Below are 144,179 nucleotides of genomic sequence, written 5' to 3'. Positions count from 1 at the left end.
CAATTGGAATACTGGCGACTGTTCGTATATGCATCCATTTCATTTGACCAAATATTGCAATGCGAAAGTCACAAGAATAATCGATTATCGATGGGGTGATATTAGAGCACCTGAAGACACGCCATATGTGATTTTTAGATCCGAACTTAATGACGATTTCCTCTTTATATCGTTCAATAAGTCACCGTTGTTCCAATGCCATTCAATGGATATCCATGGCAAGAACTATACGATTTTTTGCCAGATCATTGAGGAGGGGGGGGGCTACAAATACACCAACGATGACAAACACTCGGATTTGCACTGCATCAATATTCCAACTGGTTATCCAGCTGCCTTAGTTGCACACTGCTTTAATAAATCATACGAAGAGGGTACCACAAAGGCGCAATCGGTGCTGCACTATTCACAATACGGAAGGAAAAGCGAGGCAGCCACACTGGGAATGCAGCATATGTTAATTGTAATTGCAGTTACTAGCATGATTGGCTTTGTAAATAGTTTTTATTCAATTATCAGAGAATAAACGAATGTGCTCGACTCTAAGATACCGAATAATATACCACAAAAATGCTATTTAGTATATCGATGAAATACTGCATTCGAACTGCACGATACAAGTCAAAATATACCAAATGTTTTCTTTATTTACTTCAGATAAGTTAAGTTATATTTAAGATATAAACGATACAATTATACAATTAGAGCGAAATATTTCTTACCCTATAGTTATTTAGTTTTTGAGATTAATACAGAAAAGAATTACTTCAGCTTTCAAGAGTACTAAATACCAGTTAACTTTTATATTAATATTTCTTCAAAACAGTTTTGTAAATTGTAATTTCGTATTGTCTTAAAATGCATTTGACAAGAGACAAGAATGTAATTGGCCAAGTTTGTAAACGTTTGTCAACGGGGGAAAAAAAGGGAAATAATCTTATATTTGTGTTTTTTGTATGTTTGTGTTGATATTTCGTAAAACAATTTTACACATAGATTTTAGTGTCTCTGGTGAAGAAATTGACTTAAAATGATCTCGGAATCATTTGCTGCAAGACTATAGGCCATGCTAGTGAGCCCCCATTTAACAGGAGGAGGACGTAACAATATCCATCTGATTGCTTGCTGGTTTCTGCTCATTCTCTCACCCCTGGTGATGCAGTCAAACGCGTCCAAAAATTGCACCTTCATCGACGGCCACATTCTGGAGTTTGTGTGCCACGGATTCTATAATCGCGACCTTCGGCTACAGTTTAAGGATCGCATACCGGCCATCGATGCGCCCTACGCCATCTGGCAGAGAGCCGATTTCTTTGCCTCATCGATGCTCCTAATTGTCTTTTACGAGGGTCCACTATCAAATTGCTATAATCTCGTATTCGAAGATGGTAAATTCTATTGCGATGGCCGCAACTATGCAATGGACGTTGAAGACTCGATACTTGTGAACTGCATGCCCTTTCCATTTTCTTACTCCGACGAATTGCACAAGAGTTGCAAACGTAAGCGAAAGTCACACTCGGCAGAGACGGTGTCGTCGGTTATCATTTACATGGAGTCGAACATCTATGAGAACTCAAGAACAACAAGGTCTCAGCATTGTTCGTATCTGTATTTTTTTATATCCACATTACTCATAGTTTTTCACATTTGTCTAAACTGAAACTCAAATTTTGTTGGTAATCACTCTATTATTAAAAAAAACTAAATGCACAGATGGCGGTTTTGTAGTCTGCAATTAACAGACTATTTATTGAAATATTAGAATCTGCTGCATGAGCTGCCATTAAAATCGATTTAACTGAAATTTCAGACAACGCAGGCTGAACAATGGCAGACACAAATGCACTGGACAGCATAACCAAAGCAACTGTCCAGCTGCCATTTACACACACACACACACGCACAAATAGACATGAACACACACTAACTGACACTGGAGCATCGCCTTTCATTGTCATCATTGTCATTGGCGTTGGCGTTGGCGTAATTTATGTGCTCATATGAACTGCCGCCATATTGGCCTGTGGCGTTCAACTACAACAACAACAACAATTATAAGGACAACAACTACAACGGCAAGAACAACAACAACAAATACCCTGCCACACAGCTTTTGTTTCTGTCAGCTGCTGGCCATAATCTTGCAACAGCTTTAAGGCAAATGTGTTAACCATATGTGACTTAAGAAGCTGCATTGCAAATTTCAAGTTTATCACATTTCTCTTGGATGAAATTTCGTCATTTGCACATTTAATTTAATCCATTATTTTAAAATATTTGTAGCCACATTATTTGACTAGCCCTTTGATCACCCGCTGACAGATTCGCTTCGGTTGTTGCCGCCTCCAAGCGTAGATAGTTACCCAGCTTAGAATGTGGCCTAAATGGAAACGATCCTTCAGCTCTTTTCCTTGCATTCGCTGCTCACACTTTTTGGCTATGTAAAGCAAAACAAACATGGAACAGAAACGCACATTCTTCAAAGTCCAAGTTGTTGGCATGTTTATTCATAGTAATTGTTTCATAAAATATATTTGACATTTATTTCGCAGCCAAAATTTGGAATAAATATAAATAATAAGGATTTAGTATTCCACTATTGAAATTGTAATTTAGAGTAAGTTAAATTTACGCTGTGAACTATAAAGTTACAAGGACACAAAACATACTCGGACATTCCAACCAGCAAATTCTCTTCACTAAACTTACATCTTTTTACACAGAGAGAAAATCTAGATTAAAAAGATTTAAGATTTTTTGAAGCTAAAATTCTGATTTCAAGATACAAAGATCGAAAAAATCTTAAATCAAGATTTATGAAGAAAAAAATGTCAAGATGTCTTTACAAATCTTGATTTAAAATTTGATAAAGCTTAAAACCTTATTTCAAAATTTCACGATAGAAAAACAACATTCAAAATCTTGGACTTCAAGGTTGGGCAATTTAGAATTTTTGTAGAGCTTTGATCTTAATTGAAAAAGAAACCGGCTTGGTTCAATTTTGATATCATATTCTAGATTTTAGCACGTTTTTTTCTTTCTGTGCATCCCTTTGAAGTGGTATAAAGAGTAAATGTTACTTGAATCTATTATGTGTTGTGGCAGCTGCATATTTTTCTATGGGAGTCGTTCTGTATTTGTTTAAATTTTTGTGGCTGTAGCTTATCGCAACATTCACACTTAAATGACGTCGCACAAAATGTGCGGTTCACTTTCGCATAACAGCAACTGGCAACGAGGCAGCGATGATTATCCTTTGATAGAAAAGCAGCAGCGAGTTTTCTCTTATATATTCTTTTTTTCGGCCCACAAACAACACACATAGAGAACACAACATAATGCACAGAGGAGGGAGATAATCACCATTAGTTCAGAGCATGCAAAATAAAAGTGAACAAAAGGTTTTCCTCTCACGCGCATGTCCTGATTTTTACGCATGGCTGATAATGCACACACGCACTGAAAGGACATGGAAAGGACACCAAAGAAAAGTGCGCATTTGCGCGCGGCTTTTTATGAATTTTATTTTTTTTGTGAAGCAGCCTTTCGCTTTTCACACACACACATTCACGCACACGCACACCCACACACGATCATATAAATATGGTTCTATAAAAGAAGGAACACAAAAACAAGTTGAATATAAAGAAGTGTGTGTGTGTGTGTTTAATGTGCCAACAAGGACATTCGGAATGGCGGGAGACTGAACAAGGACGTTTGCCAAACGATTTAGTGAATGGACATAAACGAGATGCAACGCTGGAAATCTTTATCTTTAGTCAAAGCGTTCGTCATTTCAATTCTATAAAGGATCAGTCGCGTATCCTTAAATTTCAATAGTCTGCAGTTTGTAGTACTGCAATCAGTGTGTTGCTGAAGTGCTCTTTGCTTTTCATCATATTTGCAGAATCCATCTAAACCCATTACGTGTTTTCCAATTCAAAAGGCGAAACTGTCAAAGCAGAATTGAAATCTCAGCTCAAATATGCAATGAGAGACAGAGAGAGAGAGAGAGAGCGAGAGTACATAGTGAAATATTTTATATGATTTAATTTACTTTGATTGAATTAAAAGTCATAAATGGGACGCCGGACAGCTGGATTGCGCTCTCATAACGGAAGCAAATTTAGTTGACTCCGCCTTGTTCCCCCTATCGCTCCCTTTAACCCAACTTCATCTCTTGGGGTCGCTTTTGAGCAATTAAAATTTCTGTGCGCTGTGTGCCATTTTTTCGCGTTTTGTTTTTGTTTTTTGAATGCATTTTTCAGTTCAGAGTCTTTTTGGTTGTGTATGAGTGTGTGAGTGTGTGTGTAAAATAAAAATTACGTATACGCCAACAACTTCAAATGGCGCAACATGGCGTATGCGTATTCTGGTCGTCGCCGTTATTGCCATACATACATATTTCGCTGCACACCGGTTGCCATTTCCGGGCGCCAAACAAAAGCCAAACCAGCTAGCGACAACGCCAGATACAACACCTAGCGACACTCTCCTCCTCCTCCTCCTCTCCCTCTCCCCCTTAAAGACTATGTATGAGCGTGTGAGTGTGTGTGTATCTATAAAATACGCAATTACAACATGTTGCCGCAGTCACCGTCGCATGCTCTCTTTATGAATTTATACATGGCCCACCACAGTTGCTCCACCTCCGATGTGCTCTTCCTCTGCTCTTCACCTGCTGCTGTTTGCTGCTCGAGGACCTGCCGTGTATCCCTTTCTTCATGTTCTCCCCCTCCTCTTGCCCTTTGCATCTGCACACGCTTTGTTGCATCCACTCAGCAGTTGCCATTAGAAGAGAGCTCTGCATGAAAAAAAATTGTCATCGCTTTTGGCAACTCAACGAATTGAAAATGCTCTCAACATGCGAGAAACAAGATTGTTATGAAACTTCTTTAAAATATTTGTATATTATTTAGTTTTCCATTAATCAGCTAATAAATTTATGATCAAAATGTAGAACGTCAACGTAGAAGAATGAAGAGTTGATTAATTTTAATATAAATCAAATTAAAATAAATAGTAACATTTATGTATATTAACTATAGAGTGATAGATGGTATTATTTTCGCTGTCTTCTTTTGTTAAATATAAATAATGATTTCAAAAATTTTAAAGCCCCCATTATTTTTATTGATTACTTTATATTAAAAGGAACTCTATTGACTAACTATGTATATTAAGATAGTTGCAATAATAGTCGCAGTAGATACTCATATATGTAGAAGCCAATTAATATTACATTCATTTAAGTTAGAAAATATATATATTCTTAATATATATTCTTGCACTATAATATTAAATTCATTTAAGTTTGCATACCTTCGTCTTTTCTACTACTCCAATGTATTATCCATATTCATAATACCCTCCAAGAGGAAGAGCATTCGAGCTGTTGCAAATGCTAGTGCAAGTATTATGGCAATATTTTAGTTTAGTCATATCTAAAAAATGGGTAACTACTCGACCGCGGGGAGTGCGAGGCGAGGTAAAAGCCCCATCCCCCAGTCGGGGTTAGGGGACCGGAAACCGGCAACAGGAGACTGGGGCAATCCTCTGGCAGTCACCTCAGTGACGCTCGTTAGAATTGGTTTTACAGTTGCCGTTGTTGCTGTTGTTTTTATTATCACGGCTGGACTGTTGTCTTTGTGCAGTCAGCTGCTCTGGGGAAGGCTGTGAAACATACCCAGGACACATTCAGGTTGCACTGTGAAGGGCCATTCGCATACAAGGGTATTTTTGTATGCGGATTCTCATGAGTTATGCCCCACGATGTGCAGCAACTAAGTTAGTTTTTGTATATTTTATGTGCAGTTAAGCGTTTGGATTGTGCCATCTATGAAACTGTTGTGTCGAGATACAGTTTGCTTTGCCATACAAATGCTGAGTGGCAAAATGCCTGTGTTCTTAATTGGCAACAGCTCGTTGTTGTTGCTGTTGCTCGACTCTCGACTGTTGGAAATCAAAGTTATCAACTTGACAACAAATAAAAAAAAAGTAGAAAACTCAACTTCAAAATCTGTCAACAATTTGCTCACAATATTTTCGTACAATTGGCCAGCAAAAATGGGAGAAAACTCAACGAACACGACGCGATAAATTTAAAAGCAAGTTGAAAACAAAAAATAAATAAAAAAGAGAGGGAAAAAAGGAAATCGAGGTTGCGGATGAGAAATGTGAAATCTACTGAAGTGTCGTATACGGCGAGTACAACATGAAATAATTGGAGCAATAAAACCAGAAAACCGTGTGAATAAAAATAAAGAAGGCGACATGAAGAGCACCAGGATAATGATGCAGTGTGGCTGAAGTGCCAACCAAACGAGAGCGTGAGTGGGAGAGAGAAATGGCTGCATCCTGGCAGGTACTAAAGGAACAGAAATCAAAATAATAAATCAAAATACTGGCTGCCACTGTTGCTGTTGCTCTTGCTGTTGCTATTGCTGCTCCTGTTGCAGGCAACTCTTGGAACAGGCATGTGTGTGTGTGTGTTGCATCACTGCCTGAGCATCCACCCACAGTTTTCAAATTGTTAAAAATGGCAAATAAAATAAACGCACCATGAGCAAATACAGAGAGAGAGAGAGAGAGAGAGAGAGAGAGACTCGCTAAAGGACGCAGCGCCACTTGCCACTGCAAGATGTGGCATTTGATTTACGTTTACAGCTGTTAAATAGTCTTTTTTTTTGCACCTTCTAAGTATACTGAAAATTATCAGCTTACTAAGAGACTTGAACTGTAAAAGATCCATAAACAAATAATGATTATTATTATTTAGCGGAATAGTATCAATTAAAGAATTCAATATTTTTATTCGGTTGGCAACATGCAGCAAGCACTTTATTTTCTGTAAATTTCATTTGATATTTATTACTAGACTGAAGTATGCAAAAATAAAGCTCAGAATTTAAATTATTTAATGCTAAACATCCTTTAAACTCAATTTCACAATTTAACTTCACCACACTGCGTATAACTAATATAACTTTTAAGTAGAATGAAGTGCTTTTATACCAAAGTAATAAATTTCTCTTAATTTAAATTCCAAATTTCGAATTTTAAATGTGAATAACGGAATTATTAAATGCTAGATTCTCTTTTAACTAAATTGCAGAAAAAAAACATGACAAAGCGGCGTATACGTAATATAACTTATATGTGGAATGACGCGCTTTTATAGCTTGACAATCGACTTGCTGGCTTTTAGATAAATTTATTTCTTAGCAGTCAACATTCTAGAGTCATTTAAATTTAGCACATTACTTGACATGTTGCCCTACTTTCGAGTAGCATAAGTTATAAATACCCTGCATAAATACATTTGCAAATGCAAATAATAAAATAAGAAGAGAAATTTCTGAATTATAAAAGGTTGTTATATAGTTATAATAGCAATAAAAAACGAATATACGGCACAACCCTTATTTATATTCCTAAGAAATGCAATTAAGAAGTAACTTAAAAAGTTCATGCTCGCTCTCTTGTGAATATGAATTTGTCAGTTGACAGCATTTATCTTTGCCTGCTCTGTGTGTAGTAAATATATGTTTAATTGCATGCAATATTTGAAAATCTGGGTCATGAGCAAACAGCTTGGCAGTAAAAAACCCAACAAGAAAGACAACGCGACAAACAAATGGCAAATATTATGCAAGAAATACTAAAATGGAGATTTCGAGTGTGAGAGAGGAGGAGGCGAGCTAAAAAATAATAATAACGCTTGACAAGCGACAGTCGACAGTCGAGTGGCGAGAGAGTAGACAGGCTGCAGGCTGCAAACACACTTTTAGCATTTGCAGCACTTAAAACGCCATAAAGTATGCAGCAGAATGCAACGACATCGCGACTGTCGTGCATTTTGCCATAATAATTCAAATGAGATTTAAAGTCGTCCCCAGTCTCCCAAAGAGAGAGAGAAAGAGAGGGAAAGAGGGGTAGCGCTGTCTCCCTCGCAGCTCTCATATGCAAAAAGCAAACAGCGTTGATGGCCGCATCCAGCCGCAAAGTATGCAACGATTTATTTAAATAACAGAGCTAACGTCTTTCTCGCCTGCTGCATTTGCACAACACAAATGTAAGCACTTTCAGTTGCAAGCGAGGCAAGCACCATGGCCATGCCACAAAGATAAGCAACACAATGCGCCAATGGAGGATTTGCGACGGGATAACGCGCCCAACAGCAACAGCAACAGCAATGGCGAGAGCAGAGAGCACACACAGTGTAAACAAGCAAACAAAACGGAGCACAAAGCGGCAAAAACGAGCTAGTGAACTAACGAACAAAACGACGCAACGACGAGCACCAAGAATACTTTATGCAGAAGAAGAATCAGCAGCAGAAGGAGCAGCAGCAGCAGAATGCCAAGTGCTCAACTCGGATGAAGGGGTTACCCCTAATGATGTTAGCAACACCAGCACCAACACCAACACTAACACCAACATCAGCAATGCCATCGCCATTACCAGGACAATAACAGCACTTTCCTCTCCGTCGGGACGATCGTGTTTCTAGGCTCCTGGGGCTTTGGGCTCTGCGAGTGCAACTGCGACTACGACTACGACGTGGCTTGTGGCATGTGGGCGCAGGATTATGCAATTGTAAATGATATGCGAGATACATATTTGTGTGCGCTTTTGTCTGCGCTCCAAATGCATTCAGGCGAAAAGTCTTCAGAAATGCGCATTGAGAAATAAACCCATAAAAAGTTAACGATCTAAAATACATTATGAGCTGCAATTTGTTTAAAATTTAAGCATTAAGAGGGAAAGAGTTTTGTTAATTTTGTATCCAAACTAAAGATCGATAAGCAAACTGAAAATAATAATCATCTCATTAAAAAAACTGGCAATTTTGCATGTTATTAATTTATGGCAAATAATTGGATAATGTTGATAAATGAACAAACAATTTAGTTATGCAATTTGTGCTTTAAATTAATGTTTCAATTGAAGTATGGATGCGTTTATTAGTTCCATTAGTTCCATTAGTTTAAAACGACATTAAATGAAAAGCAAAACTACTGCCACGCCCATAATACGCTGCTGGATATTGCCAACCTAATGCTCGGGCAATAAAACAACCTATCAAACTTAACTTAATTAACAATTTTTATAACCAAGCCAACAAAGCAAATGGCAATGGCAACGACGTCAAGTTTTACAACCGTAAAAAGGAAAAAAAAAAATGCGAAAAACATGGCCCGAAACAGAAAAAGGCGAACCAATTTAATCGGCTTATGAACCCAGTGGCCACGAATAGAGGGCTGCAAAATACGAGCAGCGACTACAAGAGAGCGAGCAACGAGTGCACAGCAGCAACAAGCATCGAAATTGCCACTTCGCACAACTTGCTGCGATTTTTGGGGGGCTACACACAGCAAATCGAGGAAAAAGTCAAGCGACGGCCATATACCACAATAAATACCGCACAATAAAAGCAAATCTATAAAACCCGCAGCGGGTGGAGTTACCCTCCCCCCATCTACCACCTCCCCTCCCTCAGTTTGTTGCCAAGCCCAGAGGCCCAACCTATTCAGTTGCACGCAAAGAGCTAACGAATTGCTTGATTTTCCAAAAGTTTTTCCCATCGATTTTCGCATGTTGCCCGTTGTTGTTGTTGTTGCTGTTGTTGCTGTGTTGTTAGCTGCCTTTTTTGCATACATACTTCACGCCATTGACGCGCCCGCGGCCAAAGTGCCAAACCCCTGATCCTGGTTCCCTATTCCCCATCCCCCTTATTTCCATTCTCTTCTCATTCGAATTCCCCGCTCGATATCCGATCCCCCCGCTTGACAGAAAACTGAACGAACGGAAAGTGCACGAAATCCCCAACACTTTATTTTATTACATTTTAGTGTGAGTTCTGCCCCTGTTTCCGAGTGCCAGCAATAAAGGAATGCGAAAAAATGTTCTGTCCTGCAGAACACATAACATAAAAAACACAGCCGAACATTGCACTAAAGTTCACTTAGCGCGTTGCCAAATACGCATAAAATTGCCGGGATCCTCATCTTTTTCACTCAAATCGATTATTTATTTGTTGTTGCAGCCTTTTGCTAGAACAATTTTAATTTGCTCTTAAATCTGCGCCTTTTAGCTGCTTGCACAGAGATCTCCTCCACAAATTGTTGGGGCTGTGTTGGAGCTCAGTTGTTGTGTGTTCCCTCAAGCTTATGCTTCTCCCACCATGAGTAGAAAGTTCATTGCTGGGAGAAGTCTGCACGTAGCTGGTCATCGATTTAAAACTAATTAGCAATAAGTTGCATTCTTCAGGGGCAGTGCATTAGCACAGTGGAACCAAACAAGCAATTATATTGTTTTTTAAAAGTAGATTATTTCTTTAAGATGTTATTTAAAATACATGAAATATCAATAATAATTGTTGTGGTTTTTTATTTGTATTCTCCACTTGCTGTTGGTTTCGATTGTTCTGAAATTATAATTTTAAGTTTCATTATTTTGGCACTCAGAGAACTTTGCAATGTAGTCACAGATTGTCTATCATGTAAATTAATTCTAGGCATTAAATAAGGTAAAATGATATTAAAATGGAAAACTTTTCAGCAAAATAATAAATACAGAAAAAAAGTATTAATAATATTTATCAGCATTTCAACTATTATGATATTCTCATTTAAACTTTCAACAATTTTGTATATAATTTATATTATTATATAAATTTTACAATTTATTCAAATTAATAGGTAAAAAAACAAAGGAAAATAGAGCTAAAAGCGTTGTTTGTTTTCATTACTTGTGTTTTAATAGATTTTGTATTTCATATTTTTATTATGATTATATTAACAATATTGAAATAACGAAGAGAGCGGATAAGGCCTTCAGGCTAGTATTTCATTTTATCTCTAAGTTTGTAGCATAAAACTAAAAGTATTTACATTTATTTAAACGCAAGTTAACATATATATTTAGCCATCAGAATAAAGGAATTATTATTATTAAAATGTTGTATATTTCTGAGGTAAATATAAAAATAATTACCCGTATAAATATCAAAAACAATCCATAATGAGCTATTATCTCATCTCCAGCTCTTGTTGCTAAAATGCCAAAGACTGCAGGAGTAATTAGATTTGTTTTAACTTAACCTTAACCTTTGCCAGACGGAAACAATTTTCCTGATCTTACGCCACACACACACCCGCATACGTGGATGACATGACATTGTATAGTATTCCTCCCCCAATTGGTGTTGTTGGCTTCTCCCACTGTGGCACTCAACTAGTTTCCGTTATAATTGCAGCAGACACATAAATAGTAAGCTGCAATAAGAGTAAAATAGCAAGAAAGGATGGCATATAGCAAAAGAACGGGGAAAGGCGTTAGATATATGTGTGTATGTGTATGTACGAATGAGGGAAAAGTCGAGTCGAGTCCTGAGTCCTGAGCTCTGAGCGAGGAGTTGGCTATCAAAAAGTTGCCAGCGACGCTTTGGCATAAAATAAAAGCAAAATGTTGTAAAACGATTGCAAAGTGAGATTGGAAATTACCGACACATAAACAGAGCGTGTGGTGGTGCACGATGGTTGGGTGGTTGGATAGGTTGGTGGTGCGGTGGTTGCGCCAGGTCCATGCCAAACGAACGTGCTGAAATAACAAGAGTCAAGCATGCAAAGCTTGAGGATGGGAACAACTCTCGGGTATATTGCTCTGGGTGGTAGCTATTTCGCATTACAATGCAATTATTTCGGGCTGCTTGAACTTTACAGGCAGGTAGGCAGGCAGTCAGGAAGGCAGGAAGGCAGGCAGTCAGGCAGGACAACAGACAGGCTGGCTGGCTGGCTGGTCTGGTGGACCGACAGGGGAACCAGCAACAACTTGACGCGCTCTGATTGCCAGGCAAAGACGAAGAAGGCAGTCCATCCCAAAAAAACCGGGTTGGCAAAAAAGGGTTAACGATCGACAAAATTAAAGCGAAATGAGAATATTTTTGCACGACGCCCATCACGTGACTCTGGGCTCTCTTCTTCTTCTTCTTGTTCGCCAGTAGTTCGCAAACTAACAACAGCCACTGTACACGAGTAGCCGATTGCACTTTGAACTTGACTGACGTGCCTGAAGAGGCCAGCTGACTTCAGTTCACTTTACATGGCTGCTTGCCTCGTTTGGTTTGCCCGGTTTGCCTGGTTTGACTGGTCGATTATCGCGTGCTCGAAATAATTTTCGAAAAATGCCTCGTTAATGTTTCTATTAACGGATTAGAGAGACGAACGTTCGTTCGGGCGCCGTCAATCAGCAAAAGAACCGCGCCCTGGCACAGTTTCTCCTTCACCCCAAACACACTCAGAAAATTACGCTTTGTTGACTTTGCACGTTCGTCAGCATTGCATTGGGAACGAGATTGGGATTGGAATCATTCTCGGTTTTTCTTTTTTTTTAGTTTTAGTCACATGCTGGACGCGAGGTTGGTTTTCTATTTGTTTTTTGTTGTTAGCACATTGACACGTTTTGCATAAATTTGCATTCAAATGTGTCATGGCAAATGAGAGTGGCATGCTTTCTATTCGGCTTCGTGTTTGATTGAAGACAGCTCAAAGCACAGCTTAACAGCACTGTGACATGTAGGGCACTATTTGTACTACATGCAGTCCATGAAATAATCGAGCCACTTGCAACTTGCCGTTTACATTATTATTTAAGTTGCCTTATAACGCACTCAGAAAAAAATAGTTAAATTCAATATATACTATAAAAGAAAATGTTTAAAATAATCCCGGGTCAGTCTGGGTTTTTTTTTAAAACAAACTTCCTACTTGTTTGTCTGTCGAGAGTGCTTGATATTAGGATGCAAAGCAGTGTGTCTATTCAAAAATACACCAAATTAATGTACCGAAAAAATCCTAAAAAAAAAACAAATACTTTATTTGGTATATTCCTATAGTACCGAAATTAAATTCTACTTTTAATCTGCTGAAAGTATAAATTGCTGTTTATTGTTCAAAATAAAAAAGGAAATTCAAAAATCAAGAATTTTGGATTTTAAGTAAAAGTTATTTTCTGCTTTTAATTCTGTTCTAAATAATATTTATTAAGTATATTCTCAATTCAAATATTTTGAATTTCGAGCTAAGAATTTTTCTTTTTTTTAATGCTGCTTTAAATAATAATAAGAATGTTATTCATTAAGTCACACACACGTATTAATTGTTTATCTTTGACCTGCTTATGTTAAGCGTAAATAAAAATAAATATGAAATTTGTGCTGGCATTTCGACTGCATACTTTGAAACAGGTGGAAGCATCTAATGAATGTTCGCTGGAGTGCAAAAGGGTTGACGAGGGACAAGCGTGGGGACTGAACCACATTTGCATTCTTTTTGGCGGTTTTAAATTATTCACCGAGTGCACACAAAAGCTGAAAGCAGCAGCAACCGGAGCAAAAAAAATGATGAGAGTGGCCAACTAGAGGGACAAGCAACTTCCTCGACTCTCGTTGCCAGTGACAATTAAGCTGCAACTCAAATTGCTGCCGGCGTTGCCACACATTCGCTTGTCCGCCGTCTGCCGCATGCCACATGCCACATGCCACACGACGTAAATATGCAACAAGATTTTTATTTAAATACCACTCCATTTTTAAATCAAATCCCGGCACAGACACTGAATGTGAGTGTTATTTTTTGCTTTCGTTTGCTGTTGCTGTTGCTTGTTGCATCCACTTTGCCTTTGCTTCTTCGGCTGGTCGAGTTGCCCGCTTTTAATTTTCATCTTGTTTACTTTAACGTCATTTTCAACTCTTCGGTGTTTTCTTGTGCACTTTTCGCGCGCTTTGTCTTTGCATAGCTTCGTCTCCGTCTCAGTCTTCAACTTTTGCCTCGTCGACCAACTCTAAGATCCATTGTGTGTTGTACTTTGCCTCATTCTCCAGCTCAACCTTCATCCTCGTGCTCATCATTGCCGCGTGTGTCGCTCAGAGTCGCTCCTTTGCTCCTTGTGCGCTCTGCTCGTGAAGTGGCACTCATCCGCCCTTTTAAGCCCTACTGAATTCCTTTTATCCCTAAAATAAATATCTTCATCCACAGCAGCACATCTTCTCCACTTGCTCTACTGCATTTGCCATTGTTGTTGGTCCTCGGCGCAAGGTTTTTATAGCCAAGGCGACAACTTCGGGACCCAAGACCCATTGTCTGCGTCCTTCTTGGAAGCTACCGTGGCTGCTGCTGCTGCGTCTACTTCATCATCTGCTTTATACTTTCGAGCTCTAAAAGATTTTTAATAGAGTTCTTGGGCGACACTTTCGATTGTCATTGTGTGCAACTTATGTGCAAATTAAACCTGAAGTGAAGTAGTGAAGTCAGGTCAGACTTTAAGCTGGTTAAACTGGTCGTATGTGTGCTTTCGCCCCTTAAATTGCACATCAAATCAAGGCATTTGTCGTGCGACTAACATGCGTCAAGGACAAGGACGAATTCTAAATGTGAGATTGCCCTTTTACTTCTTCGTCTTGTTTGATGCCTCACTCGAATGACATTATAATGATGACAATTGGCATTGAGAGACGGAGACAGATACAGAGACAGAGACGGACACAAAACGGATCCACTACGTTTTGGGTTTGAAAATGGGACAGAGAGAAACAATGCCAAAAGAAATGAGATGCAAAGCAAAAATACAAATCAAATGTACCGCAAAAGTGAATGAAGTCAACAAAGGACATTCAGCTGACTAATGGACTGAGGACGTCCTCACAGAGGATCGTCAAAGAGAGGACGATGAGGGGAGTCGAATGAGTGGCAAATAAATTGGCGATTCCCATGGGTAACCATTGCCAAAGCTATACAACTCTGATTGGCGTGGAGAGGGGGGCCAAAACCATTGTCAAATGCTCACTTTTATTGTTCAGCTGCATGAGTGTCTGTATCTGTATTTGTATGTGTATTTGTATCTGTGCGTTAAGCACATAAGTTGAAATATTCCAATTGAGTAACTTTCATTATTCGAGCAGCAACAGCAACAGCAACAACAAAGTGCACATTTTGTATAAATAAAACAATGACAACGATTTCAACTCATTTAAATTCTGTGCTGTGATAAATTTGACTGCATAATTTCTATAGATACAATTTTAGAGCGTCCATCCGTCCGTCCACATCGACATCACTTGTGGCATTTGGCTTTCAGGATTGTTTAGCACTTTACTACTGTGGGCAAAAAGTAAGGTGAATTTTCAATTTAAACTTCGCGGGCCTAACAATTCGGCCTAGTTCTTTTTTTCTTGAGTTGGTAGGACTGTTGATGACATCTGGGCCAAATTTCATATGAATATCATTATCAGTAATATATTTTCGCTTGTGAATTTTAAACGACCAAGAGTGCATTTTTCGATTTTTACAATGTCTGAATGAGAAGTGCCAACAAATTTTTGTTTGACGAATGAAATTTCGGATGAGGAAACGTTGAGGATATTGCGGAAGACCTTTGGTGATTCTACCATGTCACAAAAAAAATGTTTTTAAGTGGTACAAAGACTTCAAAGAGGGTCGAGAACGTGATGATGACTTGGAGCGCTCCGGACGATCATCGGCGTCAACAGATGACCAATATGTCAATGAAGTGGAGGAATTAGTGCGCAAAAATCGTCGGTTGACTGTTAGAGACCTTACTGATATAATCGGAATATCAGAAAGATCTGTGAAAACCATTTTGAAGGATCATTTGGACCTACGAAACGTCAAATCACGTTTGGTACCAAAAACGACCAATTTCTGTACACGTTTTTCTTGACCATTTCGCCAAAAACTCGACGCATATTGTTCCGAAATCACCATATTCGCCTGATTTGACTCCGTGTGACTTCTGGCTATTCCCAAAACTCAAGAGACCACTTCGGGGAACGCGTTTCGAGTCGATTGAGGAGATAAAAGCTAAATCGAAGAAAGCACTGATGGCTATACCGAAAAGGGACTATTTGGCATGTTTCGAGGATAGGAAAAAATGTGTGCATAAGTGTATTTTATCGGGAGGGGATTACTTTGAAGGGCATGACATAGATTTAGAAGAATAAATTAAGATTTTTCAGTTTACAAACAAATTCACCTTACTTTTTGCCCACAGTAGTATATATTTTCAAATTTCGTTTTTGCATTTTTCAATTTACTAATAATTGCAGCACACCAGCAATTTGTCAATTTTCAAAAAATTCACTTAAAACAGGAAAAAATCAAATGTGTAATGGGAAAATGTAAATTTTCTTGTGCCTGGCAAAATGTGAAAATGCTAATTAAAGTCCGAACGCAATGTTGCGGAAAAATGTTTACAACAAACAGCAAAATGGAGAAAACTTTAAGGTTTATGATGGCATTGTTATGCCTTCTGTAGCTGTGTGCTTTGAATTTTTACTGTCCCAGCTGCCAGAATAGCTCTATTCTTGTCTCGTTCGTCTCTGTCTCTCTCTCTCTCTCTTTTGCTCTCACAATTATTGTCAACTCTCGACTTCATGTTTTTGTTTATGGCGTAAAATTTAAAGCAAAAAGTCACACAACAAAAAAATTATACTCGATTTAATTTTCCAGTCCAGTTGCCGCTCTCAGTCCGTTGCCCTCTCTACCCCCTCTCTCTCGCTCTCTCACTCTATCTACCTCTCTCTGTCTGCCTAGTTAAGGCTCTGTTCGTATTCGGTTTTCGGTGTCAAGTTTGACTGTGCGACGGCAACAACTCCGGCTACGGCTACGGCTCCGGTTTTTGGGCTCAGTCTCGAGCACGGACATGCTCGGACTCGGACTCGGGTAACGGGTAACTGGTAACGGGTAATCAGGGGAGATCGAGGGGAGATCGGTCCCTGGTTCCGGTTTCACAGTTGACGTTATGCATTGAAATTAATTAAATCACAGCAAACTGCGGCGCAGCCTCCTCGCCGTTTGTTTGTTGTCTTTGTCTTTGGTTTTGCCATCGTTGTTGTCATCTTCCTCCTTTTCGTGTTGTTGTTGTTGTTATTGTTGTTGTCAACCAAACACCAAACACAGGCGAGCCTGGCGCGTTTGTAGCCTTTTAATTAGTTGGCAGGACCACCAATAGAGGCAAACAGCACCGCAACTAGAAGAAGATGAGAGAGTCACTCAGAGTTAGAGTCAGAGCGATGTGCAGCTGGTAATTTGTAATCGTTGACTTATTGTCTCCCGAACAAATCTCTGGAGGTCTTTGAGGTTTTAAAGTATGTGAAGTGCCTTCAAATTGTGTATTTTAGGCTTCGCTGAAATCACAAAAACAAGCTAAACAAGTTTAGAAGCTTTAATTTTATATTTTCATTGAAAATAAACAAAATACAATATTAATATTCAATTTCAGGAAATGAAAACACAATTAAAAAAAACTTCTATTTGCAATAACATTGTCAGAAAAATACGGCTTAATATGCACATTAGTAAATTAGCATAAATAATCAAGTAAGAAGTCGAGTGTGCTCGACTGTGAGATACTTGTTAGCCATCTTGAATAGAAGCAAAACAGTGCGAAATTAATTTAAAAGTATACCAAATTAATATTACAGCAGAAATACTAAACATATACCGAAGGGTATATTTGGTATATTGATATAGTACCGCATTCAAAGTATTCCAAAGAGTTCAAAATATACCAGATTATCGGCCATGGCATTTAAAACCAGTAATATAATAAAGAATAATAAATAATCATACAGAAAATCGGACATGTCTATATCGTCTCGACTATTGACGCTAATTACTAATACATTATATACACTTTATAGGGTCGGAGATGCCTGCACAAAGATATAATAGCTTTCTATTTTATAGGTAGCGGGTATAACAAGTAAATAAAAATAATATTAAATATATATATGCCAATAAATTATAAAAAAAGGATTTTTCATGACTAATAAATAGTTTTTCTATATTAATTTTCAAATTGAAAAAACACATAAATTAAATTGAATATTTTAATGTTCTCATTGCTGTTAATACAATGCCATTTACGAAAATAAAATTTTATTTCTATTAATATATCACAGAAAATGAACTAATTTATGAATAGAGAAAATGGCATTTAATTCTTTTAATATTTCCATAATTGTTTAATTGTAGAATGCCATTTATTAAAATCTATTTTTATGACTTTAATGTGAACGCAGTTTCTATTCTGCAGTAAAATAATCCTAATTATCAATAAAAGAAATTAGCTTTTAATATTTTGATTGCTTCGATTTATTTACGAATTTAATTTAAATATTTGCTCTTATTGTAATGCCTTTATTTTATTATAATGTAGTAAAAAAAGCGAAAATTCGGGTTTAGTTTTTAGCAATATATACAAAATTGATTAATTTTCGAATTAAATTTAAATGCTATTTTGATGACTTTAATTTGAGCGTATTTCAATCTAAATTGGTTATTATTTTCAATCGCTAAAGTGCGCAGCTGAATAAGACTTTAATCTGTTTTTACTCGGTTGAGAAAATACGTATCATTAAAACCAGAGAACTAACTAAATTGATTGCGATTATTTCTGCGACGAACAAAAACTCCACTAAAAATGCGAAAATACTAATCAATTATTTGTATACGTTTTATTTGCAGGTATGTTGATAATGGAAGCAAATCATAAAATTACTTTTTTTCTGCCATTTTGTGTGTAAGTAAACTATTCAAATTACTAATAACTATTAGCGTTTTTATGCTTTCCACTCGTCTGCATTCACAAATAATCCGAACATTGAATTGCCAACAAAAAACACAGTTAACACAAGCATTTGGTTGGCAATTTAAATATATATCTATAACAGGCGATATATATACATATATATATATATATGGGCGGTAGACATGACTGTTCACACCACAATGCAGGAAATCCAACACTAATAAAACCTAATGGCACCGACTTCTCCCACACTCTTTCTCTCTCTCTCTCTCTCTCTCTTTGTGTTTTCTCTCCGCTCGAGTAATTTATTTGCAAGAGCGAAAAAAAGCAAATTTCATGTAAATTAATTTTTTTCATTTTCTTCTTATGATAATTTTGTTTTTTATTATCTTTTTTGCGGCCGCCGCATTTTGAGACACGACTCGTTTTATCTGGACCCTCAGGCCGAAGGCAGCAAAACGAACGAACGAAGTTTATTAAAGTACATTTTGTCGAGGATTTTTGACTTTGTGTCATTTATGCGCCAAATTTATCACCTTTTTTTTAGGGAGGCTGTGCCTTGTGCCAAGGCGTTGATTTCATTACGATGGGAATGGAGAAATGAAGAAAATGTTTTAGGGGGGTCACTTTAGAGATTTGCTTGGTCAGCGATTAAAGCAAATTGTTGGGCCTGGGTCATTAGTGAGGGATTCGCTTTCTCTCTTGTTGTGCAATTTGTGCTTATCTTTAATTTTGTTTTTTTTTCCCTCGTTGCGAAAAAATGAAAAGTGCGTTCTCAGCTAATAGGTTGAGCTGCAAGTTATGCTTCAACTTGTTTTTTGGTAGCAGAAATCGCGCCTAATCGCAATTGAAATTGAAGCATGCTTTCGTTATTTAAAGATACAAATTAAGAAAACCTGTCACAATAATTCCCCTGCTAAAGTTTACAACCACCGAACCGAAGCGTGTTCTACTATTCTGCTGGGATGATGTTCTTTAATTTCGACAAAGCCAAAACCGTAACAAATCGCATTTAAATTTTACCTGCCCCAGTTGACAATGGCAAGAAGGAAGACAGAGAGAGAGGGGAGGGGCAGAAGTCAGCACTACAATAACAACAGAAAGCAGAACAAGAACAACAATCACCACCAAAAAAGGATGCGATAATTTATAGCGTTTCATTTGCTGCTGTTTCTGAATTCTAATTTAAATTTTCCACCGTGGCAATAATAAAATTCGGCAAGGGGCGCGAGGATGAGGTCGAGGAAGAGGAAGAGGAAGAGGACGAGGACGAGGACGAGGCCTGCTGCAGCGGCAATAAAAAATACTTGCGCAGATATACATAAGTATTTTTATTTATGCTTCTTAATTTGTAGAGCATGCAGAACAACAACTACTATACAAGTCGAGCCCACCTCATAGAGTCCTTTTGTCCTTGCATTTGTGTGTTGTCACCAAGTGCAATTGCCCCTTACGAGCATTTTTCAAATGTTTTACACAGAAAATGTTGTGTTGTGCTTTTTGTTGCGTACAATTAGTTTGGCAGCTACAACAACAACAACAACAACAGCGACTGCAGGCATAAAACAAAGCGAATGACAATTTGAAAAGGACAACCAGGAACGACAACGACAACGACATCGTCAACAAGGACGAGAACGTGGCAAAAACGTCCCCTGGCTGCAAAGGTGACTTTTTAGTACCTTTTGTGTAGTTGTTGTTGCTGTTGCTGGTTTGTCGCACACACACACACACACTCATAGAGGGAATCACATCCATAACACACACAAGTGTAAGGGTTAATGGGCAAAACTCTGTCTCATTCCTTTCGCTCAGTTGAAAACTGCATTGCGCTCTTGTTGCTGCTTTGTCATGAATTTGTAGTGTTTTTTTTTCTTCTGTTTTTTATCCACTTTAATTGTTCAAATTATTGCATGCAACAACAAAAAGCAGCGAAATGATATGAATAATAAAGGCAGAATAAAAAAAAGAAATGGCAACTGTTAAAAGTTGGCGAGCTGCACTCGTCCTGCAAGTGCTTCTCACATGTGTCAGCAATAAAAACCAAGAACAGAACAGAACTGAACTGAACAGAAGAGAAGAGAACAGCGCAGAGTTCATTGTTCATTGCATTTTAATAGTCAGGAGTGCAACAAAATGTTGACTATCATCAAAATGATACGAGTAATTGCGGATTATTTGTGTCGTGCTGTAAAGCAGCGAATACACAATTGCTTCAGACTCCCTTAGATGAATAAATATATTGCACAAATATGAAGTGGGGAGATTCTCAAAATGATGATAAAAAATCGTTGATTGATATGGATTATTTCTGACTACGAGCTTCCAAAATATCATAAGCAAAAAGTATGAAAATATAAATATAAGAATAGTGAGACAATTTAGTATATTTAGTACTCTATAGTATATTTTGAACGTAGTACCAATTAAATAATCCAAATATTGCATTCGTTAATGTTAGTATTTTAGTAATATATTCATTTGGTATATTTTCAAATTATCACCGCAATATTTCTCTTTTTTTTAAAAAAGTGTAGCGGATATCTCACAGTCGAACACACTTGACTGTAGCTTTCTTACTTGTTGTACTGTCATATTAATAAATGTATTCAGTTAATGAATACAATACCCAAAGTAAAAGTCTCACAGTAACAAAATTCGTCCGCAAAAAATATTCTTTACAAAAGTTCCTATTACTATTTTGTTAAATTAAGGAATGGCTATTCCAAAGAAGCATTTATTTAATGACTACCGATAAAGGTGAATATAAATATTGGGCTTTTTTAAATTTGCAACTGTTTATATAAAATACTTCCATTTCTAAAGAGCAGGTCTTCTCTAAAAATACTCTTCAATACATTTACTAGTCAATTCAAAAAAACTTAAATAACATTTAAGTCATTGATTTAAATAGTATTTTTGTGTAATCAGATTACTAAATATGTTTAACTGAAATGTAAAAAGATGCTAATAAATTTAAAATATAAACCCTTTTATGGAAACACTTTAAATTCTTAAAAGCAGATCATTTCTATAAATAGTCTTGAATACATTTATTACGGTCTAATAATGTTAACTCTAATTTTAATGCTCATTTCACACAGAAGCAACACTCGGAGAATTCGCAGAGCAAAGGTGAATTCCCCATGTGCAACAATTCAGTGCTAATGATTAGTACTAAGTGTATGCGATTACTTTTGTGATAACGAACAGAATAGTATTCAGTTGTGTTCACAACAGCCATACACTCATTGCAAACGAGTATGAGTGCACCCGTCTCTCACCTCTCTAATGAGAATTTCAATTGTTAAAGTTGCCGTTGTTATCGATGCTTACGAGTGCTGTGCTCGGACTAGCTTTATGCTCGCTTGGGTACTCAAACAATTGTAAAACTAATATAAAAAAGCAACTTTTCTAATCATCCTGCTGCTAAAACACGCACACATTCGCATTGAATGGGAACTGTGAAAGAGGGAGGGGGAAGAGTGAAAGAGAGCGAGAGAGTGAGAGAGAGGGAGAGGGAGGAAAGTGAGCGTTGTGTTGGCCGTGTTAGTAAGTTTATTAAAATTATGTCCTGCAGATATTTGCAGACAGAGCTGAAGAAGGTGTCGTCGACTAATGTCCAAGTTAACAATTCAGGTGTTGCTGTTGGAGGATTGAGAAGAAGATGAAGAGAAGAGGGAGATAAAAGGCAGTCAGGGCAAACATAAACTGAAAGCTCTAATGGAAATTTGAATAAGAGTGGCGGACAGACAGGCATTAGGATTGAGTTGAGCTTAGAATGGCATTGGAAGATGGAGACAAAGATGGAGATGGAGATGGAGATGTGGAGGCCAGTTGGGGATCGGCTCGAAGAGCGTCAACTTGACAAATCAGTGTGGAATGGGAGGCGAGGCATATAGTAGTGTGTCTGTGTGTTGCATGTGGCATGCAAATGAAAATGCATTTATTTATAAAGCAAACGACAAAAGTGCCAAGTGCCAGCAGAAGCGAAAGAGAGCGAACTAGAGAAGTGAAGTAAGCAAGTCCGTGTCGAGCAACAGGATGTATCTGTATCTTTTCTATCTGTAAATGTATCTTTATCCGTATCGCTACATGGCAGGCATGGCGCAGCATGCAAAGCAGCTTCACAGTGCACCGAGTACCGAGCACCGAGCACTGAGCACTGAGCACTTGTGTCTGCTGTCTAACTACCTATTGGCTGTGCACACACACGGATATCCATCCTCATGCCACATGCCACATAGCAAATGCCGCCGGCCGCATGCCGCATGTTACACGCCACACACACACACACACTCTCGAACTCAAACTCCCAATCTTCTTGTAGCTGTTGGCAATTTTATTGACAAGCATTCGTGGAGGCGGCGTGGTCGCTAACCCCTTCTCCCTCTCACACTCTCCTTCTCTCTCTCTCGCTCTCTCTGCTGCTTCTCTCACACTCTTTTCGTGGCTACTCTTGTTGAGGGAGAAAGGGATTGGCAGAGGAAGTTGGTTGCATTTTGTGACAATGTTTATTTAGATTTTGCTTTGCTGCCAATTGCTGACATTGCAATTTCTATTCCTGGCGCACACAGTCCAATGAACACACACACACACACACATAGACAGTCACCCACACATTCACACACACATGTTCACATTGAATTGTGCTGCGTTTGCGTTGCGCAGCATTGCATTCCATTTAAGCCACTGTGCATCTCTGTAGCTGTGTATCTATATCCACTGCAACAGTATCTGCAGCTGCAACTGTATTTGTATCTGTATCTGTATCTACAACTGTATCTGTATTTGTATCTGTATCTGTATCTGTTGTCTGTTGTCTCTCTATAGCCTTCAACTAGAACTGCAATTGCATCTGTTTCGTTGGCTCGTTTTGTTTTTGCGGTCATGCGTTGTACTTTTCGGCATTTTAATTTCAAATTGTCAATTGGATTTAAGTACACTCGACAGCAACACGACCACAGATGCAAATGGCAATGGGGAGTTCCCGGTTGCCAGTTGAGAGTTGAGAGTTGGGCCAAGTGTCAGTCTGTCTCTCGATTTTGGCTAAACAAGCATTCTTGTTGTTTTTATATGTTCATGTTTCGCTTTCACACTGCTGCTGCTGCCTCTGCTGTTTGCTGCTCTGATTGTCTTCATCGCTCCCAAAACGCAAATTGTTGGCAAATTTTGTGCCTATTATGATCAAGAGAAAAGAATTCCTTCGGTTTTGGCTTTTATTGCCCCCAACAAACATTTACTTGGCCATAAAATTTGATTTTAAAATGTGCCAAAAGTGCTTTAAATGTGACAAAATTTGATTGTGGCCTTACTGCCACAGCTAGAGCACATTCTGGCGATGGCATTTTGATTGCCAGGCGCCTCTGAGACACACATGAAGCACATTACAAGCATGTTGCATCAGCTTACTGAGATTTTCCACGCCAATTGTTAAGGGACAGCCCCCAATGGAAATTACGCTCTGCTCTGCTCTGCTCAGCAGCTGCCTGACAATTTAATGCACAGTCGAAAAAGCATTCAATGTAGAATATACACTTCGTAAAGTTGTTGCTCTGTAACAAAATTTCAATTAACTTAATATTATTTGGATTACGGATCCATTGCACAAAACATTTACGCCATAAACTAAACAAAAACCCATAAATTGTTCACTACAAATGTTGCAACACATTTCGTCCAATACAAATTGGCCGAACCAATTGAAAATGCCAATGGCAAAAACTATGGAACATTTCGCCTCCTCGAAATTCTAATGGCTGCATAATGGAACCATAATTTCTAAACACATGCACATTCTATACATTTGGGGTACACACATTGGATGGATACGTGTGTAAACAATGATAACTGGCAAACTCAAAGCATTTGATAGACAATTCAGTGATTGGTGCATCTGTTAGCCTTTACCCAACTTTTGAGGGTCCTACGGCCGTTAGCCTAGGCTGAGCTCAGTTCGTCTGCGGCTCCTGTGGCAACCATTCAACCATTCAATGTGTGAATACTCACTATTCACAATTCACCATTCAGTATTCACCATTTACCATTTACACATTGCGAATGCATTTGCCGCATTATCGGTCTGTGAGTTCGCTCTCTGTCCGATTGGTCCAATTTCTATTCGACGACTTTATTGCAATTACTCGCACCAAAAATATTTTTCTGATTTTCATTTGTTGGCGCTCTTGCTTCTCGTGCCTTTTGTAATTGCTCTGTTGTGCCGATAATCAGCCAGAGGCAAAAATCAGAGTAACCAGTCTGTTGCATTTCAAACAGCCAATTGTTGACTCTACTATTTGCAATTAGTGTCAGTTATCAAGTAGCTTCTATTTTGATTTGCATAATATTCAATACTTTTTGTTTGTTGGTTATTTTAAGAATAGCATCAACATCAGAAGCTAAAGTTTTGCCTTATTAATATATAAATTTATATAGCAAATCTGATATATTCCCTTTAAAGAATGCCTATTTTACAGTATTAGATGGTAGTTACTTATATTGAAGGATATTATAATTTCATATATCCGATACGATATAGCCATGGCCGTTTTTCAGTCCGTCTATCTCTCTATCTTTCCGTCTGTCCGTATGAACAACTAGATTTTCGAGACTATAAAAGCTTTCATTCTTGTTTTATTTGAGCCTCTACCCAATATAATATCATGTTTATGCAGATAATTTCATAATCTACTTCTAATGTCCATTCTTAAAGCTACAAATCTATTTCATTTCATTGCTAATCATTCAATATATATGTTCAACCTCTGAAAATAAGACATATAAACTTCTACATTATTATAGACATTTAATATAAGTGAATTTGTTTGCTTTCTTTAAAAATTCTGCATAATAAACTTATTTTTATAGAGGTTCATTGTTCAAGCCTCATATACGCACCACAAATATACCACATTTCTTTTTCTTCATATTACAAAAGTAGTTTAATAAGTCTTTAGGTTGGGCTTAAGCTCTCCACCCTCGAGGAGAACAATATACATACATGCGAACCCGAAATTGCACTCATTATAAATGCCAAGCGCATGCTAAACAGCTGACGCCTTACGGTAGAAAATGCTGGAGAGCTGAAAAGTGGGTAACGAAATCGCATTATAAAGGTTTACAGGGCGAGCGAACGAACCCCTTGAAAAATTGTGCAAAATATGCGCACTAGAATTGATGCCCCTCTGTTGCCTCCTTGGCTGTTGCTGTAGCTGTTGCTATTGCTTGCCACGCAATTTGAAAACTTGCCAAAAGGCAGAGGCGAGGACAACAACAAGGAAGGATATTTTGCAAACAAATAATAAAAATCCAATTTTACATTTAATCACGCGCTCAGTCAAACAAAAAATACAAAAAAATAAGAGAGATGAGAGGGAAGAGCAAAAAGGGCAGAAATAAACTTTCGAAGCAAGCGCCTGCTGTCGCCTGCTTGAACATCACAGCCTGGCATCCCTTTTGGCACAATCTCTCGCTATCACCCTCTTTCAGACTTCCCCCTGCCCAGATGTCGTTGGCGTTGTTCGAGGATCAAGGCTCAAGACTCAAGGTGACTCAAGTATTTTGCTTAATTTATTGCATTTTCTACGCTGAAATGCGCAAAAACTTTGAACAGCACTCGCTGAAAATTAGGCTGCTCGACATGACCCCGCCCCCTTTTCACCTCTTGGCGAACAGTGAATAAAATGTCATTATAAATTTAAAAAGCGTGTTAAATGCGCCTGCCAGAATGCCAAAAGGGGTGCACTTCCCCCTGCCCCTGTCCCTTCTCTCTTCCCTACCTCCAGCGCGACACAAATAAATTTCATTTTTCATCATTGCAATTTTTGCGCGTAATTTTTCGTACACGTCGCACATAATTCATTCGTCGTCTCAGTCGCATTCTGCATCCTTCGTCCTTCGTTGTTCGTCCTGCGTCCTGTGCGACACATGGATTAAGTGCCGTGAAATGTTTCCAGGCGCAACATCCCTGCAAGTTCTTTCTCTCTCTTCCTCCTCAGCATTCTTCTAACACCATTGAAAAATTAACATTGAAGTGCTTTGTGTCTGTGTCTGTGCTATGTGAGTTTGGCCTTTGATTCGCATATCCTGGGTGTCATATATGCTTCCCCTGCTGGCTGGGAATTTCGCACTTGTTTCCCATTAGGCTTTTGATATATATCTTACACTTTCTTTGGAAATTAAAGCTGCTTATAAGATATCATTTGCAATTTTAAGAAGCCTCTCTAAGTGCATCAGGCATCAAGTATTTGTGCCTGGTTGTGTCCATGACTTTGGTTATCCTTTTGGCAAAAATGTCATCAACAACTGTGTCGCTGTCTTCGCTTCCTTCATTCTGACTGATTTTGACGGACGCAACCAAAAAATCATGACGCATATGATAATGAAAATGATTGCACTGCTGACGAAGACGAAGACGACAACGAAGACGAAGACCAGCTGCGGCTGCCTTCAAGATGCTGATGCTGATGCTGATGACAACTGTCTTGAAAGAGATGGTAAAGGGAAGGGGAGGGAACAGTCAGCCAAGCGAGAAACAGAGAGAAACATGTGTGACGACGACAATGGCCAGGAGGAGCCAACGAGACATGAATGTTGCTTTTTACTGTCCCAGATTACTCTTGTTGTTCCTGTTGTTGTGTATGACAATCTGCCTCCTCCCCCCGCGCCAGCGTCTGTGTTTGTCTCAGTGACAGTTGTACAAGAAATACAAATTTGCAAAATAAGCAGAGGGCGTTGTGCAGCACTGTGGGATAAATGGCGACATGCTCAGGGAAGTGTCAACTGATTGCGCTGAGCTAGGCAGGCGTAAAAAAAAGCCGCCGTCGAAGGGAGCAGACAGACAACAGACAGGAGACAGGAGACAGGAGACATCGCAGCCCCTGCGAACCTGCACGTGACGTATACGCCTCGTTGTGCGTGTGACGCGCGACAAATGACGAACAAGTTGTGGAATCTATGGGCTATGGCCTTTCTCACTCTCTCTCTCTCTCTGCTGACAATAAAACACAATAAAATAAAATTATGAATAAATAATACGCAAAGTAGCGACGCCATCACAAATCGCTACAAAAAACGCGTCATCTGTTTATGATTTATATATTTTTTAATATATATAGAACACAGCAGACACAATAGCCCGCAGTGACGAGCGAGAGCGAGAGATTTTTGTTGTTCACGCGCCGAAACAAAATCAGTGACCATTAGAGCAGCATTTGTTTGCCACCAGATTGAATTCAGTTTCGTTTTTCTCGTTTGACTTTGCTTGTTCCATTTTTTTTTTCTGGCTGTGCCTTTTTTTCTGTAATTTTAATTAATTTCTCGCTATTTCCGTTCTATCTCTTTCCCTGTCTCTTGGCTTGGCACCTTTTGAAAAGGATTCTCGCCCGGACAGCAAAATTTCTCATTAGCAGCTGTGCGCTGTGTGTGTGTGTGTGAAAAAGGCAAAAGAAAACACACTGAAAATTTTTGGCTCTAATGAAATGTTTGCTCGACACTTGTGACATTCGCGCATCCGTTTGCAGCATTCGAGCAGCTGTCGACCATGCTCTTCTCTCTGCTCTGCTCCGCTCTGGCCGGAAGTGCCGCAAAATGAAGCGCATTCTGTTCAGCTAGCTAGTCGACTTCCGGCCAGAGCTGAAACTTTGCCTTGATTAGTGTTAATTAGATTTCACCTGCCAAATTCAACAACGAAGCCAACAACAACGAAATAGAAAAAAAAACTAATTGCAAACCAGGAAGAAATCTCTCAGCTTTATTGACTTTATTCGATAACTCGCTTTCGCTACTTTCTGCTCCCCTCCTCCGCCATCACCTCGGCCATCCATTGCGTATACGAATTGATTCTCGTATAGACCAAAGGTGTGTTTGATTCGCATCCCAGCTGATTGCCGAACGAGGCAATGCCAAGCAACACTGTTGGCTTCAACATCACAAGTGGACTGCCCGAGTCGAGGCGGCAACTTTTCTCCATATTCGGCAGCTGGGCGCACATCATTCCTGACTTGAATCGTTCGCCATAGCCACTCTTGATGCAGTCTTTATTACCGATTATCTGAATTTGTGTCGAATGCAATATTTGCATCAACTCCTTGTTATCCTTATGCTGTCCCCAGCCTGCTGAATATGCCCAGACATCCCGGAACATCGATCGAGTCTTGGGCAAAGCCACAGCTTTCACCTTCTTTGAGTATGTGATGAATGGCACTTTGATTAGTACAATATCATGATGATACCACTTGTTAAAGTCAAAGCGTGGATAAAACGAAGCATTCGAAACTGAAACATGGTAACTTGGCTCCAGTCGATTCGCAGCTCCATAACTGATCTTCACAGAACTCGAGGGATTTGTGCAAGAGGCAACAGTGACAATCCATTCATGATCGATAATCGAACCCACGCAGAACCATGTGGTATTTTTGCCACTAAATTCGAGGGTCACAATGTAGGGACTTCGTTCTGATGTATCCTCGAAACCGGTGGAAAAGTCCAAGAAACTTTTCGCCTGCTGCGACATAAGACGCACAAGCTTCGGCTTCAGTACTTGGGTTTTATTGCCGAAAACTGTCGACAAACAAAACAGTAGCTGTAGAAATATAACACACTTTGTATACGTTTGCATTGCAACTTATTATCAATCGATATGTGTACTTGCTACAGTTCGACTTCACTGGTAACTGAGAGTACATCGAGTTCTGCTTCTTGTAGTGACCAAAGCAAATCAATAAATATTTTAATTTTCCAGCTGGTTTGCAATTCGCATATGGTTTAGCTTCATTAAAAAACAATTTAATATGGTATTTTACTTTATATTAAGTAGCTTTGAATTGGTTATCTACTCTATTCAATTGGAGTGCTGTGGAAACTAGACAAGTGACAGTTGTGTTCATTCTGGTAGAAAAAGTGTTTTAAGCTGATTCATTTAATGTTTTAAATGAAAAGTACAAGAGATAGCTTGATCTATCAAAGGTTGTCAAAACAAAAATCATTAAAAATCAGTTTAGTAATTTTTTTTTAGTTCAATACAGCAATAAAGTCGAAAAAATCGACATAACCCACGACATAAATACAATAATAATTGATTTCTTAAAATTTGGCTGACAATCTGATATATTTTGTGCTTTAGTATATTTTTAATTTAGTACAAAAAGGACATACCATGTATAATTTCGGTATATTTTAGTATTTTTGCGGAATCGGATATCCCGAAGTCGATCACACTTGACTGTGGCTTTCATTCCTGTTAAGAATTTCTTTTCCACAAACATTACGATTCAATCCATAAAATTGAATACCTTATCTATGTTATATCCCTGCAAAAATTGTTAAAAATACCATGAATTCAATATAAAACGAAACTTGAAATTGACAAATGCTTAACCACAAACGTATGAAACAAAATATGAAAATATCACAAAGATGTTGTTGTTATATGAAACACATTCGCACTTTGAGAAACTGAAAATGGAATGCAAATACGAGCAGCAGAGTATCGACAAATAAAAATAACAAGAGAAAAAACACATATGAGTATGAACACTTGTGGCCGACGTGATCGGAGGGAAGTGAAAAACCCAAAAGAAAAAGAAAAGCTGGGCGAGAAAACAATTTGTGCAGCTGTTAAGCAAAAATGATGAGCTTCAAATTAAATTTGACTGCATTTTACAGCACATTTTCCGACTGGGCTTTTATGGTTTATGAAGTGTTGGGAAAATATCATAAGGATATGAGCCAAAATAAAGCGAAACAAAGCGAAAATATACAAAAAAAAGATAATAATAAAAGAACGAAGCAAGAACATCCGAAGCGGCCAAGGCTTGGCTTTACTTTGGTTTGGTTTGGTTTGGTTTTATTTGGTGGCACAGCCCTTTTTCTTTTCGATGGGAGGCTGCTGAATCAGCATCAGCAGCAGCAGCAGCAGGCGATGCTGGCAACGTGTGGCAACAACGGATGAAAGAGGCAGCCAAAAGTGCCACTATTTGGGTTTTGGCCGCTTGGATTGAAGCAGGATTCAGCATTGGGGATTGAAGTGAGGAGAAAGCGAAGTGTTCACTCCTGGCCACTTGTAACAACATGCAAAAGGATTTTCGTCGATTTTCGAGTGCTTCTCGCTATGTGCTCCACATGTGCCCTTCTCTTCCTTTCGCTGCTGCCCATTTTATTTTTCTTTTGGCCAACCATTTGGCGCTTCTGTTGTTTTATATGTCGTTCTCTGCACTACAGTTCAGTGCAGCAGCAGTGTAGTGTTCAGTGTTCAGTGTCATTTATTGTTTTGGCGTCAGTTGTTGCACTTTTCTTTTTTTTTCCCCCACTTCCAACTTCCGACTTGCCAATTGCGCGTACTAAGCATTTTCGGCAGCCAAAAGAAACTATCTCTAGTCAACCTGCTGCGAATGCCATTTTCACTGGGCCAGCTGTCTTTATTTCAAGTTTAAATTCTGCTTTATTTGCTACTGCATTCTTTATACCAGCTACACATCGGGTAGAATGGTATTATAACTTTGTGACTGCAGAAAATATATTTATATATTTAATATAAGAATAAAAGAGGTATCTCCAACCCTATAAATTAGTTGCTTTGTTTGACATTCTTGTATATTTTGCACTCTATGTTATTTTTTGAATGTAGTACTATATCAATATACCAAATAGACTCTTTAGTATAATTTTAGCATATTTTCAGGTATATTAATTATTTACTTTTACTGGCAGTCTGGTATATTTTGTACTGTATGATATTTTTAAAATGCAGTACTATATCGATATACCAAATATATCTTATAGTATACTTTTAATATTAAGCGGTATATTAATTCGGTATATTTTAAACGTAAATACCCACTATTTTGCTGCTAACGAAATGTCTAGTGAGTATCTCACAGTTGAGCACACTCGACTGTCGCTTTCTTATTTGTTTTCAGCATAAATCTATGCAATCCATGTCATAAATTAAGCAAACTGACAAATCAAATTCCTATCAATGTGTGTACACAACTTTTCAAGGGCTAAAACAACAAGCGAAGAGCACAAAGCATGCAACAATAAATCCGCATGAAATCCTCAAACAATTACATGCATATATGAGAGTTAAGCCATAAAAAAAGCCAAATGGGCAAAAGAGTCAAATTGCAAGCGCAGCAAAGCAAAGAATCGCACAATTAACAAAACGACGAACGAGGCAAAAGCCAAAAGAGAAAGATAAAATGGGAGTGGGAAAGATTGCTGACTGAATCCTTTTGCTCCATACTTCATTTTATTTGATTTTGATATGCAGCTTATGGCAGAGGAAGCAAAAGAATGAGAGAAAGACTTTTTTACGACACACACAAGTGTCTTTAAAATAAGCGAGAGGGGGAAAAAATGTAAGGGAAGAGCAACCGCAACTTGGCTTAAGCTGGCTCTTATGGCACACATCGAAAGTATGCCTCAATAATTTGGAAGCCTCTTGGCCGAGTTGTCCAATTTGCCTGCGTACTTCACACGTCAGCCAATTTTTTCACTTTCACAGCAAAATTTCCCCAGCTTTCTCTTCTCTCTTTTCCTCTATCAACATCTTTTCGGTGCTATTTATTTCCTTTTTTTTTTTTTTGGTTGCGGCAAAATATTTTATATGCAATGCATTGCCATGGCCTAGGCAAAGCCCGACTCCGACTGCTAGTTTTATTGCCAGTGCAGATGATGGGCAGCAGCTGGACCGCAAAGCCGAAGCCAGAGCGAAGCCAAGCGCAGCCTCAGTGTCCATTGTGGGTTTTTACCCCGTTTTATGTGCTCACAGAGCGCGTGCTGCTTCAGCGGCTGCTGACGATGTTGATTGGACGTCGGCGTTTTTGCCCAGTAGACCACTTCACTAACAGCTTTGAGTGTCCTCCCAGCATGTGCGAGTGTGTGTGTGTGTGTTTAGCATCTTGAACATGACGCTATAAACTGGACAGTCGGACATATGGACAACAAGACAGTAGGAGATGATGTGGCGGCGCTTCTGTTGCTGCAGCAGAAACTGAAAGAAATACAAAATACGAGTACAACACGAAAAACAAATGCAGCATGCTTCTGAGCGCCACGGGTCGTAATATTTCTTCATTTCCTTTGGCACGTGCACATTGCAATTTCGTTATTACATGCAGCACAGCTTGATATTTTTTTTGGGAGGCTCTATGGACATAAGAATATATCGAAGTGAGTTGACTGACTGCACTACAAACACATTGCCCAAGTGGTAGGCACACTTTTGTGTGTGAATAAATTAAGTGCTTCAAAATAAAAGATTTTTAAGAAATAAATCGTTTATATTCACAAAAATTTGAATATAAAATATTAAAGGCAGTTAATAAAATGTTATGCTGTTAGTTAAATTTAGATGGTTCTACTTTACTCTTATCAAAGACATTAAAAAACAAGTAAGAAAGCTATAGTCGAGTGTGCTCGACTGTGAGATACCCGCTACCCATTTTTAATAAAGGCAAAATATTGCGGTATCATTTTCAAGATATACCGAATATACTGCAAAAATACTAAAAATATACAAAATGGTATATTTGGTATATCGATATAGTACACAATTTTTATCTGATCGTAACCAAATTTTCAGGAATCATAACTACTATAGTAATTATTGTATACACCAAAATTCTAGCTTTAAAATTAGGCTTGTTATTCGATTTTTTTGATTTGCGGGGGCGGAAGTGGGCGTGGCAAAAATTTGAAACAAACTTGATCTGCGTGCAAACATAAAAAATGCTATCAAAAAAAAATTATAGCTCTATCTCTTATAGTCTCTGAGATCCAGTGTTTCATACGGACAGACGGACAGACACACAGACACACAGACACACAGACGGACAGACGGACATGGCTATATCGTCTCGGCTGTTGACGCTGATCAAGAATATATATACTTTATAGGGTCGGAGATGACTCCTTCTGCCTGTTACATACATTTCCTGCCGGCACAAAGTTATAATACCCTTCTACCCTATGGGTAGCGGGTATAATTATGATTGAAATATATTTAGCTAATTTTATCTAACAAGTTTTCTATGCAGACCAAAGTTCATGTCTGCCTTGCGTAATTCAATGAAATGATAATGACAGTTACACCGTAAAATAATTCAATTGCTTCGATAACTTTGAGATCTATTAAAGGGGATAAATATATTGACCTAATTTTACCTAAAGAATTTGTATTCCAAGAAATTGGAATTTGGAAAGGCTTACTATATCTGTTTTTTTTTTATTTACAGACATTCTTAGCTATAAAAAACGAAGCTACATTGTTTTTTTGATAATAAACTTGAATATCAAACTGATTCTTATTTCCTGGGTTAAGTTAATGTAGTCTTTGTGCTAGTAATTCAATTTAAAAGGTAAACATTAATTAGAAATTGATCTACATTTTCTTAAGTTAACTTAAACATCTGAAGTGTTCTGTTTACTTTCCTTGAACTGGAGTTTGTGTAATTATCGAGCTTGTAATTCAATTCAATTCGTAATCATTAATTAGTAGTTGCTGTTATCAATTTTAAGGTGGTTTTTCGACACGCATTTTAGCATTTGTTTTCAAGCATTACGAGAAGTGCGAGCAACTGTTGCTGAACTGAAATGAAAAGAGTAATCGCATTGCTGCTGGACACAACGGCGGCAGCTCATTTTCACACGCTCTCTCTCTCTGTATTTCTGTCTCTAGTGACGGACGGAGCGGTGCCCAGTTTCACCTCATCATGGTCTAATGAGGCTAGTGTCACCCATGGCGTCAATATGTTTGTCCTGTTGCAAAAACCAAACGAGCGACTGACGGTCGATATATGGACATTACGTCTCTTTCCCTCTCACTCTCTGTCTCTCCATCTCTCTCTTCGTCTCTACTACGCTTGGGACTGTAATACCAAACGTTGGCAGCTGTTGACCCAAACGCGTAACCAATTTTGGCAGGCGCCTGCAATGTGACATTGCCCGGCGGCCACTTCGACGCTGGATGCTGCTGCACTTCATCATTACCCGGTCGTTATCGCTTTTTTGAATTTAAATGATGGCCTCGCTGCATATGCGTGTGTGTATGTGTGTCACTCCCTGTATGTGCGTGTGGCAAAGAGGCAAATGCGCGACTGATTTGAAATTTGCGTCCAACACGTACTCTACCAAAATTTACTCCAGTCGCAATTGCTTCACGTCCTTACCCAACTTCCCTTTCTCCCTTCTCTCTCTCTCTCTCTCTCTCTCTCTCTCCCTATCACCCGCTGCTAGCGTCCTTTTCGGTCTGATTGTCAATGTCGGTTCCATTGGAGCAAAAAATACAGTAGCCGAACCCCAACTCGAAATGCTCTGGGGCTTTTTATCACACATACGACTCGTGTACCGTGCGGTCTCATGCATATATTTGCTGCCGCCTCCTTCTCCGCTGCTCCGCTGTCCGGTCGTGCAACCATCGCGCAAATGCTCATTAAAATACGCGAAAATGTTGTAGGCGAAATGTTTTCGGTTTGCCTTTGAAATGTCATTTTCCGATGCCGCAGGTTGCCTACTCCATTTTTGCAGTCAGTTTCCCTACCTCACACTCTTTCACCCCTCTCTGTCAGTTTCTATGCGATCGAAACAGGAAATAAATCTAGAGTATACGTATATTTGTGTACACTGCCTTGGTTTACTTACGATAAGGCATACGAATTGTGTTTACTGAAATGGAATTGAATTTCACTTTAAATTGTGTAGAAATTCAACTAGTTTAAGTCATACGAAGATACTTTAAAATGAATTAACTTTTTTCATTTATAAACAGTTTCAGTTTTCATTGAAGCTAAGATAAAGTAAGCTTTGATATCTGGTTTTTATCCATTTTTCAAAATTTAATATAAGTTAAAAAAACGTTCAAAATTTGTATCCATAGAAGACAGTTTTAAGCTTATAATATCTTTTGCAACTAAAGTTTTGTTTGTAAAATATATAAATGTTTATGCGATAGGTCAAAGCTTAAAGATAGTCATATTGAATTTATGGATTTTTTCTTATAAAAATGAAGTCAAAAGTCTTATTGATTGCATTGACTTTCCTTTATTAAAATTAAATATAAACAGAAAAAGGCAAAAAAGCAAATATTGGAAGTTTTTAAAGTTATTTTATAACTAAAACAACATTTGGATTCATATAAAAACATTTTTTTTAATACATTTCATTACGAATTATTTTGTAAAATTTATCAATTTGCTTTGGTCTTTGGCTAAAAGAGAGATTCAGTTTCATCTTATGTGTTCACTTCAATCGCAGTGAAATCAGAAACAAAATTAAAGTTAAAAAAATGAAGAGAAACATTTTCAGCCAAACTATATTATAAAATTGATTTATTACAACTATATTTCGTAAAATATATTAATTTACTTTGTCCTCTCGCTTGAAGTGAAATTCATATTGAATTTATGTATTCCATTTTATGAAAACACAGCAAGGTGCAGAAAAATAAAAATAAATAATATATGGAAGCTCTCAAAATACATTTGAGCTCATTCAATATTTTAAAATTGATTTCAATATATTAAAATCATGTCTTTTAACATATTTTAATTTGCTTTTTCCTTTCGCTTGAATACAATTAATATCACTATACTTTCAATAAAGTGAATTCGGTTCTCATGTTTGCTTTATTTTCGGCTTTCATTCATTTTTTCATTTCATTTTTGCAAACATTCAAGAACATTGCACTTTTTATAAGGCAACTCTCATTAAAGCGAAATCAGTAATATAGAAATGTATTGCTTGAACCTTTCATGATAGAAATATGTATGCATTTGCATTTATAAAGCTCTACATATTAAACTTAAGTGCTGATTTCGATGCTCGTTTGCGATATCGCTTCTAAATATTGTCGCCCAACCACAAAAGCCTTATAAAATATGCTCCAAAGCGATGCGTTTTAGCCCCATGCTGTTGTTGCTCTTCTGCTCTCGATGATAACCCGTTGATGTCATATAAATAACAGATTTAGTGGTCCCGTCCTGGTCCAGTCTAGCCAAGCCTAGGCATGTCCTGTCCTCTCCTGTGCTGGTGGCCATTTTGTTTATTTTGGACCTTTGGAGAGCGGCGCAGACAGCAGCGCAGCAGATAACGGCAGCTTTGTTCTGCGAGTCGAGTCGAGTCGAATCGTGTTGGTAGCTGGTTGCCTGTTTTTATGTGTCATAACCATGCCGTGCCGTGCCGTCGACTGCAATTGTTTGCCAACTGCGACGTCGATGATGGCGGCATTTAATAGTCGAAAGGGGAACGATGGAGGAGCAGAGACGTGAAGCAAACAATGGCATAGGCTTCATTGACTGCGTTAATTGCTGTCATTCATTTGAAAAGTCATACGCGAGATTTTTCGGGCACAAGGACAGGTTTCTCCACACTGGTCACAAACACACTCACACACGCACACGCAGATAGACATCGCACACTGGGCGCCCATTGGTCTCGAGAGCCGTTAAAACTGATGATGATGCGTTTACTCTTTCGCTTTCGTTTGGCATTGCGTTTGGGCTTTGACTTTGGCTTTGGCTACTGGAATTGTGCTTGGGATTGCAATTGGGATTGGGATTGGGATTTGAGTTGGGCTAGCATTTTTTTGGGCTTCCATAACATTTAAGAGCAACGCTCGCTTTTATGTCGCCATCGTCATCGTTGTCTGTTGCGGCAGTTTCTGCAAATCTTAATCCCCCATTGGGGAGGCAAAAAACAATCTGCGCTTTTACTTTTACTTTTACCATGTGCACAAACGACGCAATGTTTGGCTCTCAACCAATCATTTATGTCATATTATCTGCTTACTTACCCCAACTCCCAGTCCTCAATCCTCAGCATCAACCCCAACAATCCCTCGCAACTCTTGGCATATTTTACCCATTCGAATATTGCTGTTGTTGTTGCTGTTGTTGGGGGGAGGTCTACACTCCTTTTCTATTTTGCCAAATCCAATTTGGCTGCTAAGCCGAGCAAATTTTTGTGTTCGTTTATTGATTTTGCTCTTGGTCACACAGCAGTCAGCCAGCCAGCAGCCAGCAAGTGAGTCAGCTGCCCCACACACAGCAGCCACATTATTATCACTCATACGCTCCGTGCTCCGTGCAGGTCGCAAGCGGGCAAGCTGAGGGTCACCCAGCTGAACATTGCTCCCACATCGCACATTGCATTGCACATTGTGTGTGTGTGGCATTTATGTCACTTTATTTTGGGTAGCTTTTGAGCATTGCAAATGCTTTTTGTTTTCAAAGTTCAATACTTTATTTTTAGGTGCAAGCTAAATATACAATTTGTATATGATTTGCGGTTATTGATTGATAATGCTAGGAAGAATTCATGCTGCAGTTGAATGATCTAACAAACGAGATTAAAGAAACGCTTTATCACATATTCGAGAGCGTTGAATTTTTATAAATTTAAATTGTATATGTTATACTTAACAAAATTAGAATTGTACAGTTCAGATTGCGCTTAAGCGCAATGAAAAATATTTGTGCTCTAAGAATTTGTAATTTAGTAGACCTATACTAAATTACATATTCTTTCCCTACTTCCATCAAAATATTACTGATTTAACTTTAATCGCTGTGCGAAAAACCTTTACTTTTACCCGTTACCGAATTCATGAAGTTAGCTTATGAAACTGTTGCATTTGCAGAATGAAAAGTTAACTCCAGACTGTTTGTTTGTTGGTTTGTAATCAACATAAGCAAAAGTTTAATATTTCTACCTGCTGCATGTTGAAATTTTAATGTTTCTACTCAGTTGCAGTGACCTCTCCCAAGTCGGTTAACCCAGCCTCCCGCCCAACGGATGCATATGAATTCCGCTCGTGTGGTTTTCCAAATGCATTATGACCACCCCCAGCGAGCTGCAGCTCTAGCTCTAGCTCCGGCTCCATCTCCATCTCCAGCTTCAGTTCCATGGCCAGCTTGGAATGCAGCTCCAACTTGGAACAGGGATAAGCTAATCAAGGGCTATGCCAACAATTTACTTAGCCGAGGCACCGAGGGAAGCCGTGAGTTTGGGGCAATGCCTTCCATTTAGGAGTTTCCATCATGTGAGCTCTCTCTTGGTCCGTGTGAATTTCCTTGCACAGCGCTTTTGGTTCGTTTGGGGGCCTCATGCATAAACCAATTTGTTTTGCATAAGCTCAGGCGAACTGGACGCAGAAAGAACGAAGAGAGAGGAAGCGACTGAAGAGGCAGCAATTGCTGGATGACGCAGCCAACTCCGATTGCTGCAATTTTTGGCTGTCCAAAGTCCACTTTATGCATTTATGCGCCTTTGTCTGCGGTTTTTCTTTTCCAACTACTTTTTTTCTGTGCACTCACCGTCTGCGGCGCCGGGTCATTAATTTGGTAGCGAGCGCAGTCGAACTAGAGGCGGCGACCCTTGCCCAATCAGACGGGAAGTCGAACTGACCGGCTGGCTAGGTTCTTAACGGCATTTCCCTAGTGAGAAATTAGGAAATTGCATTTGCTGGCAGCACCAAGTGAACCAAAACCGAAACTCAGACACCAGACAGCAGACAGACAGATGGACAGACGGACGGACGGACGGACGGACGGACGGAGGCAGAATAAAGCGACGTGGTAACGGAATTTACGCGCTGCACTCGACCAAGATTTGCAATTGACGATAGGCAAATGCGAGGCAGCCAAGGGCTCCTGGGCAGGATGCAGGCAGGACTATGCTGCACTGCCCTGCACTATGTTGCAGGCGTTTCTTCGACAGCTGGAAATTGGCAAAATGTAAATTTTCATATGCTGCCATATGCATGTATGACTCCCCTACGAATTCGGCACAGTGCATATAAAATTTATTGCTCATTCGCGGCGTGTGCGGTTAGCGCCATCATCATCATCATCATCATCATCATCATCATCAGCAGCAGCAGCAACAAACAGCGGCAGCATTATCATCATTATTATCAAGCGACGTTATCATAAATGGGGCTCGGCTCTAAACAGAGGGCGTTAAAATATTCATAATCAATGCGGCATTAGCAACGACGGCAACGTTTTACAGTTCGTTGCGATTTCATCTCTATCTCTCTCTCTCTCTGTCTCTCCCTTCCCTTACCAGCCATAAATCTACAAAGTAGCTGCCAATCATACGTTGTAGACTTTTACAATGATACGTTTAATTGATTGATCTCTGTATGCTAAGTTTAATTAGCGCTTTTTTACCTGTCGCTGAAAACTTATTGAACCATTTACGAGTGCGTAAGTCTGATATAATACTAGACTTATCAGCATGGTTATGTTAATTTAACAATATTAACCTTCAACTAAAATGTGTCAATATACCACAGTTAACATAAACATATTGATAGATGGTTTAAATTAATGAAAAATTAGCCGACGATACCCAGTATTCCTATTGATTATTTATTTAATGCCTATAATCGAAATACTAGTGTATTTAGGTATTTTGTAGTATATTAATTTGGTATATTTTAAGAATAATACCGAACTAATATTATTATTATTATAATCAATATACCAGTGTATTTATTTCTAGTATATTAATTTAGTATATTTTTCGAAACACTATTATTTTTAGTATATTAATGAGGAATATATTGTTTGTGCAATAATACCGCAATTTAATTATTCATTTTAATGCCAATAATCGGTATACCAGTGTGTTTGAGTACTTTTTAGTATATTAATTTGGTATATTTTATGAACAATATAATAATAACTATATTTAGCTTTCATTGAATATGCGGAGCGGATATCCCATAGTCAAGCTTTATTATTTTATGTTTATTTTAATTTTAGTAAATCTTAACAATTGGTTTTATACTAAACAAGTAAGAAAGTTACAGTCGAGTGTGCTCGACTGTGAGATACCCGCTACCCATTTTTAATAAGGGCAAAATATTGCGGTATTATTTTCAAAATATACCGAAAATACTAAAAATACATAAAATATACCAAATGGTATGTTTGGTATACCGATACAGCACACCATTCAAAATATACCATAGACGGCACAATGTACCAGATTGTCGGCCAAAGCAACTAAGACCCCTTGTAAGTAGGCGTTTTTGCCCATACAAAAGTATTTCTTTAATAACTTCCACAATTTTTATCTGATCGCAACCAAATTTTCAGGAATCATAACTACTATAGTAATTATAGTATATACCAAAATTCGCAACTCTAGCTTACGCTTGTTATACGATTTTTTTGATTTGCGGGGGCGCAAGTGGGCGTGGCAAAAATTTGAAACAAACTTGATCTGCGTGCAAACATAACAAATGCTGTCGAAAAAAATTTATAGCTCTATCTCTTATAGTCTCTGAGATCTAGGTGTTCATACTGACAAACGGACAGACACACAGACGGACAGACACACAGACGGACAGACGGACAGACGGACAGACGGACATAGCTATATCGTCTCGGCTGTTGACACTGATCAAGAATATATATACTTTATATGGTCGGAGATGCCTCCTTCTACCTGTTACATACATTTCCTGCCGGCACAATGTTATAATACCCTTCTACCCTATGGGTAGCGGGTATAAAAATCACGGAGCCGTGATTATATAAGGATTTTTTTTATCATTTTCTTCATTAATAATGATTGTTTTTGAGTAGTTTATATTTAGACATTTAATGTTAGAATTACATATTCGATTTTCAAACATACGTTGTCTCAAACATGTATTGTCTTTGCCTAAAAATGCGTAGCAGGTATTTAAACAGTCGAGTTTAGTCTTCTGTACATCGCCATCTCTCTCCTGTCTCCGTCTGCTTTTGCAATTGCAGTTCGAGCATGGCGACAATAACAGCCATTAAGTGTGACCAACACGTAACTGGGCAATAAACAAGCGTGACAAATGATGCTGCTAAATGAAAGTTGATTGCCAGTTGACGGACACACACCTGTTTCCAAACAGCCAGGACACAGTAGCCGGTAGACAGCAGTAGTTGCTGCTGCACCAGTTGGACGGCAATCAAAATTGTCATGGCAAGCAAAAAAAAAAATGAACAAGTCTGCCAAAGGGAAAAGAGAGAGTGAGGTAAAAAAAAATCACAGCACGAACTGCGACGCCTCGCGATGCGATGCGATGCGAAGCCACGCAACGGAAGTTAGTGCAAAGGCAACGCCAAAGGCAAAGGCAAAAGCAAATGTCGCACACTGGAGCCAGAGACTCGCTTCCTGTGACGGTGGCCATATTAATAATGATGGCGCGATGGCGACAAAAACGCAAAATGGCCGCTGCCCTCTTGGGCGGCTGGCGACGTCACGTGTCGAGGCTGCGTGTGATTTCTACGACAGGAAGCAAAACGGTAGAGAAAATTTTCGACTGATGCTGCAATGCAATCGCTATTTTTGCTGGCCTTTATTGCCGTAAGATTCACGTTCACAGAGGAATAGGGCGGGTCAGCAGCAGCAGCATCGGCATCGTCCATTATTATAGCTGGTTGTTGTTGTTGCTGCTGCTGCTGCTGCTGCTGCTGCTGAGCTGTCGCATTGTCACATTGAATTTGCCCGTCTTGTCAGTCGATAAAAATTGAATAAGTTCACAGCACGACACAAGAAGAGAAACGAGTGAAGCTGCTTCTGTTGCTGCTGGTGCTGCTGATAAATGCATTGTAATGTGTCGTGTGGAGCATGCTTTTAAATTAATTTAAATAAATTGAAAATGAATGGAAAATCTGCAGTGCTATTTGAGTTGTTATTGTCATTGTGCTGCGACAAACAAACAACAGCAAATGCGGCGAAAAAATAAAGTCTGAAACGAAACGCAGTTGAGAAATAGTTAGAGTCTCGTTGAACAAAATGATTTCCAACTGTGATTTCAGTAAATCTTCAAGATTAACGAACAGCTTCAATATCACAGAGCGAGAGTGAACACAATCTTTAAATGGACACAGAGAATCAAGCAGCCAAGCGGCAAACAAATTACTAATTGGCAAGCAAAACGCTCTACTTGTTTTCTAACAAACAACACACAACCCAAAGGGAGATGGAGGGAGAGAGAGAGAGAGAGATCGAGTCTCTGCTGTGGTTTCGTGCAGCATACAGGTACACACACTCCTTTCTAAAGGATGTAAAGGATGGCAGACATGGCACACATGGCACACAAGCTTCATTAACTCAAACTATGCTGCATTTTGCGATTATCAAATTGTCTTTACACACATGAAACCAATGCGAAAAGGAGAACAGTGTAGAACCCACAACTAGCGACTAGTGATTGGTGACTGTTGCTGTTGTTGTTGTTGCTGCTGCTGTTGGCAAATACCAAGTGCAAAAGTTGCCTGAAGGGAGTCCAGGGCCATTGGACAAACTGGCAACCGCAGAAATATGAAGCGCATGGTGCGATGATGACAGAAGCAACAACAGCAGCAACAACAACAACCTCATAGGTGTTGTCTCTATGGCTATAGAGTAAAGTAGAAAATCCCAGCCAAAAATGCTTTGGGACATTCTGCTGAGCAAACTGGCAAAGAGGCATGCAAAAATGCAGCTGCGATGTGCTGATGACAACCATGTTGACGATGCCTTCCTTTGCCCCCCTTACACTTCGCTGACAAACTGACTCGCCGGGACAGGAATAGCAATAGCTACAGCAACATGCAACTGCAACACACTGGACACATGAGGCAACATTATCACACCTGACGGCGATTAGAGAGTCAGTCGTTGTCGTTGTTGTTGCTGCTGCTTCTGCTGCTCTTAAATTTGTGCTGTCTGTGTTTGCGGTGGCCGCAGGACTCGAGTTTCCAGTCAGTGTCCGGCGAATGCGAGTGCGAGGCCAATTGATTGAGAGTGAGAGTTAAGCGACCTGCTGATTAATGGTTTCGATACCTCACACTCTTCGCCAAACAGCAACAGCAACAGCAGTCGAAAACCGTAGCAGGAAAAGCCATTACAGTGCTGCTCGAAGGGGTTAAGCAGACCAATGATGTTGATGAGAATGAACTGAAAACAGTTCAGATTAATTGGCAAATATTGTGGAGAGTTTTGCACAATGTGCAAATCAAACGAACATGTGAGAGCTAAGCAAGTGAAAACTTTTTCAATTCGCTGAATTTCAAATGAATTTAAGTGAGCAGTGAAAATTTCATATCTTTCGCTTTGCAAAGTAAAAGGATCTTATAGTCTTCATAAATTAATTTCTTATTTATGTAAGAGCTGAGTCTTTACTTTTAAAATTTAGTACCTTAGTAACACAATTGCATATCTTGTGTAAGCCAAAACTTTTGATAACAAAATAATTACATAATCTGAACGCTAATGTTCATTTATCTCGGTAATATTAATAATAAGTAAATGCAGATTCAATTTTTTTACTTAACAAAAATTAAGTAATTTATCTGGTATTTTTGTACATTTTGTGTTTCTTGAAATTAAGTACTGTAAGTATCAAATTTGAATGTCAGAATGTTTTATTATTTTTGTAGTATATTAAGTTGGTGTATTTTAAAATTAATAGCGCACTGTTTTGCATTTATTGTCGTAGTCGAGTACACTCGACTGTAGCCTGCTTACTTGTTTTAAATCGAAACTTCAATATACTTTGCTCATAACTCTGTTATTAATAATACATAGAAGGCATATGTTATGATAATATACATTATCTCTTTATTTGTATTACTTATCTAATAATGTCATTAATAACCTAGGTTGCTTTAGAAATGTTTCATATATTTACTTCCGACATCTTTTTTGTAACTTTATAGTTCACAGAACATTTTTATATTATTCTTAAAGAAATCGTGCTATAAATTTTCTTTACTTTTACCTGCCGACTTTGTGCCATTATTTACTTAGTTTAGAATCTCTGTTTTTCACCTCTCCATTTGTTATTTTACTTAACACACACAAGTCTCAAGTAACTTCATAGACTTTCTCGCGTGACTTTGTGGCACCTCAAGGAAAGTCTCTGCGGAGTGCAATGCAATGAGGATCTTTTCGACTTGCCAGCTGCAACTATTTGTTATTTCTATTGCCCCATCTTATAAGTCACATAATACTACTTGTCGCATAGACTCGTTGGCGTGACTACGGCTCTTCACTCCTCACATCAGAGGGGATGAGGGGGGATCCCTGCAGCTCAGTTTCTATTTGTTATTTCTATCCGGTGCAGGCAAGAGCAAAAGCAAAACTTTCGCTTATGCAAAATGTAGGTCACTGTGTTGGATTGCAGCTAAAGTTTAGAAGCCAATCCCCCTGCCCCCCCTTTCGTGTAGTTTCCTTTGCCAGCCGTTGCCATCCGTTTTTGTTGTTATGTGCAAATATTTTCCATTTAATTAACGCATGGAAACTAGCTGCAAAGATGACAGCGGGTAACGGGGTGGTGGTGGAGGGGTGGCAAGGGGAACTCTGTCGCAGCAGATTAAAATAAATTGCATAGAAATTTATCATTCGAATCTCGGGGCAGACAACAAAAACAACAACAACAACAACTTGACACAGTTGCAAAACTTGGCAAGAAAGTGGAGCTTAGGGTCAAATTATAGCTGTAAGCGTGTATATGTGTGTGAGTCGGTCTATGTGTGTGTGGGTTTGCCATAATTAATCATAATAAAACCAGAGGCAGCAACGAACCAGGTAAATGTGAGAATCCGACACAAACACACACACACACACCAAAAAAACAGAGCCCACAATTTTCTAGCATTTTCTTTGCCATCAAAATAAATGAGCCAATTAAGCGAGCCACAAGTGAAAATGGCCGCCAAAAGCTTCCGTCTCCGTTCGTCCTGATGAGGGTAGTCCTTTACCTGCTCCTCTCTTCTATCTTCCCCATCTTCCTCCTGAAGGAGTCTCTGTGTCTCAGGTGTTGCGCATCATCATCAGTGTCTGGCTGCCTCGGTCTTTCATTGCCTGTTTGGCTGCCAATTTATGCAGCTGCTGCTGTTGAAATTTATTTATTTCTCTCTCTCTCTCTCTTTTTCTCTTACTGCTCCACTTCAGTTGCGTGGTTATTTGGCTTTGGTTTCGGCGCCATGAGCTGCGTTGACTGCGGGTTAAGTCGTTTGAAAATTTAATTCTAATGAAACTAAAAGACCCGCTAATTGTTGCACCGTTCTCAAGTTCTTAACGCGGCTTCGACACGGCAGCTTTTCACTGGGCTCTTACGCATTGAAAACTTGTTAATTGAATTCGATTTAAACGATTTTGAACCTTGTCAAATTGTATAAATAAATTTTTGGATTGAATAAATGAATAAGTAAAGGAATGTAGTCAAAATATTTCAGTTTTGAATAGGAAAATTTAATTTGTTTGAAACTTCATCTATATATATATATATTAATTTTTAATTTTTGAGTTCTCAATCTTACTTTTTTTCTGTTTCTTATTAAAGCCAAGTAAATCTAATTTAAATAAACATCCCTGTAGTATTTATAATTCTAAAATAATCTTATAAATTAGTAATTGACAAAATATTTGCTTCTTTGGTATTTGAAATAAATTTTTAATAGTTTTCACACTTTGAATTTTAAGCCTCTGAAATTTGTCTTCCTCTAATTTAAATGACGAAATGTGTTTTAAAGATGAGACATGTGATATGAAATTTATATTATTTTAATTGTGTGTCTAGTCAAAAAATTTTAAAAATAGTTGATGATAACGTAAACTTTCTTTTAGTTATTTGATATACATTTCAATACTCTAATATTTTTTAATAATTTTTAATTTTAACGTTCTGAAATTGAGTTTTTCTTTTGCATATCAAAGCAGTAAAAAAAAAAATTAATGTATGAACTTCTGTTTTTAGTTTTAAAATAAAATTCTTGAAAATTATTAAAATAAATAAACTTCTATTAATAATTATGTACTTTTCATTTTGCATTTTAAAGCTTTAAAACTTTAGTATCGCATTTGCATATTAAAACTAATTTAATTGGCATCAAAGCAGTATAAATGCCAAATGAATAAACTATGAAGTGGTATTTCTAGTTCCCAAAATTTCTTTAAAAATATTACTTGATATTGCAATCTAAATTTAGAATTTCAAAACCTATAATCTTTTGTTTTGACTTTGCTCGTTTCAGGTACGTAATGATCGCCTTCTGAATTCCGGCATTTCCGCTCATCAAAACAAGATTCCCCCGAATGTTTTACGGTTTGTATGCTTAGAGATAGGAAAGGGAATCTTCTTTGCTGACGTCAAGCCGATGTTTGCACAAAACTGGGGAAAGAGTTTCTAGCGAGAATTCGCAGATTAATGTGAGATTATGCAGCTGATAGAAATATCATCAAAAGTCAGCAGAATTTCTTGTTTACATTCAGCTGCTTACAGCATCAGCAAGTAATGAAAGTAAATTAAAAGACGTTGCTTTGAATTTTAATTAAATGCGAGTGATGAAAAAGTGAATACAAAATCAATGAATTTTCGTTATGCTCAAACTTATCGCTATGCTAATTATGAGAACTTAAAGCTACAATGCAAAACGAAACGAAACGAAACTAATTGCTACTGTGGCAAGTGACTTCACACAAATCATGCGGCAGCTGCTCCGTTGCTGTTGCCGTTGCCGTTGCCGTTGCCACTGCCTCCACATTGCCTCCACTTGCAACTGCAGCACTTTGAGGTCCTTTTGCAGTTGCAGCCTGCAGATGCAATCGATGCTGCTGCACCGCTCCACGGACAACCGCAAGGGCAACGCTGGCGCCCAGCAGTGAACCGGCCACAACATCCGACCAATGGTGTTTGTAATCCATGACACGGCTAAGGCCGACAAATGTGGCAAGTGCAACGCACACCAGCTGGCACAAGGGACGCAGCAATGTGGACGACGGCGACAAGCGAATGCTTTGCAAATATAGAGCCATAAACACGAGGCCATAGAAGGCCATGCTGGAATGGCCGCTGGGAAACGAGACATTCATATCGCGCAGCATCTCGGGCGTGGCATCCGCCGAGTGGCAAGTGTAGTCCATATGATAGACGCCACCGTGGCGATGTGCCTCATCCAAACAGGTGCCACCATCGGCCAGCTGGGAGCGACACACGTCAAAGAAATGCGGACGCAGTCGTCCGATCACTTGCTTGCCCATGTCCTTGATGAACTGCTCCACTACATGGCCAAAGAGGAACCAGCGCACAGTATTGAACACAGGCCAAAATTGCTGCCAACGGCAGTTTCCAGCGGCAACACGACGCCAGCAGCGAAAGGTGTCGATGATCACAAGTGCAGCGACTGGCAGATACAAGCTGATCCAGTGCAGCATGCTGGACGTCACTGTGTTCTCCTTGTAGGGATACATGAGCGACTCGTCGTCGCAGAAGAAGCCGCGCTTTGTGGCAGCTCCCGAAAGGCGTCTCACATTCCGGGACAGCAGAAGAAGGCTGCCCAGCAGGATAATGTCCAGCAGAAGACGTAAATGTCCTCGATTCACTGACAGCCAGTTGAGTCGTTGATCCACACTCATTTTTGGTTTTTGGTTTGCTCGGCTCGACGATTCACGCGTCACTGATCGCGCCTTGGAGTCGAGATGTGGGTTGAAGCCGCTGCCTCTGCCTGTCTTGCGACACTCTGCGATCTTAGCTTCGGTTCAGTGATTTCACGAGCTTAATTTATTTAACAATAACAATAATAATAATGGCAATCGCAAAGATCAAGCATGTCGCTGCTTTAATACACTAGCTTTGCAGAGCTGACAAATGTGAAATAAGAAAATGAATTTAAAGTGAAAGGTTGGCAGAAATAATAGGAAATAATACATTATTAAAAAGGAATTATTTTTATAAAAATTTTATGTAAATATTTGAAATATTTACACAGCTCAAAAAGCATTAATAAGTTAAAATACCTCTACGCAAATTTATAGGGAATTTTTGTTTAATAAGAATGTGTAGAGAAGAGTTTGTAGAGTTATTTAAAGAAATAATTCTGAGAATATTTAAGGATCTTTTCATCGGAATATTTGCAGTTATAATGTTTACTTAATTGTACAATTGATTGATTAATTGTGCGAATCATTTAAATTATTTATTTTTACTTGTATTTCACCTTGTCTTCGATTTGTAAGAATTAGAACCTACCATATGCTGTATTAATTATGAAAAGTTGACAAAGTAATAGGAAATAATGTATATTTATATTGAAATAGTTTTTACATTCGCCATATATATTTTATGCATATGCTTCAAAATTATTAACAGAAAGTTACAAAAAAGTTAAAATACCTCTACTCAAATTTATAGGGAACATTTATAATACTAATCTGTAGAGAAGAACCTGTAGAGTTATTTAAAGATATAGTTCTGAGAATATTAAGAGATCTTTTCATAGGAATATTTGCAGAAATAATTTTTGCTTAGTTGTGCAATTGATTGTTGACTAATTGCTAATCATTTTAATTAATTATTAATATCTTTATTTTACTTTTACTTCTATGCTCAATTGAATTAGAACATTTGCTGCATAGCCTATGTACCCCTTTCTCACTTTCTACTCGTGCGTAATAAATGTGTTAATGTTGTTTATTCATAATGATCGCACTATGGGGGTTTATAGTATTTACTAAACCAAATTAGAAATTCTATTGATCTCCGTCAGCAGCTCAGCTTTCGCACTTGAAGAGCACCAGACTCGCCTTGGTCCGCTGATAAGAGGTTTAAGTAGGGGCACGTGTTTTGTGGGACTTACCAAAGCAAAGATCTGTTATTATTTTTTCACATATGTCTGGCCTTCAAAGTTCACAAAACACGCGAGTTATTTGCTGTTTTGTTTTCTGTTGACGACACGGAATTAGAAATTGTCTATTCATAATAATATTGTTGAATTCGTTAGCTTGGCAACTCAATTAATTGCGACTATTTCTTATTGCACTTTGAACGAGCTTTTGAAGCGAAGCTCTTAAAATTCACACTTCTCTTATGATGCTCTCCTTATAATTGGGGTGACGAGTGTCATAAACATTCAGAGCGAGCATTTAACACGTAAATCTAATAATCAAAAATAATTTAATAAATAGTCATCAAAAGCTTTATACAAATTTACTGCTCGAAAGTATATATTATAATATTTATGTATTTCTTTTGTGGCACACACAAATTCCCACGATCGTAAAAAAGGTTTTATCGCTAACAAATCTTAACTCTAATTCAATATTTTCAGTGATCTTGCATCGTGCGTATGACGCAGCAAAAAAGAGTTGCCCGAAAATAATTTAGCAGCTCTTTATAGACTAGAAAATACCCAGTAATTAAGCAAACAGGTTTATTTTTAGAATCTGTAAAGTGACTGCTTAAAGAAGATACTAACTTTTCAGTAAAGTGGCGATATTTTTTCTTTTATGTTTATTTTAATTACTTGCATTTAATTTTATTTAATTAAGTTTCATTCTCTTTTTACTTCAGTTGAGTGCACCCAATGTTCAAAGTTTTGACTGAAATTTTTGGGTGAAATATATATTCAAATATTGTTCGTGAGTCATTAATGACGATCGGCTTTCACGGTTGCTGTAGACTCATCAAACAATGATTACGCCGCAAAGAAACAAGCTCATATGAATCTACACTTCAAATAAGATAAACAATGGAATTGAGTTCAACATGTTGTAGAAGCCCGACTCATTATTATAAATAAATACAGCAAGGGGTTCCCTTTCATTTAAACATAATTAAATTTGAGAACATATTAGTTTAAATTAGTTAGTTATTTCTTTATATGTTTAGCTGCAATCGAGCTGACTTTCGCTGCAATTAAAGTTCAATAAAATTTCCCTTATATCTAGAATCTCAACAAACATTTAGCGTGATATTTATCTCCAATAACCTTCGCTTTCGAGCAGTGTATTATATTTGTAATTGTCGAATGGAATGAGGTTAACTTTTAGTCCGAGTTAATGCGGATAATTTGTATTTGCTGCTGTGTCTGTATTGAGAGACAGCCAAGCATGAAGCCCGCAAACAAAATAAATACGAGTACTCATGACAAATGCGTAATGTGGTTTTAAATATTTATTACATAAATAATACGATTTTTGATGGAATAGAGTAAGGTGTTAAACGTACAATGAATGACAACTATACAAATGCACAGATGAACGATAAGACAAAAGACGATATATTATGACATTATCAACTAAGGAAATGTAAACACTATATACTAGAAATTCTCATCATTTGATATTGCTTCACAGGTAACTCTTTTATTAATAGCACGGGCACGTTTGCTATAAACTAAGTTAACTATCTTGTATTTGGTATGGAATGTTTTCTGTTTTTGTGGATTTTTCACTTTATCTCGCACATCTCGTATATCTGCCAACTGCGCCTTATACTTTGGTACAATACTGATCGTCATTATAGTTGCTGTTCACACAATACGGCGGCGGGGTGGCGGGGCAAACCTCCTCCTGCAGCGTGGCCGATGTATTCTCTCGCCTCAGTCCAGAGCCCAGCACAACATCATGAAACTGTGGCTTGAAGAAGTGAGCGATGTAGTGGGCTGTGATCAAGGCGCCAGCGACGCCAATCAACGATCCCGCCAACACATCCGACCAATGATGCCAGCTGTCCATGACCCGGCTGAGTGCCGTGTACCAGGCCAGCATGATGAGCATAAATTGGAGAAAGTGCCGCGCCAGCTTCGAGCTGCTCCACGTGAGTTTGCGCTGCAAATAGAGCGCCACATAGAGCAGAGCATAGAAGGAGAGGCTCGAATGGCCGCTGGGGAAGCTCAGACGCGTCTGTCGGACATCTGCAATGGTGTAACCTTCGCCGGCGCACTCGTAGTTCTCCACATAGCGATGCAGATTGATGGGATCGGTGCACAAGCTGCCATCACTCAGCTGCGGCTGACACACGGCAATAAAGTGTGGCCTCAGCCTTCCAATCGTGTACTTGCCCACCTCGGTGGCATCAAAGGTGAGCAGCATGCCAAAGCCAAAGTAGGCAAATTGTCTGCCCAGTTCCACATACCAGGCGGACATCTGCCAGCCGAAAAGCTGCACTGTGGTCGCTAATTCTCCAGCACGCATCGATCGCACATACTCCACAAGCACAAGGATGAGCAGTGGCAACGCTCCAACGAGGAGTCCCAGCATCACTGGCGTCACTGTGTTGTCGTGGAAGGGATATCGTATGCTCTCATCGTCACAGAAGAAGCCGCGTCGCACTGGCTCCACGGCAAACTCAAAGATGCAGATCGGTATCACCAGCACCGTCACGATCAGCAGCTCGATGAGAAAGCGTCGCGTCAGTTGCCGTTGCGCCAACGCTGTGCGCTCCGTTTCCCGTTCCCGCTCCCGCTCCCGCGATGTTTGTGTCTGTGTCTGGGATGGAGTGACCCCAGTTGTGATGTTGTCCTCATTGGCGGCGTCGCGCATTTTTTATGTTGTCGACTGTCTCGATGCTTTTTTAATTAGTTAATATTCCAATTTTATGCTGTCTAATTAAGTTTTTGGTTCGGGTTCGTTTGCTGGTTTTTTTTTTTTTTTTTGTATACCCGTCGAACTATGTTTTGGCGTCGTTGCGGGTTCGTTGTCAGTGGCTGACTGATCCGACCTCGAGTGGGTAACGTTCTTTTAATTTAACGATCATTTCATGCTCCACGACGCATACGCTCTTGTTGTTTGTTTACAAAGTTTCTCTCGCTCTCCCAAAATTTTCTCTCTTTCTCTCGTACACACTCTCTGCAACCCGCTCTTACTCTTTGTATCTCGCTGTCTGCGTCAGCGCAAGTTTATTACTCTAGTAGAGTGCTTAGACAGAGGGCAGCTGAGGAGTATTCTGCATTAGGCTAGATTAGACAACAATTGGCAGCCGACGCAGGGCACTGCAAGAAAAAATTTAAACAATACTTAATTATTTGCAATATCATGATTAGAAATAGACAAGTAAATAACTCAGATATAAATGGATCATGTTTATAAATAACTATTTCAGAAATTGGCAGATAGTAAAGGTATAATAAAGTATAGTAAAAAAGAAAGGACAAGACAAGAAATTACGAAGTTTCGCATAATTATTAACAGAATAAATATATAATTTTATTAAGCTCAGAAATTTATATATCACATCTATTACAAATATGTAATAAATACGGAAATACTAAATGCAGTAAAATGATCTACTATACTTCATATAGAAGAATATAATACTAATGTCTGAGATATGATCATCAAAGCAAAATAATTTAATAAATTTATAAAAATTATCTTCTTTTGTAACACAGTTCTCAACACTGAAAATTTCAAGACTGTAGCTCTATTTGTTTTACAGATAGACAGGCTTAAATCGATGGACGGACAGAAAGACAGAATACTAACCGCTGTTAAAATACGCAAAACACTTCTCATATTTACACTTGTTATACCATTGATAATGTAATCGATTCCCAATTTCTCTCAGTGTTGCAACTGTCTGTTTCAGTGTCTTGCTGCTCACGGCGCTCTCCGAGAAAAAGCTCAAGATCATTTTGATAAGATAAATCAACGCGTGTTCCAGATAACAGCAAATTTACCCGTTCAACCTGCCCACACACAACATTTTTTTTGCCAATTCACTGCAGTTCAGCTCATTTTAGAGGCAATTGCGCAAATACTACGAATACAAATAATCGTCGGCTTTTGTCTGATGACTGATGTGAACGATTAAGCAAAGTCGCATTAAGATTTAACGCTACTTTGTGACTATCAACTAGATACGAAAAATATAAGGAGAATGATTACTGGCCAATAAATAGTCGTATCTCGTATCTTAGGTCAATAGGCGCTACTGTGAGTGAGTCACTCACTTGTTGTGTTTACTCATCACAGTCCAATCTGAGGTGGGGGGAGGGTCTGAGTGGCTGTCTATTGTTGTGGCCCAGTGATGCATAAAATAGGCGCGTCGCACGCACCCAGCTAAAGATTTGCATTATCATCATCCAGCGGCAGAAAGTGCAACAACAGCGCGACACGCGGAACTCGAAGTGGACACATAGAGCGGCACGCTAATCTGTTGCAAGAATGGCCCCCATTGTGCGTGTGTGTTTGGTACGCACTGCGGCAACTTCTGCTCAACTTCTGCCCCCAAAAATAACAAATATAAAAAGCACATGTGACATCGTATGCACAAAGTTGAACAGTCGATTGCATTAAAAAACATACTCCCCCTCTCTCTAGTGAGTACTCATACTTGGACTCAGACTCACATTCATACTCACACTCGCACTCATACTTATTCGTATTCGTATTCGTAGTCGCTGTGGGATGTCAAATGGCGCGACCTTTAATTGAATGAATAAGCGACATTTGATTGAATTAAGGCTCTGCTCTACGTTCGCTCTCTCTCTCTCACTCGCTTTCACGCTGTAAGCTGCTCTCTTTTTAAATATATCTACATACATATATGGGAAACATGTGAGTGTTATGGAGCAACTGGCGCTTATTTGCCTCTGTTTGACTTTGCTGTTGTGCGGGTTAACCGTTAACCATTGGCATTTTAAAATGCACTTTGAACTTCACTCGTTTTTTAATACCCTGTTTCCTTTGAAGTGTGAAAGAAAAGGGTAACTCGACTATGTGAAAATCCACTCAATATCCACATTATATATTCTATATAAAGAAAGACTGTCTGTCCGATTTCAGAGACTTAACGATTCAAGGATTTCAAATTTGGAGCAAGGATTTTTGAAAAGACATACACATTATAAATTCTACAAAAAATTGCTTTAGCCTCTACTACAATATATTTGTTTGTGTAATTACACTTTACAGAAATTTGAAATTTGGCAGACGAATTTTTAAATTAATTTAAAAAATCATATTTTCTCTTCTACAACTGATTTCTTGTTATAAACCAATTTTATTTTTTATAAACGCACTGACAAATTTTTTTTGTTATCAATTCTTTTAGTTGGAAAAATGTACAATGAACTGATTTTATTTGACAAATCTAATCACTTATATGTAGATAGTAGTTCTTCGCGATTGAATGTTCTGTTCTGATTCACTTACATTGTATTCATTTTTATTACGATCCACTCTTTTTTTGCACAGTTCATTTCGCTTTAACTGCACACACACACACACACTAACGAACACGAAGCACTTCACTGGACCACGCATCAGCATGTGCATTAAAATGAAAACGTAAACATAAACGACAATTGTTCGACGATCGATCGTTTATTGGTTTTACGACGCTTGGCCACTGTGCTGAGCCGATTGTAAACTTGGAAGCGCCGCTTGTCGTTGCCGACTGAATGAAAACAAATGCCATGAAGCGCTGTTTGTTGTTGACTTTGTAAACAAATCGCTCCGCACTTGTCATTCTCTCTCTCTCTCCACTTGTCCGCTTTACCCACTTGTTGCTCAATGGGTTATGCCATAGGCAGAGCGAGAGAGCGCTAAGTAGAGAGCGAGCATAAGAGGTGCTGAGAGTAAGCTTGCGCATGTGGACTGTGGTCAGTGGGCTTTCACTTGTTGTGTGGAACGCAAGCCAACAGTAGGTTTGAAACTTGACTGATCGCAGTGAATGAAACACATTCCACACTCTTGCATACATTTATTGAGTTATACACTTACAAAAAGACTTATACTTAGAAGCTAATAGCCGTAGGTGGCGCGATTATAGTAACCAGCATAACCATAGATCTGTTCATTCCTGGGCCACTGACGTCGCTTCACTCTCACCTGCCGAAACAGATGCGCCACAAACACGGCCACAAAAGAGGCCAAGGTGGCGCCTAGGAAGACGCCCGCAGCGGCATCCGAGATGTGGTTTTGGTTGGTGGAAATGCGCTCCAAGCACACGAGCAGCGCGATGGCGCCACAAGCCAACTGCAGCGTGGAGCGCAGCAGACGCAGCCAAGGGGCAAAGAGACGCGCCTGGGCATAATAGATGAGGAAGAACATCGCATAGCTGGTGGACGTTGCAAAGCCGCTAGGGAACGAATGACGAACCAGCGACAGCAGCTCCAGCGAGGCGGCAAACTCGGTGCACTTGTAGTCCCCAATGTAGCTGGTGGCATTGCCCGGCGACAGCAGTTCGCAACTTAGCAGCTGTTGGTCGTCTTCCTCCTCTAAGTCATCCTCTGAACTCCATTTGGGCTGACATACATCAAAGAAGTAGGGACGCAAGCGACCCGTTGAGTATTTGGTCACTCGAATCACAAGCAAAGTAAGCCCGAGACCAAACAGATAGACGCCAACGATCTTGTAGCACTCGCTGATAAAGCTGGGAATGCGAGCGCCAACGAAAACGAATCTTTGCTTCAGCTCCGCTGAGCTGGGCACGAAGGCAGCTCGCAGCATCTCCACGACAAGAATGAAGGCTGCAGGCAAAGCCACAACAACAATGGTCAAGTGGATCTTCGTCAGCCAGGCCTGGCGATAGGGATAATGTAGACTGTCATCGCTGCAGTGGAAGCCACGTTGCACCGTCTGCAGTTGCTGGGGCAGCACCACCAAGGCAACACAGTAGATGGCCAGCAGCAGCAGAAAATCGATGATGAGACGCGAGAGAAGTCGCGTGTTTGGATTGCCGCACATTTTGACACTGTTGAAGAGTTGAGACTGAAGACTGAAGACAGCAGCTCATGGTCCGAGAAGCAGCTACTTAATTTACATGTCTATCTCGCAGTTACGAGTGGTCGAGTGTGGCTGTGTGGAAACTTGTTTCAATGCGCCTCGGTTCTCAGTCTTAGTCTCAGTCTCAGTGCCGGAATCTCGGACAAAATAATACAATGCAAGCTTAGAGTTTCCAAGTCCAAGTCGCCATGGCATTCCCAAGCTGTTTATCGATTGCTAAACTATGCAAATTTCTTATAATTTATTCCTAATTTCTCAACACTTTATAACCAGTGTGGGCCTAATCTTTTTTTTTTTTTTGTGGGCTGGCTTTTGAATTGATGGTGAGCTTTTGGCTTTTGGGCGTTCTACTGATTGTTTAGGGTTCTTAGGGTCAATAGATTGCGAAAAGAAATCATCTTTTAAACAAAAGCAAAAGTAACTGTTAAAGTTAGCTGTAAATATTGTGAAATTCCAATCGAATTTAATAGAACATGTTTGCAAAACAACAGCCCTGAATTTGCTACCTAATAAGAAATGTTCTCTTCGATCTGAAATAATTTATTTATTTTATAAATCCGGTTGAGATTATAAGACGTACATATTACGCAGTCATATCTTTAAAATAAGAAATAACGTTGCACCTTTAATTTGAGAAAAGTTTCTTAACTTAATATCGATTATAAGTAAATAATTTATTTTATATCTGATCTGACATTATAAGTCATATTTTCAAAATAAATTCTCAAGTTTCACTTAAAATTTGAGAAAAGTTCTGTGATTTCATATCAATTGTAAGTAAATATTTTATTTTAGAACTGATCTTAGCTCTCTAAAATAATTCATTTACTTTATAAATCCAGTTGAGAATATTAGGCGTATTATACAATCATGTTAATTAACTCTCTGAAATATTCTCTTAACTATATACATAAATCGGAAGATTTTGTGGGCTATTACAAAGTGACCCTTTTAACATAAATGTTTAAGTATCAGTTTAAATTTAAAAGAATTTCATTGAGTTCGCTTTGATTATAATCAAATAATTTCTTGTTAAGCCATCTTCTTGTCAGGAAGCATTTGTGGAATTGTTCTCAAAATAATCGCTTTCGAGTTTCTGAGTCATAAGATTTGTTTTTGGTATTTAACACAATTGATAAAATCCCGGATAAATTGAAAATATATGTTTCACAGATTTTTACAACTTTAACGTTTCGCTGAGGACTTTTAATTGTGGATAAAACATGGTGAAGACATAAGAAATTAACGTATTTGAAGAACTGTTTGTTAAATACAAATATTGTGCTCTCATCAGCTAAAATAATTTTCGAAGTTTAAACGAGTTGTTGTGTGTCAAAATTATTCCCACATTATTATTCACTTGCTTTTGGGATTTTCCCTTCTTGCTATCAAGTAGTTAAATTGGCAACTCTGACTCATAATTTCAGCACTGAGTATTTTATTTATTTGAATCATATTGTCAATCCTTTAAAAAGATTTAAGTTGAAAATCAAAAGCAAACTTATTTGTAGAAAATATTTCCAACCTATTTTTGAATAAATCTCCATTTCTAATTGATTAAAATGGGTATTTAATATGGCTTAATTTAAGCATAATTTGAGTGCATCTTGTAAAATTAAACGGTTCCACTTTGTTGACTTTCAGCGGCTTTCAGCTCTTGTTTTCCCAACTCCCCATTCTCCTCCATTCTTCCATTCTCTTTGCAACAACATCTTCACAACTCTATAAAGCCAATCGATGCGGCACTTTCTACTCTGATGCTTAAGCATTAATTTTTTTTTGGGGAGGCGATCAAATAACAAATTCATTATTAATAAACTTTCTTTTAAACACTACAACATCGTTTAATATCATAATATCGTATATATTTATTTTAAGCTAAAGTTTAAGAAAACGAAAACAGAGTTTTTATTTTGTGAGAGAGTTCTCAGAGAGCGAGGTAACTCTATAATTATGGACTATACTCCTGAACACATCTCCAACGCTCCGCTCAAGGCACATAGCCATAGTTGTGATAGGTCTGAGCGTATTGCGCCTGCGCCGGATGCGCCGCAAGATAAGGAAGAGTGCCAAAGGTGTAGGCGGGGAGTGCGGGAGGAACATTTGCTGCCGCAGATGCTGCCGCCGCTGCTTGTGACTGGGATTTGGTGGAACTCTTGGGCGACACCTGCGCCTTCTTCAGCGTATTCGCCGAGTAGCCAGTGCGATTGAAACGCTTAAAGGCAAACAGATCCGCAACATAAACACTTGTGAGCCAGGCAAACAACACGCCAAGAAAGACGCCAGCCAAGACATCGGACCAATGATGCCAGTAGTCGGTGATGCGGCTGAGGGAGACATACCATCCAAACATGACAAAGAGGAACTGCAGCAGATGCTTCAACAGCTTGGAGATGCGAGTGCTCAGCGCAGCCTGCAGGTAGATGGCCAGATAGAGCATGGCATACATGATCATGCTGGCATGTCCGCTGGGAAAGCTTTGATTCAGCTGCTGCAACTGGAAGCTCGAGATGTTCGGATTGCTGCAGCTGTAGTTGGTGATGTAATGTCCCGCATTCTGTGCATCGTAGCAGGTGGAACCATCCTCCAACCTGGGCTGGCAGACGGCAAAGAAATGCGGACGCAATCGACCAATGCAGAGCTTGGTCAGCACCGTGCTGAACGTCAACATGGCCAGGCCAAAGAGATAGTATCCCGCCTGCTTGTAGAGCTGCCCGATGCGATGTCCCAGACGGTATCCATCTCGCTTGGCCGCCTCCCGTCCACCCGGACCAAGGGGCAGCTGTTTGAAGAGCTCGACCACAATGATCACTGCCGTGGGCACTGTGAGTGTGATGCCGATGAGCATCATGCTGCCGATGGTGCTCTCTTTGAGGGGGTAACTGAGTGATTCATCGCCGCAGAAGAAGCCACGCTTGAAGGGCTTGACCAGCTTCATCAGCAACAGGCTGGCGGTGGTCAAAGCTGCCCACAGCAGCAGATCGCAGATGCCGCGCAACAATTTGCTGTACTTGCTCGACATGACAACCGAAAACAACACAAAAGCTACCGTCGATGTGATGTGATGTGATGTGGTCTCTACCGAATGCCAAACCGCGCTTAACTAAACGAACGGCAACGCTTGAATATCTTGTCTGGCTCTGGGTCCAACTTAACCGTGATTTTGCCGACTCTCTCGCTCTCTTTGCGGTCTGCCAGTCACATACACACACAGAGGCAGAGAGTGAGAACGAGTCTCCGACTGAGACTCGTCTTGCTACCGCTCTACGCGTGCTACATTTGCACCTACCTCAGTCGTAAGACGAGGCGGTTTTCTCTCCCCCCCCTTCAGGTTGCCTGGCTACGACACAAACGACGCTGGCTGGCCATCAAACAAGGCATAAACAATTATTTTGTTTATTTATTTGTCTGTTTTGCACAGCCTATAGAGTCTATAATTACTTTATACATACAAATGATTTGAGTATACATTTCTTTGGGCCATCAAATAATTGGTTTACTCGGCAGTTTGCAATTGATTCATAACTCGAGTGGAGTCCCACATTCGCTTCGCATTGCGAAACTGGTTTCACTTGTCAGAGAAATTATTTTGCGAATCTCCCTCCCAAAAAACAGAAAAACAAAACCCGTTTACATTGCGAGTGGGCGGGAGAAGCGAAGAAGAAGGGTTCATGCCTCTTTTTGCGGCAAGTTCTCCGACTGCAACTTCACTCTCGGATGCGTGTGCATAATTTTTTTTGCGAGTGGTTATGATGTGGAACCACACACTGACCACTGAACTGTTAAGACCAAGGCAGAGAAGAAGGCTCGACTAATTGCTGATTCGAACATGAGTTTTGTGGCTTTTAAGATTTTCTCTCACACCGAAGGAAAGCCCCCCCAAGTCTGTTTTAGCATATGACTCAGTCACGCATTTCACTGGAACTGAGATTCGTTGTCCAATGACCCAGTGAATATAGGTTCACCTGTATCTCCCTCGCTCTCTCTCTCTCTTTCTCTCTCTCTCTTTCGCTGTCTTTCCCCATCTCTGACACCTGCTGTGACGTCACACCTCTGCCGCATTCCTCAGGCAATGGCGTAGTTGGCTTCGACCGTCGGAATGTTGTGACGTTCTTTTCTGTGTGTGGCGATTGCACTCGCAAAAGCTTTTTCAGCTTAGCATTGGGAGAATGTCAGCGGCGGAGCTTTTTGGTCGAGCATCGTGCAAACAGGTTTGATTAACGTTTCTTGCTTCTTTTTGTTGGTTTCTACACGCTTCATACACTGCGCTCATTAAAAATGCAAATTACAGGGTATCCAAGCTGTGTGCAGACGTTTGCAGCAGCCTTCAATAGCATGGAATTTGTCTGAATGAGCCTTGGGAGAGTCTATGCTAAACAGTCTTTAAAATAAGTCCATTAAAGATATTCCATAATCGATTACACATATTTTGAGGCAATTGAAAATAAGAGCCTATATAATTTGTGCATTTCATTAGTAGAGTCTCCTAAAGAATTCAAAATTCGGAATTTGTAATTTGTATTTCTTATTTATTAATTTGGAATTGATTCTTAATTTTGTGTACATAATTATAAGTTCCCAATTCGTTATTCTTTAGTCTATATTCTTGTATTATAATTCCTAATTTTGCATTCTTAATTCTTAATTATGAATTCCTAATTTTTCATCCTTAATTCTTAATTATAAATTCCTAATTCTTAATTCTATTTTCTTAAATCATAATTCCTAATTTTTAGATTTTAATTCCAAATTCTTTTTCTTAATTTTTCATTCTTATTTCTTAATTCTTAATTCATAACTCTTAAATCTTAATTTTAAACTTTTAATTCTTAAATAATCAATAATAATTCTTAATATTATATTCATAATTTTTAATTCATTATTCTGCATTTTTAATTATTTATGAACAAATAAACTATTTACTTTAAACATTCTTTTAGCTTAACTTTTATGAAACAAATTATTTTTACTTTCATTTCTCAATAAATAAATCGCAGAGTATCTCTACGTCGACTCTCGTCTTCATCACCTTTTAATGCTTGCAACTATTTTTAAACTTTTACTAACACAAATCGCAACTGGAAGCGGCTGTGGTTGCGCCTCGTTAACTCTTCAAATTAGCATTAGTTTTTTATGTTATTGTTTACTATTTTTTAACCACTTTTCTTATTTGAGTGTTAATTCATGACAATAACAATTATGTTGATTGAATTTGCTTTGTATTGTGTAAATTGAAATCAACAGAATTACTTTTCTCTATTAAATAAAATTCATATTCTTCTTTGAGCTGGATCTCCCTAAGCGTTATTCAATTAAACTCATTAAAACTTGATAAACTTGATGTGTGATTTTTTCACCTAAGAAATTTACCAGAATTTCTCATAACTTGTTTCCCCTCACATTGTTGTGTGTGTTTTCGTTTTTGTAGTAGTCTTGATTTATTTTTATTACTCGTATTTGCTGAATGTTTATTATGTATTTATTTGCATTCTGGGCATCAGGTTTATCTGGGCCGATGTCCAGTTTCCGTGAGTGCATTGCACGTGCACAGAATTAAAAGCAATTTATTTTCATGCCACTTAAATTGTTCGAACTGAAATGCTCTTATTTTATTCATTTACTTTTATTTGAGGTAGGTCGCTTTGCCAGCGAGAGTTTATTAAAACAACTGGTTAAAATGTTACATTTTATTTATTGCAAATTTATTTGGACTTTAATCGAATTGCTGTCATACGATTCACATATTAAAATCGATGTGTTTCATTTATATGGTTAGTTTCAACTTAATCTTCAGTGAGTATATAAAAATTTATGCGACCTTAAAATGTAAACAATGCATTAAATTATGGTTATAGTGGCTCTAACATAAATACTGTAGAGTAATACGATATTTTATTTGCAATCCGATGAGCCGTCTACAATCTTTTTGGCTGTACCACAAATTAAATGCGATAATCTGTTCGCTTAAACTTAATTTAAATTGTATATAAGCACAACACTGTCAAATAATATAAATAAATTAACTGAAAGAGTTGGCAAATTGAACTAATTGTACAATATTGTTAGCAAAATGTTATTTATTATTGCACCAAATGGAAATTTAAATATCAGTAATTAAGAGAAGTATTTTGATTTTCTTCCAAAGCAGATATAAATTCGAAATAGTTTTAACATAACGTAAATATTATAAGGTAATAATTCTAAAGCAAATTAACCACTTAAAATTGTATGCCATCATCAAAATTTACTAGCAATCAAATAATATAAATAAATTATCTGACACAGTTGGAGAATTCAACTAATCACATAATCTAGATTGCTAATTTTGATTAATAATTCATAGCAGCTATATTATACCCGCTACCCATAGGGTAGAAGGGTAATATAACTTTGTGCCGACAGGAAATGTATGTAACAGGTAGAAGGAGGCATCTCCGACCTCCGACTATAAAGTATATATATTCTTGATCAGCGTCAACAGCCGAGACGATATAGCCATGTCCGTCTGTCCGTCCGTCCGTATGAACACCTAGATCTCAAAGACTATAAGAGATAGAGCTATTATTTTTTTTCGACAGCATTTGTTATGTTTGCACGCAGATCAAGTTTGTTTCAAATTTTTGCCACGCCCACTTCCGCCCCCGCAAAACAAAAAAATCGAATAACAAGCCTAATTTAAAAGCTAGAGTTGCGAATTTTGGTATATACAATAATAACTGTAGTAGTTATGATTCCTGGTTGCGATCAGATAAAAATTGTGGAAGTTATTAAAGAAATACTTTTGTATGGGCAAAAACGCCTACTTACTATGGGTCTGAGTTGCTTTGGCCGACAATCTGGCACATTGTGCCGTTTATGGTATATTTTGAATGGTGTACTATATCGATATACCAAACATACCATTTGGTATATTTTTAGTATTTTTTTTAAAGTATTTTCGGTATATTTTGAAATTGATACCGCAAAATTTTGCTTTTATTAAAAATGGGTAGCGGGTATCTCACAGTCGAGCACACTCGACTGTAACTTTCTTACTTGTTTTTATTTCAAAATCGTACTTATGTTTTACCAATTATTCTACGTAGTTCCAGAATTTTTCATGTTTTAAACATACAGAAGAAAAATTGTTTTACATAGACAAGTTCTTGACATAGACGAGTTCTTCCTTACAAGTATGGTATGAGGCTCGACTCGAATAAATTTTTCCTGAGTATGTTATGTGTTGATAATTTATTGCTATACTGGTTCAATAACTTAATAAATAAGTCAAATCTAAACAAACAAAAAACTTAAATCAACCATCCTGAATCACAAACCTAAAATAATATGTCCTTATTCAGATTGCATTTAGCCAATTTTAATGAAGCATCTATCTTAATTTAAATTACAATTTACAATACAATACAGTAACTAAATTTCACAAGAGAAATAAATAGGGCTCAAGAAACTTTCATTGTCTTGCTAAACAGAGAAGAATTTTAATACTCTACATTAGAATACAATACTGATAAAATGGTTTTACTTTATTATTATATGAATTATTTAAAATTCACGAATTAAATAATTTCATTAAACATAGAAAGCGAAGTTGTGATAATGCTTTTTTTGACGATGAATCCCAATATCCAACACGCTTGACTAGAAGCTTCTTAGTATTGAGTTTCTTAGTATTGGCTTTCGTTTTACATAATTTGCGCTTATCAAAGTTCCCTTTAAGCATTTAACACTCACTTCCTGTCCGAATTGCTCACTTCAGCACATTCCGAATAAGTTAGTAGCCCCCATCCACTCACATGCAGACTTTGATAGCGTGTGCTGTGCTTGTGTGTGTGTTTATCTACTTGCCTCGTGCACCTGCTGCTGCTTTGGCGAAATTAACTATGGCAATAAGAAGTGCACACACATAAACATGTCGCTGAAATTGCAATTACCCCGAGTTTCCCCGCATTAATAAATAAATATAAACAAAATATTGTCGCGACACAAATATTAGTTCGCCTCTCTCTCCACACTCCTACAAATTGTATTCTCGGCAACTCGAAGCTGAGCCTCAGTTTCCTCATCTGCCTCAGCTGTCCGTTGTCTCAACTACGTCGTTGTCGATTCGCTTGCTATCTGCACTCGCAATCGTAATTGTAAGCGTAATCGCATTATTTTACACCTTTCGCTTATCAGTCACACTTCCTTCTCCTCCTTCACCGCACACCTGGATCTGGCAGCTGGTGGAGCGAACTGTGACGATCGTGTGACGGAACGTTTCTATTGCCCATTTGAAATTCGGATTGAACATAACAAATAAAATTCAATTTGAATATGAAAACAAAAAAAAAGCGCAAAAACAAACAAGAGGAAAACAAAACCTGAACTGTGACTTATTTTGCATAGTCAGTCATTGTTTTTAGTAGCGTTTTATCCAGACATGGCCTCAGATCTTTTGTTTATTCGCAACGGATTTGTGAAGACTTGTGTAACCACTTGTACACTTGTACACTCAGCTAGCTCAGCATATTTGTATGAATTGTGTCAATAATTGATTTCAATTACATCGATCAAGACAAGTGTTTTACGGTGTCCAGACTGAACGTCTGCTGGTGTTAAAATGACCGATTAACGCAAGGCGATTAACGTGATCAACGATTATCGATTTTGACAATGATCATGACAAAGTGACGATCGTGTGCATGGCGAACGGATATTTCAATTGCCTGCTGGCAAAAAGATCGATCATTTCCGTTCGTTGATCGTGAGCAAGGTGTGGAGTTCCATAAGTTTTGAATTAATGATCATGATGATTGCGATGATCATGCACAGAGTGTTGATTCTGAGAAGGATCGCTCGATCTCTGCAAGTTAATAATGATGAACGATCGCAGCAGAAGATCTTGAAGGTGATATCTTTGTAGACTATAAATATGGGTATGCATAATGATCGAGATAGTAGTGAAGAAACTAATTCAAAGTTCTGATTACTCTGTTTAGGGTGTTGATCATCGTATGCAAGCTAATAATTACGATCATAGTGATGACAAAAAACACCCATCAAAACAATAATGATTATTACCTTTGGGAATAAATCGCTTGTTCTTAATGATGATCGTGATAAAGGGAGATCTAAAATGAACATCTTATGTATTGATTGATCTAATAATGATTGTGCTCGTTAAGTGAATTCTTTCCATATGCTGTTCTCGCCTTAATGATCATTCCAACAGTGTTGATCGTGATCATGATCTCATTTCAAGACTGTCGCGTGCTGCGGCTTTGCATTGATATAACGCTCGACGAGCTGCGGATCATTACTGTGGCTGGGCTCCACAAGTGGGGCGTATTTAATTGCGCTGCGGTTTCGATATCGGTTTTCAATGGATATGTTTTTTTTCGCTCGGTCTGGAACAGACTGCCAGATAACCTTCCACCGCAACAAAAAACCAAAAATGTGTGGTAAACAATGCTTAAGATACATTGAAAGCACATTTTGCACTCGGGTTCGAATCGTTTGCTAATGGATAAAATGGCCAAAGAGAATTGTGTGTGGAATGTGTTCATTAGGGTGTCCGGCTCTGGTTGGAGAGTAATGGTTGTATTGCGAAAATTAACATAAATTAGCGGGAAACGACAATTTCTATGTAAATTGAGCAGTTGCAGACTTGTGGGCCATAAAGAAGCTCAATTCGTTGTGAAAATACAAAGTGGCCATAAACTTGTTGCACTTTATGAACTGCATTTCCACTGTGCCCAAGCAGTGTTGTTGTGACTGTTTGCTAAGGTTGTTGTTGTGGTTGTTGTTATTGGTGCTGTTGACGTCGTCTCCATTACCGCACACAGCTTGGGCTCGTAGCAACGACCTACATCAACAAATGCTATAAAGGCACGCAGCAACCGAAGCGATGCGATCTCTCAGCAGCAACAGCAACAGCAGCAGCAAAACTCTAGCCAACTCTCGTTGCAATGACCTACTCCAATGGTCTAGAATGGGGAGAAGAAGGAGGCGTGGAGTAGAAGGAGGAGGAGTTGGAGTCGCTACAATGGGTAAGGGATTCGCAGTTGGCACTCCTTCATGCCAATGGCATTCGTCGAGTAAATGCAACTCTTTCATTATGCGCAAATGCCAAGAGTCTCGAGCAAACAGGCCTAAACAAACATACGGCAAGGCAAGCAAAAAAAAAGAAGAGGAGAAGAGCAATACATAAAGTAAACCTTGAAACAATTCAGCAGTTTCCTCATTAGCGTCGAAGAAATACGAGAGTGCAACAGATTCCAGTTGCGACAACTTCTCATCATCTCCTCATGCCTCTCTCTCTCCCTCTCTTTATGTTCTGACAATGCGCTGACGACGCTGCCGACGGCGACGCAGCTAAATTGATAAGAAAAACATAGCATTGAAATTCAATATCAGTGCGAAATACACATAAAACATTGAAAAAGAGCCTCCTCCACAGTCTGCGCTGTGGTGGGTTCTCTTGTTGTTGTTGTTGCTGTTGCTGTTGTCTCAGCAATCGACATTTGCTACCGGCAGCTGAAGCAGCGACTGCGACAGCGACTGCGGCAGAAGCAGAAGCAGCGACAGCAGCAGCGCACGATCGTCGTCGCTTCAACTACGTCTACAACTCAGTCACAGTCTCAGTCACCGTCACCGTTGCCGTTGCCGTTGCCGTCGCAGTCAGATTCGGTCTACACTTCCAAACAAAACGACGACGTCGTCGCTCAGCACCGGATAGACAGCGTAGTGAGCGCGGCCAGCGAGGTTGCTTGTTTTTTCGCTGCCCAGGAAACCCACAGCCCACAGGCCCAAAAACCACCAACAACAATAACAACAAGAGCACAAGCAACAATTCAAGCCAACTACCAACTTGCAACTTGCAACTTGCAACAACAACAACGTCGTTCAACTGACAGTTGGTCTAGCAGGCCAATAGCATTGATTTATTTAATTTGCGACGACTCCGAAATACATAAAAATACAACAAAATAAAAGCTGTGGCCGGCAGTTTAAAGCAAAACTGCACGTGGTGCCATCTCCATCAACTCCTTCTCCACCAACTGTTGCAGCAGCAACAGCAACAGCAGCAGCAGCAGCAACAGCGAGACAAAGGAAAATTCGCCTTTGAAGTGTGCGCGTGGATTTTTTTAGAAAGCCAATCGCATTGATAAATAAATGCTCGAAAATAAATAAATGCGCAATTCGTGTGCCGAAAAAAAACAACACTGAGTGAATGAACAGCGGGAATGAACAAGTGAAAAATGTTTGAATACTCGAAATACCCCAAAATAATTGAGTGTCTCAAACATTTCCTATAACTGCGGTGCCATTATAAAACCAAATCTGTCGTTTTCGCTGTTGTCGTTCGACTCTATAGTCTCGGGATCAACTAAAGCCACCGCGATAAGGCGCATAAACAATTCGAAAGCGCGGCAAAAACAGTTTCGTTCCGAAAACGTGCCAAGAAATGTGCAAAAACTACAATTTAACAGAATAGTAAACAAATTAATCAATTGTTAATAATTGAATTAAAATAGACATCGCATTTTAAAGTGTGTAATAAAGCAGAGGCCAAATTGTGAAATTTAAACACTTAAAATTTAACTCTATAATGTTGATCCAATAAGTACGCAAATAATTCTGTTAAATAAATGAATCTGCATTTAATTGACTACGAAAAAGCAGAATTAATTACAATCGTAAGTGAAAACTTTACTAATTCGATGTGATTCCAAACTCATTCCGAATTTTGAAGTGTGAAACTTTATTTTATTGTCAATGGAGCCTAACCCAATGAAGCTAATTAAGTAAAAACTTAAGACAAAAACAAAACAAATTTACTCCGAATAGACATTAAATCAACATTGTTGTTAATAATAAACAATAACTCCAAAAAACGCCAAATTAATTTAAGTAAGTCGGTAAATAATATAAATTTTAAAACAGTGCTTAAGAATTTAAAACAAATTTACTGCATTATTAACAAATCAATTCTTTAAACTCGCTGCCAAAATAATTCAACTAAATAGTAAATCCTACTCACTTAACTGACTCCAACATTAACTCCGACTTTACCATTTGACAAACAAAAGTGCCAAAGCAAATCAAGGACAAGAATTAAAAAGTGCCTATAAATTAAATCCCACCTTCAAACCAAACATTTAACCTAAATAGTTGAACTTTCAATAAATCAACCACTACTACACTTGGGGCTAACATAACTCAACCAAACAAATATTCCAGCCTCACCTAACTCACTCAAAATTAATTCTGAAATTATCAGCAAAAAGTGCAACTTAACTTAAAGCCAATTATTGAACTATAACTAAATCAAATTTTCTGATGATGTATTAAATTAAAGCCGTTTGACTTTTAATTAATTAAAACCTGCAGTTTAAATAACTCAACGAAACAGCAAGTCCAGCAGAACTTAACGTACTCAAAACTAAATCCGAAATTTCGAAATAAAAGTGATAAACAAATTAAAGACAAGTATACCAAATTTCCTACAAATTGAATCCACACTTCAAACCACAACTAAAACAAATTGACTCTTAGCAAATCGACTGTTAAAACTTCTCAATATAACTCAACTAAACAACAGTTCAAACGGCGCTGAACTCACTCCGAATTAACTCCGAAATATCCATATAGAAAGCTGCCTGCACATTTATTCAAATTCAAACCACATTCTACAACAAATTTACTGCATTAACTCTAGCAAATCGACTATTAAAACCTGCTGTCAAAATAACTTAACTAAAAACCAATTCAAGCAGCACTTGACCCACTCCGAATTTACTCCGAATTAACTCCGAAATTACCAACAATCAATCACGATGCGGACGTTTAAGCGCGGCTTCTACTGTGCGGATCTCTCGCTCCGCTATCCGTACCACGAATGCACGATCACGGTGCCCATGCTCCTGGTGATGATGCTGCTGCTGCCCATGCTCTTCATCAGCGTGGTGGAGATCATGCGCATCTGTCGCCATCTGCGCATGCGGCAATATCTGCGCAATTTGTGGCGAGCGCAGGCAACATTCAGCTTCGGCTTCATCGCCACCTATCTGACAACGGAGCTGGCCAAGCACGTGGTGGGTCGACTGCGTCCGCATTTCTACAGTGCCTGCCAGCCGCGACTGCACGACGGCACCAGCTGCTCGGATGCCCACAATGCCGATGTTTACGTGCAGCAATTCTACTGCAGCAATCGCAATCTATCGACGCAACAGTTGCGCGAGCTGCACGTTAGTTTTCCCAGCGCCCACAGCAGTCTCAGCTTCTATTCGATGTGTCTGCTGGCCTTCTATGTGCACAGTGTATGGCAGGGACGCGGCAGTGTGCGCGTCATGAGGCACATTCTCCAGTTTCTGTTGCTCATGGCCGCGTGGTATGTCTCGCTGAGCCGTGTGGCCGACTATTGGCACCATTGGTCCGATGTCTTGGCTGGTGCCGTGTTGGGCGTTGTCTATGCCACAATCACGGCCATTTATGTGGGCGATCTGTTGCATGCACGGCCGCCGCACAACGTTAATCCCGTTGCACTCGGCTACGTGTGTGCGCCAACCAGTTGCTGCTGCAGTTGCCACCACCAGCGCCATCATAATCACCATCATCATCATCATCATCAGCTCCTGGGTGAGAATAATAATTCGACGACGTCCACAAAGGTGCATTTCTTGGCTGCCGCCGCCGCCGCTGTGGCAGCCACACCGCACCACACCGATTGTGGGCAGCACCATATTGAAGTAGACGACAATATCGAGATCGACATCGACGACAGCAGAGACGATCGCGACGACTGCGACGACGATGACGACGGCAGCAGCAGCGACGCTGACGTTGACTACAAGCTGCCCACATCGCGTAATCCGACGCCGTCGCCACCGCCCCCGCCACCGCATTCTGGAACGCTGAGCTTGCCAAATGTGGTCTAAGAAAAAGAAAGAGAAGGAGAAGGAGACACTTATCTGTTTTGGATTTGATGGGGTAAATGCCCATTGTGCATTACGACAAAATTTCGACAATTTTTCCATTTAGAAATCGAAGCAAAACACCGAAAAAAACGACAAAAAAAATGTGATAAGCGCGCGGCGCAACTCTTTTTACCTGATATGCACAGTAGAGTAGACCATGCTCAGACCAAGTACTCTGCATGATTTACGAAATCCAATGCCTCAAGACACGAGCACACACATTGTGCAACACTCTGTGCGGTGCTGTGTGCTGTGGTGCAACAGTCTGGCAACGCTGCGGGCGCGCACAGTGGTCACGAAACGTGTTGTGGGCCAGCAAAAGCAGAAAAAGGCAAATCTTGCACATTAAATTAAAAGAAAATTTAATTTGATTTGGCAGCGGCAACGACAACAACGACGACGACGTCGACTTTAGCGTATCTCTTGCCCCGTCTATCTGCCTCGTCTTGTGGCTACTACGGCGGCCGGGCGCTTGTTTTGTTTGTAAACAAAGCCGCAGTCACGTCGCAGCCGCCTCTTTGAAGTGCCAACAACAACAACAACAACGTGCTTCAATCAGCTGGCACAATCTGCAGCTGCAGTCGACGCTGCAGTCGACGTCAACTGCGACTGCGACGTCGAAGTTGCTGCATAGTTTTCATTGCTTGCGCAGAGATAAGGCCTTATAAATAATGAACAAATTACAAATAAAAAAAACAAAATCTGAAAACAATATTAAAAGAGACAGTTGTAGTTAAAGCACTCTAACAATTCATTATAAAAGATTTATTGAACAAAAAAAAAATAAATAAAAACTATTTATTAGCATTTACTTAGTGTTAATTGAATGTGTGAAAGAGAGAGACAGAGATGTTGTCTGCTCTTTCGTTTGTGGAGGGACAAGTGTTTGCTCTCTGCTATAATAAATAACACTTGTTTGTTTGTTGTTCAATTGATTTATGGAAATTACTGCGAGGGGGGGACACTTTAAAAACATTTCAAATATTCACTGCAAAATTCATAGAATTCTTATCTCCTCGGCAATTTCTTGTGGTTCCAAGATCTCTTATCACACGGCGTCAGATAAGACAAAGAAAAAAAAGCACCAACAGCTTTTTGCTGATAGCTCTTGTCGATAAAACAAATATTTCTATAATTGTGGTTTACCCCCCGAGCACAAATTGTGAATAAACTACAAGCTTGTAGTACGAGTACTTAGGCGTGTTCCCTATCTAATCATATATACTAAGTAAACTTGCAGGAATTTCATAATCATATCTTGTGGAACTACGCTGCGACTGATAAATCAATATAAACATATTTCTATTGTCTTTGCACATTCATAAGACATTTGGCGCCGCTCTGCCAACACTTGCTTTGGGTCAACAAAAAGACGAATTGAAATTCGAATATGCTCAAACTTTCCATTTATTCTGTGGGCAAAATTGATCTTTAAAAATTATTTATGTATTGTTAGTGATCAATGAGAACAAAAAATTAAAAAGAAAATCGCAAAACGATAAAGATCAAATAACAAGCGTAATTTTGAAGTTAGATGTTTATCAAATACAATAATAACTTTTTGTGATGCCACAAAATTGTGGAAGTTATTTAAGAAATACTTTTTTTTGAGGAAAAATCTGGTATATTTTGCACTCTATAGTATATTTTGATTGAAGTACTATATAAATATTTCAAATACAGCATACGGTACATTTTTTTAATTTTTGTGACTATTTTTAAAATGAATAACATCGTGGGTATCTCACAGTCGGACACATTCTTACTTAATTCATTTACTTCGTTACTTTACTTGATCTTTGTCAAATATTTATATATTTTTTTCTCGGTACTCAAAGGAAACAAAAGTTAGTCTGCGATAAGAAAATAAAACTTTAATCCTTCTGATAATCAATACACGTGTCAATATGGCCTAAGACTTTCAAGATTTAAAGTTGACAAATTGAATTGCAATTCAATTGTATAATAAATACGCTTCTTTCAATTGCGAATTGTTTATAAACTATATTTTAAGTGTGTATTATAAAAATGTACTTCACAATCTGCCCACAACACAATTCAATTGAATTGCAATACTGTTCCCATATCATATGGCGGATATGGAAACTATTGGCCTAAATTAGAAATTTTTATATAAGAAAACTTTATGAATTCTTTATAAATCATCATAAAACCTATCATTACTTTATGACGAATGAGTGCGTTCTATTTTCGATAGTGTTCAAAAGAATATTCGCTTGAAATTTCTTTATACTGAAAATACACTCGATAAGCAACAGTTGCGGATATTGAGTGATTGCTCTCTTATAGATTTTCTATTTGATTGATAATTACATAATGCTATTTAAGCAACCGAAATCAATTTGCTCAGTTGCTCTTGTATGACCTCCATGTAGTATTTGCTTGCCGCAAATCCATTTTGATGGAAATCTGCTCGTATTCGTATTCGTATTTTGCATTGGCATAATTAAGTGAATTGCCAATCTACTTATCTCCGCTCTCGTATATATTGATTTTTACCTTCCCTCCCCTTCCCTCCGCCCACACACTATACGCTAGATAATACTTACAAGTACTTGTAGTTAGCATGTCAGGAAAACGTACGATTGATGTTTAAATTTGTGCAATTGAGGCGCATTACGTATTCACCTAGATATGCATACACTTTGGAGATACATTTACAGCGAGATACGGATACTGAGATACAGATATCTGCCGCTTTTGAACTGCCTTCAAGTACAACGACAAAAGACTTTTGTGGTCCACACAGATGCGAAAACCGCAGAGGCAAAAGCGAAAACCACAGCGAGAAAAGCCATAGAAATAAAACACAAAACTAAAGCCGAGCAATTTATTTTTAAGCACACATATCGTAGATACTCGTTGCTACTCGAAGATACCAATACCATACCATTCGCATATTCGAATACTCACATATGGAGGGGGGCAACAAAAGATCTCTTTACTAATACAAAACAATTGTGTGCAATCTTGCAGATAAATTTCGTCTAGTTTTTTGAGGGTGGGGCATGTGTGTGCGTGTGTCTGTGTGTGTGTGTGTGTGCCATTGAGTGCAATGCAGCAGCTGCATTTTACTATTTTTTCCAATTACAATATCTGTTTCTTGGCTTTTTACCTTTTGCCGCACATGATATTTATAAATGCCAACGAATCCTGCCAAACAGTGGGCCAAAAAAATACTTTCGAATCGCTGGGGTTGGAAGGGAGATTTTCGATTAATAAAAATATATTTATAACTAAACTTATGAAGTGAAATCAAATATTATTATGTCAGCAGCTAGTAAAATATAAACATTTTTTTGAAAATTAATTTCGATAAATTTCATGCTCATTTTAGGTCTTTCAATACTAGCAATAGTAATAGTAAAAAGTCTGCTTCTACTAGTAAATAATATCGTTGACTAAAATTTAAAAAAATTGAAATTCAATGATATAGTCAGACTTCTTATTATGCAATATTGAGTTCAATTTGTTCTTTATGTGTATTTATTTATGTGTATTTCGTTTTGTTTTACTGTTTACATTATTATATTAACGGATTATGCGAATCAATAATGTTGTTGGAATCTTTTCACAGTTTTCCACTGTTGCTGGCAGACTTCTTTGCCTCACATGCCGCACATCAGCATCAGCTTCGACATCAGCATCGACGTCGACATCGATGCATAGTTTGTCTCAGCGACTCTATTGACATTTCCTCAAAAACTTTTCTCATCAATTCATGTCAGTGTGCGGGAGTCTGCGAGTGTGTGTGTGTGTGTGTGTGTTAGTACTTGTAAATACGACAACGTTTATTGTCATTGGAATTATTACTGCCACATGCGAGAGCGAAGCGAACCGAAGGCAGCCAGCCAGAGAGTCTGCCAGTTTTCCATGCCGTCTCCAGCGTCAACTTCATTGTAGGTAGACATCACAATGGTTGCTAGGGGAAAACCTGTTTTTCAGTTTGGCTTTTCTTTGCCCGCACTGTTAGGAAGGGGGTGTGGAGGGAAAGGAGCATTGCAGGAATCATATGCAGGAACAGGGACTGGCACAGGGACGGGAAGAGAGAGGTGGAGGTCTCTTTGGGGGTCTCTCTAGCAATGTCTTGCGTATTTTTTTGGCGTATGCGAAAATTTAACGAATCATGAAATACGATAATTGAACCATGCACAAGAGTTCTTCGTTGTCGACGGCGACTGAGGCTGATACGCTAGCATCGACGCAAGGCATCTTGAGCTTCAGTTTCAGCGTCAGTTGCTGCTTTGTTTGCCTCCCTTCCCGGTCGCCCCACACTCTATTCTACACATGTGTGTTTCGTTGCGTATGTGTGTGGCATAATAAAATTTTATTGTAGCCAAAAGTTGCTACCACTTTTTCACGGTAGTGAGGCGTAGTTTTTTGGCATGTGCACAACTCTCGTCTCTCGTAATTGTTTGTGGTGTGTGTTTGTGACTGCCTCGAGCTGCCAGAGTCAGCCAAGTTAGGCCAAGACATCTTTGGAATGGCAAACTGAGCACCCAGCTGGTTAGAAATTAGCGCCATGTGAATGTGTTTGCGTCTAAGTGTGTGTGTGAGTGTGTGTGTGTGTGCGTGTGGGATTGAAAGGTCTTTAGTTGGATCTGGATGTGAATAACTGTGAGCACGCAACAATGTCATGGTTATAGCGTCAATGCCTTTGATTTCATTTCCAGCCAACTTAAGCTGCGGTTGCCCAATTCCTGTAGCATACTTTCAGGCGGAAGCTTAAATTTGCTTAAGCTTCACTATTAAATCGACATTTTACGATTGCCACAGTTTTGTGGTTCATTTTATTGAGTAAACCATATTTCGATCAATTATTTAAGTACATTATTGTGTGGTGCATATCTTAATTTATTATACGTAATTCAGCAAAGTTCAAGTTCCCATTGCAAGGTGGTAGAAAAGTGTTGCATACTTCTAGGCGCGCCGTGTTAATACAATTCAACTGCGACAACTGCCGCAAGCTATGCCTCTTTTAACCGCTTCAGCGTAAGCGATTGCGATTGCGCGAGCTTTGAATGTTCTTCAGCTGCTTCTCCACCTCCTTCAAGTATTTCTCTGGCAAACAATTCTCACGCATTGCTGCGATCTTCGAGCTGATCACATGCTTGATGTTCGCATCTCGTTGCTGCTCTTGCTCCAGCCATTTTTGCATGCGATCCTGCTCGATGTCAGCGCGTCGTCGTCGCTCCGCCTCCTTCTCCGTCATCTGCTGCTTGAGATCACGTCTATAGACTTGACTGCGCTCCTCACGCTCGCGATCCAAGCGTCGTTGCTTCTCCTCCTCGTCACGCATGCGTTCCAGCACCTTATTGAACTCCTCCTCGGCATGAGCAATCTCCTGGGCAATGCGTTGCTTCATCTCCTGCGCCTGCTGGGCACGCGACTCGAGCAAATCGCGCTCCGCCAGACGCTTAGCCATCGCTGCCTCCTTCTCTCGCTGACGATACTCGCGCTCCACGCGATTGCGTTCCTTGAGATACTTCAGCTCCTCGTTGGTCTCGCGTGTCTCCTGCGCCTCGGCTGCGATTGTGTAGATGCGCTGCTGTCGTCGCTCAAACTCCTTCTTCAGCAGCTTCTGTGTGTCCTTGAGCTGACGCTCCTTGGCCTGCTTCTCACGCATGTAGGCCGCCACACGCAGCTCGGCCAAACGCTCCTGCTCGATGAGCATCGTCTTGAACACGCTGGACATCTCTCGTATGCGTTGCAGCTCCTCACGAAAACGTAGTTTCCTTAGCTGTATGAAGTTGCGCTGTCGCTCCTCCTCCTCGCGTATCAACTCTGTTGCCTTCTTCAAATGCTTGGCCTCAGCGGCCACACGTTGTGCTTCAAGGAAACGTTGATTCTCTCGCTCACTCAGCTGCTGACGAATGTCCTGCGCGTACTTTGCTCGCTTCTCGATCTCCAAACGTTCGCGTTCGTCTTCGGCGCTAAGCGCTTGCTTTGCCCGTTCATTGACCATTTTGGCCAGACGCTCGTCGTCCTCGCGCAGCGCTTTTGCCAATTGCTGCTTCTCTTGGATCTGCGCTTCACGCACCGCCTTGCACTTGGCATCGAGTATCATGCGATTGATGCGCTTCACATCCTCCTCCTGCTCTTGCTTCGCTAGCAGAGCGCGGCTCAATACCGTGTTCTGCTCCTCCAAGGCGGCACTCACCTCCTCGCATTGCGGCTCCACTTTTTCCGCCTTGCGTGCCGCATCGATGGCCTTGAAGCGTTGCTTCGTCTCCTCTACTAGCTGCAGTTGCCGGCGATGCTCTGTTTCGCTCCTCTCGATGGCCTGCAGCTTGTCATCGATGCTCACCACCTGACATTGTTGCTTCAGCCGCTTGAGCTCGGCGGGACGCAGCACCAACTCCTTGGCACCTTGATTGCGTCGCCGTTCGCGTTCATTGCGCTTTAATTGCTTCTGATCGAAGGCAGCAAATTGTTCGCTGCGTCGCCGAAAGCTCATGTAGCTCGGCGGATTGGCGGCCATCGATGTCATGGGTCTAAAGCCACCCGGAGGCGGGCGATAGGCTGCAGTCTGGGCCCGTGCTCTTAGCTCTTGGCATCGTTGCTTCAGCTGCGCCTCGGCGCTCACAAAACGCACATTGCAGGCCGATAGACAAGGCATGTTGCAAGAAGATGTTGCTCCAAAAATTTGGCTTCAATTCACTGTGGATGGAATATTTTCACTGCGTTCAAAATGTGTACAGCAGTTGAGATAGTAACTATGCGGTCTCCGGTTTGTTTGTTTTGCCTTGTTTAGACCGCAAGCGAGGGTCACCTTGGCAGCGGGTCTGGTAACCCTGGCATTGCACACCTCGTTACTCATACGCAGCGTTGGAGTGGGGAAAACACTGTGGGGATATTTGCAGTTTTTTGGCGTCATTAAACTTACAGACTACGCAAGGAATGTAACAAAAAAAATAAAAATTAATATTCAATTAAGATGGCTAAACTTCTCTTCCTAAAAATTTATGCAAAGATTGAAAATATCATTTAAAATCAAATATAAATATAAAATTCAAATTGTTAGAAACATTTCTCATAAAGTTTTTTTTACATTACTTTACATTCGCTTACAGTTTATTGTTGAATTGGGAATTACATTTAATAGTCTACCTTTTTTTCATATAAACAAGTTTTTAAACTTAAGTATATATTTGTTACTTGTTTGTTACTAAGCGAAACCTTAGCCTTTGTTTTTATAACATTCTAAAATATTATTTGACATCTCGAAATCTTTGCAAATAAAGCCCGTCAGTGGAAATCTTTTCTGTTCAACCTTAACATTAATGTGTTTTAACATTTCGAGAGCTTGTATAAAATATTTAAGCAACAAGAACTTGCTTAAATTTCCCAGTGTGCCAATCGAACTGGCGATGGAATTGAATTTCTACTTTTTTCCCCATTTTTGGGGAAGAAAGAGAAACATGTTATTCACTTTGAAGTCTGCAGCTCAGCAACTGTTTAGCTTGTTATCTATTTTACCCACTGACCAAACATTTGAGCAAACCCAACCGAAGCCACAAAACAGAGAGCTGAATGCCGAAATAGTAGAAGAAGATGGAGAGCTTGAGCTAGTGCGTCCTTCGATTGCGGACATCAGAAATGCAACGAAGCATAAATTTTGGAGCCTTATGATTTATGCGTCATGCTCAAGGACAAAATGTCCAACAACTACGCACAGACACACTCACACACACACACACACACACACAAGGCTGTTCAATGATGTGTGTGAATGTGCAAAAGAAGTCAGCAATTATGCGGCATACAAAAGCAATAAGCCAACAAAATTCACACATTGTGGCCATTCGTCGAGGGTGAGAAGGAGCTCGTAAGTAAAAACTCACTCGGATTTGGCAACTGGACATTTGAGATATCATAAGAGGATGTCCAAGAGCTGTTGCCTGCTGCCTGCTGCCCATCCAATCGGTCAGCAATGGCCAATGCCCAGCTGGGCGTGTTGCAAGTCTAAGCTGGCAAAGTTTACGGCCACACATACAAATTAACTTGACCAGAGAGAGCGAGCAACAGACAGCCCAGCTACCACGCCCACATTGTCAAACACACACGCACACACACAGAGAGTGAGGGAGACGAGGAGGGAAAGAGAGGGACAGGAAGAGAAACCTAAAACTAAACTGGCATTCACAGCGATTTCTGCTGACTTTAATAAAAAGTTTGCGCAATGAAAACTTTCACTCTATGCCGAGTCCTTTTTCCTAGCACACACTTCACACAGATGCATTCAGGCGTTAAAGTCAACTTAAGCTCACTCTGGCCTCCCATTTACCATTTTACCGTTTCACCATTTCCCCACAGTTCTCCCGCCACCCGGCCACAGGGGAGACGCCTCTCCATGATGCTCCATGGGGAGCACATTGCCAGCCGCAAATGTAAATTGACATTTTCGAGTGCACGATTGAGCAAATGAACGCATTTTCTTTTCTTTTCTCCTACGTACTTTTTCTGTTTTTTGGTGAACCTTTTGGCCAAGTGTAATGGTAGTCAAGTTGTTGGATTAGCAGCAGCAACAGCAGCAGTAAGAGAGAGCTGAAGAGGTCATGCATGAGCGCTTCGCACATGGACTCCTTGATTACATGCAAAATGCTGGCAGCAACAGCAGCAGGCGAGGCTAAATGTTCACGCTCAGGCCTCATTAGAGCGTTCTTAGCCCAGGCTTAAGACCCTAATTTATGCGCCTTCCACGAAGAAATCCCTTCAGCGTAATTGAGACTGCACTTGATTTAGGTCTAAGCACACGATTAGTTAGTTTATCGCCACGACGTTAGCTAATAATATTTTTCTCTCTTTTTCTCTTTATCTACTTGCAGGTAAGTGGCAGCGAGAATCTAATGCCAAACAGCACTCAAAACATCACTCACAAGCGAGCCAGACAAATGTGTGAAACTTCAGCCCCAAAAGTTTTTGGACGTTTCAAAAATATTTCGCTAGAATCGTCAGTGTCAAGTGTGTCTTGTGTGTCTGGGTGTCTGAGTGCATTACGCATACGCCACGTTTGCGTACGTGGCAGTGGCACCCAACGGGCCTATTACAATAGCTCTGCTGCAGCCGTCAAATGCCTTTTGCCATATGATTCATTGCTCGGAATAGAGGAGAAGGAGGCGGAGGAGAGAAGAGGAGCGGTATGTTGCTGCTGCCTCTCGCAGACATTGCGTGTGTCGACTTATTTGCATAAATTATGTTGGGACAGGCAAGAGAGAGCACACTGGACCAGGCGGCAGCTTGATTTGAAGAGCTACTAGGAGCCGGCGCCAAGCTACTTACCAACAACCAAACAACTCTCTGCTCTGTTTATATAAATTTCCCACTGACAGACATTCGATTTCCGGCTGCAGATTCAGACTCGATGTTTCGTTTCGTTTTGTTCGTTTACATTTTCCATAAACATGTGCTGGGATTTTGCGAACCTTCAGCCTGACAACTTTGCATAACTTTGTGCGAGAATTATTGATCGTCGGCAGCTTTCAACTTCGCTTGGCAACAACTTCTATACCCTCACCCTCACCCTCGCCCTCTCCCTCTCCTCTTGCCTTTCCACGACAGGCAACTTAAGCAATTTCATGCAGTTTCCTGTCGTCGTCGTCCTTCGTCTTCTTCTACTATGATGTGCTCAGGACTAAGAGCACGTCATTTATACTGTACGCATATTTTTATTTATTTGCCAACATATTTTCCAGCCAGATCTCTCAGACACACACTCCCCCTTTCCCCCTTTGCGCACACATACATTACTCATACGCATCGTTGAACTTATGTTTTGGTCAATTTTTTAACAGCATGTTGTGCTCCCGTCTCCCGCCATAAATTTCCACACATTTTCATTGTAAATTAATTTTATTTTATTTTTGTGTGCAGCCTTTTCTCATTTTCCCAAACATTTTGATTCATTGCGACGCATATGTTTGCTGGTCTCTGGAATAGACTGCCGCAAAATGTTGTCCTGATTAATTGGCACACATGACAAATACAGCAAATTCAACTATGGAACTCATGTTTTCGATTAGTTTATTTGCTCTAATCATCCATCAATTAATGCAATCTTCGGCTCACAGATTGTGCTAATTATTTTGGCCCAGTGTCAACATGTCGTTGTATTTGATTTGAGTTCAGCTTTCAATCAAGCTAGCAAATCATCAGTGATTGTGGGAGTCAATTGAATGCTAAACTGAAGATACATATGAGATATACTTGTTGTTTTTCTCTGTATATAATTTGGCTTTTGCTTGGCCCTTTTGTGTTGTTTCTCTGGCTGGACATGTAAACAAATTTCATTGGAATAAAATTTTAATCATGCTGCAGTACGAAACGAGTTTCGCCTTACGTGTTTTTCTCGTACTCGTTCGCGTTCCCGTTGTGCTGCAATCTTATGTGCATGCCACGGGAAATATAATTTATATTTAATCCAACACACAAACAAGTCATTAACCATATTTGGCCAGCCTCGGTCTGACATCTTCTGCTGCATGTAAAATTGAAATTTATGAAGACTGCAGCAAAGAATTACGGTCTCTGTCTCAGTTCTCTTTGCTGTCTCCCACTCCTCGTTCTTTTCTTTTTTATTTTGTTGTCACTGTTTCGGGATATTTGCAAGGAATTTCTCTGCGATGGGTTGTACCTTTTGGTTTATTTATGGTGATGCCGATAAGATGTCAGGTTGGGTCAGGTTGGTGGTCAATTGCTGTTCCATTGTGAGTCACTTGCTCATCATCGCCATATGGGCGAGCTGGTTCAATTTGTCATTGGCTTTTTCTCTATTGATTGTCTGTCTGCGATCGGCACAATTTAAATTCAATATATGTGCGAACGATGTTCCCCCAGTTGAATCAGCTGCAAATTCGCAGAAATTCAATTTGAATTTATTCATATTCTGGGCGTAGTTCAAGCACTTGTATTATAGAAACCGCACGCGTACGTGCAGCGTTCCACAGACAGAGACGGAGCAAGAGAATGTGCGAGAGACGGAGATATTAAGAGAGGGAGAAAGGGAGAGTCGATGGCGTCGCCGGCGTTGACGTTGGCGCCTTTTGACGCGGACGCCGCTGTCGCCGTCAATGTTGCGATTGCGATTGCGATTACGTGATGTTTTAATCAATTTCTGAAGTCGATCCTCCGTAAACAAACTGAATGCAAGTGCAACATGGATGCCAACAACAATAACTCCAAGCGAAATTGTTTATGCAAATTCGCGAATGTTTTTTAATTGATTAACGAGCTGCAAAGTGTGCCAGGCCCATCAGCTTTGTCTTGCTGTCTCGCGTCCATACTGTTGATTGTTTATTGTTTATCTCTGTCGTCGCCGGTGCATTTTTTGTCTTTTGGAGAGGCAACATTAAAAATTATGCGAAAATGAAGTAGACAGTCAATGAACAGCTGAATTGACGATTTCAGTAATTATATTTTTGGCAGGAAGCAATGCAGGAAGAAGACTCGAAAGTTTATTAACTAAATTTACAAAGACTGCATAAATTGGTTTATGAATCAATCAATTTTAAGGCTTTAGTACTATTCAACGTAAAATTACAGCTTCTGCTTTCAAGATGCACTTTTTAGGTCTTGTTTAGTTGACTTTCTTTTATTTTCACGGAGATAGTCCTCTAAATAATGTACCAATTGTAATAATGAATAAATGGACTTCATAGGTGCTTATAATAATTTAAAAATAATCAAGGAAGCTACAGTTTCGTGCTTTTGAATTTGAAATGGTATGGAAAATGTGTATTCCATGTTTAATAAAGGCAGAACAGTTCGGTATTATTTCTGATATATTCCAAATTAATATATCCAAAATACTAAAATATAACAAAAGATATATTTAGTATATTTTAAATATATACCAAATTAATATACCCAAATTTATTAAAATGTACCCAAAAATATATTTAGTATATTCCTAATATGTACCAACTTGGTATACTCAAATAGTTATATAATATATACCGAAAGATATATTTAGTATGAACTATAAACTATTACAATACAATAGACTATTTCATTAAAATATACCAAAAGCTAAAAAATCTAGATTAAGAATACTCAAAATGGGGTTGGAAAATAATCATACTTCTCACGTCTTCACTTTATTCAAATTGAATTAGTAGCAGTGGACATTGCGATAAAAGTTATAATTAATTTTTAAATTGTATTCAAAGCAAACATACAAAAAATAAAGTATTGTATGTGAGATGCTAACGATTTTTCAAATTTAATTACAATAAAAGTAACTTGTAATAAGTCAAATCTTATTATAAAATAATGTTATATGCGCTCGCATGATGATTACTCGCCCCTTCACCCCACTTGACGCCATTTTGACGTACGCCTGTGGCCACTTTACTGTCCAACCGCAGCCTGGCCATTAAAACCAAAACTCAAACTTGACCATCAGAGCCAACAACGTCAAGAGCGCCGCAGACAACGGACTGCAGACTGCAGGCTGTGAGTTGCAAGTTGCAAGCTGCATGAGAGGCAAGCAGGCACATAAAGCTCCCAAGTGGAAAAACCAATAAACAAAACCCATGTCAAGGGGGCACAGAAACTAGGAGGCGGCACCTAGAAGCCTCTCTCCCACGCACCGCCCGACTGACAGTCAGGCAGTCAGGGATTGAGGGAGTCAGGCAGTCAGGAAATAAATTACATACAAAATAACTGCAATACATGTAAATAAAAGTAGACACCCACTGGAGAGTTCCTATATGGCTTGTGGACTTGTGCTTGTGCTTCGGCCAGCTGGGGAAAAGTGCTGTCGTTGGGGACGTCGACGTCAGCGTCTCATCAACTGGCAGCCAAGTAAAAAGTCAGGCCAGGGACCAGTCAGTCAGTCAGTCAGTCCGTCTGTCCGCCTGTCCGTTCGTCCATTGTCCTGGGGATATGTGTGTGCTGTCCAAAGGACTTTTATGCTTGCCACATGGCTGCTGTCCTGCACAGCGACATTTTGACGTTCCCCCCGTCCTCCGTCTCTCTCTCTCTCTGACTCGAGTGTGTGCCGAAGACCGGACCAGACCGAGGCAGAACAGGGCAAAGGGAGACCGAGAGAGAGAGAGAGAGAGAGACCGCCCGAGGCCAAAAGTATCACTTGTCAGATTAATTTACGTGTTTGTGCTGCCGCCACAGCATCAGCTAGGACTATAGTATGTCCTGTCCTCTTTCTGAGCTCAGTGCTCTGTGTTGTGTGGTATGTCCTCTGTCCTGACAAAGAAATCAGCTGCTGCTGCGGTGCTCTGTGGTGCTCCACATGCAAAAACCGGAGCTGAGGCATGTCGCCGTCGTATTTACTTGAAGTAGCCTTCCCTCTCCCCCCACTCACCCTCTCTGTCTTTCTCGCTAGGACCTCTCCAGTGGGGTTGATGTAAATTCAGTATCTCCCCCTTGGAGTCTCAGCGCCAGGCACTTTAATGTGCTCAAATTTAAATGAACAAAACACACACACACACCTAAACACTACACAAAATGCAACAAACCTTTAATTTTGCATTTGCAATTTTTGCTCGACACGCCCCCCGGCGCCTTGTCAGCACGCCCTATGCGTGCCGTGTCTCCGACTCCTGCCTCCTTTACTGTCCTGACACCCTGTTCTGCCTTGTTATTTGACATTTTTCAATTTGTAAGGCTCTGGAATTATCGGCTAGGCAAAACACAGTGGGCAGTTAATCAGAATACAAGAAATAATTTAAAAAAATCTCTATTTACAATTAGGAAAGTAACTTTTAGTATTAGCCATGTCTTAATTAAATTTGAAATTGGTGGTTCACAATTCAAGACATTTTCAATAATTTTATACTATTTTAATTATTATATTAAAAACTATTATATTAAAAACCCGATTTCTGATAAATTAAGCTTTAAAATTAAATATTCAGATATTCAATATTCGAATTTATGAAAGATACTTCCAGTTTCAACAAAAGTTATGTGTAAAGTTTTAATTATTACTTACAAAAAAAATTGAATCATATCCCAGAAAGTTGTTCAGAGTAAAATTAAAATAATATATTTAAGATTTTAAGACATTTGTTTTTCCATTTGTTGAAGTTTTTTTCTTTTATTGATGTTGTTAATTATTAATTGGCATAATATTCAAAATTCATACATTATTTAAAAATGTTGTACTACTAACAATTACCAAAGTAATTTCTATCATTGGATTTGTGAAGTCTTTAGTTCATCTATTGACACAATTAATATAAAAAATTAACATTAATACAAGAAAAATCTAAGCTCTCAGAGCATCTTGCTAAAGACTTCCAGCGAAGCCAATCTTAAGTCACAAAACTCATTGAACTAATTTGTCATGTGCTCATGTTTATTCCCACGAACTAATCTCAATTTGTCTTTAGTTTCTTCAAGCAGCTCTTCAGCGAACAAGGTCAAAGCATATCAGCATAGATATCTGATTACTGCTTCAAACTACAACTTAACTTCATTAAACTATGAAGTTGAGCTATTTTTTATATTAATCAGACTTGTAAATATTAATAGAAAACAATTTGTCATCGACAATGATGTCATATTCTATTTATGGAGCTTTAAGTCAAACTACAAATAAGTAGTTAAATTTACTTCGCCATAAGAAAAAATGTTTTTAAAGTCCATTTAAAAAATATTAAAAATATTTTCTAATAACTAATCAAATTAATCTATCAAAAAGCTTCTTTATTACATTTCATATTATTATATTTTATTGCTAATTTTAGGTATTTGTTGTGATGGTATCGTCGACTATCCCTTTGTAGTATGTTGTATGCAACTTCAGAGGTTGGGCCGTGTTTTGTGTGTCGTCGCTTGATTTTAAGTTTTAATTTATGCAAATTGTTGCTATTTGTTGTCGTTGTTGTTGCTCTGCTTGCTGCTGTTATTTTTACTCATGTGTTCGTCCCTTAGTACTCTATGTCTATGTTTGAGTGTGTGTGTTTGCTTTAGACGCATTTAAATTTGTGCTGCCTGCACCCTGCACTCCGCCCACTGCCACGCCTTCCCCTGACCACCATCATACATAGACATACGCAGCCTCTGCTTCGATGGAAACTCTGCCACCGATAAGGATAATGGAAAATTTATTAGTTTAATTGAATTTCTAAGGCGGAAGTTTTACGTATACGTAATGATATCGTCCTTTGGTCCTTTACTCTGATTTCTGTTGTTCTTGTTGTTGTTGTTGTTGCTGTGAACGGTGGCTGCGGCGGTTTGTATACATTGTTGTCCCTTCCTTTTGCTTTGTGCTTTCTATGCTTTCTGCATGCGGCTGCTGTTTTAGTTTGAGGTTTTGTATGCCTCGATAATTTATTAATGAATGCATTTGCCTACCATTTTTCACCCCATTCCATCCCCCGACTGAGATTTGCTTTCAACTTTACTTTTGCGTTGCGTCGGTTTGGTTTTTGTGGATAGCGCGGTTTGCTTGTCCCTCGACTAGAGTGCGATGGGTGTGTATCTGTGGGTGTGGGTGTTTGTGTGGGTAAGTGTTCGAACCCAGAGGCTCCTTCATTAGCTGCCTGCTTATCAGGTTGAGGCGTACAATTGACTAGAGCTCTGGCAAAATGCTAGACAAGTATATAAGAGTAACCACTTCCGTTGCAGTTCTCATTTCCCTCTAGTGAAATTTACATGGATAAGAATCGCAGACAGGTATTTAGGTGCAGGAAGGAAAAGACGCCTAAAAGCATGCTAGACAAATTTTTCATTGGCTTGTGCGCTGTCGTCGAAGTTAATCAGTAAACACAACAACAACAGCAGCGGTAGCGTACAGCAAATGGCCAAACAAGCTAAAAGCAAACGCGAAATAAACAGAGCGAAAACAAAGATAGAGAGAGTGAAAGAGATAGAGAGGGAGAGAGAGAGAGATAGGTGGCTGGTAGCCAAAACAAAACACTTAACAGCTGCCAAAGCGCTGACTGAGTGACCTGAAGCGAGCCCAGAGACCGAACGTTGAGTGCAGAGGCAAGAGCTAGAGTTGGAGACGAAGGAGCGTGGAGTACGGAGAAGCGGCAAACGGTAGCAGCAAATGGTCAAGTGGCAACCCCTTTTTTGCTGTTGCCTGAAGTGGTCAAAAGTGGCGCCGGGGAGAGCGCAAATGGCAAAAGCCAAATGATGAAAGTGCTGCTGGTGCTCCTGCTGCTCCTCGTGCTGCTGCTGTCAAAGTCCTTGTCGACATGGAGCGCGCACATCAAAGGTGCGAGCTGCGCTGCAGGGTTCTAGATTGGCCACTGGACTGAGGACTGATTGCGGGTGCTGTTGCCGTTGCTGTTGCTGTTGCTGTTACCATTGCGATGGCAGGTCCTGGTGCGCCACTTTGCATAAATGACGGGTGTGGGAGTGAAAATAATAAACTAGGAATACGCACGGACTGCAGGGATCGATGGCTTGACTTGACTTGGTCGCTCCTTGCCGTGACCTTTATGCCTTTTAATGTGGTTTCACCCGGGCAGCAGACACCCCAGCAATTTGCAATTAATCAGCAAACACGGGGGCTCAGTCGCTCCTGAAACTGAACTTCGAGCAGCAGATAAATAGAGAACAGACAGACAGAAAACACACAGACAGACAGAGGCACGGACAGTCAGACAGACCGACAGATGACAAACAGTTACTGGTATTCCACACTGCTGTTGCAACGTTGCAACGTTGCATGGGGCACACATAAATTAACTAGTGACTGTGCGCTGCCTGCAAAAAGGGTTAATTTTGTAAAATATTTTAATAGTCGCCACTGCAGTGCCATTTGGCATTTACTCCACCTTACTCCATACTCCTTCTTCCCCCAATTTTTGAGTTCTGTGTGCCGTTCAACCCTTGTGCAACATTTCACTGCAGTGTGGAAATTGGAGCCAGGGGTTGTGCATTTATTTTGCATTTTGCAAGTTTTTAATTTCATTTGTGCATTATAGTCGATATGAGGAGCTAACTGACTTACAGATAAACCACGCGTTGCCCTCAGTAATAGACGTAATTATACCCAAATGGTAAAGGGTATGAACAATTGGTGATAAGTGAGAGTTAAGCAAATAATTATAGGAATTTATAATATGAAAAATTTAAAGAATTCTTTGAACACCTTTGAAAATCAAAATATCATAATAATTCAGTGAAGAACATATATCAAAATATATTTTTCACTTTTAGTAAAGATGAATCTTATAGCTCTTGATTAGCACTATGATTAGAGCTACAAAATGGTTTTTGAGTTTTTCTGTTTTAAAATAGTTGTAGAAATGTCTACTCAAATCAAAAAATGAACGAATTTTCTTTTTCAACTTGAATTTTATAGTAACAGTTTTCTAATATTTTCAACTAGAAAAAAATTATTTACTGAATAGAGGTTATCTCGCAGTCAAACCATCGCGATGCATGGGGACTGTCACTTACTTATGTTACAACCAAATTTCAATTGAAGATTGCCAAAAAGACTATAATTTGACAGCACAATCTTGAATATAATAATATAAATTTCCAATTCTTTTCTTTTTGAACTAAAAGATATCTAAAAGTCAAACATACTTTACTATCGCTTAGTTTTTCTACAATTAAATTCTAATTGAGCTGTAGTTGCTTAAGTGATAAAGGCATCAATTTTATTTTGTCAGTCCCTACTTGAATTATAGATTATTCATTTTGTATAGTCATAGTAGAAGCTTAAATATAACAGTGTCAATTCCAATACGTTCCTTTGGTAAGTAAAGGATATCTCAAAGTCAAGCATACTAAAATTTAGCTTATTTATTGTGCAATAAAATTTAAATTGAACTGGAGTTGCTTAAAGGCGCAAAGGACACAAAAACAGCGCAGTAGAACAAGTCTAAATATAATTTACAAAAATAATAAATGACAATTTTATGGAGTGGGAGATGCGGAGACCGAGATGATGCCCGCTTTTGGGGCAACCTCAACTGTAGGTGTAAGTAAAAAAGAAGAAAAAAGACATCCCATTCCCATTCCATCCCAACTGAGAGAGCTCAGTGCCCTCCACATGTGTTTCATGCCACAAGACGACAACGACGACGAGAGACTGGAGACTGCCAAAAGGCAAGTCGAGAAAATAAGTCATTAAAATGCGGATTACCCAAAAGCGTAGAAGTGGATTTTTGCATGTTATTCGCGCGATGCGTCGCCAGAGTCTCTAGTCTCAGCTTTTGCCTGACTGACAGGGCGCCCGGGAGGCACACGAACTGTGAATATGTTAAGCTCTTTCTCCAACTCCATCTCCAGTCTGTGTGTGTAAGTGTGTGTGTGTGTCTTAGGCCTTTTGGATTTGACAGGCAGCCAAGGACTGAAGCTTGAGCGAGACAAGCGAGACAGAGCTGAGAGCGAGTGAAATATTTATTAATGATCCTTTTAAGATTTTGCGTGGAACGGCAAAGCATAATTCATTTTGCTCATAAACTGACTGAACATCAAGCGAAAGCGCCTAGAAAATAAATAGTTTAGTTTGCGGGGATCAACACGAATCTCAATTTGATCTGCTAAGCTAAATGCTTAAACACTTCTCATTTCACTTCTTAAGTGAACCCAAGCTGAAATTTATAACATACATCGCATCTGAAGAACGCCTTTAAATGCCAATTAATTTGTGGAAGAAAAAACTGTCAAGTCGAGTTCCAAACAAATTCCCAGAATATCCCACACGTTCTGGATTATTTTCGGAATATTTTTAATATCAAAAATGTGAAACATAATAAAAAAGAAGAGAACGACAAAAAAATGTATGAAAACTACTGTCGAGTGTGCTTGACTGTGAGATACCCGGTACCCATTTTTGATGAAAGCAAAATGTTACGGTATTAATACTGGAAAAATACTGAGTTAGAAAGTAGCACCATATAAATATACCAAGCATAGCCTTTGGCATATTTTAGTGTTTCTGCGGTACATTAATTTGGTTTATATCTATGGTATATAATACAACATTCAAAATATACTATAAATATATGCCAAATTAATATACCTAAAAATACAGAAATATACCATAGGTTGTGTTTTTAGTATATTGATATAGTACTACATTCAAAACATACCAGAATGTACACAATATACTAAATTATTCGACAAAGCAACTAAGACCATTTTCTACCTTTACAATGTTATAATACCCTTCTACTCTATCGCTAGCGGGTATAAAGAGAAGCCGCCTCCTCTAAGCTCGCAGTTTGTTTACGAACCTTTAAGCTTGGTTTATGACACCGCATCGATCGTTGTTCTTTTCGTCTTCTTTTCTTTTTTTGCCTTGAAATTAGCAATTAATTTCGAGTTTGTGAGTTTTACCTTTATCAAGGAGGCGTGTGTTGATTTTTATTATTACTCGATCGCGCTGACTCAGCGCATGTTTGTGAATGAATCGCACACAGCTGGCGGAGAAGACAATGGGAAACTGGGTGTGTCTGAAGTTGGCCAAAAACTTGGCAGCGGAAATTAAAAAGTATCGCTAAACTTTCGCGATAAACTTTGGGTCAGGTGCTGCCGCAGCGTTCCTAAGAAGGATTTTCAATCAAAAAGTGCCTGGCTTTAATATTAATCCAATGCGGTATAAGGGAGGTTAATCAAAACGATGACAGTTCATTTTAATGCCTGGTCGCCCCAAGGCAGACATTTTGTGGGCACACCAAACTGTGCCTAATCCCCATTTAGCATGCATACGCGAATGTGTCGCCTTTAAGGCGCCATAAATTTTCATTTTCAATATATACATATGTATCATACATACATATGTATATATGGAAACATGGAGAATTACACTCGCAACACTCGCATAAAATGCGTTCAATAAATTCTGCAGTCGTTGTTCACTTGCTGTATGTTTTAATGTAAAAACATTTCCACATAAGCGATTTTTCACGTAAATCAAAAGGCGGCTCGATGAATGTGGAGAGCATCAAATGGGGGCCAAGTGGAACATGTGCGAGTTATGAGATTAATTCGTTTGCTTTTTGCTCGAGTGCAAATTACAAAATTACGCCATTTCCTTTTGACATTTCTCAATTTCTGTTGAATTGTGTGTGCGATGCGCGACATTGTTGCAGTCGCCAGTCAGCCAGCCATTCAGTCAGTCAGGCGATAGGCGCTTTTGTTTTTCCCATGAATTTAAATTTATAAATATTTAAGCACTATCTATGATAGGCAGACAGCTGCGACGAGACGAGACGAGACAAGACGAGTCTTGGTCTGTAGGCGGGTCGTACGCAAAACAGTTCTGGCTCAAAAACCAGTCGAGAGTCGAGACAGAGCTAGACTCGCTTTTAGACCCAGCCAGCCAGACATTCATTGCTCGACATGATAAAAATGAATCTTTGATGTCATTTGGGTTATTTTTAAATGAAAAAAGGGCAGCAAGAACCACAACAACGACAGCAACAAATTTCAAACTAGACTCCGGTGTTTGTTAATGAAATTTGCGCAGGTTGCGAGGAGCATCTCACTTTATTTGCCCAAAATATTAAAATCATAAATAAATGATGAGCTCAAATACGTTGGCAAAACATCCCTCGGATTGCGAATGAAGTATTTTGAGTTGCTTTCACTTTGCTCTTAATCATTTCATCAGCCGAGTTACATTTGGAGTTTCCATAACACCCACAATCATTTGAAAGCAATCATTGAATAATTATTCAATTATTTTCCCCCTACACTTTTGATTTTTTCTCTCCTGTTTGGGGCCATCTTTTGTGGCCAACAACAATCCAATTAACGTCAAAATAACGCCACACTCGTAGCTCGTAAGTAGACCCCTGAGCGAATGAGAAATCGTTTAATAGGCGCATCAATCAGTTAGGCGTACTCATAAAACACCAGACAACGAGAGAAGACGCTTTCAGCCTCAAGTTGTTGCACGAATAGAAATAAAACACATCGAACAAGTACTACGGAGTGCAAGATGCAAGATGCAACGGGCAACAGGCACATTCATTTCTTTTGAAGTGCCTCGCGATTGTGGCAGCAACAAACAGCATGTAGCTTGTAACATGCAGCATGTAGCATGCAGCATTCAGCATGCAGCATGTGTATCTTAAAGATGCAGATAAAACAGACAGAGAGAGAGAGAGAGAGACAGCAAAGAGGACTCTCTTCGGCGGCCTGCGTTTAATTGTTAAGACAAATCATACGCTAATGGCCGTAAAGCGAAGTGCTGCACAACGCAAAACGTGGCATGCCTCTCCTCTACTATATATATATGTGTGTGTGTGTGTCTTGTGCACACATTAAAAATTAAATAAACAATTTGCTGCAGTTTCATTGGAAAATGTGTGATTAAATGTGGTTCATGGTTCATGCCACGCGTTGCAAACGTTGCACGGCCGTTTTTATGACCATTTGAAGTACTACTTTGAGTAGCTTGCAAGTTTTTTTTTTTGTTTGATTTTGTTGCTTTTCGAAATGTGTATTTGAAATGCATTTTTGGTTTTTGGAGCCATCAATTTTATGGCAAACGGATGTTGAGTTTTATTTATTGCTTCTAAGTAGATGAATTGCGAGCGCAATTTTTTTTTTTTTCTGAGGTCGTAGAACCTACAATTTATATTGATCTCTCGCTCTCTTTTATTTCTGTTACATTGGGCAACATTGTTTTCTCATGCAATTTGTGGCTAAATCATTTCGCTAATTGACGCATCGATTTGCCGGGGCAAAATTATAGCTAGAGGACACGAGTTCCCATTGTGTGCTCCTCGCTAGTCCAATCTGTAGTCAATCTGTGTATCCCGAATTTGCAGGCAAATCAAAGTTAATGCAAGTGCCAATTGCCATGCTCGACTGTCAATCAGTGCGAGTACTCAAACTGCACATTCGTATTCGTTTTGGGTATTTGTAGTGTAACCCGTTTTTTTTGGTTTTTTCTTTATGTGTTTCAGGTCTCAAGTCGTAACTCTTCGGGAAATTTGTTTCCGCTTTTGCGCTCCTGCCAGCGACACATCTCTCTGCCTCACTTTCTGTCTCTCTCATTCTTGTTCTCTGTGCGTTACCAATTTTAAAGTTGGGCATTTCCGGAGGGAAGGGGAAGGGGGGGAGCTGTCGCCCCTTGCAGCAATTACGAAACCACACAACAATCGTTCAATGGCAAAATAAGAGCGACTTAAAAATAGACAAGGCAACTGACAGAACCCACAACCAGACCAAGGAATTGTCGGCTGCCGTTGCTGTTCTTCCTGCTGTTGTTGTTGTTGTTGTTGCTGTTGCTGTTGCTGTTGCTGTTGCTTCAATTTCGAGACAATCGCAAATTGACAATCAAAGTCTTCAAAGACAGTGGAAAACTGCTGCGGCAACCGAAAACCGAGAAACAGCCAAAAGAGCCAAAAACAGCCAACATGGCATCTTTTCGAATCTTTTTTATCTCCGCTCCCTTCGCTCCCCCTGTTGCCGTCCCTTTCCACATGTGTGTGAGTGTCTGCGACGCAAAAGCATTTGATTTAAATTGAGTTTGTGAAAATTTTCGTTGATTTGATTGAAGCAACTAAACTTGCACCCAGCCAAAGCCAACTACAACTCTTTGCAACAGCAACAACAACAACAACAACCAGTGCAACAATCACATTCGTGGGTGTTGCAAGCCAAGACTGGAGTGAATAAGTGAGTGTACTCGTAGTTGCTGCAGCTGTCGTGGGCGAGTTAGCGGTCTACACACTCCAAAGTGCATGACAAAATTACAATATATGTGAGAAGAAATTCGACAATGGTTGAACTTGCTTTTCACTTCTTCAACTGAAGCCATCTGAATGACTCAGAAAAAGATCAGTCTACACATTCAAAATGTTTATTTTATTTAACAGCAGCTGCGTTTTATTAAAAGTTAATTCTTCAGAAAAGTTATTATTTCACATTTTATTTTTAACAGCGCATAAAACAAATATAAAAGGATGGATATTAGAAAAATTATTTTTATGAAAAATGTGAAAAGTGGAATAGCAAGTTGTTAATACTGTGTTTGCAAATTGATATGTTTTACCTAAAAAACATAACCACAGTCATAAAAAAATGAACAATATTCGGTTTTAATTATTCTGCGATATACTTAGAGTTTGATAAAAACGTTGTACATATCCACAGAACATAGAAATTGATATTTATACTTATAAAATACGAGTATATACAATTTTTTTTTTAAATTACTTATTATTGCATATTTAATTAAAATCATGAAATATAATTGCCACATAATATTATATTGATATACCAAATATGGCTTTTGGTATAATATTTTTGAATATGATTGTATAGAAAATTTGTAGAGGGGTCGAGTACACTTTTCTGTATGTTTCCTACATGTTTTAAACATAAAATTCGTTAATATGTTTCATATTTACAACAAGAAAAATCTTCAAAATCTCACAATTTTAAATATTTTAGTATTTTTATTAATTTTAAGTTCTTAATAAGAAGCGTCACTTAAAATTCGTTATTTTCTCTATTCCAATTGTTATCATCAAATTTTGTATTTCTTAAGAAGTAACATTTTAACATATTCTCGTAAGATAAAACTTGAAGTTTGCAATATTAGAAATCTTTTTTTAATATTAAAAATACTGCATACTTATTTTATGGGCCATAATTTGACATTTTACTCTACTGAAAGTTTTTTGTTGCCTTCCTCAGAAGCAATGATTAAAAGTTTTAACATTTTAATATAGCTTTAAACTTGAAGTTGGCATATATTCAAAACTTATTATTAATATTAATAAAAGTGATGAGCAATAATTTGATATTTTCTTCCTCTAATATTTCTCATAAAATTCTTCTCTTTAGAAGTCAAGCTTATATAAAGCAACAGTCCCTCAATCATGAGGAACATTTGAGCTTTCTCATTCATTTGGACTCTCTTCAATGGGTAATTTATCTGGTTTTGCGCTGTCTGCTTGTTAGTGATGATGTTGTAAGGCAATCGCGACGCAATCAGCAAGCACTTGCTTTGCTTTCAGCTCAATTTGGCCAAAAAGATATCTGAACGCAAACATCAGAGTTTGGCTAACGCAGTTGGCTTTTTCTTTCGTTTTTATTTTGCCTAATTGCCTGGCGAAAGACATTAAAGTGTTTGGCGATTCAGTGTCTAATCTCAAATGCTCCTGGCGCACTCGTAAACATTTTTATTTTACTAAGATGCTGTCCAAGTTTTTCGGCCACAGAAATTGTGAAGTGTGAGTGGGAGGAGTTGGAAGAGACTCTTGGATGATGCCGTTGTAGCTACAATAATTTTGTCACCTCTATGCGCCACATCATCATTATCATCATTTTATTGTTTTGAGGCGGCGCATAGCTGTAGCAGGCACTGTTTTCAAAGTGGCAATGTGGCACCCACATGCCCCGCTTCGTCTGGCAAACGATGCGGCGAGTGGCTCATTAAGTCGTAAAAACGTTTTAATCGCCAGCGTCTGCGTCGCCGTCATCATCGAGATCCTCTTGCGAATCCATAAAGAGTTAATAAAAAACACAAAATCACGGCGGTCGCCGCAGAGAGCAAAGACAAAGACCAGGCAACGTTATAAAAATGAGGAAATTTATATGCCTAACTTGTACACTTTGGGCATTGCCAACCGCAATCTCAGTCTCCAGTTTTGTGGCCTGGCTCTGCTCTGGTTTTTATATTTTTAATGCTCACAATGCTTCATTACTCATACCGAAAGCGGCGGGGAAAACACTTCATCGTAATATAAAATGTCTCATTATCATCTGTCGGTTTGTGTTTGCGCTCTTGTGGCAAGTTAAGGATTTGGCTAATTGGCATTGTGCGACGGCGGATGTGCATTTATTTACTTACGACAAATCTGTACAGCGAGATAACCTCCCAATACGATGGAGTTATGTATAACATATATCGCGGCTTTTAATAGCCATTGATTGTCGATGTTAACATAAACTCGACTTGTAGACAACTCGAATCACAAATAAAACAAAATAAAACTACAACAGAAATCCATTTAAAGTCAACAACTCCCCGCGAAGTCCACAAAACGCATCAACGAAATCGAAAGACAACGCCTCCAACTCCAAGTCGAACTTCAACTTCAGATCCCCTTTCGATTCGATTGGATTCCACAATGTTGGGAATGCAGTTCCCTGAGTTGTTGAGAGAGGGACAAAACATTGCTGGTTTTCGATTTCTGTCGTCGCTTGTTGTTTTTTGATTTGAATTCGTTTTTTTTTTTTCTTTCTTGTTGTTGTCCGCTGTTTTCATATAAATTATTGGGACACGAGCTCAGACAACATTTAGTAGCCGGTCGGTCGGTCCTTCGACTAGCCTCCGATCTTGAACTTTTGCCAGCCAACGGTCGACAGTCGCCGCTTCATTTGTGCTGAATTATGTCATGGAATTTTGTGATTTCACCTCGAATCCAAAAGCGCTTTGCATATCCCGCAAATAAAACAAAACTGTTTGAATTGTTGGGCTCGTCCCAAAGGTATCCTACGCTCCGCTGCGGGTCCTTGGTCCTTGTGTATCTCGGCAGCCGTCTGGCATTGTTTGTGCTCTCGTGCTCTTCTTGTCTGTCTAGACTTCTTTTTACTTTTTTTTTCGGTTTTGTTTTTGGCAACCATGTCAAGGATTTCATGCAGCGCAAAAAAAAAGGCTGTAATTTTTTATTGTTTCTGGGCATTCAAGTTGAAGTCGCTTCTAACTCGTGCAGTTATTTGGCAATCATCTGGCAGCCTAAAAGTTGTCGGCTTTAAGTACAGGCTTTTTGCTCATCACATTAAGTACTAAGTACATCGACTTGTTCATCCCAAGTTCATTAGACCTTTGCTCGCACTCCGAGGCTTTTCCAACTCCACCACGCTACTCAGCCTGCCCATCTAATCGTTGGGGCCAGCAGCACACATGTCCATGTCCAAGACCATGTTGCATGCGGCACGGTGCATGGTGCATGGTGCAACCAAGCAATCAACTTTGCCAGCGCAGGCTGCAACCCACACACTTGATTCTCTCTTTCTGCCTCCTCGGCAATTTTGATGGCAAGTGCAGTCGCTGATTTGAGGCTAGCTGGTGGCTTATGTGTGCAACAACAGCATCGGCTTTTGGCCACGAATAAAGATCTCATCAAGTGCTACATGCATCGTGCGTGCTGAGCAGATTCAGTCTCCCTCTCCTCTACACTCCTTAACTTGCTGCAGCTTTGTGATTTTCCAGCGCAGCTTTCGGGTTATTTGTGTAAACTTGTGGCTGGTCTTTTGGCTTTATCTGCGGCCTTTAATTTATTAATATTCTTATGCACTTGGGAACACTTCTTCCCTCTCTATCCCACTCTTTGTTCTTTCTCTCGCACTCTGTGTATAAATTTTTCAATTTGCGATCTTTGAACTGTAGACAATGAATTCTTTATAGCTTAACCTTGTCTACTTCGACTACTTCTACTTCATCTTCTGCCTTCAACGTTGCTGCGGCGGCGGCTCTTCCTCATGTGGCTTACCCTTCCACCCTCCATCTTTTTATGGCCTTTTTTCGCTGAAGGTGAATGGGCATAGGCTGTAGGCTGTGTGATGAGTCGAGTCGAGTGCAGTCTCTTTGGAGTCCACACATACATCTCGAGACTGTGATCGCAGTGCGTTTATAAATAGCCGAGGTGCCAGTGAGTTTTCTTCTTCAATTTTTCATGTTCAATTTCCTGTACTTTATAACGGCACTTGCTTGGGAATGATTATTTATTTTCACAAATGTGAAATGTAAAATGTGCATTTGTTTTCCAGTCCTTAAACTCGACGAATACTCGTCGACCCATTTCACACTGTGCCAGGCTTATTGAAATGAAATCCGATAAGAGTGGAGAGCGAAAGACAAATGCCAAACACGAACTTGGCCAGCAAACAAATTGAAAAAATATAAGTTAACTGAATGATAATGAACTTCTGCTGCTGCTGCTGCTGCTGCAGCAATAAAAACTAATGTCGCCTCAACACGAAAAGCCCCGAAAAGCAGCCAAAAGAAAAAGAGATTTTTGATGAGCTACGAATTCGAAATCTTCCCATAGCATTAAGTTTGGCGGTCAATGTGATCACGAGAAGAGCAAAGCCACAGACAGCACAGAGGGAAATTGAAGTCATCGAATATCAGCAGCTCGAATTTATTGATCATGATTGCGACGAGTCTTGACGCCGCACAAGTTGTGGCAAGGAGCAAGGAAGATGCCCCCACGATTGGCAAGTGCAGCAAGCAAACGCAGAAGAAGAAGGAGAGAGAGGAGATATTGAAGTCTGGATAGCCAGAGGGCTTTGGTGGTTTTACTACCTGTTACAGATACATATATAAACTATATAAGACTTCTCCTTCAAGCGGTTGCGAGAGTGGGAGCTGCTTTGGTATCTTGTCCAAGTAATTCATACAATTTAACTCGCATGGGAGGCGTATCTGTGTATCTGCATCTGTATCTTGTGGTGGCATTGTATTGAAATCGGAAATTCATAAATAAACTTTGCCTTTTATTGATAAATCAAAGTGAAGTGCAATGCAATACAGCAGCAGCAGGGGGTAAAATAAGTTTGCAGTTGGGATTGCGATTGCGGGTTGCTGCACCATGTGGCATCTGGCGTGTGGCACATGTGGGCTGGCTCTGTTATGAAATTATGCAAGGCAAAACAAGTAAGAAAGTTACAGTCGCATGTGCTCGACTTTGAAATACCCGCTAAACATTTTGAGTAAAGGCAAACATTGCGGTAATGTTAATTGTGGTTATTCTAAAAATATTCCAAATAAATATAACATAAAAATACTAAAAATATACCAAAGGTTAAATTTGGTATATTGATATTATGACACATTCATACATTAAAATATACTTAATTAACATACCGCAAAACTACTAATAATATACAAATAGCTACATTTGGTACATCGATATTGAACAACATTTAAAATATACCATAGAGTACAAAATATACTAGATTGTTACCCAAAGCAACTAAGATCCTATTTCTGTCATTATTTTTTGTGAAACAAAAGTATTTTTTACATTATTTCTACAGACAGGCGGACAAACGGATATGTCTGTATTGTCTCGGCTGTTGACGCTTATTAGGAATATACTTTATATAAGTTATAATACCCTTCTACGCTATGGGTAGCTGGTATACAAATCACAATCACTTGCAGGGCACAAGCTCAGTGCACTCACAATTAAGTCGCTGAGGCTTTTGAGCCAACTAAGCGAGTATCAAATGACTCAGAGTCTCAGTCATCAGCGCAGAGCACAAAACGGCAATCATAACCACATCAAAAGCGCTTCACTTTACGACTTTTCCTCTTAACCAAGCAGTGAACACAAAAAAACTACATCCAAATATTTACATTCGACGATAAAACGCCAATTCAAAGCAATTCGAGGCCATTTGATGGCTTATTAGACGCCACGAGAAGACAAATCGAACAAAAGCCGCTTTTGTAATATTTCCATTTGATTTTTGACTCAAACGCTTTTTTTTCTTTCTTTAATTCCAATCATAAAATTAAGTTGGCTGCATTCGAGCGAAATGATCTTTTTTATGATTGCCCCGTCCCAACTCAAAAAAGAAACACTCATCAAATGTCCACAAACAGTTCATTATGAACTCAACTATTGGGAACTATTAAGTTTAAACACTTTGAAAAAAAAGGGGAATATATTAAAGAAAAGTTGACAGCTTTTCTTGACACTCGTGTCTTTGAATGTTATGTTAATTTCCCTTTAGCGGACTTAAGAAAAATCAATCATTCAAAAGCTGCATTATAGAGGCGCGAACTTATGTAATCTGAGAGGGCTTAAAACGGACCCGAAAGAGATTTTCATATTGCATAAGCAGGAAGTCGAAAGAAAATGAAAGTGAAGGAATTTGTCAAAGCGATGTGAATGAAAGAAAAGACGCTTAAATTCTTTTCTTTGTCAAAGTGTCAATATTGATGTGATTGTAAGTTTTGAAATACAATTTCGAATTCTTTTGATTAATTGTCGTAGCTTCAGTGGAGTTAATCAACAAATATAACAATAAGGAATTAAGTACATCAATTAATTAATACATACATATAATAATAAATAAATATAATAAGGAGTAAATCAACTAAATAAATGGCTAATAAGTAAGTAAATACAATATTTATTAAGTAAATTGAAAATACCGAAATATACATCTGAATCTACTTATAATAAGTAAATAATAAAATTATTGACTCATATTCCCAGAGTAATTCATTAAATACATAAATAGATAAATGTATACCACATAAATAAATAAAAAATTGAAATATATATTTCTAAAAAATATATTTTTGGGTGACTAATATTCCACGCCCACTTGGCAGCACATAAAAGAAGTTCTCGGTAATCCCATTATCCACAGCATCCAGGTTTAACGCGTATTCTGTGTATCTGTATCTGTATCTGTATCTGTATCTGTATCTGTATCTGTATCTGTATCTGTATCTGTATCTGTATCTGTATCTGTATCTGTATCTGTATCTGTATCTGTATCTGTATCTGTATCTGTATCTGTATCTGTATCTGTATCTGTATCTGTATCTGTATCTGTATCTGTATCTGTATCTGTATCTGTATCTGTATCTGTATCTGTATCTGTATCTGTATCTGTATCTGTATCTGTATCTGTATCTGTATCTGTATCTGTATCTGTATCTGTATCTGTATCTGTATCTGTATCTGTATCTGTATCTGTATCTGTATCTGTATCTGTATCTGTATCTGTATCTGTATCTGTATCTGTATCTGTATCTGTATCTGTATCTGTATCTGTATCTGTATCTGTATCTGTATCTGTATCTGTATCTGTATCTGTATCTGTATCTGTATCTGTATCTGTATCTGTATCTGTATCTGTATCTGTATCTGTATCTGTATCTGTATCTGTATCTGTATCTGTATCTGTATCTGTATCTGTATCTGTATCTGTATCTGTATCTGTATCTGTATCTGTATCTGTATCTGTATCTGTATCTGTATCTGTATCTGTATCTGTATCTGTATCTGTATCTGTATCTGTATCTGTATCTGTATCTGTATCTGTATCTGTATCTGTATCTGTATCTGTATCTGTATCTTTTGCTGTTTGACAGTATCCGTAACTGTTGCTGTCTCTGTATTCGCACCGCATTTGTCGCAACCGTAGCTAAATCGGACATGTCAGTGTGACAGTCATATCCATAACGTTTCTCTTCACACTGCAGTTGCCTTGTTGCTATTGCTGTTTGGCTAATGAATACCGCAGACAGTTATCTGCCACCTTCGCCACCGACACTCTGGACAGCAGTTTGGCATTGGCCTTTGGCAATTGGATTGCGGCCAGGCTGCCAAGACAGCTTTATGGTCTCAAGTTTTAAGCGCGACAACTGCGCAATGCGAAAAATCCCAAACACCTACACTAAGACTTCGACTTGGACCTGGAGTCAGAGTCAGAGTCAAAGGCGGAGTCGGAGTCGGAGTAGCGATATTGGTTGAGCTGACTGCTGCTGAGAACACGTCGAAAAACAAAAGTCAGCATATAATGAGATTAAAACTTGAACTTTTGCAAGCCAAAAAGTTTCGACAGCCAAGCAGGTAAATCATTTTACGCACCCGCAACGTGGAATGAACTTGAAAAACTTTTGCAATATGACAGTCAGTTCTGCTGCGGTTACTTGGCTCTTTCAGCTTTCAGCTCTGACTCTAGACTATGACTATGACTAAGATTGTGCTGTGCCAACAACGAAAAACACTGGCTGAGTGTGACTTATGCGAGTCGAGCTGGTCGTCGTCGCCAGTTTGCATTCATTTCTCATTATCGACATTCAATAAAAATGCAAGCAAAGTTTTGCCTTTTCACAAGGTATTTTTAATATTTGGCATTTTGCCATTAGACGCCAACAACCAAAAAAGAAAATATTGTTTTGGCTTGCGACTTGCAGCAGACACCATAAATATAACAAATAGTAAATCGTGTGAACTCGCCTCCGGATCACGCACCCACGTCGCACCCAAGGCGACTCGACTCGAGTCGCTGTGGCCTGTCCACATTCACATCCCATGTCCACGATTGGAGTAGAGTTAGAGGAGCGTGTAAGAGAAGGAGAGAGGGGAGAGGGAGAGGCTGCCTCACCAAGCATGCCCAATAAAACGTCGCCTTTGTATTTGTTTTGATTGTTTATTACTGCGGTAAATCGACTCTTTTCAAAGTGAAAATAAAAACAATGTCGGAGCCAACGACAGCTACAGAGCAACAACTCGCTAAAATCGAAATGGAAATGGAAATTGTAATGGGAAAAAACAATGACGAGTTCAGAAATTCTCTTAATTTCTTTTCAAAAATATGTGCGAACTTTAATGCTTGGAAACAACTTTAAAATTTATGATCAAATTTCTACAAAAATAAATATATAAATAAATAATAATAAATTGTATGAAAATATTTCACAAACATAATTCAACAAAAACTAAACAAAAAAATCTTTAACACTAAAATCAGTTAAATATCCATATAGTATATTTATTTTTCAACTATTGATAAATTATTAAGGTTATTTTCTAATAGATCAAGTACTTATAGATTGTAATCCCAATTTAAAACATTTTTAAAAACGTGGTTCGAGATTCAACGTTGAATAAATTGACATTAATTTGAGATCTAATTTATTTTTAATATTCCAAAATTTGTATCAATCCAATTTTGAGATTTTGGATTTGCATTAAAATAAATTATTTTTCAACTAGTAATAAATCGCAATATCCGTTATCCGTTACATATCCGTATATCCGTTATTAATTGTAATTATTTTTTTTTTAATATATTAAAGCGTGTAAAAAAACATTACTGCCACTAAAATGAATTTATCATATAGTACATTTTATATTATTATATGATTATTTATCTTTAGCATTGATCTTTAAATAAACATCTATTTCTAGACAAGCATTAAACTCAATTCTGATATTTTTTATACGTTTTTAAATGCATAGTAAGCTACAAATTTATTCCGAAAATTGTATCGTTCATGCTGTAAAAGAGTATTTCAGCTATCTGCAGACAGTCTTAGATTCGTGTGTGTGAGTGTGTGTGTGTATGAGTGTAATCAAATTTGTTTGAAAAACGCTTTCGTGTGGGCCTGCGAGACATGTCTAGACTCCAGAGCCATTCTCCCTCTCCTCCGCAACTCTAAAGCAACCATGTCCACATCCACAACGCGAGACCACGAATCGCTTTCTTTCAGCTTTTGTTTTTGGTTTTTGCTTTTGTGTAATTTAGTCGCTCGGTCACAATTTGACAGGATTGAGAGCTGGGACTGCATCATAAACTAACGCACGCTCCAAACACATTCACAGCAGAGCATAACTCGTTAGACAGAGGATGGAAGATGGTGTCGATGGAGCAGATGGAGGAGGATGGATTCCATTTGGCTGTTAGTTGAATTGTTTTTTCGATTGACATTTAACACGAAGCATGTAACATGCGGAATGACTGCTGATTGAGATTGCCTGTATTGTGTTACCTGCCATGACAAACAACATCATCATCTGAACTCTGCTTATTTGTTGTACCAAAGTCATAAAGTCTTCAATTAGCATGATTTGTTTTAGTTGACACATTCGATTTAACTGAGCAAAATGGCTCACAGTAAAGGAAAATTTAATGAAAATTCTCGGCATTATGTCTGATAAATGCAATATTTTTCATTATGAAATGGAATTAAATTATTGCAAATAACTTTCATATACCAAACATATATTTGCAGTTTTTGTATATACTCGTATAATATAAATTATTGAAATTCCCTGAACATTTAACATAACATTTCAACAATTTGCACGTTATGAATTAACGAATGGCTGAATTCGAAGTTCTCTCATAACATTTGTAGTAAAATAACGAAAATGTTTAGCACATGAAAAATAGGGTAGAAGGGTATTATAACTTTGTGCATGCTTGAAATGTATGCAAAAAGCAGAAGAAGGCATCTCTGGCATATATTTTCTTGATAAGTGTCAACTGCCAAAACGATATAGCCGTGTCAGTCTGTCTGTCTGTCTGTCCGTATAAACACCTAGACCTCAACGATTATAAAAGATAGAGCTATATTTTTTTGCCAGCACTTGTAATTTTTGCACACATATCAAGTTTATCAAGTTCTATATCAATATACCAAATATTGCATTCGGTATATTTTAGTATTTTTGTGGTATATTAGTTTGGTATATTTAAAAATCAATACCGCATTGTTTTGCTTTTAATAAAATTGGTAGCAGTATTTTTGTATTTTTCCCGTATATTAACTTGGTATATTTTTGTACATTATTTTCTTAAAAAAAAAAATTGGTAGAGCGTATCTCACTGTCGAATAAACCCGATTATAGCTCTCTTATTTGTTTCAACAATAAAATTGAATTTAAATAATATTTCCAACAACTTTCAATTTATAGCAAAGAATTTCTAAATTCGACTAGGAATTCAAAGAACTTTTATTTACCAAACTATATCAGAAAATAATAAACCTCAGCATAGATAATATAATTTCGTTGACATTTATTTTACGAGCAGTAAATTGCAGGCATTAAAAGTCCATCAACTCACAAAGAATTTCAATCAAAGTTCTCTCTTTTCAAACGGTCACTCAAGTGTGCAGACAAATAAAATAGTTTATTTGATCATTTCAGAAAAATGAATTAATGCGTTTGCCAGCTCTTAAAATAAATGCTTTTCGAATTAAGTGAATTTTTGCAAATGATTTCCGTATTGTTTGCTACCCACACCTAATGCAGCAGGCGAGTGACTCATCGAGCACTCGAATATCGCTTGGTCCAGTTTATAACTGTCAGCTGTCCATTTATCGGGTCAACAGTGTCGGCTATGCCAATTGTGTTTGCCTGATTTTAAAAACACACACAAAATGTGTTTCTCTCTCTCTATCTCTTCGTCATCCAAAAATCGAACTTTGAACCAAAAAAATGGTTCAATATGCGCGTAAGCATTATGCAAAATTAACGTATCTCTGCGAGAGAGTGTTTTGTTGTGTTAGTTTGTGTATGTGTGTGTGTGTGTGAGCATGACTATTCCTGATTTTCCTGGAAAAGCTCATGGCTACACGCATTATGTATGCCATGCTCCTGCATCGATAAATCAGTCAAAACTGTCAAATGCATATAAATTATATGCAAGCGCGCTCCACTGCCCAGTGGACACCAGGGGACAGTGGGACAGATGGACACACAGAGCACACTGTGTACAGTGGGTGTGCGCACACACATTGCAGAGAGCGAGATGCAATGCGAGCGTTGTTGGAGATTCTGCTGGACCCGGAACGCAGCCAGACAGAACAATAACAAGGCACGTATTGCATAAATGCAATATGCACACTATAGCTAAGAGAGGAGCGGGGGAGTCGAAGGGGGCAGAGTTTAGAGTATGTGCGTGGGCTGTGGATAGTATCTGCATTTGTACCATGGGATGCAGTTCAGGTAAGCAACGTGTGTAGGAAGCAAACACACACAGATAGATTGGTGCATGTGTGTGTGTGTGTGACTATTAGAACTTGTTGAGTGCCGTTTGAGTGGACGACGTTGAGAGGACGTGGGCAATGTCTCCGTCACCGTCTTCGTCTCCATCTCTATCTGCGTCTCCCAAGTTATGTTAATGTTAGGGTAATGTGAATGGGGCTGGCCATAACAGTTAATGCTTGAGATTACAAAGCGGGGGAGCTGAGAGAAATTGCAGACGAAAGCTGAGAAATTGCAGAGGGAATCTCTGTGGAAACAGCATAAGCGATTGCGTTAATGCGCTCAACTGTTGGATTCGCCATATGGCAAGGTGACAAACTCTCTGCATCACTGAAACGCTGAACAATCCAATTGCTACTGCCAACTGACAGAAGTCTTTGCACAGCTATCTATCAATTGACATCTCAAGTATGGCATCTCAAGCTGAATCTAATCTTAAAACCCTAATTTACATACGTCGCGTCGCTTCAAGACGCTTCGCTTCGAGACGCATTCGAGTTTTTAATGATGCTGTTGCCCCATTTCAGAGATCATCTCGCTGTGAGCAGCTAGCTTCGAGCATCTCTCAACTGATAGGCATAGAGACAGTCAGTCAACGGCCATAAATGCATTTGCAGCTGATTCCAGCAATGATATGCTAAAATACAAAATAAAAACAAAACGCAAGCGAGCGTGATCGACAGCAAGGTACTCGATTAATAAAACTACTAACTAATAAAAGTTTGTAAGTAATATAAATGAGGCCTTTTAAATGACATTCTTTTTCAATAAAAATTATAAATTAGTGTTTCTTTAATAAGAATCTTTTAAAACTAAATTGGCTTTTAAATTTTTAATTTCTTTCTAAACTAACTGCAAAATGTATAAAAATAATAAAAACATTTTGTTGGTTTAGCTTTTGAGGTGTTAATTCTCTAAGGCTTTTTCTGGAATTCCTAGCTTGTTTTATTTAAGTTTTGGTATTAAAGGATTTAAATCTTTCGTGAAGAAATTTGCATTGTCACTGTTGTAAAAAAATCTCTCTCTCAATTTATAGCTCAATAGCTTTTAATTTTTGTTATTCATATAAATAGTCTTTAGTTTAGACAGTTCTTTTGTCTGTGTTTTAGCTTTGAAAATTTGTTGTTTTAGTATTAGTTTTTTTTTTAATTAAATCCCAAAAACTTCTTAAAGTCTTCATGCTTAATTCAGTCCCGGAATGCTATGATAAATATCTAGTTAAAAGGTATTTTGATGCTGCAAAAGTATCCATCTTTATCAATACTTTCTTTGGTTTGTTACCTACATCGTCAGCTACCTATCAAACCCTTTCGTACTTTGTGTACAGCGTGTAGAGAGAAAAAAAAAACAGTGAAAGAAAAAAACAACAACGTAAAGCAAACAAAAGTTCTCTGTTGATGATTTGAAATAATGTTGCACAATGATGTGGCATAAAAGTCGTGGCTGTGCTGTGGATAAATCAATAACTGGATTTGCCTTTGTTACGCTCCCAGCAACTCGGATCCCAACTGAACCTGAAGCTGAAGCTGCGACTGCGTCTGCGTCTGAAGGCCCTCGTTGATCCAAGCGATGTGTTTTTCGTGTGCGTGATTTGTAAGAAAATTATGTAAATTATTGTTTTACAACGACTGACTGAGACTGCGACTGAGACTGCGTGAGCATAAAATACAATATTGTATTTTTGTTAAAGCAATTATAGCTGACCAAATATTTACGCAACAATTATGATCTTTATCTGGCGGAGCTCAGCACAACATTGAACTTTGACCACAGCTACAGAGATATAAAGAGAGAGTATCTTAATATGCTTGGCTGCAATACAGAAATATGTAAATCATGTTGTTGTACATGTCCTATATACGAGATTTCCTGCTGCACTTCTTCTCTTTCATTTCCATCTCCCATCATAACCCTTGAGGTGACAATGCAACAAAGCTGAGGGAAAGACTGTCAAACAGTAGCCAGAGACAAAGCGACAAAGCGACAACTGACAGCTGCCATCAGTTGTTGTTGTTGTTGTTGTTGTTGTTGCAGCTTATGACGATTGACGACAGACTGGCGAGGCAAGCATAAATGTTGCATGACGCCAGCCAAAATGCAAATGAGGCATGCGCCACAGCGTAGGCGACAGTCTTCGGCCTCAGCTGTAGCTCAAAGGGGGAGGCAGGAGACAATGCATGCTGCACGTTGCACGCTGCATGCTGCATGCTGAATGCTGTTGCGCCGGCGCACAACGCGAATTCCAATTGCCAAGAAAGAAAGTTGCCAGCAAGGCATCTTCGAAGTTGCTTTTGGTAATTTGTGCCAACTGTCAAAATAATGTAGTCAAACATCTCGAGAAGCTGCCGCCTCTTGATGCTGCCTGCCTCTTCCTGCTGCAGTTGCAAGCACAGCGAATCACGCGCAATGAGCAATTAAATATGCGCAGTCGTGTGTGCCAGCAGAAAGGATGAGATTGCAGACAGCATGCAGCAACTTGGGGCAGCAACTTGGGGCAGCTTCATCGACTCATCGCGCTGCCGCAACGTTCTTTGTGGCGCCTGACCCCAATAACTCGCTTGCTTGTCATTTAATGTGGCAATCTGCCTAGATACGCTCAAGATGCTGAGATTACAGAAAAGAAAGCTCCACTAATCGATTGTACTTATTTCTCATCTTCTCTTCTTTTCTTTTCAGGTATGTGCCATTTGAATATGTTTGTGAATATTGTGAATACGGTAATGAGTGTGTGTGTGTGTGGTAAGTTCAACGATCCAACAGCGTGTGTGATCCTCGCATTGACACGCCTATTAAATCGCTGCATTTGAAACATGCCTCCAAATTAAGCATAACAAAAACCCAGACTCAGATTCCCAGACTCAGTCGCAGTTGCAGTCGCAGACCGCTGCTTGTAATCTCAAGTGTTTATTGCACTCGAACCCCGAACTAAGTACTTTGTGTGGCATGCCTCGAAGATCTCTAATAAGCGAGTCCGTATGCCATTGCATGGCGTCACAGTTGAAAGGCGGCTTTGTTCTCGCTCACTCTCACTCTTCCACTCTCTCTCTCTGTCTCTCACTCTCTTTCGTGGACTGTCTAGTAAACTTTTTGTCACTCTGTCTATGAATAAGAAATGCAACTTAAAAACTCCACAAACGATAAAAAGTTTCTTACTTGAACGGCGCCAAGTTTGCTAGCAATGCAGAAAATCAAAACACTAATTTATTGCACATTTGGCACAAACAACACACGGGATCAGGAGCCAAAAAACTCAAAGGCACCACTGGGAGCAAGTCTCTCTCTCTCTCTCTCTGTTCTCTAAGTAGCCTAGACAAAGTCTCGCCGAGATTCTCGCAGTACTCATAAATCACTTTCACTGCGACTGCGACTGGCAAAACGAAAGAAACTTGCAGCTCATATAAATTTTTCAATAGCTGCCCAATCCTAAGTGAATCTTCCCCAAGCGTCTTTGACTTGCTTTTGGTCTTTTGCCCGCCTGGCGACAACAACAAACAAAATACAAAGACAAAAACAAAAAGAAAACCCAAGTGCAGCCTGACGACAAAAAAATATTATTGCAGTTGTGTAAATATGTGGCTGACAGGACGCAGTTCCCAAATGTGTGCTTCAAATTTGCCTGTGTTTGTATTTGTATTTGCATTCGTATGTGTGTGCGTATGTGTGTGTGTGGCACATAAACATAACCTCAACCCGGCTAAAGAGAAGCGTTTTCAAGTGCACTTTTTTTGCATGCGAGTTTCCTGTGTGCCGCCGCACTTGAACTGCCGTCTCGACTCCCCTCCTAGGCTTCCCTCTAGTGTCGCACATGCTGTGCAGCCAAAGAAATTATTATAAAAATTCCTCCTGCTTTATCCTTATTGCAAACAAGCGACAGTCCTTCTGCCCCTCTTTTGTTTGCCGGCTTTCCTCTCTCTCTCTCTCTCTCTCTCTGTTCACGCTTCATCCCTACATCATCGTCTGCAGACGGCGAATTCTTTGAGCCAGCCTGCTGCTTCTTCTGCTGCTGCTCTTCGTGGTTACTTCGCAATGTTTGCACTTGAACAGTGGTTCCATATGCCCATAACTGTTGTCTCGTGTAATATTTAACTGCCGCTTAAATAATTTTAACTGATAGTTGAAATTCATCAGCAAGTTTAATTTACATCAGAGCGAAGTTTTCTCTAAATCACTTTAATTTTATATTGAACAGTTGGTCTGCTTAACTACATCAGATACTAAGAATATTCTAAATATTCACAAATGGGAATTGTGTCCAAGGTATTAAGATATCTAAATTTATGAAATTTATGATAAATAGATATTGAAAAACGATTTTAAAGTAAGTTCAATGATTTTTTTATATTTTCTTGCATATAGTTAAAAACTAGAAGTTTCATATATTACTCTGACAGTTAAATTTAGTTCACTTTTAAAAAAATAAAAATGAAAAACATAAATCTATTGTATTTCTCAATTTACTTTTATTATGATTATTATTTATATATATTTTTTTGTTTTATTTTTCCGAATATGAAATAAACAATGTACAATAATAAGAAATCTATTGCAATGTGTCTAGAATGTATTCCAGTATATTTTAAATTTTTCAGAAACGCGAAATCTGTGGTTTTTTTTTAAGATTTTTTGTTTTTATATATAATAATAGTTTTCCAGTGTTTTTAAAATATCTGAATTTTTCTTAGATTAAATTTGCGAACGTCCACTGCAATTATTTTGCATATTAAAATTTTACCACGGTTTTATACAATTTTCAATACAATTTTGTGAGATCTTAACCCATTGTGCGTAGGAAACAACCGTTTTAGAAACTAAAAAGGATTTTCTCTAACAAGCGTCCAATTGTCCTTCTGTGTTGGCTCTGTCTGATGCTTGTTCTCCCTCTAAATCTCTCACTCTGTCTCTCACTCCCTCTCTCTGTCTCTGTCTCTCTCTCTTTCTCCTCCGTTCTCTCCGTTCTCGTTTGTCCGTCTCTCTCGCACGCATTCCGTTACGAATCCTTTGCTGTTGCAGTGTAAAATTACACCAACATGCGGGCCTGCACAAATAAACATGAGTCACACACACACACACACACACACGTACACTGCCACTAATACAAATACACAAACACACACACACATGCATGTGCTGCATCTACTGATGTATGTAGAGTAATTCCTTTTGCCAGCCTGTTTCACATCGAAACCAATTTGTTTATTTTGCTTTACCGAAATGAAAACTAATTTCCATATGTGAAACTCAATATGCCGCCCCCGCTGCTCTTGCTCCCCCCTCTCTCTATCTCTCTATCAGTCTTGTTGCTCTCTCGCTCAGTCCGCTAAACACACGGCAGCAATTAACAATTTAAGTGGAAGCAATAAAAGAAATTAAGTCACTTCCCCCTGCCGTCTGTTTCTACTGATTTCATTGCATTTGGAACTGAGTGTGGAAAATTGAAAATCGGAAAATCACTGCATGGTTGGCCAGCTGCCGCTTCGAGTTGCTTTTCGCCCCCCCACTTCTCGCTTTCCGCTACACATACATATTGCTTATCAATGCATAATTTTAATGCAATTGCTGACCCAAAATGCATTTCATTTCATTCACGTTGCTCTTATCATACAGAGAAAGAGAGATAGCTCTCTGGATATTTTTGGGAGAGCGCAGCTTCATCAATATTCGTTTCGGCAAGACGTCATTCCATTTTATGTGTGTTGTTTACTCGCTGCATTTCCTTTTTCAATTGGTTTTATCTTAAACCCTTTCAGTTCCCTCAATTATGATTAACGATGATGCCGAGACTATGTTTCGAAGTCACTTCGAGGCGCTTCCAAAATTAGCTTGTGTTTTTGTCGCCGCGTCATCTACTCCAACAATTTCTGTACATTAAAATGATCTCAGCATAATGTTTTCTCAGTCCCTCAGTCTCAGTCTCAGTCTCAGCCTCAGCTGCAGTTACCCTAAATGCTAATGCACATTGTGGCGACCCCCGCATCTTTTGTGTTATTGTCGTCTTTTATTCAGAGTTTTGTTTCATCAACTGTTGTCAATTGTTGATTGATTTCTTTGGTCTGTGCACCACAATTAGCTCCGTCTGCAGTTTCAGTTGCTTTTTATAGGTTAAAACATTTTGTTTGACATAAATCATGTGGACATGAGGCTGCAGCTTGTCTGCCTTCTCGTGTCGTACTCGAAAGATATCTTAGCCTCTGCCATCAAATCTCGAGTTAAGATACGCATCTTCAAAATGTGAGAATTTCAACTTTGGCCCACTCTCTATTCAACTCCACTCGTAAATATAGCTTTAACTCAACACTGGGAGTCGAATAAAGAGGGAATGCGATGCTAAACTGCGTTTCAAATTGCCATCAGGTCTATTAATTAACGAGGAAATCAATAAGCGTGGATACGAAGGAACGAGAAATGGAGAGAAAGGAACAACATTTGATTGCCAAGTCGAATTTTAAATGTACTTTAAAGCGAAGGTTAATTATAAAGAAGCTAAAGTTAAATTATTGTTAAGCAGATGCTATTCAAATTATTAGAATGGGGTCAGTGAGTATTTACAAGATTAGCACAATATATCATTTGATCTGTTATTGTATTTTATTTATATAATTGTAAATAAAAAAAATATTATGTTCTCAAGTTTTCTTAAATTTCGGCATTTCAAAAAAGAAATTTTAATATAAATATTAAATAAAATATATGTATTTTTTGAAGGTGTTAGGGCTTGAATCCTAATTTCCAACACAATAAAACTTAAATCAGGAAATATTTATAAATAAATATCAATATTTCTTTATTAACATTTTGTTTTGCTTAAAAAAAATAGATTTGTTTTTGTTTTTGTTTAAGGCATATATTCTTAAATTTCTTTCTAATGAACTCAATCATTTAAACAAAAACACTTTATTAGAATAATAAGAGAATAAGTTTGGCAAGAAAATATATTTAGAAAGTAAAGAAAGTGAAATAATAAGAGTATAAGTTGTACAAAAAAACAAGGAAAGTGGAAAATTTAGAATTTCCCACTCAAGTAGATTAAATGAAAGAGAAATAATACATGGGTCATAATATACGATTTTTAGAGTAAAAAATTATGTACAAAACCCTCATAAACATCACCAATTAAGTGCTGTAACTAAAATACTCTTTGCGTAGAGCAATGTCAAAAGCTGAAACGAGATAAGAGCAGCATGTCTGGCAATAGATGAGCCGTTGCATTTACAAGGACAGTCACGAGTGTTTGGGGAGAAGTTCGGCAAGTAATTAGATCATTAAACTTGGTCACATAACGGTTATGAGCAGTTGTTGCAATGGGGTGGCGATGACGACCCCCGAAATCGAATATACAGTTGTGGTTAATGCATTTCACTTACGCAAAAGTGATAAAACCGAAGCGATAAGCCAGAGTTTTGTGGAGTAGGGAGCGTCTCGGCCCTGACAGCTCGTGCGTGGCTATAGATTCCATATTGACCCCTGCCACCCGTTCTTCCCCTTCTTTCCTTCCCTCTGGGCGTGTCTAATTGCATTACCGAACATTGTCGTTGTCTTTTTTTTTCTTCAACTTCTTCGACTGTCAATCGTGCGTCGCATGCATTTCAAATTCTTGTAATTTTTTTTGTGGGATTCCTTTGTCTACCGGGGGGAATTCTAATTCATTCGCTGTCAATTTTTTTTTATACCCGTTACCTGTAGGGAAGAAGGGTCTTATAATATCGTGTCTGCGGAAAAGTAGTACTTCATCGATAAACCAAATGTGGTATTAAATATACTTTAGTATTTTTGTGGTATATTACGGTATATCACAGTGGTGCTTTATCAATGTTCCAAATGTGGTATTCGCTATATGTTAGTATTTTGCGGTATATTGTTTGGTATATTTTGGGTATAGAGTATCTCACATTGGTTCTTCATCGATAAATCAAATGTGGTATGTGTTAGTATTTTTGCGGTATATTAATTAGTATAATTTGGGTAGCGGGTATCTCACATTTATACCAAATGTGGTATTCGGTATATGTTAGTATTTTTGCAGTATGTTATTTGGTATAATTTGTGTATAGAGTATCTCACATTGGTTCTTCATCGATATACCAAATGTGGTATGTGTTAATATTTTTGCGGTATATTATTTAGTATAATTTGGGTAGCGGGTATCTCATAGTGGTATTTTATCGTTATATCAAATGTGGTATTTAGTATATGCTAGTATTTTTGGGGTAAACGTTTTGGTATATTTTGGGTAACGGGTATCTCACAGTGATAATTTATCAATATACACAATGTGAGCTTCGGTATATATAAGTATTTTTTCCGAATATTTATATTTTAAAAAATTGCAGCTCAGTTTTAATTTTATTCAAAACGGGTATCTCACAGTCGAGCACACTCGACCACAGCTTTCTGACTTGTTTCTTTTTTCTTTCTTTGTGGCGCTCCTCGCTTCTTTATGTTGTGTTTTGTGTGTGTAACTCTTTTGACAATTTATTAGAATCGCATTAACATTTACATTTCGACTGCGTGCTGCCTGCTTTTCTTTGGTTTTCGGTTGCGGCAAATGCCTTTGGCTTTTTTCATTTCTTTTAATTGAATTGGAAATTGTGTTTTCTGTATTTTTATGACTTAGTCACGCGTCATTCGCGGCATTTGAAATTCTCAGTACATTTTACAGTTATTTTTATGACAATGTCAATTCTTTGAATTGCGCCCGACGAATTAGTCATTATAAAAATCGTAAAAATCTGAGTGGAACTATTTTGCATAGCGAAATTTCTCTTTTATGATGCACAAACTATCTTTGCATAAAGTTGAACAAAGTGAATCAGTGTATTTAATAACTTGATTAACTCGAAAACATGCAAACACTTTCTGATGACCGCAAATTTGTTGTTGCAAAATAATAAAAAATTAAAAATTGTATTACACATTTTAATGGTTTAATTTTTTTATGCTTCTTTGCTGAACTCATGTAGTCGCATCTCAGTTGGTTTATTGTAAATTGCCACTATATGAAAGTAATTTTTTAATGCACTTTTAAATCCCTTTAAAAACACTCGCAACATGCATGTTGAAAATATATCCACACACACAAACACACACACAGACTCTCTGACAATAATAAATTTAATTTAATTTACAAGCCGAGCTTACTTTGTTGATATACAACAACCTCAACAGCGACAACATCAACAGCAAAAACAATGCACAAATAAAATGTGCAAACTGCTGACAAAGAAAATAAAATTTATTGCATTATGTTTGCATTTTAACAAGTTTATTTTATGTCAGGAAATGGAAATGGGTTCATGAAGCGCTCGAATATTTGATATGAAATAAATATACGAAAAAAAACTTTGAAAACTTGATTAAAAATATTGAACGAATTAATTAATTAATTAACCCAGTTATTCGAATTCGACTCAAGAATTGTCGCATATCGAAACAAGCAAATTGAATCAACACCAAAACATTTTTTGATCAAATCCAATCTAATTCAATAGGTCTATAGTGAAAACTTGATATAATCAAATTAGCATAATTGACGACCATTTTGGCAAATCGATTTGAGGCAACCAAAAAATATTCCATTGAAAAAATGGAAATGGAAGATGTGGGGGAAAAGAAAAACAAAGCAACCCAAAATGAAATTTGAAATTTACAAGAAAATGCAATTTATAAATTAGCCATCTCGGAATCAAAGAGAAATCCAAATGGTAGAATTGGCAAAACAAAAAGCAAAGCCTAGCAAAAATATCGACAGGATATCATAAATATTGCACGAGCCGAGAAAGCGAAAGGATTTGCAAACAAATTTTCATGCTTCAGTGGAAACTAAAGCACCCGACCCACACTCCAAATGGTGGGGCGTAAAAAAAGGGAAAAATATTATAGAAAACAAAACAATACAGAAAAAAGAAAACAGACCAACAAAAAAATACAAAACTGAAACGGGGCGAAAGGAAAACATGCTCGAAACTGGCAAAGGACTAAGGATAAGCCTGCATAATCAAGTGGTTTTCGATAAATAGAGAAAAGCAGCGAAAAGGATGCCCATTTCAAGGCCCAAGCCCAGTTAATCGAATATGTTTGTTAAAAAAGTTTTGAGGCGTAAAAAGGCACTGCAAAGCAAACCGGAGTTGAAGTCCGAAGTCGGCATCCTAGTCAACCAATTCAACCCTTGGAAAAGCTGGTGAAAATTTAATTTGGCTCGCGCAGTGACGGAAAACAAAGCCACCGAAAAAAAAACTTGAGAGAACTTTCCGAAGAGGTCGCTCTGCACTAACCTGCGCCTACCTACCTGACGATGCTAGTTGCCTCTTCTCTAGTTTTCCAGTTTGGCAGTTGGTAGTTGGCACTTGGTAGTTGCTTTTGCCGCTTGCCTATTGACCCACATTCTGTGGGAGCTCGGCTTGTTTTAATTTCCCCATTCCGCCAGCTGGCAGCCATTCGCTTTAATGCTCTTTCATTCTAAATTGCATCCTTTCTGGCAAGTAAGTGAGCATGGGGAGTCGGTTGTTGTTATTTCTGAGTCCTATTTACAATTGTTGCCACATTTCCGGGCATCTTTTGGACTCGTCTCCGCCCCCTTCTACAGTCGACGTCTTCATCGCCCATCGTCATCATCGTCATTGTCCTTCAGACATTTTAATGATTTTCCGAGTGAGAATTTTTTTTGTTGGTTGTGTATGTAATTTTCCTTCTTTAAATTGCTTTTATGTTTTTTTCTATTATTTTTTTATTTTGTTTTCAGTTTTGTTGTTGTTTTTGCGCTCTCCTTTTGCTTTCCATTGTATAGTATTTATTTTACGTTTTAGTTGCTCGTTGAGAGTTCTTGTTGATGTTGTATTTGCTCAGTTTGCAGAAATAGTTTGCATAGGAATTTTTAATGAATTAAAGTGAAACTCAACTGAGGAATTCCAGGGGCTTACCAGAGGTCAATATATATTCAAGACTTCTTTTTCTGTTTGTTTGTTAAATCCACTAAACATTCCCTGGGATTTATCAATTAAGTATCAAAGAGTTTTTCATCACTAATTTAAGCCGTAATCCATTACAGAACCCTTCATGGGTTGCACTTGCACGTGCCAAGCGTCCGAAAGCTCTGTGAAAATTCTTTGGGACGCAAAACGAAACCCCATTTTCACAGTGACTGAAAAGCCAAGTCTACACAAGAAAAAAAAAAAAAGAAAGCCGACCACAGCAGACCTTAAGACGAATCCCCCTCAGCAAACTCAACCACTTGACAATACAAAAGATAATTAAATAAACAATGAATAAAAGGTCTAAATGAAAATGAGAAAATGTAAATTGAAAAAAATATCCCTTAAAACGTACAATAAAAAAAAAAATATACGAAAATCTCAACTCCATCCCACACGAAATGAAAGTGTAAAGCCGTACAAAATCATTTGAGAACATAAAAGTGTCGTAATGAATAAAGAATTAAGGAGGTGTAAGGCTGAACGAACATAAAGTAAGGAGTAAAAGGAATACGAAATTTTCTTACGAAAAAATTCTCAAATAAAAATACGCCTAAATCATTTAAAATGCAGTAAAAAAAGTACGCAATATGAACATAATTTTGTTGTTATTCTTATAAATATAATTACTTTAATATTTATTGAACGTTTCCAAGAAAATAAACGTTGAAATTGAAATTGTTTACAAAACTTAGTAAACGCTTTAAAACTTAAAATTTGAATTTAAATGCAAGTCCAAATTTTATAAATTCGTTTATTGTAATTCAATTAGAGTTGATGCTCTTAACTTTTTGAATATTATTAAAGAAGAAAATTTCTTATAAAAAAGCCTAAATCATTTTAAATTTGTTAAAAAAGTATTCTCGAAAAGCTCAACATTCCTTTAGAATTTTCGTAAAAAAAGAAAATATAGAATTTTTTTCTAGAAAAAGCTCGATATCATTAATATTTATTATTCATATTTAGTCTTCTTATAAATGCTTCCCTAATATTGTCTTAAAACTGGTGCTTTATACGTAAATGTAAAATAAGATGAAACTTTGGAGCTTTAGAACGCAAAATAAAGGAACAATAAAGTGGGTTGTAAAAAATACGAAGAAAGTGGCAGCAAGTAAAATGGAGGAGTTTACTCAATCAATGGCTAAAAAGCAATCCAGGTTTTTCTTTGAGCTAAGCAAACATTTCACCTTTCATTAAATGCACATCTTGAAGTTTACTCTAACTCTTAGCCTCCTTTTTATACCCGCTACCCATAGGGTAGAAGGGTATTATAACTTTGTGCCGGCAGGAAATGTATGTAACAGGTAAAAGGAGGCATCTCCGACCCTATAAAGTATATATATTCTTGATCAGCGTCAACAGCCGAGACGATATAGCCATGTCCGTCTGTCCGTCTGTGTGTCTGTGTGTCTGTGTGTCTGTCCGTCCGTCCGTATGAACACCTAGATCTCAGAGACTATAAGAGATAGAGCTATAATTTTTTTTTCGACAGCATTTGTTATATTTGCACGCAGATCAAGTTTGTTTCAAATTTTTGCCACGCCCACTTCCGCCCCCGCAAATCAAAAAAATCGAATAACAAGCGTAATTTTAAAGCTAGAGTTGCGAATTTTGGTATATACAATATTTACTATAGTAGTTATGATTCCTGAAAATTTGGTTCCGATCAGATAAAAATTGTCGAAGTTATTAAAGAAATATTTTTGTATGGGCAAAAACGCCTACTTACTAGGGGTCTTAGTTGCTTTGGCTGACAATCTGGTATATTGTGCCGTCTATGGTATATTTTGAATGCGGTACTATGTCGATATACCAAATATACCATTTGGTATATTTTTAGTATTTTTGCGGTATATTCGGTATATTTTGAGAAAATACCGCAAATTATATTTATTTTATTCAAAATGGGTAGCGGGTATCTCACAGTCGAGTACACTCGACTGTAGCTTTCTTACTTGTTTTTTTTTGTCTTGTCTGATCTGATAGTCAAATACGCTGGCAGTCTAACAACTTGGCCAACCTTTGTGACAATCAACTCGGGTTGTAGAGTGAAACATTCTCCGGCAAACAAAATAAAACAATGCAAAGTAAAGTAAAGCAAAGCAAAACACAACAAAACAAATAAAATAGTTTTGCGTAAAAATTGCAATCATGCAATGAAGTGGAAAAGTTTGCACAACGTGTGCGACGGCAACGTTGGCGACATTTGTCTGTGACAAACTTGTTCTTGTTGTTGTCGTTGTTGTTGTTGTTGTTGTAGCTGTTGATGTAGTTGTTGCAACAACAAACAGAGAATTGAACAAAGTATGAGCAAAAGCAGTAAAAATGTAGGCCCGAGACAAACGCTGCAGGCCAGCAACAAAAAAAAAATGTACAGTGAAGGAAACTGAAATCTGGGCACAAGGAGAGCGCCTAAAATGACGATAGACCAGAAAGTAGGAGTTGAAGGTGAGGCAGGAGTAGGAGTAGGAGCTGCAGTTTCAGACGTCGGAGCGTCGGCGGCGTCGTCATCAAAAGCGGAAACAGTCGCCGTCATCATTGTCATGAATGCAGCGCAACTTTCCGTAGGATGTGGGCGACACAACCCATTGCCCCTCCGGCAACGCGACGCGACAGTAGACTGTAGAGATTGAGAGAGAGAAGGGAGTGGAATAGGGGACGACGCATTTCAGGCACAGACGTTCATGATAATAATGTTCCGAGTGCCCGAAAGTTGTGACAGCAGCTGATAGAAAAAGCAGCAGCAGTAGACGTAGCTATAACTATTTAAAAGCAAACTAAAGATTAAATTAAAGTGCGAATTTAAACAATGCTCAGGTGGCTGCCACATTGACTTTTCATAAAAAAACGACTGCACTGATGATATTTGTATTACACAGCGAGACAAACTTCGCACTAAACGCTTACCTAAATCAAAATCTTGAATTAAGTAAATTTTCGGTATTTTTAACAATGTTTTTTAAACAAGAATTTCAGATTCAAAAATTCTTGACACTAGGGAACAAATGACGTTCTAAGACCTAGAACCAAAATTTTGTATTTGAGAACTTTTCGGGCTTAAATAAGTTTTTGAAACAAGAATTCCCGATAGAAAATTTCAATAATTCAACGTTTTTTTTTTAATTGCTATATTCTTACTCATAATTTAATACAGGAATAAGAATTAATTTTTGATTTTTAATAAAGACCAATCTAGAATTATTGTAGAGTTTTATTTTTGATTTGAAACTCTCATTTCAATGTTAAATTTTGTCTTGATTTTAAAACAAGAACTTCAGATTGAAAAATTTTAGATACCAAATTGAATCCTAAATAAATTATTGAATGATTCAAAAATCTTCTTTTGAGGTGAATTCTCGTCTTTCTGGTTTCTTTAAATTAAAAGATATTCTTGAATTTATCTAAAATTATTGTAGAAATTCAATATGGATTCACAAATTTATCTTTAATGCTCACTTTTGACATCATTTCAATAAGAATTTTTTCCCAGTGCAGTCGCATCAATTTCTCAGGCAAGTCGCTTTTCCAATCAGTCTCATTTTCACACACCATTTTCATTTTCTTGGCCATTTGATTTGTTTGCGGGCCCCTTTGCTGCTTTTCTGATCTATTTTAGCTTTCGTATATCTTTCTGGCGCTGATTTTCAATGGCTCGGCCAAAGTGCAAAATGTTGTAAGTTAAATGGAAACAATAATGGGCAACGGCTTCAACTTGAGCTTCAGCTTCAGATTGTCCCGCTGCCACTCTTCCAATATTCACATCCTCAGTCCCAGTTCGCAATTCGCAGTTCCCAGCTCTCATTCTCATCCTCAGCTTTATCGACATCCTCATGCCCCATTGGTTAGTTTCGACTATTTTTTTTGTGCTTGTGAGTTTTTCCTTTCGCCTTTCTTTTGGCATCTTTTTTTTTTCGTTCAGTACTGTTTGGTTTATTGCTATGCACTTTTCACTTTTCACATTTCACTTTGCCAAGCTCGAAGCTCGTTCGTTGCTCCATCCAACGTTGCACGTTGCCGATGTGTCATTGTTTGGTGCTTAGTTTGTTGTTGTTGTTGTTGTTGCTGCTCGTTGCTCGCTTCTCGTTCGCCTCGTGCTTCATTTGCTTCAAGGCGCAATTGTTTAATTTGACAGATGAATTGGCTTTCATTGTTTGAATCCCTGGAGAGTCCATGCTGCACCTTTTTTGCTGTTGTTGACCTGCTTCAACTTTGATTCAACTCCTGCTGCTGCTGTTCCTTGCATTCCGGTCACAGGCATTAGCTGTTTTAATTAAATCTCGACTGCTGTTGGCCCTAAAATGTAGGCTCTGCAATTGCAATCTGCACAGCGACCGCGTTACAAGCCATAAGACATAAAAGCAAAACCGACGCTCCATAACAAAGCCAACCACAGCAGCAGCAACAGCAGCAGCAGAAACAACAACAACAAGCAAAGTCTACTGCAGAGGCAAAGAAATAGTTTGGACAAACTATTTGCCAGCCGCCATTTTCATATGCAACGCCGCAAGTTGCGCCATAATTTTATGCCACAGCAGCAAACTTGTGCGGTTTTCCCCCTCCCCTTTGGCCACGCCTAATAATAAGAAATTAGAACTTACGGCAGCCACTAAGTCTGTCCACAGCAGCAGCAGCAACAGCAACAGCAACAGCAACAGCAGCAGCAGCTGAACTATAATCGTCTTCCATGGCAGCGGCGACTTAAAGCTAACCACAGCATGTCCTGGCTGCAGTCGAAGATCCACCAAAACTTCTGCTGTCTTAGCACTCGACAATGGCAAAAAACTATTTTTTTTTTTGTTTTTGTTTTTGTTGTTTTCTCTTCTTCTTGGTGGTCGTTTCAGCGATCAAAAACAGTCCGGCATTCAATAAGCTTGCCGTGCTGTAGACCCCATTTAGTTTACTGAATAAGTTCGTTTGTTCATTTTTGATCAGAGAACTAGTTCGTTCGATTCTTTTCCATTCCCAAAATTGTTCATCTTTCGATTATGTTCAGCTTTTAGTACTTGTATTTTGGGTATCCTATTATTTTTATAAGAAATCTTGTTGTTTTGAATTTTATAAATGTGTTTTTACTTAAAATTTGTAAGTCACTTTATCAATTTACATATTTCATTTTAATCCAATTTGAACGTTGCAAACACAAAAATAAATTCGGACACAAAACCTTTTAACTAGCTGGACGACAGTGATAAACAATAGAAGGCAAAAGAATTGTTAACCAAAAATCTGAACCAGAACGAAATTAATATAAAAAAGAAGAAATGAACAAGAACGAATTAAAAATGAAGTCTGAATAAATCAACCAAAAACAACTATTAAAGAGAACTTATTCAGTTCGTTTAGATGTGAGCCAGAGCGAACTAAAGATCAAAATTGCTTAACGAACCTTAAGAACTAACAAGAACGAATTAAATATTTAAAACGGCAACTAAACAATAGATGAACTTAAGATTAAAAATAATCAAATAAACAAGAACGAACTAAGGAACAAAACAGTGTACAGTTTGGAAGAACGAACTAAAGATCAAAAATGAACAACTATTCAAGAAAAGAACGAATCAGATGACCTTATGTAGTTCGTTTACTATGCTTAATAGTTCATTTTGTTTCGTTCACTAGAGTATACGCTCTTTTGTCAGCTTTCGGTGTGGTTTGATTCGCCTTTTTCCCTCTGTTATTTCCCAGAGCACTGAGAGTCCTTGTTCACCGTGTGCAGCGCATTATTTAGGATTTACCTTTATGTTGTTGTCAGCGCTGTCATTTTGTCGTTGTCGTTGTTGGTGTTGTTTGGCTGCAGCAGAAGCAGCAGAAGCAGGACGTGGCAAGCTGTGAGTTTCTAGTCTCTGCCTCTGCTTTTATCTCTGCTAAAGGTGGAGACATTGTCGTTGTTCTTCTCATGATGAGAAAATGCGAGGCTCGTGTGACATTTTCATTATCGTTGTGGGATATGCGCTTTTCTCCTCCAGCTTCTGCTGCTCTCCTCTCCTCTTGTCTTCGTCGACCGTTGACAGCGACGGGGCCAGATAAGGTTACAAAATTATTAGTTGGGATTTGCAATGCTCCAGTTGAAAGTCCTTGTTGAGTCCTGCTCCTGATGCTCCAGCTGCTGTTGTCCATCGATTTGCTATTAGAGTAGCATAAGTAGTTGCATATTTGATCTGCTTGTGGTGCAACTAAATTGCACACTCAATCCACAATTTCAATCAACGAAAATGCGCTGCCTCATAATCTATGCGATTCGCTTAAATTGCCATCAATTTATCACAACGCTTTTGTGCATTATTTTGTTCGCGAGTTCACGAAAGATTAACACAATTTCGACAAATAATGAGAGCATAATGAAAAGCAGTCAGAAAGCAGCAGCAGCAGCCACGGAAGCAGCAACCAACAGGAGCGACAGCAGCAACAGTCAAACACAAGCGAAGCGATTGGCAACGCGTGGGTGGCGATATTTTCCTTTATCATCATATAAATTCCACTTTTGCTGCCGCCTTGCTGATAAAAATGGCTATCAACTGCTGGATCAAAGGGAGCGGGGTGGCGGGGAAGGGGAGGCCAAGGACTTGGCAAGGAAAAATGCAAGCAGGAATTTGAAAATTTCAATTACGCGTGCAATGAAAATTACGAAAACCCACAAAAGTCATTTTTCTTGATCGATTTTTTTTTTTTCCTTTCTCTTCTTTCCCTGGCCTCAAAAGAAACGCAGGCCAACAATGCAAAGGAAAAGGGGAAGGGACTTTAGATAGGTGAGGCGACGTTTGGATTGGAAGTGAACTGAGAGCGAAGTTGGCGCGATGCTCGCGAGCGAGCGAGTAAAAGTAGAAAAAAAGCAATTTCGAAATCCCAAAGAAATTGCAAAATTCCATGTGGCGGCGACAGCGACAGCGACAACAAAAGTGGAGAGAAGTAGACAGGACACAGGACACAGGATACGGGATACGGGATATGGGATACAGGAACAGCAACGGGATGCCGTTGTCCGTTGGCGGCGGCAGCTTGTGGCTGCTGCTGGCTGATGGCTGCTGGTTGCTGGTTGCTGGTTGCTGGTATCGAGACCACCTGCAACTGCAATTGCTGCTGCCCAGAGACACATCAGTAGGGTTAACTAAGCGCCAAAAGGGTTAACACGATGCGTTCCTCTCTCACTCTCTTGTTGTCCATGGCATTGTTTGTGTTGACATTTGCCAGCTTGGCTTTGCAGCTTCTTGCAACTCTCTGAGCGCCAGCAAGTAAGCCCAAGCCAAAGGAAGCAGAGGAGGGAGGAGAAGCCAAGCAAAAGGAGCTGCAGCCAAGGCTGGCAAAGGGTAAAGAAACCAAGCCAGCAAAGGGTAAAGAAGCCAAAGCAGCCAGGGGAAAACCCAACAGCAGCTGCAGTCGTCTTGGTCTTGTGCTAGTTTAATGTCACCTTGCCAAGCTGCTGCTTCTGCTTCTGCTGCTTGCAGGTACTGCTGCATCTTTTGCTGCTTCAGCTTGTAGCTTTTCTTTTGCCAGCCATAATATTTTCATTTCGCTTTTCACTCACTTCACTTGGGATGCTGCTGAAAACACTTTTCATTATTATACCCTAGCAAATGGAGCATTGTTGCTGGCTGCACAAAAGTGCAACTAGTCATTAATATTAAGCATCATTTTCTTTTATATTTTGTATATTTTAAAGAGTGGATTAATAGTTTCAAGAAATGATTTCAAATTAATAGGTATTAAGTAAAGAAGTTACAAAACGATAGTCATTTTTTAATCGGTCAATTTCATTTTTTTATAAGTCCTTAAATGTCTTAGAATTTAACAGCTATATTTAACCGATTCATATAGCTCACTTAGAAAATATATCTTAAGCAAGAAGTAAGAAAAAGTTTTCTGTTTTTTACTTTATTTTAATTGAACTTGTAAGCTGTATAAAACAAAAATATTATTTACAGGGTAATATAAAATGATGTATTTACTAGGTGGGCTGAAAAGTAACCTCCTTGACCACCTAAATGCGCTGCTATCGCAAAAATTTTTGTCGTTCCTTATAGTCCATTAATATTTAGGTACCCATGTTGAAATTCAGAGCGATACAGCCCTTAGTTTTGTTTTGAGAGCTGATAATTTTTGATGTGTTTGACACCATGTTGACCATGGAAGAAAACGATTTTCGTTTCCTCATAAAACATTATTTTTTGAGAGGCAAAACAGCGACGGAAACTAAAGAAAAGTTGGATAAATACTATGCGGCTCATGCTCCTTCAGATTACACCGCGAAATATTGGTTACGAGATTTTCTTGGTGGCCGAACCTCCACTACCGATGAAGTCCGCAGTGGCAGGCCCTCCAAAGAGGTTACACAGGAAAATGTCAAAAAAAAAACATGAAATGGTATTGGCTGACCAGAAAATAAAAATCCGCGAGCTAGCAGAGGCCACAAGGATTAATAATAAGCATACAGGACATATTTTGGGCGAGATTTTGCACATGAAAAAATTATCCTGCCGTTGGGTGCCGCGTTTGCTGAATCCAGACCAAAAATACGAAAGTGAGAACCATGGCTAAAATCAACGATTTAGGACTCCAAGTGCTTCCCCATTCACCTTATTCACCCGATTTGGCTCCCTCGGACTATTACCTCTTCCCAAACCTTAAAAAATGGCTCATCAATAAAAAATTCAGCTCGCGGGAGGAAATTATCGATGCTGCAGAGGAGTATTTAAAGACCTTCCGGAGAATTGCTTTTCAGATGGGATCAAAAAGTTGGAAAATCGCTGGAATAAGTGTATCGACCTAAAAGGAGACTACATTGAATAAAAAAAAAGAAAAAATAAAAAACAACATTTTTTTCATTTCCAAGGAGCTTACTTTTCAGCCCATCTAGTATTACATGTTGAACAATTTTCGGGACCATATTATATAAGAAATATAGACACCATCTCTCCAAGAAGAAATTTCTCAGTTACTTAGTTACTTCTCAGTCTCTTATAATAAGCAGAAGTATCTCAACGTTTACCTAGAATATATTTTCATTAGTAATTAAATAATTGTATTAAATCTTGAGCTAGTTCAATAAAACATTATATATTAAACTGAGACAAATTCTAGATAATGTTTGCTTAGTATTTCATAAAGCTAAAACATGCTTCACAAAAAATTTTCATCTTCAAAAAGTTGTATTTTTAAAGTGTTTAAGTGAAATAAACATATTCGTAAAGGGCATTCCATGTTCGACTTCCTTAATGGTGCTTGCTTTTGTTATTCAGCTTTTCATATTTCACATTTTTGCTCCTTGCCTGACAAGGAGTGAAAGCCAGTCTAGGGATCAGGCAGTTCCTTTAGTTCGCTGGGAGGGAAAACGAGGGAAAACTGAAGCTGATGAGGTCAACGCAAATCTCGACCTCAAGGCAACTTAATGCGGTTAGTGCGGTGGCAATTTGGCAAAAAAAAGTACTTGATGTGGGAGGAAATGTGAGTCAGAGATCTGCGTGCGTATGTGGATTTCCCGGAAAATCAGCCGCAATTGTTAAAGTATCTCAATTTAATTGTATAAACAGAATGTATCTACGTCAATCGAATTGTTTATAAATATTGTTTGCTCAGAAAACTGAAATTTTCCAATATGGAATGCAGCGAAGCAAATGAATTGAATGAACTGAGAGAGCGGAGCAGAGGCAGAAAACTGGACTTGCAACACAAACACACAGAGAGTGAGAGACAGAGCTTAAGGGGCACGGCCTGCGCGGCACGATTAAATCTTTCAACGCCTCGGAACTGAGTCATTGCTGAAGTCGAGCGAACAGCAGCTGCTGGCTTGCCATGTCTGCTGTCCAATTGTGGCAGCAACAACAACAACAGCACCGACAACAACAGCAATAACAACATGTTGCGTTCATATTCAAATTTGTAGAACGTGCAATGAATTTTGAAAAACTGAAAATGAGTAAACACTCGAAAGCATGAGGCAATTGCTGCCGGGGTGGCTGAGGTTGTTGTTTTGCTTGTGATTCTGCGGTTGTCAATGCGGTGGCTCTTTGGTGTACACACACACACACACACAGCTTAGTCATAAGTATTCCAATTGCACAGAAGAAACCACTGAAACTGCAACTGCAACTGAGACAGAGACTGCGACTCAGTCTCTGAGTTTGACCTGCCATCAAATTGATAACCTCAAACGGGGCTTTCAATAGACGACAACTTTGTGGCACGATAACCTTCCACATTTCTTTTGCCACTCACTGATTACAGCGTCGGCTGTTGTTTTATGATTTCTCGTATTTATTTTATTTTTAGTCGAGTGTGCTCGTAAATGGTCAAAGACAAAGTGGTTCTAGTTTTGTCTGCTCTGTTTTTTATGATGCATTCTACTTATGATAAATTCTATTTTAAATATGCATTTCCATAGTATAATTGAGTGTAGAGCGGGTTTCGGTTTTATACTCGCTACCCATAGAAGGTAGAAGGGTATTATAAATTTGTGGCATTTAAGGAAATGTATGTAACAGGCAGAAGATAGCGTCTCCGACTCCATGAAGAGTAAATATTTGGTATATTATTTGCATTCTATGGACAATTTTGAATGTAGTGCTATAATATACCAAATATATGTTTAAGTATTTTACTGTCTGTCTGTCCGCCTGTCCATATGAACACCTAAATCACAGAGAGATAAACGCTTACTTACAGAAATTAACGCTTACTACAGGTCTTAGTAAGTTTGGCTGACAATCTGGCATATTTTGTGCTCTATGATATATTTCAAATATAGTAGTATATTAATATACCAAATATGGCGTTCAGTATAGTTCAGTATTTTTGTGGTATATTAATTTGGTATAATTTATTATCAATATGCCTGTTTTAACTACAATCTGGTATATTTTGTACTCTATAGTATATTGTGAATGTAGTACTATATCAGTATACCAAATAGAGCTCTTGGTATATTTTGGTATTTTTGTGGTATATTAATTAGGTATATTTTAAGAATAATACCGCTCTGTTTTTATTTTACTTACAAGGGGTAGCGGGTATCTCATAGTCGAGCACACTCGACTGTAGCTTATTTGTTTTTTTATGTGCCTCACAAATTGTTATAGCCCTCGTTGGCTGGCGTCATTTATGGCCTGCGCTCTTTGTTCGCAGGCGTCATTTCGAATCATTCACTTGGCTGCTCTTCGATGCGATTTGAATCGTTTATTCAAAAAAGCACACAATCTTCTAGTCGTATAGGTGGTCCAAGAAAGTCGCTCGTCGAATGTAGATCAAGCTCCATTTCCTGTCTCCATATATAAATTGTCATTGTTTGCGCAGATCTCAGTCAAATGGGCGTTTGCCTGACAATTTATTTGCATTGCAAATTCAATTTGTTGTTTGCAACTGCAACTGCAACAGCAGCAGCCAAGTCTCCACGGCTGCAAATTTTCTTGTTGCAAAAATGGCCAAGCGACATATAAGGTAAATATCCAAATGGACATAAATTTTACGAGCAAGCAGCACAACAATTGATATACCAATTACCCAACTACTCGACCAACTGGTCGCCAACACACAGCACAGCACAGAGTCGGAGACGGAGACAATCGCATGGCTAGAATCTCAGCTTTGGGAAATTAGCAGCATTAGAAGTGGCTTGAATGCGATAGACCGGTTGGCATAGCTCGAGCCTTATTGCAAACACTCGTTTTGGGTTGTGGGTTTTGGCCAAGGGTCAATTCGAGTGTGAAGCTTTTGGCTCGCTTGATAATTGCAGTTACGTTGCCTCATTCCCCCTCTCCAAATATAATTGGCAAATGCCATTTAGCCAGTTTACCTTCGTCGCAACCATATCCGATTCGATCTTCCCGCTGAGCGGAGCTGCGCTTGCGCAGAGTCTCGACTACAGAGTTGTCGATTTTATTGCTGCGATATGGCCAGTCTTCGGGTTTAGCTTCATTGGTTCGCGTAATGAGCCATTATTGATTCGATGGTTTCGGTTTTTATGACCAACTGGAGATGCAGCTGCCCTCTGCTTGGCTTTTTGGCCATATTTGTCGCCTGTGTGTGTGTGTGTGTGGCTCTTGAGTTGCCAAACTTAGCTCAAGTTTCCTTCGAGATTTGTGCGTGAGTCAGACATTAAATGTAAATAGCCAAAGTCTCTTGACTCTATTGACTACAAAGTGTTAAATCGAATCAAATATCGCTGTTGCTTAAGTAAACAAACAAATTTTCACAAGTTGATTCTGATTCTTTTAAAATATCAAATAAAATACGATGATTTAGACTAAAGCAACACTTTAGCTTAATAAGGGATTCTTTAAAACTATCAAATGAAATAAAATGATTTAGGCATAAACCATTCTTTAACTAAATGAGGGTCATAAATTGTGCACTCAATTTTTTAATGTGTATTTTCATTCATCGCTAAACTTGAAATGCATATTTGTATTTATACATATATTAATTCTTATACTACATCTAAGAATAAAAAAAAATAACTTAATAAAAAAAAAATAAACAAAACAAAATAATGAATAACATATTTTTATTTAATAAAAATACGCGCATATTTATTTTAGAGTCTTTTATCAAACAATAACGTAATAGGATATTAGCGCCAAGAAATAATACATTGCGAAATAATGTTTCTCATTTCAGCTATAAGCTTTGAATTGATTCTAGAATTATTTATTCTTGAACTCTTTATTGTATAATTATATTAGTTTCTTTATTCAACCGATACGGTGAAGGGAAATTAGAAATAACTACAATTGAGTTCTGAACAACTGAAATACTTTCTGTTATCATACTTTAAGAAAAACAAATTTATGTATTGTATAATTTGTTCAATCGCCTACTGTTACCGATAATAACAAAGGAAATTGGCAACAAAAATTATTACATTGTGAAATAGTAGAGAAGGAATTAGCTCTGTGCTTAGCTTAATCTCGTAAATTTTAAATTTATTCTAGAAAAACAAATTCATTGCAAAATGTCTATGGCAAACATGATTCATCAAATATTCCAGATAATTCAAAGAATGAAATCTCTTCTACTCTCGAAATGAATGTGAAGTACTCGAAAACTTATCAGCATCGGTGAATAAGCTGCCACTATATATTATTTAATAAGTATTTTAAATATATGAAAAATAATTTAAATACAAAATATAACAAATTTAATAATCTATTATTCTAATTTCTCTTTTGCAGGTGAGTTCAATGACTAAATACTAATTTTCGTATCCCATAAATATTGTGCAATTATTTGGTAAGCTAAATTGTAGTAAAATAAATAATCTTGTAAAGCATCATATGATTTTCTAAGCAACAAACTCACACTTCCTGCTCTCGTGCGCATTAATAACATAAATTTAATGTTGTACGGGCGATAACAATATCATTATCGAAATGACTCAAACTAAGAACATTGCGTTGAGCTCTTTGGCGCCGCCACAATTCCAACTTATGTAAATATCAATTTTCACTTCATTGCAAGTGGAAAAGTATTTACGAGTATCGGAGCATCGAGTCAATGGAACTTACTTCATAGCAGCTGCAAAGGCCAAACAACCAATTTTTTTATGGTATTCCCTCGTTTTTGATGTTGTTTTTCATCTTCCACTATCAGCTGGTATAAGAATAATGTACAATAAGTAGTAAAATAAATCGTAAAAAACAATCGCGCAGCAATGGGCAATCATGAAATGTATGCCAACAACAACGGGCCAGCAAAGTAACAGGAACTTGCTGAGTAGAAAGCTCTTGCTCGACTTGAAGATACCTTTCAATATTTTATTCTTACATTTTATTGAAAGTAAAATTTAAAACAAATATATGTGACCGTATTTAGCTGTAAATATAATTTTCTCAGATGTACGGTCACACTTAATCGTAACTCTCTTTATCTGTGGTTAGATACGCAGCGAATAACGAAAATATAAGTTCATTATATATATGGTATTTAAAACTAAATCGATGTTGTCTAGTTTTTTCTTTTGGTCAACGGATATTGACAATCGAATAATTTTAATATGATCCAGTATAGTACTTTATGTACATATATTTGTTGGATGCATTTTCTTTGTATATTAAAAAAGTGACTATTGCAAAAGTTTATAATTGTTGTTTTTCACAACCATCTGTAAGAAGTTTTCTTTCCCCAATTCTCTGCTCCTTCAAGTCGTATATATCCATTATTCAGAAAAGTTACAGATATTAAGTAAACAACTTCAGTCTTTATGTAACTCAACTGTCGATTGCTCTTCTTTTTAAAAAGTTATGGAGATATCCATTACATTTGTATCGAACTGGACTTTATGCACATAATAATAGCCACTTATAAAGAGAGTTTCTCTTTGCTAGCAATACTCAAAGGCAATTTGCACTCAGTTATCTTGAGTTTTTTTACTCACTATAAATTATTATTGTATATTTTTGTTGCTAGGGATTAAACAAGTTACTTTATAGTTACAAATACTACATTGAATTTATTATTATAGAGAATAGTTAGGATATGAACTCATCTCTGAGCTTAAGAAGGAAGATTTCAGTTCAGAGATGAGTTCATATTCTAATTTTATTATTAACACTAAAGTGTCGAACATTTCATTTTGATTCTATTGATTGAGCCACTTGTTCCTCTGGAGTTTGATCTTCAAGGCAATTAGATTGCCATTTGCAGAGTATAGTAAGAGTTAAAACAATTTTTGAATCAGATTGATAATTAAACGTATTCTGTACTTCACTCCTTTACTAATTCTTTAACTATGTCTCCCACTTGGTTTCCCCTAGTCAGTTATACCCTCTTATAGGTCACAGTGCAGGGTATATGAGCAATAGCAAGCAACTGTAGTGAACTCTGCAGTTTCCTCTGCCTGGTTCTCAGTTTCTCTGTGCACGCTGCATTCAACGCATTTTTTTGTAGCTGCCTTTTGCTTGTTGTTGTTATTTTTCTCTTCTTTTTTTTTGGGTCGCCACAACTAAACGATTTTATCAGCAGAACAAAATAGAAGTAGAAAAAAGCTCAAAATGAAAATTACCCAAAAACAATATGTGTGTTTGTGTGTATTGTAAATGCTGTGTACAGATAGAGATACCTACAACTATTCTTTAAGTCGTATATTCAATAAGATGGCGATATAATCAGCGAGCTTTTTAAGGTCGGAAAACATTGGAAAAACAGCGGCACAGTTGTCGTTGTTGTTGTTGTTGCTGCTTTGGATTGTGTGGCAATTAAAGCGCAGCCCGAGAGACATTTGTCAATAGATTGACCCAAGCAAACGAGGCACCTTCAGTGCCCCAAAGCGGACCCCTTAAAAAAAAACACAACCAAAATGATGTTTATCGGCAGGCCATTGTCTCTCTCTCTCTCTCTCTCTCTCTCTCTCTCTCTCGCTCTTGCTTTCGAGTTGTGTGCCGCCAACTTTTTGGCTCGTTACCCAAATGCGTCAAATGACAAATGATTTAAAATTTATTATCACAGACAGCGGCGTTTGTCCCCAGCCCATTTTGCACTGAGCGAAAGTGAAAATGTTGCCCTGACTTTTGTGACAAGTCTCGCTCTCGCTCTCTTTCTTTTGCTCTATGATTAATCGATCGGCGAAAAAGATATCGAGCAACTTTCCAATTTCCACAAAAAAAAGAAACCCTTTTTGTTTTTATTTGGGGACTGGTGCTGTTTAAATTTGCGTAAATTCATAAAAGTTACAATAATTTACAATTCGTTGGGTTTGCGATGTGCAAATTTGCAGTTTGCCATTTTGCCAATAACAACAAGACTAACAACAATAACAACAGTGCAGGCAAATAAACAATGCACACACACACACACACTCCAATACAAACACACTCACATACACATTAAACTATCAAAATAAACAACAATGGAAAAGCAGTTGAAAAAGGAGGAGGAGGAGAAGGAGGAGAGCTTAACTTCACATTGAACGCATATTAATCAAGCGCATAATTTGCTGCTGCTGCTGCTGTTCGCTGGCAAAACGAACGTGAATAACGAGCGATAAAAACTTGGCAAATATAAAATGCAAACAAAATTGGTTGCAGTGGGTGGGAGGAGGGGGAGGGAGTGGGTGGCAGATTGCGGTTGTAGGGTAACTATAATGGCCGTCAGCCATTGCAGCAGCAACAGCAGCAGTTGTTGCCTTATTGTTGGTTAACCATTGAAGAGCCATTTTCAAAGCGGCCCAAAAATTTGTGCTGTGGCTGCCACTCACACACACACACACACACACACATACACTTACAGTGTATTTGCATTTGTGTGCATTTTGGTGGCTGCTGTTTATTTTAGAGTTGATTTTCAAGTGAACAGTTTACTTAATGCACGCAGCCAAACGCAGCGCAACGGAACTCAATGCAAATTACGCATACGCCAGAGTTGCCAGCGTTTGCGGTTAGCCAAGCAGCGCACTCTCCCTTCCTCTCCTCCTCTCTCTCTCTCAATAATTTTCGTTAAGTGCCACGCCCACACACACGCACACATGCCTCGCCTCTTCAGCGTTAAATTGGAAGCACTTTAGATTCACATTCAATTAATTAATTTAAGCAAATTGTTTGCTTCAAATTAATTGAATTTGCATTTAATTTGCGCTCACGAGAGACACAACAACAGCAACAACAACAACTAAGCTTGCGTCAATTTGTCAGTCAGGCAGTTTGGCAACTCTCGACCTGCTCTGGTTAACCTCCCACTCACTCCCCTCTAACCCCCCCGCCCACAAAAGGTCGCCCAATTGATTGGCAATTTGGTGCGTTGCCCTCCACCAAAATCTGCCCATTAAATTAGTTAAATGCATTAACTAACTTCTCTCATGTGTGCCTGTGTATGTGTGTGTGTGTGTGTGTGAGTTGAATAGCAAACAATATTGCAACGCATATCAATATTAAATGTTGCAAGTTTCGGGGCGTTGACTGCGCATTTTTGCTATCGCAGCAGCAGCGTCGAGGGCTGCCCTGAAGGACGCCGAGGGGCACGATGCATAAACTGATGAGTAAACTGAATATGCACGAGTATTTTCGTTGCAACATTCACCACGTTTGCTGTGAATGCGTGAAACTGCCCAATGAATACATAAATGGTTTAGCAAACAGTTTCAAATTCCATTCGACTGCCATTCGGAACCTTATTGCGATTGGCGAATAAACAGAATCGAATATTTATACTCCATATATGTGTATATAGAAGGCTAATGCTACAACGTTTTTTGCAACTATAAACTCCAATCGATACAACTACGATTTTATTATGAACTGAATGAAATACAGAGTTATCTTGTTTAATATTATTAAGTATATAACACAGATATTCTAATTTATTATATACTATAGTACTTTCTAAGTTACGACAATTTAGTTACTTATTCACAGAGAGAAACAAATCTAGATTGTAAATCTTGAAATAAGATTTCTAGGTAATAGAAATCCGAAGTGAAAATGTTTTGATAAATTTGCTTTTTAAAATTAAAAACTTCTAATTTAAAGGTTAAAATCTTGTTTAAAGAAGGTTTTATTCAATATTGCAAATCTTGATTTATAAACTTTTTGCTCGTAAAAGAAATCTTTAAATTCTAAACATACTAAAGGCTATATTTGGTATATTATAGTTATATATACTCAATAAAACCTTCAGTATGTTTTAGTATTATTTGGTATATTTTCAAATAAATAAAATAAAATAAAGGTAATTGGTATATTAAACTTCAGTATATTTCAGTATTGTTTAGTATGTTTTAAAAATAAATAAAATAAAGGTAATTGGTATATTAAAATACTATGCACTATATATATATGTATACGTAGTATTTTTATGGTATATTAATGTGGTACATTTTAAGCACAATACCGCACTGTTTTGTATAGAAATTGGGTAGCTGGTAACCCAAAGTTGAGCACACTCTATTGTAGCTTTCTTACTTGGTATAAAGCATTTTCAATTGCATCAATATTGACTCAACAAATCATTCTCAAAGAACCCAGGAAAAAAATTTATCGGTTTCTATTGATAAAGAATTCTCAATGTAAATTTAGTAACTTGTAAAGCTAGAACAATTAATGCTAGTTAATATAAAAGTATATTATTTTCGGAATGAAATTAATGCACATTTGACATTAAGAAAACACATGTTAACACAGTTTTAATTATACAGTATAATTTATACAAACACTTTAGTCAGAAAATGCAATCGTAACCTCTGGGCATGAGGGAAAATAAATATTGAGTTCACTCACCTTTTTTCCACTTGGTCAATCGGCGAGCGCGTTTTACCTGCGACGCGGTGGCAAGCTGGACAACTGTTAAACATGAACTGATATGAGAACTGAATGAAATGCTAAAGAGGTGCTAAGAGCAAATAGATAATAATGCAAATTGTGGATTTATTTCATCATGCAGCGATGACAGAGAATGAAAGACTTGTCGAAAGTGGTTCAGTTGATAGTAGATGGCGTGTGTGTGTGGCATGTAGGCATAATGATAATACCTACATAAGAACATATAATAATTGCCATTAATTTTAAGCCAATTAGCGGAGATGGAGACAAGTTGAAAGCCTGCAAGAGGCGCCGCCATATAAAAAAGAGGCGAATAATTTGCGCTTTTCACACTAATTAAATGCGAATGCGAAGCGAATGAGCTGACAACTGGCAAATGAATTGCACTAAGGCAGTCAGACCAAGAGAGAGATGGCAAATAGAGGAAGGAGCGATAGGGAGATTAAAGCAGCGTTGCATGCTACACAAATGATTAAAAATGTAAATTTTAATTCAATTTCGTTTGGAGAATGAAGAAAAATAAAACTAGTAGTCGCTGTGTAAAGTGGTTTATTGTGAGCCAGCGCTCACAGGACACGCTGAGTGATCCTGGATGTGGGATGTGTTCAATGTGAGGGAGGGGGAGGGGAACTGCAAAGGATGCCCCAGCTGCTGAGACAGACGGGCCAAGTGACGCGACAAACTTTGCCGCAAGGCAGCGTGAACAAAATACAGCAAAAAAATAAAGGAAAGAAAAGGAAAAGCAAAAGCAAAAAGGAACAAGGAAAAGCAAAAGAAAAGCCGAAGCTGATAAAGTAGTTTGCCGGAGGCCAATCAGATGAACACTGGGCGATGGGCGGTGGGCGGTGGGAGGTGGAAGTGAATGGGCGGTTGCTGCCTGCGTCAGAGCGAGACAATTGCAAAGCGAGTGCGACGAGAAAGAAATCTTGAGACAAATCGAATTTCTTATTTTTTTACTCAGCGAAAAAAACCAAAAACTACATCTTTCATCTTTGCGAAAAGAAACAAAAGAAGTCCTGCACAAAAATTCTGTTCTTATTCAAGTACGAATTAAATGTTTTCAATTGCATATTTATTTATTATAAGTAATTCGATCAGACTGAAATTATTAAATCTAATTTTAGAATGTCATCTTTAGTTTCGTCGATTACAAATAAATTATATTTTAATATTAATGTAAATGTTTACTTAAAACTACCTTAAAAATGTTTAAATTTGATTTTGCAAATAAATTATATATATATATTTTTTAGTAACAAAAAAGGAGAGTTATTGAAATAGATATAAATTAGAATGTTGAATTTCATTTTGATTATTTACTAAACATATTTTTCTATACTTCGACATCATTTTGATAAATTTATAATTAATTAAAAAAATCAAAACACCCAAAAAATACTAATTTTAATTTTCAAATTATTTTTATTTTTCTTGTTGAAAAGTTTGTTAGAATTTAAAATAATTCAGTAAACTGAAGCTATTAAATTTAATTTAATTTATTTAAATACTTTTCAATAATTTTTATTTGTATATAAGGCTTTCCCTAAAATTATTTGAATTTAAATTATTTTTTTTTTTAAAATTAGTTAAATTTTAGGCCGAAAAGAGACGTGGCTCTTATAATTTAGAATAGCTTTTTCAAATTTATTTTTTTTGGTTTATTAAAAATAAGATTATTTTAAAAAACCATGCATAATTTGAGTTATTTTTCATTTATATATTTTTTTTAATTATTTTAAATCTTTTACAGACGTAAGCAGCTCTTAAATTTGATAGTAAAATAGTTTACTTTCTTTTCAAAAAGGCACAGCGCCAAACAATCAAATTTTATTTAAAATTTTTTTAAAATATGAGTTATTTTTTATACAAGATATACAATACAATTTTTATGTTAATTTTCTTATAATTAACTATTTTGATTGCAGTGTATGTATTATTAATTGTCTAGCGGAAATGTAGATTTCGATAGTATTAAAAGTGAAAAAAAATGTAACAAAACATTTTTGAATTTAAATGAAGATGAATCTTATAGCTCTTGATTAGCACTTTCATTATGAAACAGTTTTGGAATTATTTTTCCTCTATAAAAATAATTTCAAATCGAGTCAATATATTTTATGTTTAAACAGAAAAGGTTCCTAAAATCATTCTTAGTTTTAGAAATAGTGGCAACCCCGATTTAAAAGAATAAACTTTACATATTTTGAAAATTATTTCAGTTTATGTTTTTTCACATTAAATAGTTTCGCACGCGACAATTACGGACTTTTAGCTGCTGTGCCTTATATAACCCATTAGTTGCTGCATTTAGGTTAATAAATTACAGAAAATTTATGAAATTTAATGATTACTAATTAATTCGACACTTTTTCAGCTCTTGTTTATGCACATTTATTTATTTATTTTACTGTTGAATCGTCGGTTCTCCGACTGCAAACACAGCGCAGTTATTTAATTATAATAAAAAATTAATAATTACAATAATATTTCTACTTATGTAAATCAAGTTTTCAGATAAACAATGGCAGTTTGTTGTTTTATATTTATTGTTTCAAGGGAAGCTGTCGAGGGAAAAGGGATTAATGGAAATCAAGTGAGGTAGAGGGAAAAAAAATACTATTTTAATTCGCTTAATGACCTCGACACAATGAATGTGCTTCGCTGTTAATTGGTCGAGCTGTAATAGTTCATTAATTCGATAGCAGTCTATATATATTTCTTTATATATATATGGAATTGGTTCCATAATTTCCCCGGGGATGCGCAGCTCTTGGCAAAGATATTTTGTGGCCGCTGAAAACATAAACTGACTAAAAGGTTAGCAGGACATCATCTTTTGCTCCCTCTTTGCATCCTTGTTCATCTTGCAGCGCTGAGTGAAATGAATCTGCAATTCTATTCCATTTTATCTGCTTCTCCATTTTCGTTTTTTTTTTCCTCGCCACGAGGATGCAAAGCGAGGTCGCAGCACTGAAGGATGCTGATGATGCCAGGTGTGGATTTAATACGCGTCAGGTGCTGGCTGAGTGCTTCAGAGGGGGGACAGATTGGGGGGCAGCGGGAAGGCGGGGAGGCGTGGAGGAGGATGGCTGCCATTTTGCTCAGTTCACTCTGCGCTTTTTGCCATCGCCGCGATGGCCGCCAAACACTTTTCTCTTTCACCGCAAGCTAAGCCGAGGCAACGCAACGCAAAGGAAAGGAAAGGAAACGAAAAAATATAGATGTGGCCTCCTCGCTGGATTCGCGGACTCTTCGAGTGTAACAGATCCAGCAGCAAATGCAAATAACTTGCACATTTTTTTCTCCCTCTTTATTTTTTTTTTTGGATGCTGCATGCGAAACTGTGGCAAGGCTGCGGGTAATCAACAAACGTTTATGGATGCCACAGCTTCCACAACTTCTGCCACCTCCATTTCAGCCTCATCATCAGCTACACTTGATGAACTTGTTGATGATCGCCATTGCTCCAGTTGCAGTTGCATTTGGTCATTTGTCTCTTCACTCCGTTTGAGCACTTTTTGATGAAGCGCTCGGCACAAAAAGAAAAAGACTGATGAAGGATTCCTCTCTTCTTTCCCTTTTTGGTGGCAACTAATTGGCCAACCAATCATCATCATTTTATGCTCATTTCCAACATTCATAAGTTAACTCATGTTCGTATTTAATTCTCGCTTAATGCATATTCAAAGCATCCTCTTGACTGCTCCAAGTGAAAAGCAATTTGCGAAAGCGCAGAATAAACAAATTAAGTCATAATTAATAAATGAAAGCAAGCTAAAGATACGAGAGCTGAATAATAGAATGCTTGACTACACAATGCTCTGTTTTCTTCAAGTTAAATCTACAGCCAATAGTGCTTTGTGTGTTTAACTTAAATCCGTCGTTCTGTCTGTCCGCGTGTATAAACAAGTCAATCTCTTGAACCACCAAAAATAGAGACATAAAACTTGGAGTATAAATTTTTATATATTAGAAGTTAATAACAATTATTTTAAATTATAGTTTGTTTTTCTACTGTGCATGTAATAATGATAACATTTCTACAAGGATTTGTGATTAAGTGACAAATCACACAAGCATAATTTGATATTACGAACCTGTAAAAATAAGGTCAAGAACGTAAAATCTCAAAATTAAGAACAAAAGATCAAGAATTTAAAAATTTTCAATGCATTAGAAAAAAATTCTTAATCAAGACTTGCTATCTACATTTCTAGATTTTCTCGATTTTACTAGATATTTTCTCTTTATTTGTACATTAATTCTTTCTTTTTAACTATTATAACCTTTTCCAATCCGTCATAGTTTTATTTTAATATTAGAAATATGCTTTTATGCATTTTGTGGTTTGTGTTGCTCTAAATTACCAAAGTCAAGTGCAAACGCATTCAGCAACGCTTGAAGCTTGAAGCACGCAAATAGCATCCACTTTAACAAGGAGAAATAGAAATGGGAGGGCGGCAAATCGAATTGCTTATCACCTTTTTGGCCTGACAGACATCAGCATTCGATTGAACGAGGACACATTCGTTAAAGTGCTTAGGTGCCTCGACTCGACTCGACTCGATTCGATGCGACTCGATGCGACTCCACTCGTCACTCACCTCAGATGTGTCGTCTGGTCTGGCAAAAACCCTTTTGGCATTGGCATATCCTTTCGCATAGTTGACAAAATATGCAGCTGCATCCTCGTTAGTGGCAGAAGAAGAAGGAGGTAAGGAGGAGAGCAGCTGAGGGAGAGAAATTCTAGTCGACAAAATATTTGCAACGATTCGATTGTCGTCAGGCCAATGGCAGGTTTTTGGGGGTTATTATTATGGTCGTGTGGTCTTCGAGGCATGTGTTGTCGCGTCATGGTTACATGCAAATGAAGCGTGAGTTCCCCGAAAGGTGTTGAAAACGCCTCAGAGGGAGAGGGAGAGAGAGAGGCAGACGCATTCGAATTCGCCTTCGCCTTCGTTTGCATCTACATAATTTTATGCCAACCATTTCAACTTTTATTCCGCAGCTTTTTCATCTTTTGTTGACAGCCTCCATCTCGATGACGATCAATATACGTGTGTGTGGCCCTTAAGAATATATACTATATAGTGTGGCAGTCAGCAGTGTGGCAAGCAATGTGGCAAGCAATGTGGCAGCTCTATTTTCAGTTCTCCAATTCGTACAACATGCTGTCGAAATTGTTTCGTAATTGCAATGTTGACAGCAACCACGTGGTCCCATCCATAGAAGGTCCTTCCTTTCTCTAGTTCCTCTCAATCTTTTAAGCCTGCCCCTGTGACGGAGACTAGAAACTGGAGACTGACTCTAGGTGCCATTGAAGTCATTCCATTTGCATTTTTACAGCATTCCGAGCACCTCCCAAAATAGGTGAGGCAGTCAGCTTATGAGCCAACCCTGGGGAATTACTTTAAATGCAAGACTGAAGACTGGGTTGGCTTTGTGATAGATTTATTTGTTTGTTTTTTTGTGGGATAATTGAAACCAATAATAATAATAATAGAGTACTATATATCTAATGTCAGAGAATTGCTTTTAAAAGAGCGATTAGATGTAGATACCATGAGATAAATAATCGGTCTTAAAAAATCAGTCTTCTTTTTTAAAAAAATTCTTTTTTAGACAGACTTTTATACTTCAAAAAATTAAAATTGAATTAAAATAAAAGTGCATTCTGCACAATTTATATACTTTATACTTTAAATAATTGTATGAATATAAAAAGACAAATAAGTCTCTTGGATATGAATATTTTAATTTATTTTTGATTGATTTTAAAATGTAGAAAGAACAGAAGCTGTCCTAAAGTTACTGAAGATAACAGACATTTGTGCTTCAGATACTTTTGTATCTTGCACTGGAAGACAGAACTTCAAAATAACTTTGAAGTATTTGTACAGACGAGCAAATTCGACTTCAAAAGAATGATCTTCGTATATTTTCTTCGCCTACTTTACACTTTAAATAATTGCATAAATTTATGAAGACAAATAAGTCTCTTGGATATGAATGTTTTCATCCATTTTTAGTTCTATTTCAAAGACTTTAAAAGTGATCCTCGTTTCTTTTCTTCAGCTGAAATTCATAATATAGTTACTTGAAGAATTGTATGAATATAAAATAAGACAAATATAAATATTGCATCAGATACTTTTGTATCTTTGACTTCTCTAAGGTTGTAAAGAATAAAGCAACCATAAAGAATTCTTTCAGAATGAAGTAAGGAACGAACTGAAAATCAAAAGAGATCCTCAATGCTTTTCTTCTTTCAAAAATTAAGACAGCAGCAGCTTCCAACTCGATGAATATTGAAAGCAGCTGAGATACTAGACGCTTGTCTATTGCAGAATGCACTTTTAGCTGTTCACTCTGTTAACTTCAGTTGGCTGTCGACAAAAGACTGTTTCGGCTGCTACTCATAGTACATCTGGTTTTCTGGGCAAGTGTCCCGAATCACTTTGTGAATTTTGTCTGCGCCACAAAATTGCTAAAATGCAGCCAGACATTAACTTGTTTCAAATTTTACGCATGCAGCCAAACGAAGCGACACATTTGCAACTCCAACTCCAACTCCAGCTTCAGCTTCAGCTTTTGCGAATCAGCATTGAATTGTGTGTGTTTGCTGGCAGCTTGTCTCTTTCCCCCTTTGAGTTGGGTTGGTGGAAAAAGCCACACATGTGTGTAATTTTCTTTACCAGCGCATCACAGAAGCAAAGAGAAGGAGAAAGAGGAGGAGGAGGAGGAGGTGGAGCAACTCCAAAGTGTCGTCTGATAAACGAGGCGAGACTGCAACAACTCTTGCTCCAACTTTAACTCTAGCTTCTCCTTGTCGAAATAGAAAATTCAAATTTGAAAATATGGAAATGCCTGGCAACGACATTTCAGAACGATGCAGATGCCACGTGCAACGCTGTTGCAGTTGCAGTTGCAGTTGCACCACTCACAGATATTCTCGTAGTCGTAGTCAGCAGAGTTTGGCTCGTAATTCGATTAACACCTTTTGGTCGGAAGGCATTGCCAGCGACTATTGGCGTTTAATTGGTTGGCAACGTCATTGATGGCCTTGGAGCAACCACACACACAGCTGTCTTCCGCTTTTCTCCCTCGACCTCCTCCTTCTCCTTCCTTTGCCCCCAATCGTCGCTTGTCTGCGGCTTATTAGGTGCGGAAATCTTTATTGATTGATGCATTGTTTGTTTGGCTTTGCCCGCCCGCAGTTTCCGACACACACTCCCCGGGGAATGCCACAGTTGCAGTTGCAACTTGAGGTGGAGTCACAGTCGTCGTCGTCGTCGTCGTCATCATCATCACTTGAGCACTTGGTTCGCTCGTAATTCTTTCAATCATATGGCGTCCTTTGTCTAAGTGGCAGCTGCTCAATGCCGGCAAGTTCAATCCGGATCTGCATATATCGGAAAAATGACGGGGGTGAAAATTGAAATGCGTTTTCCAACACGTGTTTCTGCTTGCTGCTTCTAATTGTCGATTCCCTCATCGCGGGCGCTTTAGGAAAACGTATCTTTGTTTACGACTTTCGACGCTTAAATTGCTGCAAAAAAATGTAAAATCGTAAAGCATTTACAAGGAATTGCACTTCAATGGCAATTTTACGGGCAAAGTCTAAACTGGTGAATGGAAATGCGGATATGGGGAGAAAATAACATATCGAAATGTGCAAATGGAAATTGAAATCTTCAAGAAAGTTGTCGCTATCCCTATTCCTGTTTCTAAGCCAACTTTAACTTCATTAGCTACTAATAATTAGCAGGAATTTTTTCCTTTTTGTTAGGAGAAGGGGAATTGTGGGAAAATATGTATATATTACAAGTAAGAGAACTGTAGTCGAGTGTGCTCGTCTGTAAGATACAAGCTACACACTTTGATTAAAAGCAAATCAGTGCGGTATTTTTCTTATAATATACCATATTAATAAAAAAAAATATTAAATTGTACCGAAAGCTATATTTGGTATTTTGATATGATTCGTTATTCTAAATATACTATAGAGTACGAAATATACTAGATTATCAGCCTAAACAACTAAAACCCATAGTAAGAAGTAGTAGTAAGTAGTAACTGAAGTTATTGTTGTATGTACCAAAAAAATGACTGTAAATTAAAAGCAACGCTTGCTTTCGAATATTTCCGATTTGCGGGAACAGCAAATGCTGTCAATAAATTAAATCTCTATCTACTATTATCTCTGAGATCTATGTGTTCATACTGACGGACAGACAGACAGACGGACGGACAAACATGCCTATATCGTTTCGGACGTTGACACTGATCAAGAATTTATATACTTTATGAAGTCGGAGACAAAGTTATAACACCCTATCACAATGTGGGTAACGGGTAGAAAAATAAAAATATAAATATATTAAAGAAAATTTTGATAGACCGAAATTAAAATATTTCAGTTTTACTCCTTGATTTTCCGACGATTTTGAAATAAATTTTAATTGGATTTTTGATTTCCTTACATTTTATTCACATTTTTGAAATTTATCTTCTAATTCTAAGTTTTCAACATTTTATTAATGTAAAATTAGAAAACTAATTGAGAACCCCGTGTTTCTAGTGTTCGCCTTTAATTGTTTATGCCATTTTTTAATTTGCAAGTTAAAAACCTAGGCAATTGTACTTTTTTCTTTCTTTGTCGCTGTTTTTGTTCTTTCTCTGTTTCTCTTCCTCTCTCTCTCTCTCTCTCTCTCTCTCTCTCTCTCTCTCTCTCTCTCTCTCTGTCTCCCTATCATCTCTTTCTCATTCCCATTTGCTTTGCCCTTCCACTTTTGTCAACGACTTCAACTTCATTTGCAGCTCGCAAATTGCATTGCGCCAAGCTGGCAATGGACATGAACACTTGCCAAACAGGCAAAGAGGCGAAGGGAGCATCAAGCAGAGCAGAGCCAGAGCAGAGAAATCCTCTTTAATTAGTTCGCCTTTCGTTTAATGCAATCGCGAAAATATTTTTTAATTTAAAACGCGTAATTCAATATCTCGCGTAATTTTATTTCTCTTACAAGCTGTCGTTTGTTGGCTTCACCAGGGCGTAGTGGAAGGAGAGTGGAGAGCGGAGAGGGTGAGGGTAAGGTGAGAGGTCACTCGGCCAGGGCATAAAGTGCCTGCCAGTCATTGTCATTGGCTGCTCTTCTCTGCGCTTCTCACAACTCCACTTAACGAACTGCGCTGTGCGTTTCCCGCTGTGCGCTCTGCGTCCTGTTCAATTTTTATGCCCGCCTCGTGGAAAATGCAAAAATGTTTTGCGTGCACTTCGATCAATGAGAATATACATATGTATACTTTTATACCCGCTTCCCATAGTATAGAAGAGTATTATAACTTTGTGCCTGGCAGGAAATGTATGTAACAGGTAGAAGGAGGCATCTCCGACCCTATAAAGTATATATATTCTTGATCAGCGTCAACAGCCGAGACGATATAGCCATGTCCGTCTGTTCGTCTGTCTGTCTGTCTGTCTGTCTGTCCTTCTGTCCGTCTGTCCGTATGAAACACTGGATCTCAGAGACTATAAGAGATAGAGCTATAATTTTTTTCGACAGCATTTGTAATGTTTGCACGCAGATCAAGTTTGTTTCAAATTTCAGACACGTCAACTTCCGCCCCCGCAAATTAACAGAAATCCAAGCATATTTTTAAAGCTAGAGTCGCGAATTTTGGTGTATACAATATTAACTGTAGTCTCTGTGATTTCTTGGTTGCGATCAGATGAAAATTGTCGAAGTTCTTAAAGAAATACTTTTGTATGCGGAAAAACGCTTTTTTCTTAATTGCTTTGGTTTACAATCCGCTGTATTTTGCAGTATATATTATATTTTGAATGTGGTACTATAGCGATATACCAAATGTACCATACAGTATATTTTTAGTACTTAGAATAAAATTATTTTGGAATATTTTAAAATTATTAAAACAATATCTTGCTTTCCATATATGGTATATTTGTAGTATTTTTTAGTATATTATTTTGACATATTTTAAAATGATTATTACAATATTTTGTATATTTAGTATTTTTGTAGTGTATTATTTCGGTATATTTTAAAATTAATACCACAATATTTTACTTTCCATTAGGCATATTTTTAGTATTTTTATAGTATATTTTAGGTATATTTCAAAATGAATACCACAATATTTTGATCTTCATATGGTATATTTTTAGTATTGTTGTAGTATATTATTTCGGTATATTTTAAAATTAATACTACAATATTTTGCTTTCCATTAGGCATATTTTTAGTATTTTTGTAGTATATTATTTAGGTATATTTTAAAATTAATACCACAATATTTTGATTTCCATTAGGTATATTTTTAGTATTTTGGTAGTATATTATTTAGGTATATTTTAAAATTAATACCATAATATTTTGATTTCCATTAGGTATATTTTTAGTATTTTGGTAGTATATTATTTAGGTATATTTTAAAATTAATACCACATTATTTTGA

General features: G+C 38.3%; 8 protein-coding genes across 9 annotated transcripts; 2 read left to right on the top strand and 6 right to left on the bottom strand.

Annotated features, from left to right (window-relative positions):
- The first annotated feature begins 945 nt into the window (after positions 1–945).
- LOC132790972 (uncharacterized) lies at positions 946–1,722 on the top strand. Its single transcript, XM_060799737.1, has one exon. It carries the CDS (start codon positions 1,067–1,069, stop codon positions 1,661–1,663), a length of 597 nt encoding a protein of 198 aa, XP_060655720.1. The 5' UTR covers positions 946–1,066; the 3' UTR covers positions 1,664–1,722.
- A 26,674-nt stretch (positions 1,723–28,396) lies between these two features.
- On the bottom strand, positions 28,397–35,033 carry LOC132793489 (serine protease 1-like). The gene is made up of 2 exons (XM_060803438.1): positions 34,964–35,033; positions 28,397–29,175 (listed from the first exon to the last, which is right to left on the bottom strand). Exons 1-2 carry the CDS (start codon positions 35,031–35,033, stop codon positions 28,397–28,399), a joined length of 849 nt encoding a protein of 282 aa, XP_060659421.1.
- Positions 35,034–46,902: 11,869 nt separating this feature from the next.
- On the bottom strand, positions 46,903–48,060 carry LOC132789826 (putative phosphatidate phosphatase). The gene has a single exon (XM_060798110.1). The coding sequence runs from the start codon at positions 48,004–48,006 to the stop codon at positions 47,041–47,043; it is 966 nt and encodes a 321-aa protein (XP_060654093.1). The 5' UTR covers positions 48,007–48,060; the 3' UTR covers positions 46,903–47,040.
- A 2,646-nt stretch (positions 48,061–50,706) lies between these two features.
- Positions 50,707–133,722, bottom strand: LOC132789459 (putative phosphatidate phosphatase). 2 transcript variants are annotated; one of them, XM_060797487.1, is made up of 2 exons: positions 133,662–133,722; positions 50,707–52,361 (listed from the first exon to the last, which is right to left on the bottom strand). In XM_060797487.1, exon 2 carries the CDS (start codon positions 51,910–51,912, stop codon positions 50,860–50,862), a length of 1,053 nt encoding a protein of 350 aa, XP_060653470.1. In that variant the 5' UTR covers positions 51,913–52,361; positions 133,662–133,722; the 3' UTR covers positions 50,707–50,859. The 2 variants fall into 2 exon arrangements, with proteins under 2 accessions (XP_060653470.1, XP_060653471.1); XM_060797488.1 differs by lacking the exon at positions 133,662–133,722 and adding an exon at positions 54,526–54,737.
- Positions 55,044–56,135, bottom strand: LOC132791698 (putative phosphatidate phosphatase). The gene has a single exon (XM_060800729.1). The coding sequence runs from the start codon at positions 56,059–56,061 to the stop codon at positions 55,117–55,119; it is 945 nt and encodes a 314-aa protein (XP_060656712.1). The 5' UTR covers positions 56,062–56,135; the 3' UTR covers positions 55,044–55,116.
- On the bottom strand, positions 57,654–59,209 carry LOC132792850 (putative phosphatidate phosphatase). Its single transcript, XM_060802359.1, has one exon. The coding sequence runs from the start codon at positions 59,120–59,122 to the stop codon at positions 58,091–58,093; it is 1,032 nt and encodes a 343-aa protein (XP_060658342.1). The 5' UTR covers positions 59,123–59,209; the 3' UTR covers positions 57,654–58,090.
- LOC132789458 (putative phosphatidate phosphatase) lies at positions 66,296–70,989 on the top strand. Its single transcript, XM_060797486.1, has one exon. It carries the CDS (start codon positions 68,919–68,921, stop codon positions 70,017–70,019), a length of 1,101 nt encoding a protein of 366 aa, XP_060653469.1. The 5' UTR covers positions 66,296–68,918; the 3' UTR covers positions 70,020–70,989.
- Positions 74,857–76,859, bottom strand: LOC132791865 (trichohyalin). The gene has a single exon (XM_060800967.1). The coding sequence runs from the start codon at positions 76,696–76,698 to the stop codon at positions 75,067–75,069; it is 1,632 nt and encodes a 543-aa protein (XP_060656950.1). The 5' UTR covers positions 76,699–76,859; the 3' UTR covers positions 74,857–75,066.
- Positions 133,723–144,179: the final 10,457 nt, after the last annotated feature.

The sequence above is a fragment of the Drosophila nasuta genome, chromosome 3 (genome assembly GCF_023558535.2).
Source record: "Drosophila nasuta strain 15112-1781.00 chromosome 3, ASM2355853v1, whole genome shotgun sequence".
Lineage (NCBI taxonomy): Eukaryota > Metazoa > Arthropoda > Insecta > Diptera > Drosophilidae > Drosophila > Drosophila nasuta.
This window is presented reverse-complemented; position numbering and strand designations above follow the sequence as displayed.

Coding starts and splice junctions, on each gene's coding strand:
- LOC132790972 (XM_060799737.1), top strand. CDS start 1,067: ATGCTAGTGAGCCCCCATTTAACAGGAGGAGGACGTAACAATATCCAT.
- LOC132793489 (XM_060803438.1), bottom strand. CDS start 35,033: ATGGTTGCACGACCGGACAGCGGAGCAGCGGAGAAGGAGGCGGCAGCA. Junction 29,176..34,963: donor TATATGCATGAGACCGCACG/GTACACGAGTCG, acceptor GTTTGTCGACAG/TTTTCGGCAATAAAACCCAA.
- LOC132789826 (XM_060798110.1), bottom strand. CDS start 48,006: ATGAGTGTGGATCAACGACTCAACTGGCTGTCAGTGAATCGAGGACAT.
- LOC132789459 (XM_060797487.1), bottom strand. CDS start 51,912: ATGCGCGACGCCGCCAATGAGGACAACATCACAACTGGGGTCACTCCA.
- LOC132791698 (XM_060800729.1), bottom strand. CDS start 56,061: ATGTGCGGCAATCCAAACACGCGACTTCTCTCGCGTCTCATCATCGAT.
- LOC132792850 (XM_060802359.1), bottom strand. CDS start 59,122: ATGTCGAGCAAGTACAGCAAATTGTTGCGCGGCATCTGCGATCTGCTG.
- LOC132789458 (XM_060797486.1), top strand. CDS start 68,919: ATGCGGACGTTTAAGCGCGGCTTCTACTGTGCGGATCTCTCGCTCCGC.
- LOC132791865 (XM_060800967.1), bottom strand. CDS start 76,698: ATGCCTTGTCTATCGGCCTGCAATGTGCGTTTTGTGAGCGCCGAGGCG.